Below are 141,871 nucleotides of genomic sequence, written 5' to 3' on the forward strand. Positions count from 1 at the left end.
CTCGGCGGCCTCGTTGACCTTGCTGCCCACCGCCGCGCTGCCCTTTCTGGCTCCCCCGCGCCACGTGCCCGGAGCGCCTGGCGCCTAAAAATATCACCCCGGTTGAGCCTCCCGGAACGAGCCTCCGCTTTTTAAAAACCGGGCGCCGTCATCACCTCGAGACACATAAATCACAGCCCCGACCTGCTGTGGACTCAGCGGGTGGCGTGCCGCTCACAGCGGCGACGAATTCAGCCCCTTTCGAGGACCTGCACCTGTCGGGTTTTGCCCCCTCCACTCCGCGCACAGGGTGTCTCGCCAGGACCACCGAGCCCCCCGAAGACCGCGCTGGTCGCTGGAAAAACAGCCCAGGAACCTCCATTTCTCCGAGCCCAGGATCGGCCTGGGGCTCTCTAAAGCCATACCCTGTGACAATCACAGGGGTTTTCTCCGCCCCTTCGGTGACGGAAAACTCGTGACTCGGACCTGAGCGCTGGGCGGACGCAGAGAAGCCGGGGGCGGAGCTGCGAGTCGGGCTCGCGAGGAAGCCCCCGACGGGCGGCGCGTGCGCAGTCTCTCTCCACGGGACCTCCTTCCCGCCGCTGAGACTAGGAAACGGGACGCCAAATCTGTCCTCGCGCAGCCGCCGCGCCGGGCGCCGAGCGGGGCGGCCGCCCTCCCCGAGGCGCGCCTGTGCACGTTCCCACGCAAGCTCCGGCGTACGGCGGCGGCCAGGGGTCGCGAGCCGGTGGAGGACCCGCGCGCGGAGGAGCCGGGGAGTCAGCGCTTCTTCCCTCCCTCCCCCATTCCCCTCCCCGCTCCCTCCCCCCCTCCCCAAGAATGTTCCGCTACGAGGTGAGCTCTTGCGACCGGAAGTGACCCCTCCCTCCCTCCCGCGCCCCCTTTCCTCTCTCACCCCCGGCGCGTCGGTTCCGCGCCCCTGGGGAAGGAGGGGGCTGGCGGCGGGACCCAGGGGTCCGAGTAGAACGCGTGGGGCCTGGGGTCGCGGGTTTAATCCGAGGGCGCTGAGCCGGCTCCAGGGGGCGGGACAGTCCTATCAGTTGCCGCTGGGGAGAGTTGGCCTCTGTTTTGGGGTGGGGAGGGCCCGTTAAGTGCTGTAACCAGGCCATCCCCCACCCGCACCCCGGCAGGAGCCGCGGAGGGGAGAGCGTTGCACCCATCCGCTGGCTCTTCTTGAGGGAGAATCTCCCGGGAAAGCCTAGAGACGCGTTTCCCGCTCTGGACCCGGAACCACCTCCCCCCCAATTACACACACACCGGTGCGCACGGGCACCCAGCGGGTCAGCGGGGCCTGGACTTGCCCTTTACTGGGGCCCGAGACGGTTTATCAAAGAGGGCTCGGAGTTGGGAGGGGGCGTGTCCCGTAGAAGTTCCGGGCGAGGGGAACCAGACCTGTGTTTGGTGACCATCCCGGGAATGTAGCAATAGTCGAGAGTCCTGCCCCTGCCACTAACTCGCTGTATGACCTTGAGCTACTCCTAGTCTCTGGACAGAAAGTTTCTAGACTTGTAGACTGAAAGGGCTGCTCTGGGTGATCCCGAAGAGTCTTTCTAATTTAAAAAAACAGTGATTTGGTTAAGTTGATCTTGGCGATTTGGAGGGGAGTGCCGCTGGAAGTTGCCTCTGCTGTGGAGGCTGTTGCATGCCTGCTTTGTGGAAGTTTGGAAGGGTTTAAGACGGGTAGAATGGCCTTTTGGCCTAACCTTGCCTTTGGGAAAGCCTATTTAAGGAGGTTGCCTGGCAAGGTGTATCACAGACCTGCTATCGATGTGTGGTATTGTGATTCTGAGTCTTTGAAAATTGGGGCCACAGGTAGTTGATACTTGATAGGAATGGTTCAAGACCAAACTGACTTGATGTAAACGTGGAGAGAGAGGATGAGATGCGGTAGGCAGTTTCCAAAAGAAGAGAACTTGAAAAATAAATCAGTTGAAAACTGAAAAGGGGGGGGGGTGGTATTTAAAATAGAACTGACCTAAATTGTTGTGGTGATAACTAGCATTGTTTAGCAAATCTACAGTCTTTGCTTCATTTAATCCTTACAACTCTCTAAGGTATTGTCCCTTTGTTGCCACTCTGAGCAAATGCAGAGCTGGAGACACACTAGGTACTTAGACGTGTTTAATGAGTTAACCAGAATATGACTTAGCCAAGTTTGCACCACTTGTAAGAAGGGAGCCACAACTTGAACTCACCATATCATAGCTTTTCCCGAGTTCACTTAATTGGGTTTGAGATTTTAGCTTTCTGTTTCATCACCAGATGAAAACAGAGGGGGGAAATGAAGAGAAAACTTTAAGAGGACATAATAAAATAGTTGAAATTTTGACCTGAAAATGAGGAACATGATATTTTTGTTGAAAGATATACATAAAACTCAAAGTAATGATAAAGTGTGCATTTTGAGTTGTCATTACTATTCTAACCAGTGATATCAAGAAAGTTGGGGGCCTAATTTCTTGGTTGCATGAAGAAATACTGTTATTAGATTCTTGATAGAGAAATGAAGTGTTTCGGAAAAGAGAAACTGAAAGAAGATACTGCCATTTTTCAATGTCAGGGAAATTGGAGGTAGAAAAAATGATGTGTTTACAAGAGATCATAAGCTATTCTGATGATTAGGAAGACAAAACATTTTTTTTTAAAGACTTTATTTATTTGAGAGAGAGAGAGAATGAGAGAGAAAGAGAGCATGAGAGGGAAGAGGTAGAGGAAGCAGCAGACTCCTTGCCAAGGAGGGAGCCAGATGTGGGACTCTATCTGGGGACTCCAGGATCGTGACCTGAGCCTAAGGCAGTCACTTAACCAACTGAGCCACTCAGGCGCCCCAAAATGGACATTTTTTAAATGAAGGTGTGAACTTCATGAATAGCTAATCTCTTTTCTCTTTTTTTAGTCTTTAGAGGATTGTCCTCTGGATGAAGATGAAGATGCATTTCAGGGCTTGGGAGAAGAAGATGAAGAGATTGATCAATTCAATGATGATACATTTGGGTCAGGTGCTGTTGGTAAGTGACATCTTTCTCTTTTAATGTCATCTAGGTCTCTTGTTCTTCCAGTGTTCTCTTTTGTAAGTGCTTTGTCTTAGTAGGAGTAACTACATTCACAAATTTAGCAAAATATTCTATTCTTGGTCTCAGAATAGTTCAGTCTTCACTGGAAGCATCTACCTCAATCCCCTGGGCCCCTTTTTTGCCTCATTTATATATAAAACCAGATGCTTTCTGAGCCCTGTGCCTTCTGGCTATAATATCTATAGCTCTAGGTTGATGCTCTAAGGTATGCTAGTCGTTAGACAAGTAGACATTGTATAAAGATTTAAAATAATCCTAGAAGAAGGAAATTTTTATTTATGGAACATATAAGTTTTGGAAAATTAGTAGACTAAAAGAAAACTTGGCCTTGGGTGGGTATGTTTTAAAACTCAGGTAACCATTGGTATATTGCATGACCCCGCTATTGCCTTACATAGTATCTTCAATAAAATAAAAAACATTTTGTTCTAAGAATTGTGGTGATAGGAAGTCTTCATAAGTTAGAAAAGTGCTTGCACAGATGAAAGTTTCCCATCCCTAGATATAGATAAGTATTTTAGGAGTTAGAAAGGGTAAACAATTAAAGAGTCAGGCTAAACTTAACATGGCTCAGAGTTATAGTAATCTAAAATGGGAAACTTAGGCAACAGATTTATATGATAAAGTTTGAGAATTAGAGATCCTTAAGCAAATATACTAATAAAATGTATTTTTAAAAAAAAAGGTAAGAGTGGGGCACCTGGGTGGCTCAGTGGGTTAAGCCGCTGCCTTCGGCTCAGGTCATGATCTCAGGGTCCTGGGATCGAGTCCCGCATCGGGCTCTCTGCTCAGCAGGGAGCCTGCTTCCCTCTCTCTCTCTCTCTCTCTCTGCCTGCCTCTCTGCCTACTTGTGATCTGTCCCTGTCAAATAAATAAATAAAATCTTAAAAAAAAAAAATAAATAAATAAAATAAAAAATAAATAAAAAGGTAAGAGTTAATGCAAATATTTTTGTTTTAACCATTGGTGTAGAAAAGTAGCAATAAGAATGTTTCTGTTGGGATGTGTAAATCTGTGTGATTTCTTTGAAATCAGCATTTCTGTCTATGCAACAAATATTCAAAGTTAAGTAGCAAGAGGAAATTTCACAATAGTGACTGATCTTAAGATGTTTAATATCAAAAACAAAAGGTTTTAAAGGTGTGAAAGTGGCTACTCGTTTTGCAATGATGTGACCCACTTGAATTTATTAAAACTTAGACCAAGTTGAATTAACTGGGAAAAATGAGAATGCATAGTATTTTTAGTCAAAGTTTACAAAATTCTGTAGAGATTAAAACTGCCACTCTCAGGAGCAGCAGGAGAACCACTTAAGGTAGAAGTGAGACTGATTACAGAAGGAAACCAAAGACCTTTTGGATCATAGCCATAGTTTAGGAGATGAGATCCTACAAGAGGATGACATGATCTAAGATGCTGTTCTCTCTCCATGGAGATCACTGGGGAAGAGATGTTGACTAGAATTGCAAATGCAAGGAACTGATATGAATTGCAAATTGTATTTGGAAGTTAGTTTAGTAATAACCTATAGGATACAATAGAGGTTACAGACATTGTGTGCATGTTTCTAGGACTTCTTTTCTCTTAAAGTATTGTACTGAATGTTATTATTTTTTTAAGCAAATTCCTCAGGTTTAAATAAAGTTGGTGGGATTGATTTATAGATACTATATTAAAATGAGACAGCATACTAAAATGTCCTCAGTTTTGAACCTGGACAGAAGAGTAATAGTTTCATCTCTTCTCATTGACTTCCGGCATGCTATGGACAGTCTTTTTCTGCTTCTGTGTTCCTCACAAGTTAGGGAAAATATTGCCTTAAAAGGACATTAGAGTGTACAGAACTATATATGATATGATGGGAAAAAAGAAAAGTGCACACATGTTGAAAAAGCCACTAGGGTTATACTTTAAAAGAACAGGTAGCAAAAAGTAAAGGCAGTGAAATAGCATATGGTTAGCCCACTTTGTACCCTAGGGCACAAGTGATTAAGAAAGACTTTTCTTGGTCAGCAAAGTTTGTAATGGGGAAAAGATGTCCAAATATGAATCTTTATAATATACACTAATTATAAAGTTAAAATCTTAGGGAGAGAGAGAGCACATGTGTGCATATGAGTTGGGGGGAAAGGGCAGAGGGAGAGAGAATCTTAAGTAGTCTCGGTGCTCAACAGGGACACCAGTACAGGGCTCGATCTCAGGACCTGAGCCGAAATCAAGAGCTGGACACTTAACTGACTGAGCCACCCACATGTCCCTCAAGTTAAAATCTTAATTCTTCAGGGGGCACTGGGGTGGCCCAGTTGGTTGAGTGTCTGACTTTGGCACAGGTTGTGATCTCAGGGTTCTGGGACCAAGACCTGTGGCTGGCTCCTTGCTCAGTGGAGAGTCTGCTTGGTCTGCATGTCCTCTACCCCCAAACTCCCCCCACCCCCGACACTCATGCTCTCGCATGCTTGTGCATGCTCCCTCTCAAATAAAATCTTTTTTTTAACTTACATCTTTATAATATCTTGACACAACTATTGTACAGATTTATTTATTTATTTATTTATTTATTTATTTTTTAAAGATTTTATTTATTTATTTGACACAGAGAGAGAAATCACAAGTAGGCAGAGAGGCAGGCAGAGATAGAGGGGGAAGCAGGCTCCCTGCCAAGCAGAGAGCCCGATGTGGGACTCGATCCCAGGACCCTGAGACCATGACCTGAGCCAAAGGCAGAGGCTTAACCCACTGAGCCACCCAGGTGCCCCCAGATTTATTTATTAAAAAAATTGCTAAGTCAGCCTGTGATTTCTTTAATGCACCGTACAGGTAGATACATAGCTGGTGTGAAGAATTTAAATCAGGAGGTAAAATGTCAGACCTTGGACATATGTTATGGTTTGATAGTTTTTAACTCACAGAGTGAGTGTCTTGAATGATACTTGTTAGTAGTTATTTTAAGTCACTGGCTACTAATGCTCTGATGTCATCTTTCCTTAAGAAACTAGTCCTTGTCTTCTGCATGGAAAAATGTTTACATCATCTTTAGAGCAGTAAATAGCCACAGTAATCTCAGCTCATTCTCTAAAAATAAAAGTTCACACTTGCAGAGTGCTTATTATCTGCTAGGCACCATTATGACTGTTTTATATTTATTATTAATCCTCACAAGAACCCTGTGAGGTAGGTACTGTTATTATCCTCATTTTAACAAATGAGATAGAAGACTATGAGAGAGGCGAAGTAACTATAAATGCAATCAGGGTAAACTACCCGTTATGTTTAAACAGTCCTTGGGGAATCTCTGGAATCTCCTGCCTCTGCTTGGAAGAGCCCCCCATTGTTTCCACTTCCCTTCTATTGATAGCTGCTATAATCTTTAGGGACTTAGGTTGTCTTAAAATTAAATCACCTGTACTGCCTTTTCATGTGGTATTTATTCAGAATTATTCCTGAGACAGACAGTGGGGGGTGGGGGGGGGTAGTTGGGTTGGGCGTTGCTAGTTGCTAGCTGTGGGTGGATTCAGTAACCGGTCACATCAGGGTAGAGATTAATTAGTTGAAAGAAAACAAAAACTTCTTTTTCTTCATTTTTCTGGTATACCTTTGCCTACCCTTTATTATTTTGACCATTGTGGATCAGGGTCAAGCTTTGTTATATCTGAGTAACTTTATTTTTAGATCATTTGAAAAAGATATGAGTGAAGTATCCTCTAATAGTAGGGGCTTGTGATCTCTTGATATTGCTTCACATGAGTTTTCACAAGAGCAAGGAAAACCTAAAATGATAATGATGGGATTCTGTGGCTTAGATTCCTTTGCTTACATCGTTCAGATGGTAATAGTTAATTCACAACAGAGCCCTTCTTGCAGAATAGGGCTATTTAACGAGTGTTTTTTTAAATTAAGGACAAACTGTTCATCTTTGGTAGGCTCTGACAAACTTAGTAAGCATGAATATGGGAGGTGGTGAATGAAAACAACACAAGTTTAAGAATCCTTCTGCATTAGAGCAATCCACTAACAAATTAACTCTTTTTTTTTTTTAAGATTTTTTTTATTTATTTGACAGAGAGATCACAAGTAGGCAGAGAGGCAGGCCGAGAGAGAGGAGGAAGCAGGCTCACTGCCAAGCAGAGAGCCCGATGCGGGACTCGATCCCAGGACCCTGAGATCATGACCCGAGCCGAAGGCAGAGGCTTTAACCCACTGAGCCACCCAGGCACCCACAAATTAACTTCTTAAATTGGGGAAATAAATGTTTTAAAAAATCCCCTCATTCAGGATTATAGAGTCCCCATTTTTTGGCATCACTGAATTAGTAAAATTACAAAAAACAATCTGTCCTTTAAAACGTACTCAGCTTACTCTTCCTTAGCAAAGATGACACAAATATTAATGTCAACATTGATTTTTTTTAAATTTACATTTAATTAGCCAACATAGAGTACATCATTAGTTTTTGATGTAATGGTTAGTGATTCATTAGTTGCATGTAATACCCAGTACAATTGATTTTTAATAACACTAATCTTTAAGAATATTTTTCCAGATAACTGATAATTTAAATTAATGTTGTAGTTTTCTTCTAAAGTGCATTTTTTTCTTTACCGCAAGTGATACATTGAAATATACCACAGTACCCAGACTAGACAGTGATTTGGATCATACCGAATTATACATCTGGAAGTCTCCCTTCCCTTGTGTTTTGGATCACCAGTTTTATGTGATACATTGTTATGAAATAAAAATCATGAATTTTAAAAGGGACTTAAGCTACTTAATAAATATTTGCATAAGATGTTAAGATATATTACAGTATTAATCACTACATTGAAAATTTGCAAATAATCCAAGTTTCCATCAGTAAGGGATAAGTTAAATTAGTATATCAATAGAACAGAATCTTATACAGCATTAAAAAGAATGAGGTAGTGTTATCAGTAGTTACATGCCAAGTGTATATACATGAAAAGTGTCCAAGATGTATTGCTTAAATAAAAAGAAACAAGTTGAACTTTATAGTTTGCATTTTGAAAAACTTAACATACCTGTAGAATTCTGGGGAACTTTCTAAGTTATATATTTGTGTGATGTTTAAATTTTTAATTAATAGGATTTTCTTTGTAAGCAGGAAAAAAGTTAATATTAACAAGTTGTACATGAGCCTCTCAGAAAATTGTCAATAAATCTAAAGAATCTCTCTCTCTCTTTTTTTTAAGTGGCTACCATTTATTATAACCTTGTTGTATACCAGACATCTTTCTCTTTTCTTGTTATGGTGCCTCCAGTTCTTCATTCCTCTTTTTTTTTAATGAGGTACATAGAAAAATTATGTGAGAAGGATTGCCATTGAGGACACTTGCAGAAAGAATTCTGTGTTTTTATGTTAGTTATAAAGAGAATTATCAGGGCACCTGGGTGGCGCAGTTGGTTAAGGGTCTGCCTTCGGCTCAGGTCATGATCCTGGGGTCCAAACCATCCAGTCCTGCCTTGGGCTTCTTGGTCAGTGGGAAGTCTGCTTCTCCCTCTGTCTCAACCCCTGCTTATGCATGCTGCTTGAGCACTTGCTGTCTCTCTTGACAAATAAATAAAATCTTTAAAAAGAGAGAGAGAGGAGAATGATCTGTTACCGTTTTCTGTTGAATTTTATAGGGCGTAAAGAACGAACTAAGAATAAAATATATACAGATACATTAGGTTTTTGTGGAGTTTGAAAGTCTTGCCTGTTTAGATGAGGTGAAGGTAGCATTAAAATGAAAAGGCTGAGGAAAAGGTATCTGAATTTGAATGCCAGAAGGGGAAAAACATTGAGTCGAACTTGTGCAGTGGCAGCAGAATGGAGGAATGAGATGGAGGAGCACTGGAATGACAGAGTGATGGAAATAAGGTCTAGTTCTAGAGAAGCTGACAGAGGGTTGTGAAGATTTTTACCTATGCTGTAGCAGGACTCCAAAATAATGCTGCGTCGGCATACAGAATGAGAAAACAAGCTAGTGCTAGAGCTACAAACCGCCGTATAGGAGTGTGCAGGAATAGCGAGGGCATTGTCAACGCGGAAAAGGACTGGACCCAGCTGCGGGTCGCCACCACCTTTGCCCTGGTGTTGCTGCCCTAGCCACCCGGCAGGCCCCCATGCCTCCGGTGTTTTTTCTCTTTTTCCTGCCCACCCCTCACATCCCGAATCTGTTCTTAGTACAGCAGCCAGACTGTTTGTTTCAGAAAGGCCACATCAAAACCTCCAGTGGCCCCCCATGTCAATCAGAATGACCCAAAAGGCCCAGAAGGAGCTCCCTCCTACTAGCTACTTGGCCTCACTCTCTTTGATCGTTCCAATCCAGACACAGTCCTAGTTGACTCTCAAAATCATCCCTTGTCTTTAAGTCCTTTCTACGGACTGGCCCTCTATGTGGAACACTCTTCTCCCAGATAATCTACATGGCTAGCTATCTTACCCTTGAATCTTTGCTCAGATGTCACCCTCGCAATGAGGTGTACCGCTCTGTCCCGTTTGAAGTTTTCAACCTGCTTTTCCTCCATATACCTATATAGTATTTCATCTCATACAGTATCTAAGTTACTTATTTGTTATGTTTTTTATCTGTTATCTGTCTCTTCCCTGCTTGAAGGAAAGTTGCAGGAGACCAGGGATCTTTTTGTCTTTTGTACACTGATCTATCCCATGTGCCTAAAACATTAACACATAATAGGTGCTCAACAAATATTAATTGAATGACATGAGTAGATTTGAGAGCTCGTAAAGAAGATGTCAGGTATAATCTAAAAGAACATGTATGCTAACGCAGTGGGTTTTAACTTCCCTTTTTTGCCTGATATGTCATAGAATCTCAAAACTAGGGATGCCTGGGTGGCTCATCAGTTAAGTGTCTGCCTTTGGCTCAAGTCATGGTCCCAGGGCCCTGGGATCAGAGTCCCTCCTTGCTCAGTGGGGAGTCTGCTTCTCCCTCTGCCTGCCACTCCCCCTGCTTGTGCATTCGCACGTGCATGGTCTCTCTGATAAAAAAATACAAATCTTACCAAAAAAAAAAAAAAACAAAAAAAACCTCAAAACCAGTGAGTTGTTGTGTACATACCTATCACCGGCTTAGAAGCTTAGAAACTGTTTTCAGAATACAGTTTGAATGCCATTGGTAATGAATTAAGCTGTCCCTCTAAGTGCTTGAATTATATTCCTGGTAGGATGTTATCTGTCCTTAATAGTGAAAAGCCCACTTTCCTATGACCCTTAGTTTAAATCTTACTTTGTTTCTCTCAAGTGGAAATGTACTGTCTTCTGAAGTTAGAATTGTTCATTTGGTTAACAGAAGAATTTCATCCAACCTTTAGTCTCAGTATAAACTATGTTTCTTGTGATTTTCTTATAGATGATGATTGGCAGGAAGCGCATGAGCGCCTGGCTGAATTGGAAGAGAAGCTGCCGGCGGCAGTTAATGAACAAACAGGCAACGGAGAAAGGGATGAGATGGACTTGCTGGGTGACCATGAGGAGAATCTGGCAGAAAGGCTCAGTAAGATGGTGATTGAAAATGAGCTAGAAGATCCAGCTATCATGAGGGCAGTGCAGACCAGGCCAGTTCTGCAAGTGAGTAAGTTACTCTGATCTGAGAACTATAGCCGACTAGTAATTAAGGTGAAGTACTGAGCTGTGCCGTTTTGTTTCATCTGCTACCCTGAGAAACTTGCATATACCATAGAAAATTGTTGATATAATTCCTGATCGGAGCAGGTGAAGGGGGGAGTCAGGTGTCGTCTGGAGTGCTGTAATTTCGTCTTCTCAAGCAGTTGAGACTCTCTCAGAGCCTTGTTCACCACAAGCAGTTAGAGCATCCCGAAACCTCTCACTACTCCAGACTTTGTGTATGTGTTTCCTTTTTTGTAGCCCCAACCAGGAAGTCTGAATTCCAGCATCTGGGATGGGTCTGAAGTTCTGAGGCGAATCCGAGGGCCACTGCTTGCTCAGGTATGAAACATTTTCTCCTTATACAAATTCCTAGTATCCGAAAACTCCTGTCTTGACCCTTTCCTTACTGAAGCAATGTGTTGATGTATATCATTTGCTGTTATTATGTTGATTACTTAACCTCCTCATAGCTGTACCTGTTGATTGTACATTTATTTACTCAGCCTTCATGCAGTGCTCATTTGTGCTTTATTTTGAAAGGTTGAAAGGGAGCCATTAGAATTTGAATTTGTTAGCGTATAATTCAAATTGCTTAAGTCATTTCTAGGCAGAACCATAGGAATGAAGAACAGGTCAGTGTCTACCAATGGTTGTCTGCTAAGGGACACTACAGCAGGAGTTTGGGGGAGTGTCAGAACTGCTCTGTTCTTGATCGTGGCAGTAGATCCATGATATGTATTTATCAAAATTCAGAGGGCACCAAAGAGAGGGAATGTTAACTGGATATGAAATAAAATTTTAAAATTTCTTAAGATGCTTTTGGCATCTGTGCAGATTATTAAACATTTGTTATGGACTAATTTTTTTTTCTTTTCTTTTTTTTTTTTTAATGATTTTGTCAATTAGGAAATGCCCACAGTATCTGTATTAGAATATGCCCTGCCTCAGAGGCCCCCGCAGGGTCCAGAAGACGATCGAGACCTTTCTGAGCGCGCATTACCACGGCGGTCAACGTCACCTATCATTGGGAGTCCTCCTGTTAGAGCCGTCCCCATAGGCACCCCACCTAAGCAGATGGCTGTACCCAGCTTCAACCAACAGGTACCTCTCATTAACAGGCACTCAGCCCAGGATGTTGGGAATCTGGGCAAAATTATTTGGGAAGTTGGCGATGCTGGGAGGAGGGTGGAAGTTTTGGGTAGGCGTTAGATTAGAAAGAGAGATAGCCAATTAGAGGAGAAGTTAGTACAAATAAGAGACACATTCCCTAATGCCCTTTTCTGGTGCTGCTCCTGTTGCTGCTGCCTTTTAATTGGGGGAGAAAAAGGGTAGTTAACCACATTTAGTGTATATATCCTTTTCAGTGTTTTGCTGGCTGCCCTCAGCATTGGCAGAGAGGTAACTGAAAGCTGGGGGGAGTGGGAACACACAGCATTGTCCACATCCCTTTTTACCTTTAAGATATCCCTGCTTTCCCTAGAGCCTGTGCAGTCCTGTTCCATAGACTTTCCTCCACCTGAAACCAGCAGCTGAAAAGGAAGGCCAATTTGGAAGGTATGGGGGGAGGGTGGTGTTGGTATGGCCCTAGTTAGGTTCAGTATTCTATAAAACGGTGGAGTCCCAATGTATCACAAAAGAGCTGAGCATGGCGGCCATATCACAGGGGCTTCAGAATAGGACTTAGTTAATCCTCCAGCTTTCTTATCATTCCTTCTCCCTCGCTGCTACCAAAATAATATCCTCTTGCAGAGAATTGCAAGTCAGAATATCTGTTGGTACCTCCCTCAGATAGCATGGAAGGGTGGGGATAACTGGAGAATTAGCTAAATCTTCCTCAGTTACAAGTGGCACATTGCTTGGTGTTTACGAGAGGAAGTGACCAAAGGTTCTTACATGAACCCATAGCCGTAGCAATTTGCTTAGAAGTAGGGCTTTGCATTGAGTTCTGTGTCTCTACCAGTACTCGAGGGGAGGGAGAGTAGGTGGAGGAAAAACTGACTTCATTGAGTGTAGTTGTGTATATGTTTGTCCTGATAGATCCTGTGTCCGAAGCCTGTCCATGTCCGGCCCCCGATGCCACCACGTTACCCTGCTCCCTATGGTGAGAGGATGTCTCCAAACCAGCTCTGCAGTGTCCCGGTATGTGCCTTCACGTCCTGATGAAAACGTGCAGCATATGGTTTCTGATCACCATTAGTATATAGAGGTCTCCTAAATTAGGTGCACTTGTTATAGTCTCCATACTTGAATTTCTGGATGTTATGGTCCCCAGGTCAGAAGACATGGTTCATCATGTTCAGTTGTTTCATACCTGAGCTTTTTTTTTTTTTTTTTTTTATCTTTAAGAATTCACACCCTGGGGGGCGCCTGGGTGGCTCAGTGGGTTAAAGCCTCTGCCTTCGGCTCAGGTCATGATCCCGGGGTCCTAGGATCGAGCCCCGCGTCGGGCTCTCTGCTTGGCGGGGAGCCTGCTTCCCTTCTTCCCTCTCTTCCTACTTGTGATCTCTGTCTGTGAAATGAACAAATAGGATCTTTAAAAAAAAAAAAAAAATTCACACCCTGCATGGTCATCTGGTTTCCTGCTGTTTCAGTCCCTCATCCTACTGCCTCCTTCTTCAGGTTACATGATCATAGTGCTTCCTGATGTCTAGCATTGCTCTCTTTCATATTCCTTCCATAGACAGCTTTTTTATATCCAAGTTTTTTATATCCAAGTTTATTCTGCATTCCTACTAAATTCCTTTATATCGATTTACAGATTTCACAGAATATGTATAATTTTTTGTCATATTTTTTTTTCCTAGAACTCTTCCCTGCTTGGTCACCCTTTCCCTCCTAGTGTTCCTCCTGTTCTCAGCCCCCTCCAGAGAGCACAGCTTCTTGGAGGAGCACAGGTAAGCTTGTGATGAGCCCGACCCATGAAGAGCTCTCTTGCTTTCCTAACATTCATAGGTAATACCTCTCTTCGCTGTTAATCAGTCTCTACTGCCTCTTATTTTATTCCTTCACTTTTTCAAACAAAGTTACTGGTGGAAACAGTATTCACTTTTCTGTGGATAAAAGCAAGAGGCTTGCTGATTCACTAAATCTGAGATCTTGTCCCTCTTTCTAGCTACCGCCTGGACGGATGTCTCCCAGCCAGTTTGCACGGGTCCCTGGATTTGTGGGTAGTCCGCTTGCTGCCATGAATCCCAAGTTGCTGCAAGGGCGAGTAGGGCAGGTGCTTCCCCCAGCACCTGGCTTCCGTGCCTTCTTTAGTGCTGCGCCCCCTGCCGCTCCGCCGCCTCCACAGCAGCACTCCCCGGGCCCAGGGCCTCACCTGCAAAACCTAAGGTGTGCAAACTAATGCCACTCTACCCATCAGTCGCCCAAGACTCTTTATCAGTGAGGCTTCCATGTCTGCAAGGGATGTGTTTTGAGATGTTATTGGATTGTCTTCTTGTCAGACACAAAAGTGTTTGACGGTCTCCAGGCATTCTTATGAATGAACATTTTCCTAAAGTCACGTGCTTCCTGTGTAATTTGCATATTGCTAATCACCCCTTTATTTCTTCTAACCTTTCTTAGGTCTCACTTTATATCCATTTTATAAACATCCACGTGCACAAAGTGCTTATTATGTAACAAGAATTACCAAATGCTAAAAACCAGAGATGTAGATGCTGAGAAGTCAGCTCATCTCGGTGCTGGCCAAGTTGCTCACTTCTAATCTGGTTTTATAATAGGGGTTTAAATTTCTGCTTCTAGTGAGATTGTATTTTATTACATGTCATATAGTATCAGGATTCCTCAGAGAAACAGAACCAATGAAGTATTTGTATGTATACACACGTACATATGTATATATGCACATACATTTTTCTTTATATAATGAAAAGATTTACTTTAAGAAATGGCAAAGGAAATCCATAAAGCAGGCCAGGAAAGTGGAAGTTCAGATGAGAGTTGAACTTGCATTCTTGAGTCTGAAATTTGTAGGTTAGGCTGGCAGGTTGGAAGCGCAGGCAGCACTTCTGTGTTTCAGGCTTGAGGCAGAATTGCTTTGTGTCTGGGAAATAGCAGGTTTTTGCTCTTAGTGCCTTCAACTGGTTGGGCGAGGCCCACCCACATTTTCAGAAGTCCTCTTTTTCCTTTTTTCTTAATAACAATATTATTGTTAGACTGGTGTTTGACCAAACAACTGGGCACCATAGCCTATGGCCAAGTTGACATAAAGTGACTATCACACATAGATTTTCAGTGTGATTCCCAAATAGTTGAAACTAAACACATTAAATCTTTTGAGACTTCTGTTTACAGTTAGGAGGAAGAAGAAAATAGTTACACTGCTTCCCTGCGAATTCACTCAAATTTTATGGTCCTCTTCTTAGGAGTTGAGAATTAGTCTTTGTAGAAGACATTTAAAAGTACTACAGTCTTTTCCTTCTGAAAGATCTGAGGATAGACTTGAATATTCCCTTGAGTGTGCTGTGTGAGGTTAGCCTGTATTGACAACATTCTCTAAAACTTCAGATCACAGAACAACAGAATTAAAAACCTTTCCCTTTTTTTTCTTAGATCTCAGGCCCCAATGTTTAGACCAGACACGACTCACCTCCATCCACAGCACCGTCGGCTCTTGCATCAGAGACAGCAACAGAACAGAAAGTAAGGACTCATCCTGCTCCTTGGTGGTTTCTTAATTCAATTTTTCCTTTTTTACAGTATAACAAGGTGCTGCTTATTTAGTTTACTTTTTAAGTAAATTTAATTTGTACTAAGTTTATTTTACTGGTAAAGAAGATCATATGTGCTGTCATTTTATGCTTTTGATATGCTAGTTTTATTTATTTATTTATTTATTTATTTTTCATTTTTGGTGGGGGGAGAAGAGAATCTTAAGCAGGCTCCACACCCAGGACAGAGCCCCACAAAGAGCTTGATCTCACAACTCTGAGATCTTGACATGAGCCAAAATCAAGAGTCAGACGCTTAAACAGTTGAGCCACCCAAGTACCTTGATACATTGGGTTTAAATGACAAGATTTTTTATTAACTAATTTCTAAGATTCTATAAATCTGTTTATCGTACATCAGAAATATAATATAGATCTGATTTTTTAAGTCGTTTTTATACTCTCAACTACCTTTGTTTATCACCTCAGCTCAGAAGTGACTTTGAAATATAATGGCTAGGTTTGTATTTTTGTCTTACGTAAAGCCAGCAGTCGCTCTGTTTTTGCCTGTAATCTAATCTTTAACAGATATAAATATGTACTTATGTGTGCAGCCCTGGCTGCATATCGGGCACTGTGGTAGGTTTGGGGGACTGAAAGAAGAACGAGGTATGTCAAAGTCCTGCCTTCATGCGTTTGACGTTCTATAATCGTTCATAAACCAAAAATAGAAAATTAAACATAACTTTGAGGTTTCTTTAACCTTTAGTTTTATGGTTCTATGTGTGTAATTCCTTCTCACTTTCAGAGAAGCTCTAGAATATTTTTTGCAGGGGAAGAACAACATAGGCTCTTAAAATAAGACACAAAAAGTGCTAACCATAAAGGAAAAGATTAATACATTTGACTATGTTAAGATATGAAACTTCTAGTGCTGGAATTTAACAGTATGGTTTTATATATTTGAGAATTTCTGAAGAGAGGGGCTCTCATTTATATAAAGTGTTATTACCACCAAAAAAAAACAAAAACAAAAACAAAAAAACAATGGGAGATACAGAAATTCTGGTGGGTGTTGAGTATATCTATTATCTTATGTGTGGTGATGGTAAGGCAAGTGTTTGCATGTCCAGACTTAAAAAATTGTACACATTAAATGTGCACAGTTCTTTTTATGTCAGTTACACCTCAGTAAAGCTGATATGACTTTGCTTATATGTGGAATTTAAGAAGCAAAACAAAAGAACAAAGGAAAAAAGAGACAAAAACTCTTAACTATAGAGAACAAACAGATGGTGACCAGAGAGCAGGGAGGGTGGGGGATGGGTGAAATAGATGATGGGGATTAAGAGTACAATTATCGTGATAAGCACCAAGTAACATTTAAAACCATTGAACCATTATATTGTACACCTTAAACTCGGAAAAAAAAAATATTTCAAGCTTGCTTATAATCAGGAAAACACAGATTAAAATTAGATAGCTATTTTACATCATCAGACAAGTAAAATTTGAAATGTCTCAACACTCATTATTGGCAAGAATATTGGTTAGTCTCAGCCTCTTGTAAGGGAATTTGGCAGTAAATAATAAGGTTGAAAACATGGATACACCACATGCTAGCGGTTCTTTTTGGTATATACTTGGCTATGCTGTCAACACAGATAAATGTGAGGAGAGTAACATTGAATAAGAAGCAAGGGGCAGACTTAACATGTCCAGTAGCATTTATGTAAAAGTTAAAGGCACACAGAATAATACCATATAATATTTAAAGACGGATACGTGAGTCATGAGTCTTAAAAACATTGCAGGGAGGGGTGCCTAAGTGTCTCAGACGGTTAAGCATCTGACTCTTGGTTTTGGCTCAGGTCATGGTCCCCAGTTGTGAGATCGAGCCCCACATCAGTATCCATATTCAGTGTGGAGACTGCTTGAGTTTCTCTTTCTCTCTCTCTCTCTCCCTCCGCCCTCCCTCCTACATGCACATGGGCACAGAATGTCTCTCTTTCTCTCAAATAAATAAAATCTTTTTAGAAAAAAAAAGAACATTTCAGGGGGAGTGCATACAAAGTCAAGATAATGTTTCCTCTGGGAAGGAAGGGAGGCGGGAACCCAGGATCCAGACAGGGTGCAAAAGGGCCTTAACTAAATACAACAGTATGTTGCTTTAATACTACTGTTTAAAACCCTGAGGCAAATTGGGGCAACTAAATTTTTTTCTTTTTTTTCCACTAAGTCTGGGTGGTGGATAGATGAATGTTTATTGTGGGCTTTTCTCTGTATTTGAAGTATTTCATTATTTTTCTGCAATTTAAAAAAAAAGTGTATAGATTGTGAGTCAAATTGGCCTGCGTTCACATCTCTTTGGCCTCGGTTTGTTGTCTTCAGTGGAGAAAATAAAACCACCTACCTCTTAGGGTTGTTGCAGGGCCTAAACAGAAGTCCGTGGGTGAGAGAGCGCAGCACAGGTGATGAGGCACTCAGGTCTCCGGGTTATTTCTTTCAGTGTGTATCGCATAGCTCTTTGTTCTCCGACGTGATTAAGATTCGGTTCTTTTCACTTTGTTAACGAAAGCAAAGTGGAATCTTTTTTTTTTAACCGGCCGGGCTTGTTCCTGTGTTGTTACAAGGCCTAATGAATACTGTGACTTGGAGTGAATGCGCCCCTCTATTTGTTTTCAGTCAGCATCGCAGTCTCAATGGTGCTGGAGACAGAGGGAGTCACCGGAGCAGTCATCAAGACCATCTCCGAAAGGATCCCTATGCCAATCTCATGCTGCAGCGAGAGAAGGATTGGGTCTCTAAAATCCAGATGATGCAGCTGCAAAGCACTGATCCCTACCTGGACGATTTCTATTACCAGGTAGACGACCATTCAGTCACTTATTCTGGGGAGGCGCTCAGGGAGATACTGGTAGACCTACATACTGACAGAATCTGCTTTTGATGTAGTTTTCAATTGGGTAAGAATTGACTAAGCAAATTCTGTCCTCTTCTGAAGCTGGAGAGCCTCTCACTGTTCACTAGAAGGTTTCTATGTTTGCCTCTTATTCTTTACAGAGGCTCTCGGGCCAATGTTTTGAAATCTCTTTGGCATCAATAATCTGGTTTTCTCAGTTAAACATATTGGCAGTCTAACTTTAAAGATATTTCCATTGATGTTGGGCTTTTCTGTAGGCTGGGATTTTTTGAGAAGTAAATATCTGGCAGTCTAGCAAAAATTAAAGATCGATGCATATGTAGAGTCCCAGTTGTTGCTGCCGCCAGTATAATCGTGTATGATAAAGAGCAGCCGTACTCTGGGCTTGTGTTGCAACTGAAATCATCTTCGTGTGGTAGAATTACTTTGAAAAACTGGAGAAACTGTCAGCTGCTGAAGAAGTACAAGGCGAAGGCCCGAAAAAGGAGCGCACCAAACTCATCACCCCGCAGGTGGCCAAACTGGAGCATGCGTATAAGCCAGGTAAGGGCCTTACCCCTAGGCCCACAATAAAAGAAATTGAACCTGCTGTCTGTACGATAAATAGAAATAACTGTGGAGACGACTGGATACAGACGTTCAAAGCTCATTCGTAAGGACTATTGTCCTGAAATGCAGAGGTCTGCCTTTATTGTGTGGAATGAGTGGTTTAGTAGATGGACTTGTAAATCCTTCACTGCTTGGGATTCCTTAACTTCTAATTTTTTTTTTAAGATTTCTATTTATTTATTTGGCAGAGAGAGACACAGCGAGAGAGGGAACACAACAGGGGGAATGGGAGAGGGAGAAGCAGGCTCCCTGCTCTGCAGGGAGCCTGATACGGGGCTTAATCCCGGGACCCCAGGATCATGACCGGAGCCAAAGGCAGACGCTCAGTGACTGAGCCACCCAGGCGCCCTGAGATTCCTTAACTTTTTAAAATGTGTTATAATTTCTAGTATCCCTATAATAAAAGGGAAATACTTCAGGTTTTTATTACCACTGCAACCAAAAAATGGGAAAAGATAGATTTGGGTAAGAGATCACATTAGATACATAGATTTCTGTACTGAACCATTAGACTGTGAGCAAAGAATATAGATCATAGCGGTCTTAGAAAGCTGCCTGCCTACACTGCTGAGTTACTTGTTGAAAATGTTTTTGTCCTTACAGTGCAGTTTGAGGGCTCTTTGGGAAAGCTTACAGTCTCCAGTGTGAATAACCCCCGAAAAATGATCGATGCTGTTGTGACGTCTCGGAGTGAGGATGATGTAAGTATCGGCACAACTGTGTGTTCAAGAAACTCTGGGTTGTCACTGGTGCCTAGGAGTCACTGTGGGAGGGAATCAGGCACAACAGAGTTGTTTGTCGTGTGACTGGGAGCTTCCCCACCACATGTCCCGGCGCTCTGGTTTCCTGCAGGTGGGCTGAAGTGCTGACACGTTCCTCTCCAAGGCAGCCAGGCTAGACTTGGGGTGGCAGGAGTCTTCAAACTGGGTAACCGGCTGCAAACAGCACTGGGTTATTCGTTCCAGTTTCAAAAACTACCATTTTCTGTGTGTTTTAAGATTTTCCTGTGATTGTCTGCATCTTTACTGCATTCTGTAATTACCTTTTGCCCACCTGTAAATTCAGTTTAATAGTCTTTGTGGGTTAATTCAGTGTGTTCTATAACCTTCGTCCAGTTAGTGTTGGTTTAGATTACTAACTTTCAAAGAGTTAAGATTTTTTTCACAGTATTGTCGCAAATGGAAGTACGTATGCATACTTAGAAAGTTATTTTTAACAGAGGTGAAGAATTCACACTGAGTAGTCTTGTCTTTTTTTTTAGGAGACAAAAGAAAAACAGGTTCGGGACAAGAGACGAAAAACCCTTGTCATAATTGAGAAAGTAAGTTTAGAATTTGTTGCTGTAGCTAGTTTCAAATAAGGAACTGTCATATAGATGTAGTACGAAAGAAGTGGAAAAGTGAGCAGTCGGTGTTCTGTGATTTTAATTAGTGAATATGTTCTTCTTACGTGTCTGTTATGTACCAGAGCACACTAGAAAAGAGTGTGCCGTGCCTCACCTCCAGCTTCATGGAAAGAACACTGCAGTTGCAGTGAGAAGTCTTGGGTCTTTGTCCAGGCTTGGTCAGTTAATCGCTAAGTGTTTGGGAGCAGGTCACCTTTCTAAGAAAATGAGAATAAAAATTACATTGTTCCACCTGTGAATTGAGTTAATTAGGTCAGTTCACAGGTATTTACTGGATATCCCCTGGATGCTGGACACTGTGCTGGGTGCGAAGAAAAATGTGGTACTCTGTAGGCAGTTCGTTTGTAAAGTGTAAATACTGTGTGTCTAGGCCATAGGCATGGTGAGGAAGAGCACGGAGTATGGAGCCAGGCTGCAAATCACGTCTTCTGCATTTCTAACTGAGTCTGTGACTTGAGGCAAGCTGCTTAACCTTTCTGTGCTGTCCTCATTTTCTTCGTCTTCAGCAGTGGAAATGATAACGTCATCTCTTTCTGACTGGGTTGTGGAGAGTGTCTGGTAAATGAGTATAAGCGTAGTGCCTAGAACAGTGCCTGGCACCCAGGAGTAAAATTACTACTGTGTTTATAAATAGAAGGCATCACTTGAAGCAGCGATGCAGATCGTTTCGTTATAATGCTGTTCTTTTTTTTTTTTTTTTTTTTTTTTTTTTGTTATAATGCTGTTCTTGCTGCTGGAAGGTTTGCAAAGGGTGGAATCATTCACTGTCCTCACCTCCTGGGTTAGTGGTCAGGAGGGACAACAAACAGGGAGGAATTCTTTAAGTTCTTTCATTATGTTTTTCTGGATTCAAAAGAGCACCCTTTTCCTCTGTCTTACTACAGTTCGTTTTCACTCTTTTGTCTTTACCTGGTGGTCTTAAACTGTGAAATTGTTTATCAAATACTCTGATCCTGACCCAGCATGCTGTGGCCTGCTTTGTGTCTCACTTAGACCTATAGTTTACTCCTGGATGTGGAGGATTATGAAAGGCGGTATCTCCTAAGTCTAGAAGAAGAGCGACCTGCCCTGGCGGATGAAAGAAAGCACAAAATTTGTAGCATGTATGACAACTTAAGGGGGAAATTGCCTGGACAAGAGAGGTAAGAATTGTACACTTGGAGGGACACATGAGACCAGCTGGACTCCTTACTTGGCTGACCTGAGCTTTCCACATTTCTCTGTCTTTTGGATATCTTCCTTACCATCCCAGGAAGCTCAGAGTCTATCCTTCCAGCCTAACTCAAATGCCGCGTCATATAAAGCATTTCATAATCCTTCTCAGCCAGGAAAAAATCTCTTTATTCCGGATTAATTTATTTGATACCTACCTATTTAGTCTCTGAGAGGGACTATCCTGGGCACTGGAGACACAGTGGGGAGCATGATTTGGTGTCTGCGTTTGAGCCTATAGGTTGTACTTGCTTCGTGCTAAATTTATTCCAGCCTGTTAATCTTCATGTAGTCTCTTCTACTAAGTTGGAAAGTACAGATATTTATACTTTCTTGGAATTTCCACAGAATGCTTATACACTATCGTAGCCAATCAGTCTTCCAGTGGGGACTAAGCTCCTTAATGTATCCTTTTATCTGTATCTGTCATCTGTCCCACCCAGGATCTTGCAAACAGTAAATGTTCTATAAACCCCAAGTGTTGGGACGCCTGGGTGGCTCAGTTGGTTAAGTGGCTGCCTTCGGCTCAGGTCATGATCCCAGCGTTCTGGGATCGAGTCCCACATCGGGCTCCTTGCTCAGCAGGGAGCCTGCTTCTCCCTCTGCCTCTGCCTGCCATTCTATCTGCCTGTGCTCACTCTTGCTCTCTCTCTCTGACAAATAAATAAAATCTTTAAAAAAAAAAAAAAAACAAAACCCCAAGTGTTTATTTGATGAATGCAAGAGGACTCTGTCCCGAAAACTCCCTTTCCTTTGCCCATGCAAAAGAATTGGTGATTCTTCTAAGCCAGGACACACACAAACCAGAACATAAGAATAAACCCCTTTTCAACACACCATTTCTGGAGTCAGGTTGACAAGCAACTGGTTGAATAAAGGTGGGCTTTCCTTAGCTGGGGATGTTATGGCGCCATCAAATCAACATAGTTAAAGTATATCTTTTGAGATGGAAAATTGTCTTAAGAAGTTGTCTGGTGAAGAAAGCCAAGTACAAAGCCATGTGAATCCTCTGGACTCTTTTTTGTTGGGGTGTGGTTTTTTTTTTTTTTTTTTTTTTTGGTTTTTGTTTTAATGAAAAAAATACACAGTGAGTGAGCACGCAGATCTAACTAAGGTTCTTAAAAATGGTAGCAGTAGGGGCACCTTGGTGGCTCAGTCAGTTAAGTATCTGCCTTTGGCTCAGGTCACTTGGGATTGAGTCCCGCATCAGGCTCCCTGCTCCATGGGGAGCCTGCTTTTCTTCTCCCTCTGCCACTCTCCCTACTTATGCTCTCTTGTTCTCTCTCTGTCATACAAATAAATTTTTGAAAAATGGTAACAGTATAAAGTTAATTCTGAAATGATTGTTTTTATATTCTTTTTGCTTATGTATGTTTTCAGATTTTGCTGGTTGTTTGTCTAGTTACATAGTACTTAAATGAACATCTGTAGTTTGAACAAGTCTATTTAATGTATGTTTGTGAAGACGATTTTCTACATTTGCGAAACTTGAAAAATGACTTATTGTTTGGTAGAGAGGTGGGGAAGTAATTCCCATTATTTTGTAGCACAGGTCATCATAGGGTGAAAATAAGCACAGCATGTTCATTCAGTAACATGTAAGAGGAGAAAAAAAGACGTGTTAAATAGTTCCTGCTAACCTAAGTGAGCATTTCCTTCCCCTGCAGGCCAAGTGATGACCACTTTGTACAGATCATGTGTATCCGAAAAGGGAAGAGAATGGTTGCCCGTATTCTTCCTTTCCTCTCCACAGAGCAAGCAGCTGACATTCTCATGACAACAGCCAGGAATCTCCCTTTCCTTATCAAGAAGGATGCACAAGATGAGGTGATCCCCCATGTGGGACTTCTTTCCTTTGAGTCTTCATAGTTGATAAGGTTTCTAGAATCCAGATTTCATTCCCTCCCCTCTTCCTGTTTCTGTTGTTTTGTCTAACCTTCAGCAGTAGGATTTGACTGTTTAAAGCAAAACTTTACTCTAGGACTATACTTTCAATCCCATTTTTGCTCTAACAGACCAAGTTCCTAAGCTGAGGAAAGCAGTAATCCCATCGTATTTGTCATAGTCATGAAGCTGTGTTGTGTATCAGAATTTCTTGGGAGGCAGGTAATTCAGTCCTACTCCAAACATGCTGAATCAGAATTTACAGAGGAAAGGTCAGGGCTTCTATATCTGTAAGAGAATCCCCAGCTGAATCCGATGCTTACTAAAATTTAGAGATGTATAGTCTTGGTTACTTTGCTGGATATAAAGTATTCACTGGGCTGTTGTCAGGAGCTTAACATTTAGCTGCAGATTTAGTTGAATGGTGTGCCACAGGAATCAAGTCAGTGCTCGTAAATAACGTTTGTCGTGATCTAAACTAGGCTGGACTTTGAAACATGATTTTCAAGTTTATAAGTAAACTCTTGGTAAGAACTGCTCTCTACTTACCCTTGTCCCAACACTTGAAAGATTAGCGCTATTTAGAATCATTCTAGAAGTTCATTGCAAGCAATTGAAAAGGGTAGTACAACAGGTAGCTACTACTCAGTGTGAGGTTCAGAATGTTGGAACTTAATGAGAGTGAGCCTCTCACAACAGATGATGCTTGATCAGTAACCAGCTGGTGATGATCCACATCAAACATGATTCCAGGATACCATGTAGGTGGTATGGCATGAAAGTTGAAAATTACTCCTTCTGAAATCATAGTGAGTTGAAAAAGTCCTTTGAAATTGTAGCACCGGCAGAAGAAATTAATGCAAAGTTGAGGCCTCATGTGGAAAAGTGAAGCGGGATGAGACAAATATGTTTCTTAAAGATCTTTAAGAAGGAAAAATGGGTTGGAAGAAAGTTTAAGGATTTGAGGTTTATCCTAGAAAATGGAAGCCGGACAGAAACCAGCAGCTTCCTTAGAAGGTCATGGGGTGAACCCTCGGTCCTAGAGGACCTCATCAGTGGAAATAAGTTTGGGAAAGCTTTATTCATTCAGTAAATATTTATTTAATATTTATTACACGTCTATGTACCAGGAGCTATTTTGGGTCTTAGAAATATAGCGTGTAGGGCTAGGAGCTTAGAATTCAAAGATGTCTGCCTTAGTGGAAGGGCTTGCTAGTGAGGAAAACTTGGTTAATTATAAGGGTGGAGTTTCTGCCTATGTGTGTTAAAGAGTAATAGACTACATCTCTGAATACCATTTCTTGAAGCAGTAACTGGTTGCATGTCTGAGGCATAAGATACACAAGGTAATCCTGGAATATCTTGTGCCAGAAAGTAAGGAAGCTAAAAGATTACTAGGGTCCCACATGAAAGATGCACAGACAAAACTGAAGGGACTCCTGTTGGCCAAAAATGGGATCATTTGCTTCAGAAAGAAAAATTACAGCTGGGGATTGAAATATGTCTAATATTTTTAATTTAATGATACCAAAAAATACTTAATCACCTTCAGAGATTGCTAGGCCATCAACTCATTATTCTGAAAATGGGTAAATAGGGAAAAAACTCAAACATTTATCCTGCCTTTTCATTACAACTAAATATCATGGTAGCCAGCAAGTTGATAATAGAAAGTTCTTCCTAGAAGAGTTTCAGCTAATAAATGCAAAAGAAATGATAAAATTAGAAAATCTCCAATTTACAATACCTAATGGAAAAGCACTGTCAGTCAGTCTGTACAGCAGTCCTTACTGGTGCAAAACGCATCAGGTTAAAGGTGAATAGGGAATTTTATGGTGGTTGGGGCAGCAAACAAATGATCACCGTCTAAGAAGGGGGACAGCCAGACACTGTGTGCTTCTTGACATAATGCAGGAGTGAGCACACAGATCTGTCCGTGAAGTTTTCTTACCCTTGCCTTCCCCTGATGAACTTAAATTTTATCAAACCTCTGATTCTAAGCATCAGTTTTTATTGGAAAGACAGAGGATAGTAGAACCTATTAAGTGACACCACAGAGGTGCAGTTAGCCAAATCCAAGCTGTGGAATGTCAGCAACCAAATAGCATGAGAAAAGAAGATAGGCAGTGGGCAAGGGACCAGTTCACAGATTTTGAAAGCCTTACCAGCCAGATGGTATGTGTGGGTCCTATTGGAATCATGATTAGAATAAATCAGTTGCTAAAAGATCTTTTTGAGACAACTGGAGAAAATGAATATGGAGGAGATACTAGGTGATACTGAGGAACGGCTGTTAATTTTGTTAAGTGAGAGAATTTGTTAGAAATACAAGCTGAAGTATTTATGGATGAAAGGATAGGATATATAGGAGGGACAGATTTAATTTTAATAAGATTGGTAGAATGTGGATGACTTAATTATTGAAGCTGGGTGATGGGTACACAGACTTCATTATACTCTTATGTATGATTAAAACTCCTTTTGTTGTTAAAGCTTTGTTTGTTTAGAGTGGTAGATCACTAAAAGTCTACTCTCCATCTTTGAATGCCATCTGAAGTAAAACCAGCTGTCACTTTTTATACCATGGGCACTGAGTGCTGGAAGCACTTGATTTCCTTTCCTATGTTAGAGCCTAGTTAACACTGGTAGCACTGTGTTTTAACCTTCCAGTCTGGGCCTCATGACGAAAAGGACTGAATGACTCGCAGGCCAGAATTCAACAGCCTTGGATTCTGGTTCTCGCTACTAGCTATGGAACTCTGAATGCCGAGCATCTGCTCGCTTAGCTTGCCTAATAGCTGCAAAATCTATCATTTTCCACTTCCTCATTGAGCCTGTATAAAGATCAGACAAGAGCCAGTTAAGTCTAAAAGTACATCAGGGTAGTTCCATGGCGCTCAGGATTTACCCGTCTCAGAGTCCTTCTCATAGTGTATTGAAATTGCCAGTTTACTTATGACTCCCCACTTAACTGTACATCCCTGCAGGCCTGGGCTGTTTACCATTTCACTATAGCCCTCAAACACACTGTAGACATTGAAATATTTGTGGGATGAAGCCAAATACTGATGTTTTATCATGAATCTTGCCATTTGAGAAGTGATTTTACAACCTTGGTTCACACAAGTCATGTTTCCTGTGCAAATGGAATTTTGAAAGTTCTCAGTAGAAACCTCAGAACCCATTGTTGAGACTCCAGTAGTAGTACCTGCTAGACTTGACAGCCCTTTTGTGTTAAATCTTGCCTGAGGCCTTTTGAGGGTGCCCCTGGGCATCCTCCTGTCCATGTCCATTGATGCAGGCTGACTGAAGTCACAGTTGCCAGGACGTCATGCTTTTCCTCATTTTTTTGTAGGTGCTGCCATGCTTACTGAGTCCCTTCTCTCTGCTACTGTATCACCTTCCGTCAGTGACTGTCACCAGCCTTCTGCAACAGCTCATGAACCTACCTCAAAGCGCAGCTGCACCAGCACCCTCCAACCCTCACCTCGCTGCTGTGCTCCAGAACAAGGTGCTCACACCCTCTTAGGTCCCTGAACTTGGCCAGCCTTCTAGATTTGAGTTATAGATACAGATAATAGCTGCTGTGGCAACTTGTAAAAAGGTTTCTTTCAGGAGTGCCTGGGTGGCTCAGTGGGCTAAGCGTCTGCTCTTGGTTTCAGCTCAGGGTCGTGAGATGGAGCCCTGTATCTGGCTCTGTGCTCAGTGCAGAATCTGCTTAAATCTCTCTCTCTCCCTCTGCCCCTTCTTCCCTTGTATGTGTGTGCCCACGCAAGGCCTCTCTCTCTGTCTCAATCTCTAAAATAAATCATTCAGTCTTTTTTGGAAAAGGTGTCTCTCAGCCAGGAGTTACATTAAGCGCCTAGTGTCAGAGGCTAGAAATAAGTGGTTTCAACAAAATGGGATTTTTCTGTCTCTCACATGGAATGGCTTTGGCATAGTGTCCACGTGTCATCAGGGATATAGGTTCCTTTGGCTCGCCTTCTCCACAGCCTCAGCGGTGGCTGTCACCTCGTGACCTCTCCGGCTCCACTCTGCTTCAGGAAGAGAGGTGCCTGCAGAGGGGCCAAGCGTGTGGATTAGCTTGTTGGGACGTTTTCCAAGAGTTGTAACCAACAACTTCTGCTTAATTTCAGTGGCCAGGTTTTCCTCACGTGCCACACGTAAGTGCAGAGAGGGCTGGAAAACATCTTTGAGTTCACACCACTGTAATCTCAGATAAAATCCAAGTACAGACGTGAGGAAGGAAACAGGTAGCCTGCACTCTGACTCGTAAGACCGTGAATAGGAGAACATCCCGTCCCATGTTCGTCTACGTCAGATTGACGATCCAGAGACTTGCCGGGGACGTGTAACGTAGAAGAACATGAGCTTTCAGAGCAGCTTTCCATTCCTTGCCTGCCAGTCTCTAGGTTTGTGACAGCACATTCTTTCACTTTGCTGAGCCAGTTTCCTGACTTGTAAGGGAAGGTGACAAGGGTGATTTCAGAGCTGTCCTTTCACTCAGATGAGCGTACCGCTGTGATAGTTCAGCGTAATGCCCTTCCTCAGTTGGCACTTGTGTGAGCACAGTGAGAAAGTCAAGGCCTCTTTCCCCCTGACACCTGAAAACCTGCCAAAGCAGGACTCAAGGGCAGTTGAGAGGTGACAGAGATGGGGTTTCTGGAGTGACAGGCTGTGGGCCTTCTGCATTACTTGGGCTCTGAGTTTAATGTTGATAAAAGCAATAGAAAGCCACAAGGTCAGACAGGTGATTGTATGTGTAGCCCAGTGTTGTTTTTCTGACAATGACATGAGGGTTCTCCTCTGTGAGGTGAGCTCAGATACGTGGGTTCCCTTCAGATCCACTGTTGCTGTGATTCATGCATTTAATCTTGTGCTGCTTGTCGCTATTTGTGTTCCGTTCTGTGCCCCATTAGACCACGTGTTTCCTGCCAGTACTGCCCATTGAATAAAACAAATCTTTAATCTCTAGAGCAGGTTGTGTAAATTTTAATAGTCCTACATATATGAATGTATCTGTGTATCCCTTCTCTGCTTTGAACGTCTTACATAAAACTTTATCTGTCCGCTAGGGGTGTGTTATGGAAACTTTGTAAAGGGAACTTTTTCAGGAGATTCAAGGAAGTCTCTTCATAGCCTAATCATTTCAGTCACTTCTCTTTGTACATTTTCCCACCGGTCTTCACATCTTTTTTCTTAATTCAAAATATCAACCTATTTAATGTTTTTTCTTTTTCTGTGAACTTTAATGTTCTGTATCAAAGTTTATCTTTGGCTTTTTTTAATCCATTTCTGTTTTAGTAAATGCAAGAAAAACTAAATCCCACATTATCTGTGGCAGGGAAAAAATTTCATCTCACTTTGGGGTGGGGGAGCAGAGAGGACGCTTGGCGCTGGGATTTCCCCTTTTCGTTGGTGATGCTGTTGCTGCTCTGCCTGAAGTAAAGCCAGGAGAAGGACACGACCTCCCAGCTCATGGTTGTCTAATGTTTGCTGACGCCAGAGCACAGCAGCGGGGTTGTTGTGGGCTAGTGCTGGGATCCCCTCAGTGCTGGTGGAGGATCAGGAGCTGAATTGGATTCCCTCTCTCTCCTCTTGTAGTTTGGCCTGTCACTGCTCCTCGTCGTCCTGAGCCGTGGGGAAGACCTCCAGAGTTCAGACCCCGCTACAGAATCAACACAGAACAACCAGTGGTCAGTCCGGGCTGTGTTTCTTCTTTCACATTCTTTTAGATCATTGTTTATTCTTTTTCTCATATTGTTCTTATGTGTTGTTAACGGTTTTTCTTTCAGGACAGAGGTGATGTTCATGGCAACCCGAGAACTTCTGCGGATTCCCCAAGCAGCCCTGGCCAAGCCAATCTCTATACCCACAAACCTGGTGTCCCTCTTTTCTCGCTATGTTGACCGACAGAAACTGAACTTGCTGGAGACAAAGCTGCAGTAAGTCTGAAACAGGAGAGTTCCACATCTTACTAAAATTGGCACTTTAGACATTATAATGAGGAGATCAGGGGCATAAAACTGAATTTAGCGGAAGACATTAAAGACTTGTATCAACTACATGAGTATCTACTAGATACGAGATGCTGTATGGGGTACAGAAGCACCCTTGAGTTCAGTAAGGAAAGGTAGAGATACTGTAGGTGTTTTGTTGAGAGAATTCTAACAAGGATGTAACTTTAATGCAAAATATTGCCTTCTGTTTTAACTCATTTATACAAGTTTCCTTTCTCTCTTTCTTTATACCCATAGGCTAGTTCAGGGGATCCGATAAAAGATCTCCAAATGTGTCCTGTACCTCCTTTTGGCTGCCACCTGCACTGCCGCCTCACAATGGAGTGTTTTTAATGAGGGAGGGAAGGTAGCTTATTTCCCAGAGCGTCTTGTGGGACTGATTCCTGTCAACTGGGGTCGGCTGTCAGTGCCAGATGTTTCCCCACTGCTCTGTGGAATTTGGCTGGGTGATACTTCGGCTGGTTCCTTCTTACCTTCTGTGTTACAATTCTGCATGTCCTGCTTTTCCTCAATTCTTCTCAATTTTGCATTTTCTTTGCCCTAGAGACACAAATATAATCTCTCCCCTTTCCCACCCCCAGTACTCCAGTTCAGAGTAGATCGTAGCCTGCCAAAGGATTCCTTCCCTCATCCTGTTAAAGTCTTCTTTCCATTGCCCCATATTAATACAACTATAGGAGAACCAATTAAGTAGAAACCGATATATATATACATACATATGTACGTACATATGTGTGCACACACACCCCGTACACACGTTCATGTGGTCTCCAGAGGATCCTTGAAGAACGAGTTTTAGATTGAGAAATACAGAGTTGACACGTCCCTCCTCTGAAATCAAACCAGCTGATGTATTTTTAATCTGTTTCTAGTCCATCTTGTAATTAATTTGGTGGGTTCTACTTGTTTTAATATAAATACAGGGTATGCAGCACATTAATAAAATCAGAACTCGTAATGGGCTGACTCCCAGCTCTAGGCTGAGAAGTCCTGTATCTCCTCACCGCCATATTTCCTTTGTATCTGTCCGCCTCGGTGATACGGCACATGGTTAAGCCCTTTCCTGCTACAACTACAGTGCACTTGAGCCTGTACCCTCCAGGGCGTGCAAGGTTGCCCCAGATGAGCCGGACTTAGAGCCTGCTTCCACAGTGTAGTGTTTGCACACTCGCTCTGTCTTCCTGAGACAACGTCAATAAAGCCATGCTTTTACTTCCCGCTTCCCCGTTTTTATTTGGTGTCCTGGGTAGCAACCTCCAAAGGTAACCACGGAAGCTCAGTTCGGCTTGCTTTGCTCTGCAGGCTCCTCCACACCACAGGCAGAACTGTTGCCCTTCCCCTTTGTCTCCAGGTCCCTCTCCCAGGCAGCCAGGGGCCTGGCTCTCAGTCCTGGCAGGGATAGCCCACTGTGGTCCTTCCCACCCGTCCCCCTCTTCTGCAGCAGCCGAGCAGGACAAGGGGTTTGATCTCCAGGGATTACAGCCCTCCGGAAAATTTAATCACAGTCAGTTTCACATGACTGTCCTGATGATAAACTTTTTGCTTTTCTCACCTTTTCGAATGTTAGTGAGGGGACAGGTTATGATATTTAAAGAGAATCAACATTTTGCACAAACATGTCTCATACAACAGTAAAGTCCTCCATTATAACCAGCTGTCCTTGCTTTCCATCTCTGTCTCTCCCCCTTCTGGAGCCCTGGCCCCACCAGCTGCTCCCGGTGACATGACCTAGCTTCCCTCTGCCCTTCCCTACTGACTGTTTCCACCATGCGCCTTTCCTCCCTTCCCCTCACAACTGATCAAGTGAATACTTGACTATTATTTCTTCCTTTCTGTGCTTTATCTTTTTTGTTTGGTTCTAATTAATAAAAATTAAAGTTTCTAAATTTACATTTTTATAGGGTATTGTAAATAAAAACAAATTGTATACTTGAAGAACCGAGTGCCTGCATTTCTCCTTCTTGTTACTTCTTGGCTGAACTTGATTGCAAATGTGTCTCTAGCCTGTTTTGATGGACTGGCAGACGTCTTGGTGTTGGGGACGGATGAGGATTTCACTTTTGTACTGTCGTAGGCGAGACAGATCAAAGACCTTATGTTCACATGGTGACCTTCCTTGAAAAACCTAGGTGCTTTCAGTTCTCCCCCGCTCCCCTCAACTACAAAACCAGATTGTGAAGTGTGGGGACACACCGTGCAGTCCATCTGCATCCGCTCCACCTCCCAGCACATGGGACTCGCGGAGGCTTCAGAGAGCGTGGCCAGCTCTGCCTGGCATTGCGCAGTTCGTCTCCTCATGGGATGGGGAAGCGTTGATAATTCTTCCATAGTAAATTTGTGTTATTTCAGATGGGGGTGTGGTTTTTACTCTAACATGCTCCAGATAAGAGACCACGCGCTCTCCCCTCACACCGCCATCATGGTGTGTGCACTTAACTCTTCCTCGCTGGGTCTTCTCGTGAGACTTTCAGGATCAAGCGATTTCTGGCCAGAAAACAGAAACAGAGTCATCCCATGCCTCAGTGGGTTCAAATGGAAGCTAGTACTAAAAGCTCCTTCCCAAGGGCGCCTGGGTGGCACGGTTGGTGGGGCGGGCACTTTTGGTTTCCACTCCAGTTGTGATCTCCTGGTTGTGAGATAGAGCCCCAGGGCAGCCTCCGTGCTCAGCAGGGAGCCTGCTTCAGAGTCTCTGTCTCCCTCTCCTGCTGCCCCTCCCTCCCCACCCCCGTTCACACTCTGTCTCACTCTTTGCTCTCATAAATCTTAAAAAAAAAAAAAAAATCAGTGAATATAATCCTCTAAGAAAAAGGAGACTGTATTAAGTAGTAGGTAACAGAGCTGTGATTAATGATTTTTATAAAGGAAGATGCAAGTGAGTAACATTGAGAACTTCACCCTCACCCATAACAGAGAAATAACAAATAAGATACCTTTTCAACCTATCAAATCAACAAAATCTTTAAAAATAATGCTAGTGAGAATTTGAGACTGCCACTTATACTGGTAGGAGAAATTACATTTCTGGAAGTGCTTTGGTGATGTGAAGACCTTCAGAAGTACTCACAGCCTCTAATTAATTGGGTTTTAGAAAGATTCCAAAGGAATGATATATATATATATATATATATATATATATATATATATATATATATAATGAGAAAACTACTTGGTGAGGGGAGGTTATGTTCCTGTTGGTTACTGATGTATGTATGTCTCCAGGTGATGGGAATACGGGAAGCTAATTTTTGCTTTTCAGTGTTTTCCAAGTTTTCCATAGAGAAAACGCATTGCTTATATTTTTGGGAGAAATATTTTTAGGAAAAATTGCATTTAAAGAGTTCAGTTAACATGGGATGCTAAAATACAATGTTAAGTGTAGGGTAGGTTCTGTATATGTATGTATATGACTTAGTCTTAGCGGAAAAGGTGACAAAGTAGCAGTGGTGACCTTTAAGGGAAAGGTGGCAGGGGATTGTGTCTGGGGGTGGTTGTTCCTTTCTCCATATTTTCCAGTGTCTTCAGTGACCATGTATTGCTACTATGACCAAAAGGGTGATTCCTCTGTAAGAACTAAAAATAGGAGTAGCCTTCTGTTTCTAGTGAGAAAATAAGTCACAGCAGGGCAGAAGCAGCTGATCTAGTTGTGCTTGACTTCAGAGCCAAAGCGTTTGACTTTGCAGCCCACGAACATGCTGCATGAGAGCAAGGCAGTTACCTGAGAACTGTGGCCCGGTGTTCCGTACTCCGTAATTGAGATGGCCTACAACTGGGGGGTCGGAGAACCACTTCAGTAAGCCCGGGCCGTAGCTCCCAGCAAGCTTCCCATTTCCTCTAAGCTGCATTTCTTCCAAACTGACTTGAATCAGGAAGGATCCCAGCTCCATCTCCAGGAAGATTAAGTGTCAGCCAGCTGGCTTGCACTGAAGTTGTCCTGTCCGTCATTAGAAAGGCCAAGACACGACTTTCTGAATTTGATACAGAGAACTGGATGCCATCTACCATCTGCTTTTGAAGGGCAGGGAAGTCCACTGTGTGAGAAGTGAAAGTAGGGAGTTGAAGGCAACTTCTGCTTTTCCTCTGCCTGGCCACATTTTAAGTATATTAATGTTGTGACCTTTGAGAAACTACCGTGAGGGTGTTTAGGAAGCAAGTCTTTAATCTGAGGAATCAGCATCTTAAAATCAGCTAATAGCATTGTTTCGACCTTTTTCCTTCTTCCTGCAGAAGCGCAGCTGTGAAGCGTTCGCAGGTCTCCTAACAGCCTCTGCTTTCCTTTTGCTTGGTGACTTGCGCATAAGGCTGTTCTGTGACTCCACCAGCTCCCACCTTAGCCAAGTTCATTCTCCGAGGCACTATTACCCTCACTCAGACCTGAGGGTTGGGAAACTTCTAGAAGTGACCTAGGGAATCAGTGGTGTGTGTACTTGGCCAGTTATGAATACACTGTCTTAAATTACTTAGATGTTAAGTCAATCTAAAGAAGTGGAGAGAAATCTGCATATGACACAGGGAAAGTGTCAAGATTTCACACCCTTGGCCCCAAAAACATATTGATAGGGACGCCTGGGTGGCTCAGTCGGTTAAGCATCTGCCTTCGGCTCAGGTCATGATACCACGGTCCTGGGATGGAGCCCCACGTCGGGCTCCCTGTTCAGCGGGGAGCCCGCTTCCTCTGCCTGCTGCTCCCTCTGCTTGTGCTCTCTCTCTCTCTCTCTGACTAATAAATGAACAAAAACACACTGCTAACAGTTCAGTATATTGTCCTCCAAGTGATTTTTTTATGCATATACATATGTAATTAGAACTATAGATATTCTTACCATTTTTTCCCATGATACATCATGGACATCTTTCTATGTCACTATATAAGAGGTCCCCCGTTTTGTTTTTTACTTTTTTAAGTTGCCTGTATACCCAACATAGGGCTCTAACTCAACCCCAAGATTGAGAGTCCCATGCTCACTGACTGAGCCAGCCAGGCGCCCCGAGCCACCCTTTTTAACAAGTCGTGTGGTGTTCCACTGTGTGCCATTGCACCGTGACTTATTTAACTGCTCCCCTATTAATAGGATTCGATCTTCAGATACTTCTCGTTATTGTTCATCCAACAGTGCACAAAGGGGATCACCTTATAGCTCTTCCATGGTGTACAAAGAACACTCACACTCATCATCTTGCCAGTCCTCTCTATAACCTTTTGGAGTGGGATGGGCCGTTCTGCAGGTACACTGCCACAGCTGTGTGTGGCTCAAAAGACCGTCCAGCTGGTGAGGGCTGACACTGGGATGTTTTAGGCTGCATGTCTAGTGACCCGGCCACTAGAAGGCCCCTGTGCCTGGTCCCTGCTTTATCCAAGAGCAGCGGGAAAGCTCCAGGCGTTTAAGGACACATCTGCAAAGCCTTCTGATGGGATTTTAACGCCTTCATTCTCAGTAGGCAAATCAAGCAGATGCCTCTCAGGAACATCAAAGAAGGGGTGGTTGAGGGGGTCGTTACTAGGGCCAACTGCAATATTGTGAAGATCAGAGTTACGGCTGTCCAGCATCTGTATGGTCCTTTACTGTAATAACTTGGTCTGCCTGTGCGATGCCTATCAAACTGCATTTTCCCACACTCTATCATGACAACCCTGAGGTCAGGAACAAGCTAGTAACCTACGCCAGGCCCAGTGGTGACAAAGATGAACGGAGGCCCCCGCCACTGCAGCCTGAGGTCTCGGGAGGACACTCATAGGTAGTGACGGGCGCTCCGAGAACAAAGGGCGAGGGAGTCGAGTGGTGGGAAGACGGGTACTCGAGACAGTGGTCAGGAAAGGCTTTGACGCGTAGGTGCACGAATGTGACAAGAGGACAGCGGTGCAAGGGGCTGAGGCAAAAGGAAGAAGATGGCCAAGACCCTGAGAGGAGAATGAGGAGCTCAAGGACCACAGGCGGCTGATGTTGCTGGAATGAAGCAGGGATAGAGGGACCACACAGGACCTTGAAGGGATTTGCTCTCATCTGCAAAGTGTTTGAGGAAAAAGCACAAAACAAGACATGATCGGAACACCTGGGTGGCTCAGTGGGTTAAAGCCTCTGCTTCGGCTCGGGTCATGATCCCAGGATCCTGGGATCGAGCCCCGCATCAGGCTCTCTGCTCAGCGGGGAGACTGCTTCCTCCTCTCTCTGCCTGCCTCTCTGCCTACTTGTGATTTCTGTCTGTCAAATAAATAAATAAAATCTTTAAAAAAAAAAAACAAGGCATGATCCAATTTGTGCTTGTGAAAATCACTGCAGCGTGGAGATGGAAACAGGCAAGAGAAGGGGCCACTTGAGAGAGAGCCTCACAGCACTACTCCTGGTCTGCAGAAGACGAAGCCTTTAGCAGGCAAGGTGAGCGAGAGAGTCATTTTTTTAAAATTAGGTCTAGGACAGCGCTTACCTTTGGGAGCGTTTAGGGGAATGGGATTCAGATAAAGTTGTAGGAAACCGGCTGTTGGGTGGTGGATTGGTGGGTGTTCGCTTTACTAATGTGCTTCACAGCTTTTGTGTATCGTTTTGTGTATCAGCATTCAGTGTCTGTTAGGGACCAAAATGTGTCCCTCGAAACTCACGTTGGAGTCCTGACCTCCAGGGCCTCAGAATGTGGCTGTATTTGGAGATGGTGTCTTCAAAGTGAAGAGGTTAAATGAAAAATGAGGTCATTAGGGTGGGCTCGAACCCAGTATGGCTGTCCTTTTAAGAGGACATTGGGACATGGGCACAGAGAAAAGGACCATCTAAAAGTGAAAGGGAGATTTCAGAAGAGCCAGTTCTGTCCATACCTGCAACTTGATCTCAAACTTCTAGCCTCTGGAATTGTAAGAAAATAAATTTTCATTGTTTAAGCCCCCAAGTCTGTGGTCCTTTGTTACAGTAGCCCTGGAAAACTAGTAAGTAGAGGTGTCAAATATTTCATCTTTAAAAAGTTTTAATTATCGGGGCACCTGGGTGGTTCAGTCATTAAGCGTCTGCCTTTGGCTCAGGTCACGATCCCGGGGTCCTGGGATCAAGCCCTGCTTCGGGCTCCCTGCTCAGCGGAAGACTGCTTCTCCCTCTCCTACTCCCCCTGCTTGTGTTCCCTCTCTCGCCATGTCTCTGTGTGTCAATTAAATAAACAAAATCTTTTAAAAAAAATGTAAAAAATAAAGTAAAAAGTTTTAATTATTTTTAAAAATCCCATGGGGTAGTAGAAGAATATATATCAAAATGTTAAGAACGGTCATCTCTGAAAGATGTGATTATGAAAAAGTTTTCATTTTCTGTATTTACATTTCTGAACCTTTTTTTAAATTCTTTTTTTAAATTAATTAATTTGACAGAGAGATCACAAGTAGGCAGAGAGGCAGGCAGAGAGAGAGGAAGGGAAGCAGGCTCCATGCTGAGCAGAGAGCCCGATGCGGGGCTCGATCCCAGAACCCTGGGATCATGACCTGAGCCAAAGGCAGAGGCTTTAACCCACTGAGCCACCCAGGCGCCCCCCATTTCTGAACCTTTTATATCTTTCATAATGAATATAATAGGGGTTTATATTTTAAAGAAAACAGAGCATGGACATGACTTGTCCAAGATTGTAGTGAGTTGAGTGGCCGAGAAAGAAAACTTGAATCATTTCCCATTGCTTCTTCATTAACAGACAAGTAAGCAGACATATTGTGTGGGACATCCAAAAATTGCTCCTTGGAAGGGAACCCTTTTTTCCTTCCTTCCCTCTTCTTGCTGCCCGGAATGCAGTTGTGATGGCTGGAGCTTTGGCTGCCACCTTGAGGCAAAAGGTAGTACCAACAGCAGAAGAGAAAGAGTCAGTCAGAGTGAGTCTCTGAAGACTTCAATGAGCTACTCTACCAATTCTGAGCTGCCTGCCTACTTCTGGATCTCTTTTATATGTGAGAATAAACTCTAATGTGTTTAAGCCAACATAAATGAAGTCTTTCACTTGCAAATAAACCAAATCCTAATTATTACACAGTTTCTTCAGTCGTTTCATATTAGAGTTAAGTTACTGAGGGGAAAAGCAGTATTGAATAATCTTTTAATAATTTATTATAAATTGGAGGGATGGCAAAATGGTATCTTTCCTGGGAGTAACAGGCAGGACCAGGCTGATGATACATTTTAAAAATAGAAGAAAATATGTTTATTTTCTGTTACCAAAATGAAAACAAATGCCATGTCATTTTGTTGATGACACCAGCTGTAACTGTTTAAGTTGTTTAGGTTATTAAGAAGAGAAGAGTTTTTATGGCACTATGGTACAAAGGACAGCCTGCCTTAGCTGTGGGCCTGTTCAGGGCTTAGCCCTTACAAATTACCTACTTGTTCAAGTCTGTTTCTCCATCTGTAAAAGGAGGCATAAAGCAGCTGGGGTTGTGACAAAGAATAAATGCAATTATATTTGTGAGTGTGATTAACAATCAGTAAAAGCTGTGGGGCACCTGGGTGGCTCAGTCGGTTAAGCATCTACCTTTGACTCAGGTCACAATCTTGGGGTCTTGGGATCCAGCCCCACGTCGGGTTCCCTGCTCAGCAGGGAATCTATTTCTTCTCCCTCTGCCCCTCCCCACCCCTGCTTGTGCTCTCTCTCTCTCTCTCAAATAAATGAATAATTTTTTTTAAAAATCATGTAAAAGCTTTAAAAAAAAACTTTAATAAAGCTTCACTGTATTAACACACTCCTGCATCATATGAAGTCCCAGTATTTCTAGGCTTCTCTATGGCATGTCTAATATTCCCAAGGAAGTCTTGGGCCCCACTTGGGTTAGCTCTGCTGTGCTTCAAAGATAGTCTTGAATAATTAATAATTACAGTTAGCATGTACTGATCATTTACTATATGACAGATTTCATTCATACATTTTCATTTAATCCTTCCCTCAAAACCTTGAGAAATAAACGCTGTTCACATGGTCATTAGGAAACTGTTGAGAGGTTTGGTTTAAGTAAATCCCCCCAAGATCGCTCGCATTCCCTTTGCACAAGCAGAAAAGGGACTCAGTGATCAGGGTCCCGAGGCAGAGTAATGCATCACTCTTACAAAGCCTCAGTGAGCCAATGCCGCCTCCTGCTGGGGGGTTAGAGATTTTCCCAGATAGTAGGCAGGTCCCACTTTTTAAGTATACAATTATTCCCTGTGGGACTGTCTACCAAATAGATACACAATGTGGTCTTCCTTTCTAGGACCGACCGTTCCCCTTGGTCACCCCAGAGCAGAGGGCTGAATGACCTCCGGGGAAGTTCTGTTGAAGACCTGTTCTGATATCCTGGCAGTTCCCGCCTCACTTTGTGTCTTTCTACTTTCGGTGAATTTCATCAGCCTGCTGCTCGAACTGGACCTAAAGTGGAAGAACAATGGGCTCAGATGAAGTACTTGCTCTGGGGAAAGTGAGACAGCCAGGCAGACCATTCCTTGGTAACCACAGAGAGAACGATTCATTCCTCTTTTCCATTCTCAGTGCAGCCCTGAAACTAGAAGTCTTTAAGCATTGTTTGGACAAAGCGTGCATGAGTGGCTCTGACCCCCATGACTCTATGGCAGTCCCAGTCCAGGCTTACCACCAAGGGCAGTGTCTGTCAGGGGTCCAGCCTGTCTTGCCTTTCCTGTGGGTTGAGGGAACCACATAATGTAAGCCTGACCTATGGGGGGAAATGGTTTCCTGTTGTGGGTGCCCTGGAAACACCCTCTTTAGGAGCAGGTACTCAACCCAGCTGCTGACAACATCAGTGGCTCTGGGCTCTCCGCTGAGCCTGTCTCCCTCTGGGAATCGCCCTCACCCCAAGGAAATGCCTCGGGCTGGGCCGCTTCTTGGATGCAGCCTGGAAGCAACAATGGACGGTGCGGTGCTTCAAGTGCCCCAGCCATTGTGTCAAGGGCGGAAGCCTGGGATGGGCTCGTCACAGCCGAGTGCCTCTCAGGTCCGCTTCTCCCTCTGATCCGGTTTCCTCTGCCTGCTCACAGTGAGCCTCTGGAACGTGTGCACCTGCCGCCACATTCAATCCAGACTCAGCATCTCTTGTAGAAAGCTGCAAGTGGTCCCCAAGTGCTGGTTCTTTTCCCCTCTTGTGACTCCAGTGACAATTTTTAACAAAAATTGGGTTCACTTTAACCCTTAATCACTCCCATTACACTTGGAATAGAACCCAAACCACTCTGGAGGCCTGTGCCCCCCGCCCTTCATCCCTCCACCTCAGTTACCGCCTCTCCTCTCCTCCTCGGGCCTTCACACAAGAGTGACCATCTTTGGGGCCAGTCAGTGGCTCAGGGGAGGGGTGTGAGACTCTTGATCTCGGGGTTCTGAGTTCGAGACCTACACTGAATGTAGAGATTACTTAAACAGAAAAGTCTTTTTAAAAAAATGACTATCCTGTGTGCCTGGGTGGCTCATCTGGTTAATTAACTGCTTTTGGCTCAGGTCATGACCCTGAAGTCCTGGGATCAAGTTCTGCATTAGGCTCCCTGCTCAGCAGGGAGTCTGCTTCTCCCTCTGACCATGCCTGTCTCATGTTCTCTGTCTCAAGTAAATAATCTTTTTTTTTTTTTTAATTACTATCTCTATTCATTCTTTCCTTCTCTAACTCCTCCCCAGACCCCAGATCTTAGAGAAAGTTCATCCCTATTTGAAACGGGTAACACCTGTTAATTCTTTGATCACACCTCACTTGCCCTCCACATTACTGTATGTATGTATAGGATTACATCTTTTCTCTATGAAAATACTATATATATTCATTTCTGTGTTTCCTGCTTAATACCTGTGTGTTCCCAAGATCCTCTATATTCCATGAGGAACGAGAACCTATTTGTACATTCACTATCCTGTCCCTAACACCTGGCTCAGGCCTGGAGATGTTCTAGCAGATGCTCAATAAACATTTGTTACATGGTGAATAGACCAGGCTGTGTGCTATCTGGCATGTGGGAACTGAAGATGACGGGCACAGATCTACAGGTCACATGCTGGAGGAACTCGCCCTGTAGCAGCTATCATATGTGGAGAACACAAATGACTTAAGGCAAGACAACAAATATCACTGCAAATCCTATGAGTCCTGTGGAGGGAGCATTACTTCAAGGCAAGGAATCAAAGGAGACACTGTGTAGGGGGAATATTGTGCCGGGTGTTGAAAGAAGGGGAAGCATTCGCAGAGGCACCCACGTGGGAAAGCACAGGGCAAATGTGGAAACAGACGGGGGGACCAATTTAACTGGAGCATGGAATACATCAAGACATTAGAGCAAGAAACTGCCTGAAAAGAAGTCACTACAGATTGTCCTGATTTGCCAGGCTAAGAGATCTGGGCTGTATTCCGGAGGCAGCGGTGACTGACGATAACTCAACTCAGCCTTTGAAAACATTAAGAAAAATGCTCTTTTCAGATATACAAGTAGAAATAATAGTAGACACCCATATGCTTCTCACCAACATCCAACAGTTAACATGGGGCTCTATTAGGTTTGGGGTACCTGGGTGGCTCAGTGGATTAAAGCCTCTGCCTTCGGCTCAGGTCATGATCCCAGGGTCCTGGGATCAAGCCCCACATCGGGCTCTCTGCTCAGCGGGGAGCCTGCTTCCTCCTCTCTTTCTCTCTGCCTGCCTCTCTGCCTACTTGTGATCTCTGTCAAATAGATAAATAAAATCAATTAAAAAAAACATGGGGCTCTATTGCTTTATAGAGATATACAGATGCATAGAATAGATACACAGATATAAATGTGTGTGTGTGTGTGCGTGTGTGTGTGTGCGCATTCCAGAGTATGTATTACTTTTTCTTGGCTCATTCTTTCTTATTCTTTTAATCTTTCTTTCCTTTTCTGAACCATTTCCAAGGAAATTACAGACATTATGACTCTTCATTCCCAATTATTTCTCCAAATATTAAAGGTGCTTTTCCTTCATAGCCATCATACCAATATCACATTGAACAAATGTAGTAACTGCCTAACATCATCTAAAACCAATCCTTTTTCAAATTTCCCCAGTTATCCCCCAAATGTATAAAAAGCTGTTTTGTTTTGTTTTTCAGAACCGGAATCTAATTAGGTATGAGGTTGTGTCTTTCAAGTTTGTTTGTTTGTTTGTTTGTTTTTTAATTTAAGACCATCCCCCCCCCCCCCGGCCCTTTTTTATGACATCAATTTCCCTTAATCTTTAGGTCTTGTCTTCTAGAAAACCAGTTGTCTTTATAGAATGCCTCACATTCTTGATTTATCTGATAGTCTTCCTTAGGGGTGTTGTTTAACTGGTTGCTCCAGCTCCTATAAACCAAAGATTAGATTTGAAGGCTTGATTGCATTCAGAATTCAGCATTTAGGGCAAGAAATCTTCATTAGCAGTGCTGTATACTTCATGCTGCAGCACACCATAAAAATATTGATTGTCCCAGGGTGAATGATGCTAAGTTGGATAGCTGACTTAAGGTGGGAACAGCCAGGTTTCCCTACTGTAAAAGTAGCTCATTATCCTTTGTGACTGACAAGTAATCTGAGGGATGTGCCTGGCAGCCCAAGTCACATTTTTGTAGCTGTTTAGTTTTAGCAAACATTTCCAAGTGCATTTAATCACAACAGCATCCCGGTAAGGTTTTATCCCCATTTAACAGAAGTGAAAACTGAGGCTCAGGGGGCCTGCATGACTTTCCCGAAGTCGCAAAACCAATAACGAGCAAAGGCAGGACACAAACATCAAGGGATTCACTTTAATTCAGTTTTATTTTTCTTTTTTAAAATATCACAATTAGGGTGCCTGAGTGTCTCAGTTGGTTAAGCGTCTGCCTTCGGCTCAGGTCATGATACCTGGGTCCTGGCATTGAGCCCCGCTTCAGGGTCCCTGCTCAGTGGGGAGCCCGCTTCTCCCTCACCCTCTCTCCCTGGTTGTATCTCTTTCTCTGTCAAATAAATAAATGAAATCTTAAAAAAATTAAAAATCACAAATAATCTACATCTAACTGCACATTTTCAAAGTGCATCCTCTCTCCAGAATTCAATAACTATTTCTTTTATATCAACATTTTCTGAAAAAGAGTATTCTTCATTTTCTTGATACCAGAGAGCACAATGCCACGGAAATGCAGTTTGTTTTAAAAGGTCAGAACTACTATTTCTGTTGTGGATTTAAACTAGCAAAATGTAACAGGTGCCGGATTCCCCAGAGCTCAGTTTGTAACAAGAGTTCACAACATCCCCACGTTCAATGAGCTACTGACTCTGAGACTCACAAACCTGTGAACCAGGGCAATGATGCTAAAGCCAACCAGGGCCCTGAGGTCTGGAAGAGACACCCACCTGGAGAAGCACACAGAAAGGCAGGGCCTCTCAAGTTGATTTTCTCCTCACAGCGGGGTCAGCAGTCTGTGGGACAGAATGAGGAGTGCTGCCAGGTGGACTGGGGAGACCCGGACCCTGAGGCCTCCGCCCCAGCCCACCCCAAGGATGTCCCTGGAGGCTCTTGTTCTCCTCACAAGAAAGAATTCAAGGAGAGACCAGACACCCCGGGTGAGCCGTGCGAGCCAGGAAAGTTTATCAGAGTGCAAGTACGCTCTGCAGACAGGAGAGCCCAAGCGCACTGGCAGTTGCATTTCTACCTCTGACTGACAGCTGTACGGGGAGGAATGTTACTGGAGGCAGAGGTTTCCTGGAAGCTGGATTTCATACTTTTTCTTCCTTATTTGGTCAGGGGTTTCCGGCCTTCTTTGTTAGCCAGCTTGGTTTCGTCTGGTTTCTTATAGGTTTGGGACAGTGGCCAGGACAGGCCTCTGACCTTCTGATGACAAAACTGCCCACAAATCCCCCTTTTCTGGTTCCTGGGTATTCTGTTAGAAACTGACTAGCTGCTTCCTCTAACATTTCTCCCTTCAAGCACTCTGGGCCCTTAGAATCTCTGAAGGGAAAATTCCATTCATGCTGGTCTGGGACGTTCACCCTGCCTGAGGGTTCCAGAAGTCCTTGCTCTCTAAATTTCAGGACCCCTGGATGGACAGTGGGGAGCAGAAAGAAGTCACAGGCTTGGGGCAGAGGGTGTTAATAGGTTTCATCTTCACGGGGGATGGGTTGGAATCCCTGGTGCGCCATCATTTGTTAATGAAATGGTGGGGACTCTGGAAGAGACAATTTGATAAGAAAATTAAACAAACAAGGTCCAGAAGGCAAAAGTAACAATATAGCCACCAGTGGTCCTGAAAAGGTCAAGGATGGGGTTACAGGTAGGAAGGTCTTACGTCCAGCATTCCAAATATTAATAGCAGGATCAGCCCCTTTGGCCATTGGATGTAGCCATTAGACTGTGGCTTCTAATTCTGGGATGTTTTCTTCCACCTGGCCAGTGGTGTTGATGTAGGAGCAACACGTTCTGTTAATGACAGCACATACTCCTCCTTGTTCAGCCAAAAATTAAATGTAAGGTCAGCCTGTTGTCTGTAATTACATTGGCCAAAGACAGGTATGACTTGGGAGAGATCTGAGAAATGCGATACAATGGGGAACGCTGGTTCATCCAAAGCTGCTGTCAGATTTTTCAGGGAGGTGCCACGATACGCAAATCCCCAAGGAGCTAATGCACTGCCAGCCAACAGAAGGCCTACGGCCCTTCTGGTTCTGGCATGGGGTGGGCAGAATTATATATAGGGATTCCAGGGTGCAACTGCCCCAACTGCCCCAATGCTCGAGATTATCAGTGCACTGAAATCCTAGGGCCAATACAGGCTGGGTAAAGATGGGTCCCTGTGGATTGTGAGAAGGATGTACACGGATAAGGAGACAGTTGGCAGAGGTACATAAGGTCATGGGATAACTTGCTGTTCCTAGCTCCTGGAGCTGTTGGGCCTGCAGGGAAGAGTTACTGTGTGTGCCTTTGGGGAATCAGGACCTCCCCCGCTGTATCCTAGGGAACTGGAAAGTGGTTGTGAAGGGAGAAATTAAACAGTAATGCTGAATGGTGTCCAGTGAGGCCATGATCCAAAACATGGATGTACTGAGGTTTTACTTGAAAGGATGGAATTGGCACATACCCAGTGGGTGGCATTGTAACCTATGTCAGTTATATTTTCTAAGCAGGCATGCCACATTCCATGCCTGGAATACTGAATTGAGACACTGGAAAATCATCTGATGGTCCAAGGGTCACTGGCAAAGTGAAGTCCAGAGACTGCCCCTGGAGGTGATGCTGTTTGACAGCTGACTGATCTTTCAGGTCTGTTCTTATGGGTTGAATTATTGGAGTTATCTGCAAGTGGAGCTTAGGAAATAAGCACGGTCCACTACCTGAAGTATCGGGGTGGTAGGAAGGGATAGGTCAACACAGACCCAATTAGGGCTGATGAGAATCCCTTCTAGGGAAGGGGCACTCGGCCTGGTAGTATTTTTGCTGGAGAGTTATTTTAGGAGAATGAGCAGGATGAAAGAGGGGGTAAGAAAGATCTTTCTGGGGATGTAAATGACAAATCCAGCAGTTGGAAAAGTTATTTCCCTTGGAGATTATGTTGGAACTCCTTCATGGATCTGCCTAGGTTAGAGCAGTAATGAGAATGAGAAAAATAAGACTTTTAGAGCCATGTCTGAAGGTTAGACCCAATAGGAAAGATGTTTTTTGTTTTGTTTGAAGGAGCGGGGGTGGCTTAGGGATAACAAGAAAAACAACTCAGAGGCCCAAGTAGACAAAGCATAAGAAAATCCAGAACTCCTAACGTTATAGCTTTTACACAACCATAAAGCTGAAACAAATGTATATATTAAATACAGGGGAAAAAACTACAAAACCAATAAATTCAAATTTACAACATTAAAAAAAAAAAAAAACCCAGGCAATAGCTAAACATATGAAGCAAATATTCATAGTAGGATGTCAATCACTTTTTTTTTTTTTAAGAAGTAGCGTAGATTTTCCACCGGCTCACGGGAAAGGGATGGAATGTCACAGTTTTCGACTGTGGGCAGCCTGGACCCACAAGTTTACTTCTAGACAAATGAACCCAGCTCATTACACCTTAGAGCTTAGCTGCTATTGGGTGCTAAGAAAAACCTGGTAGGGTCTCTACCATTGGGGGTTTAATTGATCAGAAGGTAAACCCTCCTTCCGGGTCTTTAATAAAACCATGTCTCCTGGCTTGATCTCGGTAGAGACAGGCTCTTTCTTGGACACAGGTAAATTTTTATTGCCATAGTCAAGGATAGCCTGCTGTACCTGTCTTAGACTGATTAAATGTTTTATAAATTTGTGAGCTTCTGAATCAGACAGCAGATCTGCTATTAAGAAAGGCCTCATATAGCATTTCACAGGAGCTGAGTTTGAGGTTCCTTTTTGGGGCCATTCTCATTCTCAAGAGAGCTATGGGTAGGAGTTTCATCCAGGATTCTGAGGTTTCCTGACAAAGTTTGGCTAAGATTTGATTAACCCTCTTGACCTTTCCCAAGGACTGGGGCCTCCAGGCAGTGTGAAGGTGGTAATGAATTCCCAGGGCAGAAGGCACTTGCTGAGTCACTCTTACAATAAAGGATGGGCTGTTACCACTCTGCCGAGACTTTGGAGGCCCAAAATGCAGGATAACTTCCTTTAGTAGAGCTTCTGCTACCTCTTGAGCTTTTTCTGTTCTAGCAGGAAGAGCCTCTATCCAACCAGTGAAAGTGTCCACAAAGACCAGGAGGTATTTACTTCCCTGAGATGGGGGCATCTGAGTGAAGTCTATCTGCCAGTCCTCTCCAGGTTATGTGCCTTGTCTTTGGATGGGCTAGAGAAGTGGAGGTGTTCTTGTGACATAGGCTACAGGTCCTGGTGACTTCCTTGATCACCCATGACAGGGTAATTCCTGAGAAGACTCTAACTAAGGAGGTTAACACGTCTCTTCCCAAATGAGAAAAGTCATGTAGTCCCTTGATGATTTTCCATCAGGATGCCTAGGGAAGCATCACCTTTTGATGTCCACCGTCCCTTGGGATGGAGCTGGTAGTCTTTCTGCTGAGTCCAGTTTATTTACTTATTTTATTTATATTATTGGTAGTCTTTCTGCAGAGTCCAGTTTACTTCCCTCTTTGTATAATGGGACCTTTGCTGGAGGATTGGTCCATGAAAGAGTAAAGCTGCCTGTATAGGGAGTTTGGGGCCTTAAAGCCATCTTTTGGAGCTTTCTACAAATATCTGGACTGCCCTGGCTTAAAAAATGAGTTCCCAGGACCAACATTCCCTCTGGGGTATCTGGATTGACATTGGTGAACTTTTGTGGTCCTTCTACTGGACGGGGCGGAAAAGAGCAGGATTGTCATTGGGTCCTTGGGTGATCTCCCTCAGATTATCTTAGTTTACTAGCTTGATACATCTTCTCATGCTTTCCAGGAGGCACAGTACCATGTGGTCCCTGAGGTCTAGTCCCTGCTGCCCAGGCTGATAATTCCAATTAGGGTCTATCTGAGGTATGACAGTCATTCCAACTGGGGTATCTGTTAGGCTGGGTAGCATGAAGTTTTTCTCTTCTGCCTGAGTACAGAATTGCTCCTCTGGATGGTAGCGATGCAACAGAATGACCAGAAGGTCCTTCCAGGTTAGATCAAAAGAATGGAATCAGGCTCCTGAATTCCTCAGTAAATTTGTTAGGATACTCAGAAAACTAGCTTAGCACTCATGGCACTGCCTGAAATCTAACATCAAAAAAGGGACATAGAGTCTTTGTGGTCCCCTAAGTTCCACCCACCACATCCTGGAGGGGCAGAGGAACTTTTTCTTTTGGTCTGAGTCTGGCCAAAGAGGGTAGACTGGTTGCTAGGGTGAGGGACTGGTTGCTTAGGCTGGAGCCAATGGTGCTGAGGTATTTCCGAGGGGAGCTACTACAAGAATTCCTTTCTTGGGGCCAAGATCTAATGACCCCGCCTCCCACTGTGCATGTTTTATATTTGTCAGGGGGCATCCCTGAGGGCCATAAAGGCCTGGATGGAAGGGAATCTCTACTCTTTTCTTGCATTGTATGGAAGACATCAACTTGCAATATGGTTTTATAGTTAAGACTATCATTTTCTGACCAGACCTCCCCTCTAGCTTATATGGTGGCCAAGCAATGTTACAAAAGAAATGAGCATTTTCCTATTTAGGCTTTCTAATAGAAGCTGATCCCAGTGTCTCAAAACACATCCCAGGGGGCGTCTTTGGGGATAGAGGTGGAATTTCCCATTGTCTTCAGGGAGAGAGCTGACGCGTGTAACAAGAAAAGGAGCAACTAAACCAGGTTCCCATTACCAGAAGCCTGGAGTCCTATTTCCCTGAGGAGAGTTAGCTCTCTCTGAAACCTGATAGGATCTTGTGGTTACTCTTCTAGAAAGTTCCAATGGCGAGTGGACTGTGGGTGATCCCAGCCTACTGTCCATCCACCCCTGAAATCACGGCTATGGCCAGCATGCAGTGTGATGACCCAGCAGCCCTGATACCCCAGGGCCCTCGCATTTTTCCAGCACCTGCTATCCCAGAAGTGATGGCCTTCCTGAAGACCCGACAGAAATGATGTCTGATAATTAACCCTGATGTCCCAGGATGGATCCTTCCAAAACGGGCATTATCATGATTTCAAGATCTCTGAATATCCCACCTCCCTTGCTCTGGTATGCCTCTTAACAGCTGGTAGCAAACAATAGCTACCAAACAGGAATCTCTTGGGTGATCTAAACATTTCTTGTCTGACCTGTTGATCTTTCCCCCACTTTGTGGGCAGTTCTGGTGAAACTAACCTCTATTTTCCAGTTCTCTTTGCATCCCTGAATTATCTGGGTTGAGTCACATTTAATTAAGTGGTGGATAAGGCATACCCACAAGGAGAGATCTCAAGGACGGGGGTCCTTTGCCAGGGAGTAAAATGGTTTATAGATATTTTATGGTGATCACAGTCTGAGCTGGCAGTCGTGCAGGACCTCTGCGATACAGGAAAGGACATCTCACAGGTCTCCATGCCCCACCACCAACAGAGGAGAGTGCAGAAGAAGGTAGGAGAGGAAACAGTTGAAGGCAGACAAAGTGGGTCAGTGTCCTATGACCAAGAGGCAGAGTCCTATAGTCAGAGTCAGCCTGGGAATCTCAAGACAGTCACCTTGGGACCAGTGAAGAGGATCTCGGTGTGCTGCTGTCTCACCTGCACGAGTGACCATGGAGCACTCTCTTACATGTCTCAGTTTCTCCCACCAGAAGTCTAAGACAACCAGAGTGGTTCGGAGCACCAGAGGATCAGTGCTTGTGTGTACATACCCAGATGAGCCCAAGTCTTAATTACTAGTGAGATGCAAAACCCCATGGGGCGCTTGCACATCCTGAGAAATAATCTCCAACACTTCCATAAAACTTTTAGTCACCTAAGAGTGGCTTTTGGCTGGAAGGAGCAAGTGTCCCTTGATTCTTTGGAGCTGAAAATTAATCTCTCATAAATGCCACCGGACCATCCGGTTCCCAGGCAGAACAGAGAGGAGAGCAAAGGAGGAATGGTGAGTTGACTAAGCAACTCTTCCAGCACAAAGACAGGCGAGAGCTGGAGGCTCACCAGGGTGGAAAGCGTCGCTCAGTGCGCTGTTCCTTCCTTCTGGCTGGCTCGCCAAAACGGTGCCGCCCGTAGACTGGGGAGACCCTGGCCCCTGTGGCCTCCGCCCAGCCCATTCCAAGGATGTCCCCGGACGCTGCTGGTCTCATCGCAAGAAAGAATTCAAGCACAGACCAGACACAGTGGATGAGCGGTGCAAGCGGGAAAGGTCATCCAAGTGCAAGCAGGCTCCGAAGATGCGAGCGCGCCGGCTCGAGAGCCGCACGCTGGGGGCTCGGGTTTCTATCTTTTACCGACAGGTGTTAACCAGGGGTGCAGTATCTATTACCTGCGGCGGGGAATTCTCGAAAGCAGGGCTTCCCGCCTTTTCTTCCTTATTCCGTCGGGGTTTCCAGCCTTCTTTGTCAGCCGGGGGTGGGGGGCAGTCTGGTTTGGTCCGGCTTCCCGCGGCTGTTTTGGGAGGGCCGCCAGGTCAGGCCTCTGACTTTCTAACCGCGCTGGCCGCGATTTCCCCTGCTCTGGACTCTTAAAGCCTAACGAGCCGCCTACTCCAACACGGGCAGACGACCGTCCGAAATCAAGAGCTAAGGGCTGTGGTGCGATGAGGAGCAAAGCGGGGAAGGGAAATGGGAGGATCTTGGACCCGCGAAGGAACTGGGGAAGCGGTTTGTGGACGCCGCAGCAGTCCGGGCCTCCAGCTCAGAGCCGGCTGCGAGGAGGACGCCCTCAAAGAGGGCTTCCCACAAGCAATGGCAAACTACTGAGAGTCGCTCCTCCCAACTGGAAACGACGGATGTTTTTGACTCAGGAAGAGAGACTCCCAACACCGCGCCTATGCGAAAAAACGCTTCTGGGAAGAGGACTCCGCTCGCCTACCCCAAAGAGCTGGCAGCAAGCAGACACGCCCCCAGGCGGGCTTCCCGGATCTTATTGGTTGTCTCCAGACAGCCCCTCTCTCAACTGGTCAGCACTGCCTAGCGTCAGCTGTCACAGACACTATCCAGAACCAATCATCTCTAACCCCCACTCTGGCTCTCCTCCAACATGTGAGTGACCTTTAGACGAACCAATAAGATAGGGAAAGTGAGGATGTGAAAACGAGACTCCTTCCCGTTTTCTTCCTCTCGTTCAGCAAATGGTAGCTAAGGCTGAGCAGCTGACACCAACCACCAATCCTAAGGGCGGAACTGGGACGTACAGAAGAGTGATGGGAGGGGGTGACGTGGCAGTGACGGCATCATAAACTGAAATGAGTGGCGGAAACCCTGGCCAATCCGTGACCGAATTGGCCGGGCACTCTGCATTCTCGGGTCCTCCCGGAGCGCCGGAGACTCCGGGAAAGCGCCAATGGGCTTGTACGTGAGTCTGATTGGCCTTCAGCTGAACCAATCAGCGGCGTGCCTGCAGGACGCGTCCCACCCCGGGCTCTCACTGGGCGGTGTGGGATGACAGGCCGGAGAGAAATGCCAATGTCCTAGGGGTCCTCCGCAAGTGACGCTCAGGAGCACCAATCGACTGTCTCCTTCCCGGCGGCCGAGCCCTCCTCCCGCGGCGGGCCTGGCGGGGCGGGGACGCTGCGCGGCCGCTGCTGATGCGCTAGCCGTGTGGGGCTCTCCGGGCGGCGACGGCGGCTCTCGTAGGCGGTTCTGGTCCTGTATCTCGGGGCGGCGGCGGCTCATGGCGGCGACGGAGCTGAGAGGGGTGGTGGGGCCAGGGCCGGCGGCCATCGCAGCTCCGGGCGGCGGCGGCACCGGTCCCCCCGTGGTGGGAGGCGGCGGCGGCCGCGGAGACTCGGGGCCAGGCTCCGGGGCCGCGCTGGGCACGGTGGCCGCGGCGGCGGCGGGCGGCCCGGGCCCCGGCGCTGGGGGAGTGGCGGCTGCGGGCCCGACCCCTGCGCCGCCGGCGGGGGGCTCCGGCGGCTCCGGCGCCGGGGGTTCGGGCTCGGCTCGAGAGGGCTGGCTCTTCAAATGGACCAATTATATCAAAGGCTACCAGCGGCGGTGGTTCGTGCTGAGCAACGGGCTCCTGAGCTACTACAGGTAACTGCTTCCGGGGTGCCGTCTCCCACGGCAGCCCACAGTCCCCGCGCCGTCACCCTCTCGAGCCGGCACCGCAGCCAAGGTCGCCCCAGGCCCCTTTTCGTCACCTGCGCGCATTGACAGCCCGCGACGCGAGCCCACCACCACGAAAGTGAACGCCCCGGGTCTAAGCCCTCCACCCGGGTTACCCGCCCTTGTTGCAAAACCTTCCCCTCGGTCCCTGGCCTTTCCAATTGTTTGGAGAGCATCTACTCTTCCATTGTGTTTCCACCAGCACAGAGGTGCAATGATGAATTCTGCAAGGAAGGCGCTGTTGTGGGTGCTAAGGGACGCATGTAGGAGAGCAGAGCCTAGGCATGGCTCTCCAGGAACTTGCTGTGAAAGTCCCAAGTCTTAGCTGTATGTGCCCAGTCTCCAGAATTCAAGGTTATTAGCAGCCCTTGATGTACCCGACGTTGTTCTCTCCACTTTCAGGCACAAGGACGCCAGGCACAGGGTGGCCTTGGTATCTACCCCGTTTTCCTTATCTCTCCCAGACTTGGCATATGCCTTCACCTTCTGGACAGCCCAGAGTGGAGATGTGCACTCCAGTGCTGCTTTTATTCACACTCATCCACCTGCCCCCATGGGAATGGTTTAAAGGGTTTATCTAGTATTTTTGGGGTCTCTTTGGTTGGTTAGGTTTAAGTTTTTTTTTTTTTTCTTTTTTTTAAAGTTTAAGTTTTGTTAAAATAAGAATCCATGTCTTTGGTATGATTACTTCTGTTCCACAGTGTTTGTTTTGGAGTGTTTAATATATATTTATGGTGACTCACAGTCTTGCCGTAAACTGCAGCATGCTTTTGGCTACTTGAGTTACTAGACATATGATACTGGATTTGGGAAGAAACATAGACATTTTCCGAGTGCTGGACAGTTTGGATAGTTTTGTTGACTCCTGACACTAGCTCTGGGAGTTAGGAGATATTCCCATCTTACTGATGAGGAAACTGAGACCTAGCTGGGCAACTTTTCCGAGGTCTTAAGGAGTCAGGGTTTGAAACTAGTTCTCTTCACACCAACATAACCTAAAACTCAGGTTAGTGTTACATGAATCAATCAGATAATAGAGATCATTGCTTGCCTATAGCAAGTACGTTTCTAGATCACCATTACTATGTGTCCTTTATACAAAATATAATTAGTCTGTTTAAGGGAGACTTTGCTTAATAAAATGGCATTTCTAATTGAAATTTTTTAATAAAGACCATCCTGTTTGAGACCCCAAACGCTGTGAAGAACAGCTCACTCTTTTTCTCTTCCTCTGCAAGTAGTCATTCTGCCACCAGGAGAGTTAGAGTGAATGAATCTCTTGCATCAGCTCTTAAGAGAATTTTGAGGGGAAATTGAAGGTGGGAGTTGGAGGTTGTTGAAGTAAGAACACATTAACAGTGGAAAATGCCTTAGCACATCCTCACTGCTTCAGCTACGTTGTGAATAGTTGTGTGTGTCATTTGCATTATTATATGTTCAGAATTGTTTTAATTTTAACCCTAAGTATTCATCCAGGATGATCAGTGGAGGGTTAGATCACAAGTCTGACATTTTACTGTGTTCCAAAACTTTCCCCCTACTCAAGTCCTGCTTTCCTGTTACACTGACCGCCACTCTAATGTTCAGTTGATTCGTATCCCAACTTAGCTTTTAAGTCACTGTTAACATTGATTCCTCGTCTTCAGAAGTTGTGTCACAGGCAGCTGCAGGCCTTACTGTGTGGCCATTTTTCCTCATCCAAGTTCTTACCAGTTGCACTTTCCAGGCCAGTTGATTCTTTGATCCGTTACAGTGTTAAACAATGTTGATATTGGCTGGACATTAAGAACTTAAATGTTGCGGTCTCTTCAGGTATTTGCAATCACTTTTAACTTATCTCCTTCAGGAGCTAGTGGCACCTGTCTGACTACAGATCAAACTCCTTCCAAAGCATACCAAATCACATATTGGGAAATGTGCATATGCCTGTCTTTGCCAGTTAAGATGGTCCCACCCACAAACCAACCAAGCAACAGGAACCAGGGTTATCAAATCTGTGCACTGCCTTCAAAATCACACTGAAGTGGGGCGCCTGGGTGGCTCAGTGGGTTGAAGCCTCTGCCGTCGGCTCGGGTCATGGTCCCAGGGTCCTGGGATCGAGCCCCGCATCGGGCCCTCTGCTGAGCGGGGAGCCTGCTTCCTCCTCTCTCTCTCTGCCTGCCTCTCTGCCTACTTGTGATCTGTCTGCCAAATAAATAAATAAAATCTTTAAAACAAAAAAAATCACACTGAAGTCCTTCCTACCAACTACAATGGTAGTTTATTCTTAACAGGGTTCTTTGGGTTCCCATCTCCATAGAGTTATTTAGCTAAATTGTCATTCTTCCCACTTTTCGTGCCTCTGTAACCTGTTATCTCCTCTATATGCCTTTTATAAAATGCTGTTTTCTTTTTAACTGAGGTCATGTAGTTCTTAGACCCATCCTGTGATGAACCATCCCAATGGGCTTTAGCTATCCTGTTCTTCCTTACATACACAGTTACATGGATGTCCCATTACTTAAAACCATATGTAGAATCCCAGCTTTCCCAGACACATGGTGACAGGGCCATATAGCATTAGTTTTCCTGACTAGCTTCCAGAGATTGACTTACTGTTTTGGCTGGCCTTTTTAGGGAACTTTCTAGACAGAAAGTCCACCTAATTGATACGTAGTGACTGAAGAACATATCTTGCACTCCGAAAATCATATCTTTCCAGCCTCTGTACTAATCATCTGTAAACATACGTGTATCTGCCCGAACCTAAGAGCTCCTGAGTCAAGCCTGCCTTACTCCTAGGGTTCCTTCGTAGTTCTAAAACTGCTGTAGACTTTATGGGATTTGAGAAACTCCTTAAGTTCGTGAAGATGACCCAGGCAGAAGACATTCGGATAAGTGTCTGGTGAAAAGTACCAACAGATAGTGAGGAAAGTGGTACAAAGTCCAAGTAGCACCCTCGGAGTAGAAAGCAAGGGTGAGCTGGCCTGTCAGCTGCGGTCGGTCTGAAATTCGGCCTGCATTATTCATAATGTAACTGAAGCTTGGGGGCGGGGGAGGTGGGGGAGGGGAGGTAAGAATAGAAAAAACAGAGATTCACGTTACAGTGTAGCAGGTGCAGGGGGTGGAGAATGGCCCAGTCCATTGAGACCCCCCTGGCCATCCCATACTGCTCATTTGTGCATTTGAGGAAGAAAAACCAGTTTCATGTGACACACTGAACAATAGCAAATCTGTCTTCCTAAGCACAGAAAACAGACTTTCTCAAACATACCAAGTCTTAGTTTCTGGAGATGGGGTGTGTGTCATTTCTGGCATGCAGGAATTCTGGATGTGCCAGGTGTGTGGGGCTGCTTGGTGCCAGTGAAAGGGAAATGGCTCCGCTCTGCACTGTGGCAGTTGGCAAAGGACTTTGACCTCTGTATGTTCCAAGTTGGTCAAGGAAAACTGTGGTCTCAACATGCAGGTCTCTGGGCATAACCCAGCGGGTGGCGGGGAAATTAGCTCAGTCTGCAAGGTCTATGCAGTTGTGCTAGCAGCTTGGTATTTTCTGTGAAGTAGCTTGTCACCAAGTGGTGATGTAAAGTTCAAAAGTTAGGCTATTAAAAGAACTGTCAGTAGAGATGGGGAAAATTTTTACACCCAATCCTCTGAGAACAGATTTGCTGAATCTTTCCTAGCTATTAATAGGATGGCTTAGGAGTTCCTACCAATAGAGGTCAGTGGATCTTTGGAAAGAGCATATTCCCAAAGGATTGTACTACCTGGTGATTCTTTTATGATTATTATTATTCTTTCTCTACTCCTACAGAGAGCTAGTTATTCCTTTCATATCATTTGAGCTGTAGTCAATACTTAATACCTAAGCATCTCAGTGTACCTTACACTGATGCAGTAGAATTCTAAGCGTAGTGTGACAACTCATTTGGGCTGAGTTGAGGTTAGGGAGGGGGGTTGTTCAGTATATGTGAAATGGAGCTATATTCTTTCTTGGAGGGAGTGAGATTGTTGTAAGAAATTTGTTGGGTGAGTTTATGAAGCACTTTTTAAAAATTTTTATTTATTCATTTGAGAGAGAGACAGAGAGAGCACAAGCAGGGGGAGGGGCAGAAGGAGACTCCCTGCTGACCTGGGAGCCTGATATGGGGCTGGATCCCAGGAACTGGAGATTATCACCTGAGCCGAAGGCAGATGCTTAACCATCGAGCCCCCCAGGCGCCCCATAAATCACTATTTTAAACTTAGAACTTGCTAAGTAAGAAGTAATTCCTGACTACAAAAAGGTAATGAGGAACTTTTTTTGGTGTAATGGGCATGTTCTACATCTTGATTGTGAAGGTGGTTACACAGTTGTGTACATTTGTCAAAACTCACTGCATTATACACTTAAAATTGCTGAATTGACATAGCCTTCCATGAAGGCTCTTTCTGAAAAGCCGAGGGTGAGAGGAACAGCAGAGCAATACAATCTGACTCTGAAACACCACTTAATGGCTGTGAAAGGAAATCCCTGCTGATTGTTTCTGGAATTTTAGGGTGCCATGTGAGGGAAATAGTAGAACTTGCTGTTTCCTAAGGCTGTCGCATTTTCAAAAGGCTTAGAGCTACGAGAAGACAAGGAAGTGGTGAAGGATAAACCACCCATCCGATTTTTACTTAAGCTGGTCTTTGTCTCATTATTGCAGGTCAAAGGCTGAAATGAGACACACCTGCCGTGGGACCATCAACCTCGCCACGGCCAACATCACCGTGGAGGACTCCTGCAACTTCATCATCTCCAACGGTGGCGCTCAGACCTACCATCTGAAGGCGAGCTCAGAGGTGGAGCGGCAGCGCTGGGTGACGGCCCTGGAACTGGCCAAGGCGAAGGCTGTGAAGATGCTGGCAGAATCGGGTAGGGAGCAGAGAACACCACGTGTGGGGAGCTTCCTGTTTGCGCCTCCTCGGCACATACCTTATTTTTTTTAGTATATGTGCTGCCGAAGCGAGCACAGTACATACCTCACTCTCAGTCAGTTATGACCCATCTGACTGACTCAGGCTTGTCATCATCGTGTGGCATTTCTCCCGGAGTGGTGGCTTTCACCTGTCCGCAGTTCTTCCCTGCGCGGTGTCTGGAGATGTTTCTGTGGTCGTAGCTGAGGTTTGCTGCTCCTGCGGGCATCTGGTGACTAGAGGCCGGGGAGGCTTCACAGGACAGCCCTCACAGCCCAGAGTGAACCGGGCCCAAATGTCAGTAGTATCGAGGCTGAGAAGCTCTGTCGTAGAGGTGCAGTGGGTGGGTGTCCTTTTGGCTTTTAATGCCATTTGGCTACCTTAAAATTTGGGGAAAGAAATATTTTATTGCTAGGTCCATCTTAAGATCATTACAGCTCACAGTTTGATTCTGTTGTTACTTTTTTTCTTTTTCTCCTGAAATTTTCTTACCTAAGTATCTTCTGAGTTGAAACAAACAATCTTTATAGGTTGCCAGAAACCTTATAGGGGATACTGCCCATGAAAAATCTTTAGTTTGCCTTAGTTTCACCAGAAAACAAAGTTTCACACATGTTTTGATATTTCTTCAAGGAAAATTGTGGGATTTCCCCTGCCCCACTTGTTGATAGTTTAAGCACCCTGAGCTTGTCCACTCAGAGCTGACCGGGATGGTCACCTGCTGGCTTTTGTTCACCTCTTGTTTTTCTTATCCGCGGTCATTTCCCACACTGTATTTAAAACCTGGTAGACAGTGAAAGGGATATTTACTACATTGTTAGTTTTTTTGGTAACAGGTTATATTTTGGGTTTAGTCCTTCCTCTGGAGCTAACAGATAGGGGAGGTCTTTCCTTATTTCTTTTGTTTTGATTTTAGTGCTGATGTTCCAAAGGATGTGACACTGCTAGGAAAGCATTTTACAGTTGCAGGACTGATAGCGAGAGGTGCAGCATGGCCCTCTGTTTGACCTGCTGCTGGAGGGTCACTTAACAGAACACCTTACATTGCTTTCAGTGCAGGGGTGGCTTTAGTGTCAGATGAGTTCATCACAAAGTTCCTGAGCTCTCCTTTGGAAAAGGTAAATTAATGAGTCTTTTGGTGATGTGGACATTGCTTACAAAGAGCCAGACTGCAATTCACAACCCGTTGCATACAGGGCTCACCTGTCACCCACAGGATGACGGTAGATTTGTAGTAATGATCAGCTTGGACCGGATTGGAACCCTCAAGCTTGAGTTACAAGGCTCTACAATTCATTCCCAATCCCAGGAGCCATTTAGCTTCTCTGTCCTGTCTTCCAGGGATCATTGGTTCTGAGACTTCAGTGTGCATCAGAATGGCCTGGGCAGCTTTTTCAAAATGAAGGTTCCTGGGCCTGGCCTCACATCAGCCAAATCATTTCTGGGGTGGGGCCAGAATGTTGGCACCTTTAATAAGCCCAGGGTTGGGAGGGTGGGGAAATTGAATGTAGATGGACAAAAGGTACAGACTTGTAGTTATTAATAAATACTGGGGATGTAACATACAACATGATGACTATAGTTTTGTTTTGTTTTGTTTAAGAATTTATTTATTTATTTGACAGCATGAGCACAAGCAGGGGGAGTGGCAGGCAGAGAGAGAGGAAAGCCCCTGCTCCACAGGGAGCCCGATGTCGGGCTCAAACCCAGAACCCTGGGATCATGACCTGAGTAGAAGACAGATGCTTAACCGACTGAGCCACCCAGGTGCCCCCACACGATGACTATAGTTAACGCTGTATGGTATATTTGATAATTGCTGAGAGATTACATCCTAGAAGTTCCCATACAAGGAAAAAAACATTTTTGAGATGATGGAGGCTAACTAAATTTATTGTGGTGATCATTTGTCAGTATATATAAATCAAATCATTATGCTTTGACAGTGCTGTATGTCAGTGATGACTCAATAAAACTAGAAGGAAAAAGAAAAGCACGAGCAGAATAAATGTTTCTCGTTGTGTGTCCCAGTGGAAAAAAAAGGAAGAACCGGCCTGGGTGTTTGTGGTGCAGGTGGGCTGTGGACTGCATCAGCGCCTAGTTGTCTGGTAACGGCAAGCTCTCAGTCGGTCACAACGCCCAGTGTGAGGCGTGCTGGTTTAGCTGGGGACAGAGTTGCTGGGCTTACAACTCACAGCTCTGGAGTCACGTAACTGGCGTCCTGTGATTCCCCTTTTGGCTGTACAGATGAGTCTGGAGATGAAGAGGCTGTGTCACAGACTGACAAGACGGAGCTGCAGAATACCCTGCGGACTCTGTCCAGCAAAGTGGAGGACCTGAGCACGTGCAACGACCTCATAGCCAAGCATGGCACGGCGCTGCAGCGCTCCCTCAGCGAGCTCGAGTCCCTGCGGCTGCCCGCCGAGAGCAACGAGAAGATCAAGCAGGTCAACGAGCGGGCCACGCTCTTTAGGATAACATCCAATGCCATGATCAATGTGAGTGCTGAGTGCAGCTGGCGCCTGGGTCGCCTTTTCATTCTTTCCGCCAGAATGTAGTTCTCCCCATGTGTCGTGCTGGGGAACATTGGAAATGAGAAAGCAGGGAACTGCTCAGGGGACTTAAGTTACATTGTTTGTTCCATGAACGAGACCAGGCCGCACAGTTGGAATGACTTTCCTGCTCTGCTCACGCAGTCCATGCCAACCTGGGAGTTCGTTAGGAGGCCAGGGGCCCAGTTCTTCCTTCTGCAGCCAGCAGGACATCTGATGGTGATGTTAGTTGAGTCCCTTAATCTCTCTGGGCCGCGGTTTTCGTTTGTTTTTATCTAACCTGATCCGCTGGATCTGAGAGGTCTCCGTGGGTCCCTTCTGCTGTTGTGTGTGAACTTCAAGTTGGGAGTCTTACCGTCCTTTGCTAGTGCGTTCTGGCCTACAGTGTGGTAAGTGGGGGCCGGCCAGGTACTAGTGAGAACTTGATAATACTAGTTAGTCCCATCTGTAGTCCTTGATCCCAGGGTTAATTCTGGGTGACAAGACAGAATATTCAAATTTGGGTACTTCACTTTCAAAAAGAAGGGACCAGTGCTTCTATTTTATTGTGACTCTAGCCTCGGGTGGCTGTGTAGACTACGTCAGCTGCCTGGGTACAGGGCTCCAGGTAAACTCAGAGCATGGCGGGCGTTGGGATGTATTTCAGAAACTGGGTGATAGGTGTGAAATGAATACATGGTTTATATAGCGAGGTTTCTCCTCTCCTGGTGACTGATTCTCACCTGGCGGGTTGTTTCAGTTAACTTACCCAGAGGAACACCAGGGGTTATGTCGTAAGGCAAGTGGAATGGGTATTCTGAGAAAGGGGTTACGCTGGTTTTGCCCCTGTCCAATTAAATGGCATGAAATTATCCTACGAGGGCCAGATTTTTCCTTGTTCAGGGAGCGATAGTAAGATATCTTCTTCGAACTAGTTTAGTTCACATGGCTTCTAGAGATCAAAGGTCTTTTCTCGTGACCAGGGGAACATTTTGTTTTTTTCACTTAAAACCCCTTTGTTACTCAATAGGAAGTTGTGATAACCTTGATTTTCATATCATTTTCTGAAATGTTGAACATTTTCTTCAGTGCTCTGATTCACATACCAGGTAGAACAGGCTAATTATTTTTGTCCACTTCAGGACTGCAGGAAGATCAGCTGTCTCCCAGGACCATCCTGCCCATCAGCACGAGTGCTTGTGTTTGTTTCTAATGGCTAATCGTGTGCTCTTGTTCCAAACTGTCCACTTCTTAGTGACAGCATGCCTGTTTTCCAGGTCCTCTTATGATCAGGAAAATCTCATAAATCATACAGGTCAATTCACCAATACTAAATAAATACACTTTTTAAATGGAACAACTCAGGCTACAATAGTCCCCTGACAGTGCGTGTTGCCTCTTATCCCTGTTCCATGGCAGGTTTTCTTCCCTTCTGATGTGAAAAATTAGCTAAATCAAACACCTCTTGGGGCGCCTGGGTGGCTCAGTGGGTTAAAGCCTCTGCCTTCGGCTCAGGTCATGATTTTAGGGTCCTGGGATGGAGCTCCGCATCGGGCTCGCTGCTCAGCAGGGAGCCTGCTCCCCCCACCCCCACCTTCTCTGCCTGCCTTTCTGCCTACTTGTGATCTCTGTCAATTAAATAAATCTTTAAAAAAAAAAAAAAAAAACCTCTTGATAAAAAATATTCTCATAAAACTGAAACTCAGTTTGGATTTTTCTTTTGAAAAAAATGCTCATCTTTGTTCCTTGGGGCAGTTCTTCCTCCCCAAGTTGTAAATGTTCCCAGTTTGTGTCAAAGGGAATGATCCTTTGGCAATCAGAGGTAAGTTGTGTGTTTTCATTCTGTTCTCCCCAGTGTACTGCCTATGCCTCCTTCATAGCTGTGTGTTGCTTGAAATGGGTTTTTTATCCTTGTGTTTTTTCCTTTGTATCTTTTCGGTGATAATGGCAAGGCCTTAAAATTAACCTGCTAACTTCACATCCCCAAACAGGCAAAGTTTTATCAAAGGAAGAGTACGTTTCGCGCAATTTCTTGATTGCTTAGGGCATAGCTATTCTTACCACCAAAGTGAATCTAACCTGAGAAATACATTTGATACTATTAGTGTATCCATTTGCTTATCCAGGAAACATCCTTGGAACACCATCTGTTTTCTAGGCACTGTGCTATGGGATATAAAACAAATGTGGATATGGTCCCTGCCTTCAGGGAGATTATTCTTTAGTGAAAGGATAGAGAAGTGACGGATCATTATAGTGTGCTAGGTGTTATGATAGAAAGGAGCACAGGCTGCTGTGGTGTATATAGGATATTGGAGGTGTTCAGCTCAGACCAGGAAGATTACAAGATAGAGAAGGTAACTCCTCAACTAACTTCTGAAAGACCAGAGAGAATCTTGCTATGAAAAAAGGCAATAAAGAGCTTGGGGGCCTGAAGTCCAACTGCTTTGTCTATCTACATAAACTGCTTCCTCTGTGAATGCAATTCCTTTTTGGTAAATGGTGATGATACCAGTAGCTGCTCAAAGAATTGTTGAAAGGCTTCTATAGATAATTAATGTAAAGGGTTCAGCGAAGTGCCTGACATAATTGCCTTTCATTAAACTTGAGTTATGATCAGTATTCTTAAAAGAAGTGTGGGAGAAGAACTGATCTGGGTATGGATGTGGTTTACGCAGATCCCTTCTCTCCCTCCCAGTCTGAAAACTAATTGACTGTTAGAATAAGGAAGTAGCTAGAGATAAGGCTGGCCAGGGATTAAGTGTGGGGGAGGGGTGGGGTACAGATCCTACTAAATGGGCTTGGTAGAGTGGATTAGAAGGGGATAAGACCGATTTTGATGCAGGCTTAACTATAATAGCTAACGCCTTATTGAACGCTTACTGTGAGCCTCAGATTTCTAAGTGCTTTACAGGTAAAATGACAACTCTTTGAGACAGTTGCTGTGGTGGTTCTTTGTTTACATATGAGGCACAGATAGATTAAATAAATAACTTGCCCCAAATTGCATAGCTAGATAGTGGGATGGAGCTGTGAGTAGAGCCCCAATGATGGAACTCCTCTGAGTCTGGAGGATGGAAATATGTGTACACAGATCCCAGAAATATTAAAGAAGAATCAGTAGGACTTGATAATTGGAAGTGGAGAGGGAAGAAAAATGTAAGAATCAAGGGTGCCTCCTAGTTTCCTGGCTTGGGCAGAGGGGAGGGCCCTGGTACTCTTCTTGGTGTGGAGAACAAACACCAAAGGGCGAGGTAGAGTCAGAAAGGGAACATGGTGTGTTCACTCTGGGACCCTAGGATTTTGAGATTACTTTGAACTGTTGGATAGACAATTGGATACCCTGTCTCCATGAATGCAGAGCTGGAATTACTGATTTTGTAGACATTAGCCTATAAGCAAAGGTTGAAACCATGGGAGTAGATGTTTTCTGTTTACTTTTTAGTTTCGCCGTAACAGGTCATAGACTTTTAAGCTTGCGTTGCTTCCTTCCTTCATTATTTATTAAGCAGACTTTATCAGGCTCCTACAATGTACAAAGCAACTAAGTTAGGAGCTGTATATAAATAAGATATAAATGGTGTGTTCAAGTTGCTTGGAACCCACCTGGAGAGACAGGAAATCAGTTACAATGCCACTGTGGATGGTATAAAACAGAAGTGTGTGCAAAGTGCTATGGAAATGCAGAGGAGAGATTGGCTGCTTGTGAAATCATCACGTAAGAAGGAACATTTGCCATAGATCTTAAAGAAGAAAGAGGACTTGGCCAAGTCGAGGAAGTAGGTAGGAAAAGGCATTCCTGGCAAAGCAACTAGCATATGCTTGTGGCAGGCATGCCTGGGAGAGCAGGTCAGTGTGGCCCCACTGTCAGGCGCAGGAGCAAGTCCAGCTGCCTGGGGAGGAGGATACAAAGCAGGTGGTGGCCATACCTGAAGGGCCCTTGACGTTCAACCCAATAGTTAGGTTCCCAGTGGGGAGCCCGTGAAGGGGGTAATTTGAGCAGGTCTGTGTTTTGACTGTAGATCCCTTCTTTGATGCCTCATGTAGGCTTCTGGTTTTTAAGGTCAGTTGTTTCTCTTTGTGACCAAAATAAAAACCAGCTGCTTTCCCCCATTTTGATCTAATTCAGGGCAGATTCCCTTTTCTCAGCGTCTGAATTCCTCAACTCTAGGTGGCCTGAGTGTGGTCAGGAATGTATTGAAAGCAGTTATCCTCTGCTTGTCCTCATCTTTCTTTCAGTCAGTAGATTGCTGCTTTTGGTTCAGTTCACACAGTTGGCCTTTGTGACGTTGCCACAAATACCTTGTCTGGGTTTACTGCTCACTCGGCATTTGTTTCATCCTCATGACCAGGAATATGTAAAGGAACCGTGACAGCCATGTCCAGTTTTTTTCCCTGGGGCTGACCTTGATTGCATCACGGAGCTGGCTGTCCCTGATACTGTGGAATAAAAATGAGTCTTCCACTGTAATTTGCGAAAGTTCCTAGAATATGGTTACTTAACGGGCTCACAGAGGCCTGAGGGAACTCTCTGACTAGTTGGGTTGAGCATAACTCTTTCTCCATACAGGCCTGCAGAGATTTCCTCATGTTAGCCCAGACCCATAGTAAAAAGTGGCAGAAGTCCCTTCAGTATGAAAGAGACCAGCGTATCCGGCTGGAAGAGACCCTGGAACAGCTGGCGAAGCAACACAATCACCTGGAGAGGGCCTTCCGGGGGGCCACGGTGCTGCCGGCGAACACCCCTGGCAGCGCTGGTTCTGGAAAAGGTAAGTTGCCTGGCTCTGGGGTGGCCCGTTCATATAGGAGCCAGATGGTTTTCTGCCACTGATAGCAGACCTGCAGACTCTCCAGGATTAGGGGCTTCTGTGCCGGGGAATTGGAGCTGTTTACTTCTCCTGCTGTGTGTTCCTGTGCGGTAGTCGCAGTGGTCAAGATCCTGCTGGGCCGGGTTTTGGTAAATTGAGCCAAAGTAAATGAATGGCCTTCCTTCTCCTTGCAGATCAGTGCTGCTCTGGCAAAGGAGACATGAGTGATGAGGATGATGAGAATGAGTTTTTTGATGCTCCTGAGATCATCACCATGCCCGAAAATTTGGGCCACAAGTAAGTTGTCCTTGACTCCTGCCAAAAAGAACACATCCGGCCATTAGAGTTGAGAAATGTTTCAGTGGGACTGTTGTACTTGTCGGTGTTAACTAAGATCTGGACTCTTTTCCTTAAATGAGTGGAAAACTCTCACCTTTTTTCCATGAGTGAGTTCTCCAGAGATATTTGAATTCATGCATATTCTAATCTAAGTGTTGTCGTTCAGTTACCTGTTACTAACTTTGTGCAGTGTGCTTTGCACTCCAATTTGGAGAGACCTGGCGAGGACCAAACTCTAGCTGTTGATCCTTGTTCTAATTCCCATATGTTTCCCACCTGTGTAGACGTACTGGCAGCAACATCAGTGGAGCCAGCAGTGACATCAGCCTGGATGAACAGGTAACATTCAGTTGGGAACCATCGGATGGGAGACCTGGGCGTGATTCTCCGGGATTTGCTTGTAAAGCCCTTGTGAGAAACAGAAAATGCTCATTCTTTTTTAAGATGGGGGAAGGGAAGCATATAAATACCGGGTTTTCTGTTCTTTGTGGGTGATTGAATGGCTTTGTTTTGCCCTTAGTACAAGCATCAGCTGGAAGAGACCAAGAAGGAGAAGAGAACTAGAATACCATACAAGCCAAACTATAGCCTCAATTTATGGAGCATCATGAAGAACTGCATTGGAAAAGAACTCTCGAAGATCCCCATGCCGGTGAGGCTCTTGCACACCTGCGCTCTGCCAGGAGGGCCTCTCGGGCCACAGTGGGAAGAGTGCTCCTGTGACAGCTCCACACACTTGAGAGGCAGTTCGTGTGTGGCGTGGTCTTTGTTACCCTTATCGTCATAAAGTGTCCCTTAAAATTAGCTGCTTTAATGTAGTCTATGGATCTGGTGTGTTTCCAGATCACGTCGAAGCAGATGCATTTGTTTAATGACGTTTATGAGCAGATTCCTAAGCTCGACATGCTGGGGGCATGTATAGATAAATGCGACATAGTTTCTGTGTTCAAAAAGCATGTAGTTTAAAGGAGGCAGACATGAAAACAGGTAGAAAATTTTAATCTCTACGGTAGTGTTATGGGAAGTACTAGCCATACACAGGCTTGGGGAGCACAGAACAAAGAGAGTCCGTTCTGTCTGGGAAGATGACGACCATCTCCATGGTGACGTCGGTGTTTGGGCTGACCTTCCTGCCTCCCTTCCTGCCCTCCAGTCTGTCCACACTATTGCCAAAATGACCTTTTTAAAATCACAAATGTAGTCATGTCACTCCTTAGCCTAAAATCCTTAACTGAATTCCTTCTTTGCTTTGAGGGTGGTCCAGATTCCTTAGTGGGCCTGGCACTTCTCCCTTGGACCAGGCTCCACCCACACTGCTGATCTAGTCTTTCAGAGTTACGTTTAGGTGTGCTAGAGGCATCTTGGTTTCTTCCCCTGAGGGCATTTGCGCAGACTGCTCTCTCTGCCCAAACTTTCATCAGCTCCCTGTGCAGGCGTGCTGTGGCTAATCGCCTTGAGGATTCAGCTACAACATTATGTCTGTTAGCAAGCTTTCAGCCATGCATCCGGACAGGGTGAGAAGGCTCTACCTTGTGTTACAACAGGTTCCATTGCTCAGTCATTACACAAGCATTTACTGAGCTGCCTCCTGTCTGCCTGGTGTTATACCCGTGTATCAGTTATGTTTGATTTAGGATCAATTTAAAGAAACAAATCTAAAATCTGTTTGTCTAAACCCAGGGTCAGCAAACTGTGAGCCTCAAGGCCACATCTGGTGGCCATCTATGCAGCCTGTAAGCTAAGTATAGTTTTTATATTTTTAAATATCTCAAAAGAATAAAAAAGAGGATAATATTTCCTGATGTGAAATTTATATAAATGTATATGTTAGTGTCCCGTAAGTTTTACTGGAACATAGTGATGCTCGTTCATGCATGTATTGTCTGTGGCTGCCTTCATCCTACAGCAGCAGTGTTGAGCAGCTGTGACGGGACCATATGGCAGTGTCATATGGGATAGTAAATATTTCGGCTTTGAGGGCCATATAAATATTTACTATCTAACCTTTTATAGAAAAAGCTGGTCAACCCCTACCTTAAGCAAATACTAGCCTAAGTCATCCTCCTGTTAAAGTCCAGAAGTAGGGGATCCCGGGCTGGTACCATACTCCACACCGTTGGGACCAGGCTTCTTTCTATCCTGTTGCTCTACTATCTGTGGCCTCGGTTCCTGGGTCTGAAGTGGCTGCTCTAGTGGGGCCCATCAGCGTCTCATCCCAGTTAGCAGGAAGAAGGGAAGAGAAGGGTGTGCCCTGCCTGCGAAGAGTACTTCCTGGAAATTGCATGAACTACTTTCACTTTGGTCTCTTTGGCCAGAACTTAGATGGCCACAGGTGGCAGGGAGGACTTCTACCTTCAGTGGCGTGACTTACTTAAACGCGGGGGGGCGGGGGGGGTTTCTATTTCTTGCAGCAGAAGGGAAGAGTGGAGAGTGGGGTAGCATACAGAAATACGGAAAGTATTCTCCTCCCCTCTTGGGTCTTACGGACCAGTGTGTGGCTTCTGCTTCTCCACAGACTGTGTTCCTCATGGGCAGAGACTGTGTCTTATTGCCCTTCATATCTTTGTTGCTTAGCCAGCACCTGGCACAGGTATACCAGTTAGCAAATGTCAAAGTCATTAATTAACTGGGTCTTAGAAAACAAATGGATTCATAGGTTAAGTGTGTAGGATTTCTGTTAGGAAAGTGTTGACTTCCGGACAAGAAAAGGCCATGGGTTAGCACCCTGGAGACACACAAAATTACTGGTTTACTGGGGGCCTGAAAAGAAGCCTCACTTCTCTGGTGCCTTGCAGAAAGTAGTGGGAGGTGGGCTGGAAAGGCGGGTCACTGCAGCCTCAGAAGTGCAGTTCTTGCTTAGAAATAACTTCTGCGTCTAGGTGACCTCTCTGTCCTTTACCATTAGTTCCTTGTTGACATTGCCACTAGGGGTGTGCAGTCCTGTACCTGTTTGCCAAAGCTCGAGTCCTCGCCCTTTGCCTGCCCTGTGGGGCGTCACAGGAGAGCTGGTTCCTCCAGGCTGTTTCTCAGGTTCTGTGCCTTGGCAGCTGGCTGCGCTCCACCAGTGCAAGGCACCAGTAGGAGTTGGGGGGGAGGGGGTTGTGGGGGAGAGGAAGGGAGGGACCCTGGCCATGCATTCTCCTGGGCAGCGCTTTGACGGTGGCTGTGTGGCTCTGGTTTCCACTGGACGGCCCCCCTGAGACTTCAGCTGCTGCTGGGTGCCTCTGGCCTCTGGGCCATGGTTCTACCACTTGCTTCTCTTTGTTCCTCCAGCCCCGTGCCCACGGCCTCCTGCTGTTGTGATCTCCAAGTTGTCTAAGTGTCTATCAGCTGTGTAATGAATTCCCTCCTTTCTTCTGCTTTAAATTTGCAGGTTCATTTGTTTTCCTGTTGGGCCTCTGGCTGATAAAATGACCAATATGAAAAGCTGGGCACCTTTAGAGAAACTGTGGTTCCTGGAACAGTGATTGGGGGCCAGGGCTGCATGTGTGTAGAGAACAGCGAGGGCTTAAGGATGCACTGATTCCAGGCCCAGGATGTGCCCATATGTCTTGTAGCTATCAGTGGAGCGCACTCTTCGTCCCATGTTCCTCAACACGCACGGAAGTGTTACTTTGTGTTGCCTGAAATTCTGCCCATGAGAGATTTTGTCAGCATAGTTTCTAAGTACCTTCTGTAAAAAAGACTCTGAGGATTAGAGCTGTGTTAGTCCATTACCCCTCAGTGTGCATTTTTTCTTTTGCTGTTTTTCTCTAAGTGTCTCTCAACATCAAGAAGATGGTTTCGGAGTGTGGCGCCCTATTTTAGTTGAGGCAGGTTAGATCCTACTGCCCAAAAGAGGAATGGTTTTGTTTTGTTTTTTTAAGATTTTATTTTATTATTTATTTGAGAGAGAGGGAGAAGAAGAGGGAGAAACAGACTCCCCACTGGGTGGAGAGCCCAATGCAGGACTCGATCCCAGGACCCTGAGATTATGACTGGAGCCAAAGGCAGACATTTAACCGACTGAGGCACCCAGCCGCCCGCAAAAGGGAAGTGTTCTGTTGTTGGTCCAGTGACTCTTTGTTCACTGGGAAATTTTCACAGAGATGCTGGGTATATTTCTCAGAGAAAAAGCAGGCTGTAGCCTGTATTTCATTTTTTAAATGTATACATGCATAGACATAAACATGGCAATATGATGGGTATCTTTGGGTAATGGCATCTCAGGTAAATTTTTTCCTTTTTAAAGTTTGTTGTAGTAAAAAATTACAAGACACTTCACCATTGGGAGGGCAGTAAATATTGGGGTACTATGTGGCTCAGAGGTTGGTGGGTAGGAGGTTGGACAAAAATGCAGAAAAAGAGGTAGGACCACAGGAAAGAGAAGTGTTTTTGTTTGTTTTAACTGAAATATTGCTCTAGGCCAGCTCAATCAATAGAAAGGGAATTGTTTTCCTCCTCCCTCTGTTCTTTGGATTCAGAACTCAGGCTAATGATATGCAGGCTTGTTCAGTGAGATTGCTGTATTGTAAAGCTAAAGTAAGCTTTGTGGGCTAGTCTGGAAAGCTAACCTGTTTTTATAGTAATTTTTTGAATAGTAAAGTCTTCTTAAATCCCAAACAGTCAACTTAGAAGCTAACTCTTTCTCGGGAGATGGAGAGATAATGTCTCTTGTTCACTTCTCTCTCTACCCAGTGGGTAGTATAGGATCTGGCACACATGAGGGCTCAATAAATATTTGTGGACTGCATAAGGGAACAAACGAACAAATGAACATCTCACCTACAGAAGCGCACATAAACTTGCTTCATCCTATGGTTGAGAGCCCTAAGTTGGCTCTGAAACTTGAAAGGCAGAAACACTTGAAGCCCCCAGTCAGCCCCGATCATGAGCACTCCTGTCCAGAACACAACTGCCCAGCCTCAGAGAAGAAACCAGATCCTGGCCTAACGTAGAACTGAATCCGTAATTAGTAATTGAGGGGTACTTGGGTGGCTTAGTTAAGTGTCTGCGTTTAGCTCAGGTCATGATCCCAGGGTCCTGGGATCAAGACCTGCATCGGGCTCCTTGCTCAGTGGGAGTGGGCTTCTCCCTCTCCCTCTGCCCCTCCCCCCGCTCCTGCTCACTCTGTCTCACCCCCCCAAAAAAAATCTTAAAAAAAAAATTAGCAATTGTCTCATCCAGGAGTAAGAAGGTAACTTTCGTAATGTTTTCTTTTCACCAGTCAGGACAAGCCTGTACTTAAAATTCACTACGCTTTCTTTTCTTCCTCAAGAATTTTAAATACCTCACTTCATCTCTAGGTATACTTGTGCTAAAATACATTTCTTCTTTTATTCGTTCTTTCTATATCTATTTGATGATGGTTTCCTGTGGGTGAGGCATCAATGGCTCTCGGATATGCAGGGATGAACGAAGAGGCATGGTTCCCATCTCAAAGAGCTTACAGTCAGTGAAGTAAATGAAAACATTGATTTATACCGCTCATTGACATGGACAGTTGACCAGGGAGGGTGCATCGCTTGTAGGTTAGATCTTAGAGCTGGTCTCCTGAGCAAAGGCCTCTTTTCTTCCCAGTGATTTGCTTTATCATCTTAACAACCTGATATGTCTCTCTACCTGCAAAAACATTCAACTGTCTCTTATAGATGTGTGGGCAAAGTTTTTAAATCTGTTCTTTTCCTGACAGGTGAACTTTAATGAGCCCTTATCCATGCTTCAGCGCCTTACTGAAGATCTGGAATACCATGAGCTGTTAGACCGAGCTGCAAAATGTGAGAACTCTCTAGAACAGCTCTGTTATGTTGCAGCTTTCACCGTGTCCTCCTACTCCACTACTGTCTTCCGTACCAGCAAGCCATTCAACCCGCTCCTTGGGGAGACTTTCGAGCTGGACCGGTTAGAGGAGAATGGGTACCGATCCCTCTGTGAGCAGGTAAAGGGGCCTCAGGACTGGGACACATTTGCTTTGAAGAAAGGGATCGTTTTGGTTGATACCTCTAGGTGCTGCTTTTGCAGAAATTCAGTCCCTGTCATCCCAGACTGCCTTCTTTTCCTTTAGGGCTTCAACACCAGAGGCCCTGGTATTCACCTACTGTTGTGGGTATACAAATGTCAAGTGTGCATTTTGAGTGTTTATCACCAATTCACAGGCAGAATCTTTTCCTTCTCTCCCCTGTCTTAATTTGAACCACTGATTTCTCCAAGGTGAGTCATCATCCCCCTGCTGCTGCACACCATGCCGAGTCCAAAAATGGCTGGACGCTGCGTCAGGAAATCAAAATCACCAGCAAGTTCCGAGGCAAATACCTCTCCATCATGCCCCTCGGTAAGGCTGCCATCTGTGTAAGAAGGAAAGATTTTCTGGCTGGAAAGAAGTGGTCACTGCTTTGACAGTCAGGAGACTGGAAGTCTGATTTGGGTACTGAACCTTAACTCGCCAGCTCTGGGCAGGTCATTTCACTTCTCAGCTGTCAAATGAGTGAGGAGGCATGAGATTCTTTAAAGGTCCGTCCAGTCATCAATGCTTCTTAGTGATATCTAATCTTTAAGTATCATTTTAGAATATAAAATCTGGCATGCTGAAAACTCTTTCTCTTAACGAGTGTTGTTGCCCCCACTACTCTAGCAATCAGCTTCACTCCATAAATCACAACTCCTGTGACTGCAAGGTTAGGTTTCTTGGGCGGTCCCTTCCCTTTTTGTCTCCTTTCTCCCCTCTCTCTTCCACCACTGGAAAGGTGAGGTATCATTTAGGTAATGGCTAAACTCCAGGTAAGAGGAAACTTCATTTAAAAGGTCTTACTGGATTACAAGTTAATTGTGCACCAACATCAAAAAGATCAGGCCTGGGAGTAGGAATCCTAATATGCAGTATTAGCGAGTCTGTACTTGAGGGGAAATGAGGTTACAAAGTGTCATAGTGATTATCCAGGTTTTCTTGAACCAGAGCAGCCACATTTGGCTATGCATGTCTAGAAGAGTGGATGCTGAAAAAGATACAGAGCAGACAGAGAGAAAGCCAAGTAGCTGCTTATAGACAGAGTGGTCAGTAATTGCCTGAGCTCCTGGTGGCCTTCCATTTCCTGGTTCTAGTCTGTCCTGAGGTGTGGCCTTAGTGCTGGGTTAGAGTCATCTTCTTTAGTAAATTCCCCTTTCCTCTCAGAAATACAAAATGTAGGGGCGCCTGGGTGGCTCAGTGGGTTAAAGCCTCTGCCTTCAGCTCAGGTCATGATCCCAGAGTCCTGGGATCGAGCCCCACATCGGGCTCTCTGCTCAGTGGGGAGCCTGCTTCCTCCTCTCTCTCTCTGCCTGCCTCTCTGCCTACTTGTGTTCTGTCTGTCAAATGAATAAATAAAATCTTTAAAAAAAAAAAAGAAAGAAATACAAAATGTAGTAGGTATAGAAATGAGAAAGTGTCTAGAAAAAAAAATTAGCCAGAAAACAAGTGCAGGAATGTTTGTAATATATTAAAAGGAGAAAAGAAACGGGAGTGTTAGCTCTACCGCCTCATGGCTGATAGGCAAAAGACTCTTAGATGAAAAGGTCAGTGAGTGGTTTTGGTCTTGATGTTTACTGAGGACCTTAGAAAAGGTTCAGATTGCTAACTGTCTTTGATGCTAACAATTTCAGAAGTATCTGGTTAAGAGTAGTTAAGCTTGGGGTGTTCTAACCTGATGTGCAGAACTAGGATGTCAGTGGTCATATTGCAATATGACTTTTACCCATGGAGAAGTTGGAGGCCCCCTGAGGATCTCCAAAGGGATGGGTTATTTTTAACTCTAAGGAGGGTTGTATACATTTTAAAAGTAGCAATAGGGGTGCCTGGGTAGCTCAGTCGTTAAGCATCTGCCTTCACTCAGGTCCTGGGTTCGAGCCCGTGTAGAGCTCCCTGCTCAGTGGGGAGCCTTTTCTCTCTCCCTCTGTAGCTCCCCCTGCTTGTTCTCTCTCTGACAAATAAGTAAATCTTTAAAAATCTTTAAAAAGAAAAAAGTCAAATTTATGTACATAGTATTTATTTACTTGTTTTAAGATTTTTATTTTTAAGTAATAATTTAATAAATAACTTTTCTCTACACCCAGTGTGGGGCTCAACCTCACACCCGGAGATCAAGAGCTACATGCTCCACTAACTGAGCCAGCTGGGGCCCTAAAAAGACACATTTAAATGGGTGTTATTTTATAGCGTTGGCGCTCTCTAACCCAAGGAGAATCACGATTAGGGAATATGAATGAAACAACCAGTCATCCTGTTGATCTCTGTGTCATTGACACTACGGGGCTCCGTGAATCTTGAATTTTGCTCCCAAGTGGCATTTTGGTAAAAAAAATGTCTCCTTATATATTTTATTCATTCTTGCAGTTTCTACTTTTTGACTAGAGTGATTACTTATAATCAATTACTGATTCGGTAGGACTTATATCTGCCATTTTTTTTTTTGAGTTTTTTGTTTTTGTTTTCTATATATCTTCTTTTTTTGTTCCTGTCTTCCTCTACTAGTTCCTTCTTTTGTGTTAAATTAGATATTTTTCTAATTTACCATTTTAATCCTGTTATGTCTTTTACTATATTTTTAAAGGTGTTTTTGTAGTGGTTATCCTGGATAGTATAGTTAACATCTAAGTATCTTGTTCAGATTAATACTAATTTAACTTCAATAGACACAAAAACTTTGCAACTATATAGATCCAGTACTTTTTCCTCCTTTGTGTTTTTATTTTTATGTAAATTATGTTTTATACATTATAATCCCATCAGCATAGTTTTATGACTTGATTTATAGGTGTGTCTTTTAAATCACACAGCAGAAAAAAAGTTGCAAGCAAAAAATACATTTATACTGTTATTTTTTTTTTAAGATTTTATTTATTTATTTGACAGACAGAGATCACAAGTAGGCAGAGAAGCAGGCAGAGAGAGAGGAGGAAGCAGGCTCCCTGCTGAGCAGAGAGCTGGATGCAGGGCTTGATTCCAGGACCTGGGTTCATGACCCAAGCCGAAGGCAGAGGCTTTAACCCACTGAGCCACCCAGGCGCCCCTATACTGTTATTTTTTTTAATACTGTAATTATCGTTACCTTTCTTGGTCTCTTCTTCATTTTTTTAAAGATTTTATTTATTTATTTGAGAGAGCAAGAAAGAGAGAGTGGGCATGGGGACGGGGAGGGGCAGAGGAAGAAGCAGACTCCGTGCTGAGTAGGATGCCCAATGCAGGGCTCAATCCTAGGACCTGTGGATCATGACCTAAGCCGAAGGCAGATACTTAACTAAGCCACTCAGGTCCCCTTACCGGTCTCTTCTTAATGGAGATTTAAGTTGCTGTCCAGTATCTTTTCAGTTCAGCCTGAAAGACTTCCTTTAGTGTATGTCTTGAAGGGAAGATCTGCTAGCTATGAATTCTTTAAGTTTTTGTTTGTCTGAATGTCTTAAATTCTTTGTTTATGAAGGATAGTTTTGCTGGCTGTAGAATTCTTGGTTTGACAAATTTTTTTCTTTCAGCATTATTGGATATGTCATCCTGCTGCCTTCTGGCCTCTGAAGTTCCTAATAATCTTATTGGGGATCGTGTAAATGTGATGCATCACTTCTGTCTTAGTGTTTTCCAGATTCTTGCTTTGTCTTTCAGTAGTTTGATTATGATGGGTTCTGGCGTGGCGCTCTTTGAGTTTATCCTGTTGGAGTTCAGTGATTATGTAGATTGATGTTTTTCATCGATTTGGAATTTGGGGCCATTATTTATTTATTAACTGCTCCAATTGTGGGGTATTTTTTGTTTGTTGTATGTTTGTTTTGTTTTGTTTTAGAGAGAGCAACCAGGGAAGGGACAGAGGGAAAGGGGCAGAGAGGATCCCGAGTAGGCTCCATGCTCAGTGCAGAGCCCAGTGCAGGGCTCGATCTCACGACCAGAGATCATGACCTGAGCCAAAACCATAAGTAAGATGCTCAACCAACTGAATCACCCTGGGGCCCCCTTAACTGCTCCAATTGTGAACACCACCGCAGGCGGCTACTGTGTTAAATAATTCTTACTGGCTGTTTTGTCATGCCTGGGAAGAGGCTGCGTGAGGTGAGCAGGTGCTGAGTCAGGTGAGATAAGGAGAAGCCCTCATGCGGGAACCACCAGACAGGTCAGGTAGTGACTTTTCCTTGGAGATTGAACTTCTGGGGAGCTTCAAACAGTCTGCTTCCTCCAGTGGTTGCTAGGCTGCTTGCGGGTTTTCATCTCTACTGTGACTGTGAGGCTGCTGTTTTTCAAGGCTACTGCCAAGCTGGGGAGAGGAGGATGGAAGTAGTGCAAGTTAAAATGCCACAAAGCTCATTTTTCTTACTAGAATTCTGAAAAAGCTGATTTGGTTAGTTTTTGCCTAGTGTTCTTAACTCATTTTATGGAGGAACAGATATATAAAGTCCTTATGTGAGCATTCTGAAGTGCCTATCTTCTTTTCATATATTTTAAGCACTTCAATTTTTAGATCTTTATCTCACTGTCAAGACTCCGAGACACAAATGTTATATAAAGGAAGGCAGTCATAGGGCTTTCTTTGTTTTTCCACTATCCCTGGGAGCTGGAAAGGACACTTTACAGAAAAACAGTGCATCAGCAGGATGGGACATAAGGTTACGGTATTGGGGAGTACAGATATATTCTGAACTTATTTTGAACTTCAGCTCTGGCCCTTACTAGCTGTGTGACCTTGGGGAAAATTACCTCTCTGAGCTCAGAGCCTTTGTTGATAAAAGGGGGATGTGGTAGGCTAAATAATGCCCCCCCCCCCAAAATAATGTCCACATCATAATCCCTGGAACTTGTGAATATCTCACTTCTCATCGTGAAAGGAACTTTGTAGGTGTGGTTAAATTAAAGATCTTGAGATGGGGAGGTAATTCTGGAGTATTTCTATAGGCTCAGTACAGTCACAAAGGTTTTTCTGAGAGGGAGGCTGGAGAATCAGAGGCAGTGATGACAGAGGCAAGACTGACGTTGGGAAGAGACCACAGGCCGGAGAATGCAGGTGGCCTCTGGTAGCTGGAAAAGGCAAGGAATGGATCTCCTGTAGGGCCTTTGGAGGGAACACAGCCTTCTGATGCCTTGATTTTAGATTTCTGACTTCCAGCCATGTAACAGTCTTAACAACCGTGTTGTTGTAAGCCGTAACGTTTGTGGCAGTTGGTCCCAGCAGCAATAGAAACAAATACAGGGGATAACAATGCCCATAACTGAGGTGTCAGCAGGTATTTGCATGCCCACTGTATGCTGGAAACTGTTCTCGGTGCTGTGGGTATGTAATGGTGGGCAAAAGCCATTTTGCCCTCACTTAGCTTGCATTCTTTTCTTTCCTTTTCTTTTCTCTGTTTTTTTTTTTTTGTTTTTGTTTTTGTTTTTTTTTTTTTTAAGAGAGAAAGAGAGTGTGGTGAGTGGGAGGTGGGGAAGGACAGAAGCAGGGGAGAGAGAATTTCAAGCAGACTCCATACCCAGCACAGAGCCCGACGTGGGGCTCAATCCCAAGACCTGAGCCAAAATCAAGAGCCTGTTGCTTAACCAACTGAGCCACCTAGATACCCCAGCTTGCATTCTTTTCTTAAGCAGACAAAAAAGTAAACAAACACCGAAATTATAATTATTGTCAGTAATTATTTAATTTTATATGGTAGTGATTCTATGAAGAAATAGAGCAAGGAGAGATGGGGGTGAGTGGCAAGAGAAAGGATTGGACTGTGTTTGTGGTTCCTTGGCCAAGATCACCAAGGAAGTTCTCTCTGAAGAGGTTACATTTGAGCAGAGACCTATCTAATAAAAAGAAGCCAACCAGAAGAAGATCTGGAGAAGAGTGTCCCAGCAGAGAGAACCCCTTTAAGATAAAGGCCCTTGAGAGGGGGGCAAGCACAGCACACCCAAGAAGCACAAAGGCCACAGCAGCTTCCCAGAGCAATCCAAGCAGTTGGCAGGGGCCAGATCTTGTAGGGATTTTGTACACCAGGGAAAGGAGTTGAGTTTTGTTTTCATTGCAGTGGTAAGAAATGGAGAGATTTTATACAGTGTGGTACGTTGACTTGACATGTTTTAAACGGATCGCTTTGACCAGAGACTCAAAGGTGACTATGGTAGAAGCTGGGACCAAAACTGAGTTGTTAGCTTCAGGCAAGAGATGATGGTGGCTTTATTATTTTAAGTTTTTAAAATTTATCTATTTGTCAGAGAGAGAGAGAGCGAGTGAGCAAGCACAAGCAGGGGGAGCAGCAGGCAGAGAGAGAAGCAGGCTCTCCACTGAGCAGGGAGTCCGACATGGGACTAGATCCCAGGACTCTGGGATCTTGACCTGAGCCGAAGGCAAACGCTTAACAACTGAGCCAGCCAGGGTCCCTGATGGTGGTTTTAGACAGCAGCGGTGGTGGAAGAGGTACTGAGCAGGAAACTGAGCATATGTTTAGGTGGCACAGATATTTGAAAGGTGGTTGTGAAGATTAAATAAGCTAATATTTGCGGAGAGCATAGCCCAGTGCCTGGGGCACAGGAGATGCCGGCAGCAGGGCAGCCGCCGTTGCCCACGGGGTCATTGTCATCACTGCAGCTGCCGTCAGGGCTGGGCGGGCGGGCGGGTTTTCATAGACATATAATGTATCTTTATCCCCAGGGGCACAGGTCTGTGAATCGCCAGGTGTACACACTTCACAGCACTCACCGTAGCACACACCCTCCCAATGTCCATGACCCCACCCCCACCTCCTAACCCCCTCCCCCCAGCAACCCTCAGTTTGTTTTGTGAGATTAAGAGTCACTTACGGTTTGTCTCCCTCCCGATCCCATCTTGTGTCATCAGGGCTCTTACTCTCTTACACGAGAAAGACAGAAAGACACATAATTAGTCTTCTGTGCATCAGTGGTTACAGAGGGAGCTTAGACTTACACTGGTCCTGGAACTGTATTAGTCAATATGTATATAAAGATATACACATGGGGCACCCAGGTGGCTCTCTTGGTTACGCATCTGACTCTTGATTTTGACTCAGGTCATGATCCTGAGGGTCCTGAGATCGAGCCCCGTGTCGGGCTCCACGCTCAGTGAGGAGTCTGCTTGAGATTCACTCTCCCTCTGCCCCCACACCTCCACTTGTACACATGCGTGCACACACTCTCGCTCTCTCTCTCTCAAATAAAGAAATAAAATCTTTTTAAAAAGATATACATATATGTATAGTTCTTGTATATACGTATAAGTTCTTAATTATTTTGGATCTCTAGTCACTTCTGTTCACCTCATTTTTTGGTTTGGCATGCGAAATGGACTCAGAGGGACAAGAGAAGATTGTATCTCCTGAGTGCCCGTTACATTTCAAGCATTTTACTGGGCAAATAAACAGTATTTACTGTACAGCAAGTTGTGCTTATTCCAAGTCTACGGATGACAAAGCTGAGGCCAAGGAAAATTACAAATAATGCAGGATATATTACTCTAATGCAGTTCTTTGCTAACCACTCAGATTCATGCAGACCCCATAAGTCAAGGGCACAGGCTCCAGCAAGACTGTCCTCACCGCAGGGGCCAGCCACAAGTTTGGGGGTCCCCAGGCCCTCTGTACTTCTGACCAACTGGCTTTCCTTTTGGCAGTTTGCTAGGATGACTCATAGAACCCAGGAGAGAACTATCCTCACTATCATAGTTTCATTATAAAGGGTACAAATCAGGACTGGCCAAATGGAGAGACACATAGGGCAGGGTCTGCAAGTATCCTGAGCTTAGAGCTTCCATGCCTTCACCCATGGAATTAGGGCCCATAATCCTCCTGGCACATTGATATGTTCACAAACCAGGAAGCCACAGCAAGCTCCACTGTCCAGAGATTTTACTAGGGTTTCATTAGGTGGGCACGATTGAACTATTGGCCCCATGACTACACTCAAGCCTCCTTCCCTCCCTGGAGGGAAGGGAATACCATTCCCAAGAGGTCAGGAAGTCCATCTGATAGCAAGTGATTCAAGGCCACAAGTCTCTAACACATAGTTGATTTTTCTGGCCTGGCTCATCCTGAGCATAAGCTATCCAGAGGCCCACCATATTACATAACTCTTACGGTGCCATGAATAACAAGGATACTACTATCACTTGGGAAGGTCCAGGGGTTTAGAGGTTCCCTTCCAGGAACCATTTTCAAAGTCAGGCAAATTCTTTATTATACAGCCTGGGGTCACACCTCTAATGAGTGCCGGATCTGGGATTCAGTCCATTTCTGCCTGATTCCAAAGCCCCTGCTCTATCCACTACTCCATTACTGTTAAGGCCCTTAGAAAAGTGGTTTACTTCAGGTCACCCAGCTAGTTACTGACAAGAGGGCCTGGCCCCCAGGCCTGACTACCCATGTGTGCTCCTTTCCGCAATTCACTTTTATTTTTTCATGTTGGGGCAGATTTGACCTGTTCTTGTACATCTTGTGACTTGTGTAGCAGGCACAGTTGGTGAAAAGATTGGAGCTTTTGCTTTCATTTCTATTTCTACAATTGCAGAATATTGCTTCCTAGCTACACGCTATCAGTTGTCAGTGTTGGTCATCATTTAGTTATAGTCCATTCATAAATTTAAAAATGAAGTGAAAAAATTCAATCAGTGCTTCCAACATTTAAGAAGATTATAAAGCCCTTTTGGTTTATTGTTTTCCTTTTAAAAGTAAGAAATGTTGGGCGCCTGGGTGGCTCAGTGGGTTAAGCCACTGCCTTTGGCTCAGGTCATAATCTCAAGGTCCTGGGATCGAGTCCCGCATCGGGCTCTCTGCTCAGCAGGGAGCCTGCTTCCCTTCCTCTCTCTCTGCCTGCCTCTCTGCCTACTTGTGATCTCTGTCAAATAAATAAATAAAAATCTTAAAAAAAAAAAGTAAGAAATGTTAATAGAAGAAAATCAATCCATTGTTACTTGTAGCTAACATGGTGGTATTATTCTGATACTTGTCTTAATTTGTGTACCTCTCTCTGTTTCCAGGTAGCATCCACTGTATTTTCCATGCAACTGGGCACCACTACACTTGGAAGAAGGTTACCACAACGGTGCACAACATTATTGTGGGCAAGTTGTGGATAGATCAGGTAAGCAGAGGTGCCCAAAGTGTTCTGAAGTTCAGGAGAATACCTTCGTAGGTACATCTGTGCAGTTTCAAGGACATGTGAACTGACCCCACACTGTTGTTACTGATTTATCCGTTTCTCCTAAGGAATTGCTCTCAGCCAGAAGCCCCACCCCGACCTCCCAAGTTTCTATACCCCAGATTATTTCTTATGAATGACGAATTTATAACATTCATTCTGTAACTACTCTACCAGGACTGTGTTAGCTACTATGAAAGTACAACAAAATAATAAACACGACTCTTACTCTTCATCCTTTCATTATTTATCAGACATGACTGCTAGGCAGAGGGCTAGGTCTTAGGGATACAAAGCCAGATAAGACATTGTCCTTCAAAGAGTTATTGTATCATTGGCGACAACATGACAAATAGGTATAAATTGAAAAGTGTTAACAAAATATGCTAGTGTTAAGAGCTGTACTAAGGGGTCACCTGGGTGGCTCAGTGGATTAAAGCCTTTGCCTTAGGCTTGGGTCGTGATCCCAGGGTCCTGGGATTGAGCCCCGCATCGGTCTCCCTGCTCCACAGGGAGCTGCTTCCTTCTCTCTCTCTGCCTGCCTCTCTGCCTACTTGTGATCTCTCTTTCTCTGTCAAATAAATAAATAAATAAAATCTTTAAAAAAAAAAAGAGCTGTACTAAGATAACATCTAAATAATTGTCAATCTGCTCTTAAGATGATGGTTGCAATAAATTCAGAAAAGAAAGGGAATACTCTCTAGCAGTCAGGAAAGCCTACACGGTAGATGTGGGAATTAAGCTGAGGTTTTGTTGTTGCTGTTGTTTTGTTTCGTTTTAGATTTTATTTATTTATTTTAGTGAGGTGGGGGCAAGCAAGGGGGAGGGGCAGAGAGAGAGAAGGGTGGTAGAGAGAATCTCAAGCAGATTCCACACTAAGCACAGAGCCCAATGCAGGGCTTTGATCTCACAGCCCTGAGATCATGACCTAAGCTGAAACCAAGAGTTAGTTAACTGACTGAGCCACCCAGGCGCCCCAAGCTGAGTCTTAAAGTGGTTTGGGATTTAGAAGATAGAGGAGAAAATAAAGTGTAGAAAGGCCTGTTATATGTAACCTTGTAATTGTGAGTAGAGTACTTTGACTTAACCACAGAGTTCATGAAGGGTATGAGTGGGGGCTTGGTTGGGAAAGGTAAATTATTATGTGAATATCAGTATATGTGCTGAAAGGCAAATCTTGCCACCTAACATGGGACACATGATTGACAGAAAACCAGAAGGCCATTTGATCTTGATCCCAATCTGGAATACCAAGGTTCCGAAGGGATTTCACAGCTTGTTGGGGTTGGCTGAGACTGGAATCCTTAAGCAAGGGAGTCTGAAAGTATACGATGGAAAAGTGAAGAATTATGAGGCGTGGGGTCTGGCAGATATTCAAGTCCTCCGGTCTTAATAAAATCAATCCATGATGCTTTTTATTTTATAGTCTGGTGAAATTGATATTGTGAATCACAAGACGGGAGACAAGTGCAATCTTAAATTTGTTCCTTATAGCTACTTCTCTCGTGATGTAGCAAGAAAGGTAAGAGAAGTTGGAGTTTAAATGCTTTTCTTTAGTGTGTGTCTCTTAGAAAGCCTACTCTTTGGGGGCTGGTATAGATGATGGATCAGGAGATAGTCTAAACATATGTATCTCCTAAATATGTATGTGGTGATTTTTAAAAAAGGCGACGTAAAGGAGAAAGTCAGCAGGAAGGGGGACTAGATTGCATTACCAAACCAAATTGTCTCTTCTGGTAAAGACATTAAATAAGAAAGTAAAAGTCAAGAGCGAGGAGAGATTGAAAATAGGAAACACAGAGGAAGGACCGATAGAAGGATTTCAGGAAGAAGGATGGGCAGTTTGACCGCTGTGCGGTCTAAGCGCGAGTCCTGTGTCAACACCATAGTGGGATTGCGCCATGAGTTTGATGGAGAGTAAAGAAGAGCTGGGGAGTTAAATCTCTTTGTGGCTGTCTCTGAAGAAAGAAGAAAATACCAGAGAGAAGAGAAAACCATAGAAAGAAGAAAATACCATAATTCTGAGTACCATTCAGATCCTTTTCCTGCATATATCATTGCAACGAAAATCCCTATACAACAAAATGATGAAACCCCAACTCATGGCTCATTTATTTTAAGCAGCTCAAAAAAGTTTACCAAAACAATTTTGGTGTTCCATGGTGTTTGTCGTAGCAGAATTTAACCAGTATTGACTATAGGACCTTTGTTTCCAGAATAGTCAGGTAAGCTAACCCACAGTGAATGCTGTACTCCAAAGCCCTACTCTCCATCATTGTAGGTAACAGGGGAAGTGACAGATCCATCAGGAAAAGTTCACTTTGCCCTTCTGGGGACATGGGACGAGAAAATGGATTGTTTCAAAGTGCAACCAGTCGTTGGGGAAAATGGGGGTGATGCTCGGCAGAGAGGCCATGAGGCAGAAGAAAGCAGGGTTATGCTATGGAAAAGGAACCCTTTACCGTGAGTATCAGTATGCATGCTGTCCAGGTAATACTTCGACCTCCAGCTTGGAGCAGTACTGATGGCATTTCTGCCTGCCTTCCCACTTAATTATGTGAGGGATCAAGCCAGGGAAATAAGAACCTTTGGAGAGATTACCAGAAGGCCGTCACCATATGATTTGGGTTGTAATGGGCCTTGTCAAGAAAATTGAAACTAACCAAGTCACATCTGCCAAAAAATATTCATAATTTAGAGCAAAATGACTCAGAAGCAGCTAGAGGAGAAAGATGCCTACCACCTGTTAGCAACTTAGCCTGAGCCCCAGTGGCAATATAAAGGTTCCTGAGGTCATACACTGGAATTCAGAAAGAAGATGGAGGCCATTTGTCTCCTGTCATCTCCTATGTTCAGTCTATAGTAAGTGCCAAGATTATCCCAGAAGGAGGTTACAAAGAAAGCAAAGGAAATAAGAATAAGGCATTTTCATTCAGTAGAAGGTTTAATTTTTCCTAAGGCATTTCTTCCTAATCTCCGCTGAGCACAGCACAAGCCCAGCAAACTCCTGTGGCGAGTGATGCCCAGGCAGGGGATGGGGATGGTCCAGTCTGGTTCTCTGCTGCACGAGGGGAACCTGCCACCGTCCTAAAGTCTGTCCATCTGTAGAAGAGCTTTGAGGAGGCCGTCTTTTGGCAGGGTGCTCAGTTGTTGCTCCTTAACAAGGGCCTGGGCTCTGGCGTCACCCTTCATCTTTCTCATTCTTGATTTGTAGGAAGAATGCGGAAAACATGTACTACTTCTCAGAGCTTGCTCTGACGCTCAACGCCTGGGAAAGCGGCACTGCCCCCACAGACAGCCGATTGCGGCCTGACCAGAGACTGATGGAAAACGGGCGCTGGGATGAAGCCAATGCTGAGAAGCAGCGCCTGGAGGAAAAGCAAAGACTTTCCAGAAAGAAGAGAGAAGCAGAAGCTATGAAAGCCACAGAGGATGGTAACGAACCCGTCTTCCACTCTCTCGATGGGTGGAGAATCATTTGGTGTGTTTCTGGCTCTCAATCTGTTTTTCTTTACCTGCTTTCTCTTTTAGGCACACCCTATGATCCCTATAAGGCGCTGTGGTTTGAGCGGAAGAAGGACCCTGTTACCAAGGAGCTAACCCATATTTATAGGGGAGGATACTGGGAGTGTAAAGAAAAACAGGACTGGACCTCATGCCCGGACATTTTCTGAAGTGGCAGCAACGAGAAGGAGGAGGATCCAAAGGAGAAGAGGACAGAGGATGTGCGGGAAAGCTGGCGTTTGGGACTCTGACCGATCGCCTTCCTCCAGTTTGTCTGTCTTAACCAATCATTTTGTCCAAATCAATCACCAGAAGCAGACACCAGTGGTGGTGATTGGCTGGTTGCCTTAGCTGATTGAAACTGAAATCGACTTACTAGGTACCTGTGTGTGTGAGGGGGAGGCTTAGTGGCCGGAGTGGGGCGCTGCTCCACTTCTGCAGTCAGGTGTTCTGGCTCGTCCTCCTCCCTCTGCCCCCACTTTAGGATGACGTCGTTCACCCTCCCCTGTAGCATCCTGCTCAGCCAAGGTCTGCGTGAGGTGATGATTCGGGGGCATTTTGGTGCTGTTCAGAGCGAGAGCTGAATTTAGAAGCTCCTTGAAAGGAGCACGTAAGACTTAACCAATGGAGGCATCGTGAATGACCACGTTGGAGCTTAGGCATGGCGTCACGAGATGGGGTCCCTCACGGGGTCAGTCTCATGGGGCGTCCGCCCCGAGATAACTACAGTATCAGAACAATTGCAGGGGGACTTGTCCTGTAAGATTGGAACACTCAGACTGACATTTCTTGGAAGTTTCTATCTTCATTTGTGTAACCTACCCTTCTGCTGTCCTCTATCTTTGACAGCAACCGGAGGCCACTTTGGGGGTTGGTAGGAGGGTTGTGTTATCCTCACAAGGGAGTTTATGGACTTCCTCACACGGGGAACTTGTGAGAACACAACGCAGGGTGGAAAAGACTGCTAGCCACTTTGCTTTCCCAGTTCCTCCTCACCCCCATTCTTCATTGCCTTTTTTGCTCATCCCTCCCTCCCACCCTCCCTCCCTCTCTCTTCCCTCCTCTCTCTCTCTCTCTCAGCGCAATACCAGTTTGGGTCTGTGCCCCAGTGTGGAGCAGAGCATTACCTGTCCCACCCTGGTATGTTTCAGAATTTGAGAGAAGGAGTTAATTTGAAACAAAAGTTTTCACCATCTCTCAAGCCCCATGGACTGGAGCCACCTCTCGAATAATGTGTTAAATATCTGTATATTATATATATGTAGAGAAAAATCTAATTTTTTTGTTTGATTTTCCTTCTTCCCATTAAGAATCTTGTTTTTTGATATCCTTTATCTCCCTGGGACTCTCTCTTGGACACACTGATGTGGAATGGAGCCTCCTCTGTTTTCCCTCTTTTAGGGGCAGACAGACTCAGACCCTGAGCAGGATCACCTCCGGCAGTTACTGAACAAGGGACTCGATCCCGGGTCTGTATCACGGAGTGCCCACTGCTGTCTAAGTTCTGCTCTCCTAATGACCTGAGTCTTGAAAATGAAATCCCAACTCTTTCCTGCCTTTTTCCCTTCTTTTGTTAGGAAGAGCATGGGTAGAGAGTCAGGACGGTAGTTTCCAGTTTAATTCTGCCTCTGCCCAAATCCCACCACACACAGCTGATTCCCAAAAGACACTTCTTCCTAGGACGTGGGGCTGAAAGTGCTGTCACGTGGGGTGGGTAAGAGAACTACTCCTGTCGGGCCCTGGCTTCCTTCATTTTGTGTTCTGTATTTGTTTCAGTTGTCTTGTTCAGGAATCCACCCCTGTGCAGCCCACCCTTGGTTGAGGATCACAAATTGAGGTGCCTTCCTTGTATGCTTTCTGTTCGTGTTTTTCGTTTCTGTTCCTTAACTGCTGAGCCTCAGCCAGTGTGGGTCCTGGGGGAAATACCATTCCAGAAGAAGCCATCCCTGCATGGAAATTGGATTTATACTGGGTAAATTAGTACTTCTATTCCTTCCTCGCCATTCCTCCCTTCCTAGCTGTGAGGCACTTGAGAGACGGGCAACCACTGCGGAGTTTCCTCCTAAGACCCCGACTCCCAAGCTAAGCTCGGGATTGTGCTGGGGCTTCTTTCAAGGAGGCCTGCTAAGACCATGACCTTTTGGGGGGTTTTAGCCAGAGCAGGAATTCCTCAACCAAACTGAACGTCTCTGCATTATCCCCCACCTTTCTTCTTCCACCATCTGCACTATATTTCCCAGCCTGATCCCCAGTCCGATTCCTGCTAATGGAGAAGCTCTGAGTCCTTCAGGTGAAATGAAGTCACATCAAGACAAAACTATATATGTTTTCATTTTTTTTGCCTTATTGTTTTTTTTCCAAGAAAACTACTAAATTAAATAATTTTTAAAAAGTCATATCATTTGTCTGATTCACTTGACTCCTACTAGATAACAAGTTGGTGGGGGGGGGGGGCGGTGGCTGGAGAACCGGCCAAGTGCCGGTTTGTTCTTGGGAATCAGGCAGCGGATCTTTGTGAGCAGTTGAAAGAAAAATGGGGCGCGGGTTTCCAGATGTCTCAACTGTTCGACAACATTCTCAAGGGCCTGTGGACAGAAGAGTAGTTTTAACAGCCCTTTCCGCTTTAATGGGATGTAACCATCAGTGTCCCCCACCCTTGGTATAGGGGAATGGTTTCTAGTGTTTTTGATGTTGGACCTATTTCACTTCAAAAAACAAAAGTTTTCTTGAATTTCATTTTTCTTGCCCATTTAGATTTTCAGATTCTTAGCTGTTCCATGTAGGGATTCAAATTCTATACTTTGAAACATAAGCAATTGAGTACTGATTTGAAGGCCTTGGGAGAGAATTAAGGACTGGGAAGATGGTTGGTCAGTTTTTCTCTATAAAGTTCAGGGAGAGGGTCAGGGTGGGCAAAGGAATCAAAGGGGCCCAGAGAGGCTGCACACAGGTCCTGCCCTGTGGCTGAGCATCTGCTTCTGTATCCAGCATGCTATTAGGAATTCTGAACATTGTTCAGCTTACACTTGAGCAATTTTAAGAGCTAAGTGTTAGAATCATCATGTGAGGTACAGAGAAGGCACGGGGGAGAAAAACCCCTAATTTAAATAAATTCACTAAGGTTACACAGCTGATTGGTTTAGTCATGGTGTTGGAATTCAAAGCTGGGTTTGTTTGACCCCCAAGTCTGTGACCCCTACAACCTCGTGTTCTAGGAGAAGCTGGGTTGGAAGGCAGCTGACAGTGAAGTCATTTCCTCTTCACATCATGCAGTAATGCACACTTCTGTTTCCAGAGGCTTAGTGATGTGGGTAGCGCCACTTTGGAGGTGCGCCTGAAGGAAGGAGCATCCTTGAAGTCCAGCCTCCAGATGCCTTGATTTCTCAGGGCTATCATGTCCACAGAATTAGCTAGGTTGCCAGAGGTGATTTTCCTAGCCTGGTTCTTGGGAAGGCCACACATCCGTTCAAGTCATTTGCCTGATTCACATTGCTGGGCTTGATGGTAAGTTTCAGGACCTTAAGGGCTTTTTTTTCTAGCAAGCTAAAAATCATTGCAGTAGACACCTGCTGTTTGTGACAGTTATATCTGGCTACCTTGAACAGCCCTGTGCCTTATAACTTCCTCCAATAGGGGCAGTCAAATGTACCTGAGACATTTTAACAATCCCTTCTTTAGTCCTTCCAGGGGCTGCTATGACCTGATGGGATGTGATGTGGATCCCCAAGGGCCTACCACACTCACTCATGATTCAAAATGAGGACCCAGCAAAATTATAACACTTGTCAGGGACCTCTGAAGTCCCACAAAAATGGCAAACCTTTAAATTTCAAGGCCTATTCTACTTTTGGCAAGATAAGTGAAAACCAACCCCAAAAGGAGATGTAGAAATCTTTGGAAGTTATTCACTATAAAGTAGATACCCTGTGAAACTCTAAGACGGTCATCAAAATGTAGAGCTTGCTTCTAAAAGTTACAAAGCTTTTGCCCCGTGATCTGTCCTGCCCTGTGGGAAGCATTTCAAGCCTCTCACGGCTTTTCCTTCCAAGTTCAGACAATAATGTTAGTATAGTCTCCTCAGGCCTTCCTCCCGCCTAGCTTTTTGGTTCACACGGACACCTCAGAGGAAGGAAGCAGGGTGGCCTCAGGAGTTGTGTTTAAAGTCAAGAACTAGAAAGCTCGAATCCTCTATAAATAGCTTTGCAGAGATCATACTTGAATTTAACCAGGTGATTTTAAAAGTTAGTAAAGAATCAGTTGGGCCTGAGATACGGCTTTCTTTCTCTCTTTTCTTCCCTCAGTCTCTCTCTCTCTCTTTCTCTCTCTTTCAACATTGATTCCAGTCTGTTATGTAACATACATTAGGGTTACAAATGACAAGAAAGAGCTCTGATAAACAGGCAATTATAGTCTGGTTTGATAAATGGTGTAAAAGTACTGGAGGGGGCCACCAGCCTATTATTGGGAGTATGAGAGGGACGGGATAGAGGCGTGTCCAAGAAGGCGTCTGGAACTAGGAGAACGTATCCGCTTTGGGAGCTGCAGGCTTAACAGGGGTTAGGGAAGGGCAGTGTATAGAAAGCAGCATGGACAAAGATGAAGAAGAGCAAAGTCTGGGAAAGCATCCTGAGTTTGGACGGCTGCATGAATGGCTAGAGTTCAGAGTCCAGGAGGAAGCAATGATAACGGTGCTGGAGAGAGGAAGGACCCAAGTTCTGGAAGTTCGTATACCATATAAAGAGAGAAGTTTTGGGTTTTGAAACATGACAGATGAGATGGACCAGCAACAAAAACCAACACCGTAGTAGAGCCCCTGGATGTCATCAGGCTCAGCACCGATGAGCGAATTTAAGTGAAAGTGAGAAATGACAGAGAACTTCAAGGCAGATTACATGCTTATCATCAGCATTTAAATATGATATTGAGAGATATGGAAGAAACTGCGACTACTATAGAAATTGATAAGGAAACATACAAAGATATATAAATTAACAAAATGGAATATGCTGATGCTTTTTGTCTGGGGAAATGGTGTTGTACTAGTTGCCCCTCTACTGAGAGCTGGCTGAAACAAAATAATTTATTGTGTATGGAATATAGGAGATTTAGTAGGATTGCCTCTTTAAATGTAGAAGACATTCAAAAAAGAAATCTGTGTAAATTATGGTATTAAGAAATGGCCAAGGATTCTTCCACTCCTGAAATGAGTTGATTTGCAGATAACTAAACCCCCCCCCTTTTTAAAATTCATTCATTTGTCAGAGAGAGAGAGAGAGAGAGAGAGAGAGCAAGAATGGGGAGTAGCAGGCAGAGGGAGAAGCAAGCTCCCTGCTGAGTAGAATCCAGTAGGACTCAATCCCTGGACCCTGGGATCATGACCAGAGCTGAAGGAAGACACTACACTGACAGAGCCACCCAGGCATTCCAGATAACTCAAAAATTCTTAAGCTAAAGGGCATTTTAGTTTTTTCCAACCCTTTCAATAAATGTGATCACCAAGATGCAGAATTCTTTTTTCAGGAATTGATTTGTTCTGTTGCTTTTTCAGACAATTTCTGATATTTTTTCCTTTAAATTAAATTTGATGTTTCTTCTTTGACCAAAAAAAAAAAAAAGAAGTCTCAGATTTTGCTCTCAACTAGGGAGACCCTGAAGGATTTTAAGCAGGGTGATGGTTCCAGTGTGGACTTAAGGGTAGGAAGATAATAAAGAGGTTGGGGAAGATGTAAGAATGAAGAGAAGTGGAAGGATTCCAGAAACACTGAACTGGAATGAACAGCACTTGGATCTGATTATAGGTGGAGAGCAGCAGGAGAAGCAAAATTATGAAACAGGAGGAGGTGGGATAAAATCAGCTTTAAGGGGATATGATTAAACCACAGCTTGCTTCTCAGAGTTTGGGAAAGGTCGCAGCCAATTCCACTTTTTGACAGTGTCTGTATATTTGAAAGTTTAAAAACGCCAAGCTGGGTTACAAAAATTGAGGTATATTTTAAAGATTTAGGTTTAGCAAAACGGTGCTTTTAACATACAGATGCAGCAACTCTATGCACATTTCTAGGGGTAACATGGAAAAGTCACGTTTGAAGTCTTTTACAAATGGCCTTCCTGTTCAATTTCATACGTTTCTTGAGTCAAACAACTGAGCAATGTAAAATTATTCGTCATTTCTGGCTTATAAACAGAAGCTTGGCTTTATCACCTAGTATTTGCTAAATGCTGACCTCCAGCCAAACTCATCCTGAGCTCTTTTGTTACAACCAAACAAATTAGTATTTCATTACGGAAATAAAGAAAGTACTTCTAACAAGCAGCCGAAATAGCTCAGTTGGGAGAGCGTTAGACTGAAGATCTAAAGGTCCCTGGTTCGATCCCGGGTTTCGGCAGTGGTTTTAGATGCCACAATCAGTGGCATCCCTTCTCGCTGGGCGGCACCAGTCTCATTACGACACAATTCCCACTTGCCACAATTCTCACCCATACGAACTTAGGGTGGACGCAGAACTACTCATTTCTTCTTCTTTTTTAAACCTCTCCCAGAGGGAGGACTGAAAACCGAAAAAGAGATTTATACCGTTTCTAAACCGCTCTGTATTAAGTCAGGCTCCCTTCGCTGACCTTGCGTCTGGCTGAGACCATGCTCTCGCTCATCCCTACGCACCGCGAGCCGCTCACTTGCTTCTGGATCGCTCCCGCCCTCTCGTTCCAGTTTCCCGCGGCGTTCCAGGAGCTGCTGGCGCTGGGACCTGTCTCCGCGGGTCCGAGCCACTAGCGCGCCCGGGCTCGGCAGGGGACTTGACGGCCCGGCTGCCGCCAGCCAGGTGCAGAGCGCAGGGCGCGGGGCTCGGTCCCCGGCGTGCGGGGGCTCGGTGGGGATGGCGGGCAACCCCGGCCCCCTCTCGGCCAGAGAAGCCCTCTATTTCAGTTTGGTCCAGCTGGTTTAACAATAACAAAAACCTAGAACAGCTTTCGGTGGTGGTGGTGGTGAGTATGGAAAGCCCTTTCTGGTTCGTGTCTACACCACTGTTATCAAATAAAATACAGGACGCCCAATTAAATTTGAATTTCAAAGAAACAAAGAATGTTTTTTAGTATAAGTATATCCCAGATACTGCGTGGACCATACAAAGTATACACACGTTTCTCAGAAATTTAACTGAATTTTTATTTGCCAAATCGCAAACCACTTTATTATATATATACCACTATTGTGTATCATATATACATACATACGCTCTGAACGGGCTGCGCCCCCTGCCCCACAGCGCCCCAGCAAATATACTGAGAAACTACTGTCTGGACGATCCGTTTTCGGAACAGCTGGTAGGTTCTTATTCTCAACATCTCCCCACATCCAAAACGCGTTTGCGCCCGTCACCGAAGCTGGCCGTGGCAGATCCCCAGGAAAGGAGCCTCAGGGAATCGGCCATCCTACCTGGCCCAGGCTTCCAGAGCTGTTTACATCGGTCTGGGATGGGGGTGGGAGGGAGGGGAATTTGGAGGCTCTGGGCTGGATCCTAGTAGTTGTAATAGTAATAATAGTTGAAATAATAATAATAGTAGTGGTAGTACTAATAATAATGGTAGTAGTAGTAGTAATAATAATAGTAATAATCATTATTGTTATATAATACATATTATTATAACATTAATAAGTATAACAATGCTTATATATTATTATATAATATATGCTATATTATTAATACTTATTACTTGTTAAGATGGTGAATAATACTTATTACTATATTTATTGATATACTTGTTAAGATGAATAATAACAATATTACTCATACTTACTATTACTTGCTAAGGTGATGAGTCACTCTGTCAAGATAGTGCAATGGAACAACACACACTCAGGGATGCCTTCTTTCTGGCTGGACACCAGGCTGGGACGTGGGGAGAGAGAATGGAGATTCAGTCCTCACGTTCTAAAAACCCTAGTTGTGGTGAAAGGCAAAATGCAGAAATATTGCTTTAGGACCTATTTCCGTGCCCTCCCCTTTCTGCTCGTCTGTGCCAAGACAATAGCTGATGAGGGGCTTTGTCCCCCAATTCTTTGTGTTCTTGGGTGGAAGAGTGCATTTTGATAAGGGACTCTTGAAATCTAATGATGGCCAAAAGGAAGAAAAACAAAATGATGTACTAATACATAGAGGACTTCCAAGTTTGCATGACGTATGTCAGCATGTGTGACAGGGAGTTTTATAGGTCACCGTGGCTAGACTGTGGTGTGGTGCCCGGTTGTTCACTCAAACACCAGTCTAGGTGCTGCCGTGAAGGTGTTTAGATGTGAGGAACATGTAGATCAGCCCACTTTGAGTAAAGCAGATTATCCCCTGAAATGTGGCTGGGCCTCATCCAATCATCTGAAAGTTTAAGAGCAAAGACTGGGGTTTCCTGACGAAGAAGGAACTCTCTTCAAGATGGCAAACAGAAAAGCTACCTAGGTCTCCATCGTCTGACTCAAGCCCGCAACATCAACTCTTACCTGAATTTCCAGTCTATTGGCCTACCCAATAGATTTTAAACTCGCCAACGCCCACAGCTGTGCACCAATTTCTTTTTTTTTTTTAATTTTTTTCTTTTCAGCGTAACAGTATTCATTGTTTTTGCACCACACCCAGTGCTCCTTGCAATCCGTGCCCTCTCTAAGACCCACCACGGGGTTCCCCCAACCTCCCCCCCCCCGCCCCCGCCCGTTCAAAATCCTCAGATTGTTTTTCAGAGTCCATAGTCTCTCATGGTTCACCTCCCCTTCCAATTTCCCACCAATTTCTTAAAATCGCTCGCTCTCTCTCTCAGTGTTGGGCCTTCCCAGTTTCCAGCCCGCAGAGAAAAAGGTTGAATCCCCACGGGATGGACTTGGGATCCAAGAAAGTGCGAAGATTGGGTGTCTCTGCCAGCTTCTACTCTGCCTGGTTGTCCGTCTGTGTTACTAAAGCCAAGTATTTTCCTCTATTAAAGCATTAGATTATGAGGTTCTGAAAGGTTTACTGCCTGTATGCTTGCCTGCCCGACCTGTAGTAGATCCGCAGTGTAGCGGAGGTGAAGACCAGGGATGGTGCGGGTCACCAGAAGGTAATTCTCAGGGAGGATGGAGTTTAAACGGAGTTCTCAAAGACGCTTGGGACGGGCGAGGGGGAGGAGTGAAAGGGAGGTGGTAGGCCAGTACGAGGGAACAGCAGGCGTAAAGGAACAGAGGACCGAAAGGCAGCCCTGGGGTCTGTAATATGCAAATAGTGGCGTGTGCCGCCCAGAGGTGGGGAGATGCGGGTTCCCGGGTGCAGGGCGGCGCGAGCACGCGTGCGCGGAGGCCTGGCCAGTGGCGGCGGAAGGAGGGAGTGGGAGGGGGTGGAGCGGGGGCGGATGGGTAGGGGAGTGCTCTCCAGGCCCAGGCGCAGGTCCGAGGTGGCTGCTGGCGCTTCTGGCCGGAGCCCGCCAACATCATCTCTTTTAATTAATACGCTTCGCGCTTCTTTTGGGTGGGCACCTGAGATAGGGACCAGAACTGCGAAGGGGTGCTTCTCGGAAGAAGGGGCACTTGATACCTTTAACACTGCACTGTGATCGCCGACCCCGTGCTCTTTGCTTTTAGGGCAAATAAACGCGTGGGGGTGGGGGTGGGGGTGGGGGTGGGGGGCAGTGAGTAAATGGCTTCTCCTCCTTTCCTCAGGCTTTTGCAGAACTCAAGATTCATGATTGCCAAGCAGTTTCTAAATAAAACGGGATGCTTTTTATTTAAGAAATCTGCATGCAGCCGCCAAAAAACCACCTGACACCTTCCCTCCAGGGCAGTGGGTCGGAACTGGGGTAGATCACAGTCAGAGGAGGAATCCCGGAACTCACGTAACGCGGTTCTGTTAGCGCGCAGCGCAGACGGTAACAGAGCTTTCTACCACAGCAGGGAGTGACTTCCCGCGAGCCCGGATAGCTCAGTCGGTAGAGCATCAGACTTTTAATCTGAGGGTCCAGGGTTCAAGTCCCTGTTCGGGCGAACCGGTCTCTTTTTTTTTTTTTTCTTAATAACTTAAAAATAAGAATAAACTTTCGTCATCCGGGTTGCCTTCAGAGAAAGGAGTAAAATCTTTGAGCGCGTGGGTTGCGAGTCAAGACGCTTCCGTGAAAAGCAAGACCTCAGCGAGGACTGACACTGGGAACCTTTGTGCAAAGACCCCCCGGAAAACTTGCGGTGCACTGCTCCAGGTCATTAAATAGGCTGCTTTATTCTGCAACCACTAGGCAGGCCCCCGGGTCCCAACTACTGACTGCTGTATTCACAGGAAGAGGGAACAGATGCCTTTCAGGACTGCCCGGGCACCGCCCTCCATCGCTGTTTGGGGCCGTCCCCGCTGACCTTGTCTCTGGGGTTCTCTCCTGCTAGGTGCCTGCGACTGTGGCGTGGATCTTGCACCTATACGCCACTTTTCTATCCTTCTAGAGAATATGTCTGCACTCTGAAAAGGAAGAGACAGCTATCTAGAAACCCACGCACCAAACAGAGCAGTCCCCTCTCTAAACGAAGGCTTCTCTCTACCCTCCCCTTGCAAATTGTGACCCTGAACACAGGGAGGAGTTGAGGTGGACATGGCAGCTTCTGCTGTGGGAAAAAGAGAGTGCTAATTGGAAAGACTTCAAGAGGCTGGAATGGGGCGAATCCTGGTGTTGCAAAAACAAATTAAGTCAGCTAACAAAGGAAGGAGTTAGCTTCTGAAAGGTTTTGAGGAAGTTGGGTTGTGGACACAGGAGAAGCTTAGGCACGGGTTCCTGGGGAGTTAGAGGGAAGGTGCATCCTTGCTTTACTAGAGATTGACCCTATCACTAGGCAACAAAGGAGAGTCTACATTGATCTCCTTAGCAGGATCGAGGTGTAGGTTGAGTCACCTGCCCTCTTAGCTGATGGATGGTGGTACCTAGGGAGTCCTGATTAGTGTGGCAGATCCAGGATGGAGGGAGCGCTAAAGAGGGAGGCTGGGCCTTCACCCTCCACACTGGAGTGCCTTACCCGGAGCCTACACAGACCCACAATTACCTCCCAGTCTCCAAAGTGCAGCTTCCTCATCAGGAGAAAGCGAATCAGAGCAACAGCATCCATCTTATGAACTTGTTATCAAACAAGGTAACAAGGCATACACAGTGCTTAGTAGAGTTTTTCCCCAAGGTAAACATTCAATATACTGTAGCTATTCTCATTATTATTATCCAATATTTAATATTGTTATTATTTTGAATCTAGGGAGGAAACAAAAGATACCTGTCGAAACAGGTAAGGAACCATTCCAAAGAAACAGACTCCCAATAAGCCCAAGATCATAAGCCTATCCATATTCATGTGATATTTGTGTTAGTTGGTATGTGCTGAAGGGACAGCAATGGTCACTGATCCAAGTAAGAGCAGAGTGTACTCTTTGGGCCAGTCAGGCTTCTTTCTTGAAAAAAGTGAACCAAGGGGTTCAGATGGCATCTCAGGGAGAGAAACAAGGTGAGGAGCTATGTCAATTTTTCTTCTCTTTGAGGGAGTCCTTTGGAAAGTGATCCAGTGCACTTTCGGCAACCTTGAAAAGTGAAGTGTCTTTGCTCCAGTCATTTCCTGACTGAACAAGAACAGAGCGAGCTGGGACAAGGAGAGGACAGGGGTGGAGAGCATTGTGATCTCCTGGTTCCTTCCTCCCTATCTCAAGGTCACTCCCTCCGTCTTTCACCAAAGAGGGAAAAGTGAGAAAAACAACAACAACAGCAACAAAAACCCTATGTCTGTCTTGACCAAGACATTTTGGGCTTTGGAGCTGGACAGCTCTGGTTCATGTATGAGATCAGTTATTTCATTTAAAAATTATCAAATTATCAACCTCAGGGCAGGGATGAAGTGGGTGGAGATTGAATGAGACCAGTAGGTCATGTCCAGGCACACAGTAGGCACTTAGTAAGTGGCCCTATTTACTCTTATTGGGGAGGGCCCCGGGGAGAGAGAGAGAAAGCATTAGCGATTAAGGAAAGGGTTAAGATATAGGCAGGCAGAGGTAGGGGGCCCCTGACTAGGCTCTGAAACTATTCCTGGCAGGCCCAAGTGATAAGCCAGGGTGAACAAGAGATAAAAGAATAGACCAGACCACCTGGCCCTGATGTTAGGGAGGGTTTTTTTTTTTTTTTTTTCTGTTTGTTTGTTTTGTTTTGTTTTGTTTGCGGCTACAGTGTAATCACAGAAAATGACCAAACCTCAAAGAATTCAGTAATTAAGGGTGTTTTCAATAGTCCTTGCTCAAACTCCAAGATGGTGCGAGGATCTCAAGGCCACAAGCCTCCCAGGCAGTTCTCAGTAAAAGACGGCCACCAAAAGCCCTCAGTGGCAACCCATTCCGGACCCCTCTCACTTCCCTTCTGCTCTCACCTTCACTTAATAAACTTTCACTTCGCTTTACCCTTTTGAGTCCCCAAGATTCATTCCTCGACTCTGTGAGACAAGAACCCTACAATCCTGTTAACATTCGGATAGGAATGCTATATCTTCCTCCGAGGACAGGAATTAGTTTTCTCATTCACTGCTCTCAAAACCTGAGAGCTGTACACAGTAAGATTTGGAAGGCGAAATTAGGAACTGAAAAGGCGAAGATAAAAGAAAGGTGGTTTCTTTTCCCCTTTGCTTTCTTTTTTAAATTTCCCCTAACAGGGTAGTAAAAACTCTTGTATTCGCCGAAATAGCTCAGTTGGGAGAGCGTTAGACTGAAGATCTAAAGGTCCCTGGTTCGATCCCGGGTTTCGGCAGGGTTTTTGCCCACACGCCCCAGAACAGACCAGAGACTCTGTTTCTTTGAGTACTCTCCCTCGTGCCCCCCGATGCGCCTGCGCAGAGGTCCTGCAGGTCTGCGCGTGCCCACCCCCCGCGCCTGCGCAGCTGCTTGGTTGGGTCGTGTATGGGTGGGTGGGTGTCTTTTAGCGTGTGTTACCCTCTCCCGCGCTTGCGCAGCGGCAGTGCGGCTCTCAGCGCGTGTGCCCTCCGCTGCGCGTGCGCACTGGCCGAGAGGTTTTAGCGCCCTGGGGAGGCGACCGTGCTTTCAATCAGCACCGGGGGCATCCTGCGGCCGTGGGCCTGTCAAGCCCAGAGGGGCGGAATGCCCCGCCCCCAGTGTAAGACCGCACAGTAGGCTCCCAGTGCCGTCAGCACTTAGGGCTCGCGAGTTTTTCTCGTGGGTGACAGACATGCCCAAGGCCCTAAAAAGTTTGTCTATACGGATGGTTCCCAGCCGGAGATGTGACTCAGAAGCACATGTCTCGGTTTGAAAGAGTTCTTGGAACCTATTTTCTCACTGCGCCTTTACGCTGCGCAGTTACCGCCAGGAGCGTTCCTGTCAGGACTGACGACGGGGCTGTGGTTTTCTTACTCATAGGTCTGTTGGTGTTCCGGATAGAAAAGTAAGTTTCAAGAAAAAAATATCACAGGCAAAAAGTCACATTCCAAAGTTGGAAGAGAAAGGTCCGAGCTTGGAAGACTCCTCAGGTGGCCCTTTGCGCATGCGCTAAGCCTACTGTGGGTAGGGCCAGGCCTGGGTGGTAACCTGCCCTCACCCCACACAACCCAGGTATGCTCTGCCTAACCCCCACCTGTTCATTAAGCGTGGTGTGAACACTGTCTCAAATTTGTTTTTGGAATTTAAAATTACCTTCGCCCGAACAGGGACTTGAACCCTGGACCCTCAGATTAAAAGTCTGATGCTCTACCGACTGAGCTATCCGGGCTCGCTGAGGAGTTTGTTTCCTTGCCCTATCTACAGTCAAATAGGGCACGTGTCCGCATTCTTTTCCTACTGAATTAACATCCCTAGTCCTTTTACTGATTTCCTGCGAGGTGAAACTGCAGAAGCAAGCTCCAGTGGGTGTTTGGCGGGATGGAATCCCTTTTCTCCCATCAGAGACAGACTGTAAAGAGAATATCCGCCTGCCTCTCTGCCTTGCCCGCGGGCAGCAACCCCCTCCCCGCCTCCACCTTCCCTCCCGAAAGAGCTGGCATCCTAAAGGGTCCGTCACCAGGGGAATTCCCTAGATTTAGGACCTCTCCGCGTGCTTTGGCTGAGCAGCGGCATTTTAAATTCCAGTGCTGGTCTTTGAAGAGTCCCGAAGCGTCTTGTGGGTGGCGAATTACGAATAATTAAGTTTCCACTAATCTATTCAACAGGCGTTCATCGAGGGCCTGACGCTCTCCAGCCTTTAGGCAAACTGGGGCTGCAAAGGCCCACTCCTGGTCCTCAGTGCCGCGACAGGACGCGCTACCAGAGGCACCCGATCCAGCTCTCTGACGGTGGGAAACTGACTTTGGCAGCCTTACGCGGCCGACACCAGAAGTAAGAGGCAGTACAGTCTTCCAGGGGGGTGGTGAATCCTGAACTGAGCTATGAATGGTGACGGGGCCCCTGTAGACTGGAAAAGAATTCTACCTGTTACAGGGTACCTTCAACATCTGTATGATGGATCGATCTTTCCTCCTAGAATGTTTCTGCTGGGAGGCAGACATCCCTGTATGTCCCCAGTGCCTGGCCAGTAGCTGACACAGATCAAACTCTCAAAACTGCTGTGGCATGAATGAGGGCCATGGGTCAAGGAATGCTTTTAGTCAAGGTTCCGAGAGCAGAATTTGTTCCTGGGAGTTTTTGTTTAGTGGAGAGAGGAGGGGAACATTCATGTCGAGGTGAATGACTTCGATAAATGGAATAGCTTGGGCTTGAAAAAGTTCTATGCCACCCCCTTGTACTACCCCGTTTTCTTTATGTTAAAGTGCTCATTGCCATCAGAAATTCTGTTTAGTTGCTAATTTATAAACCACCTCTTCCCATCACTGTGTGATGTAAGTGCTGCTGGACAGTAATCTTGTTGGTAAGGACCTTGTCTTTTTTGTTGTTCTTATTTTTTATTTCTTTTACTTAAAGAAAAAAAAAGTTTGCATTCCTATAACCTGAGCGTTTAAAACAGTCGTTGGTGCATAGCAGGATCTTAAGAAATAACTGTTGACTAATTTCAAAGGTTAAAGGTTTTTACTACATAGTGTGTCTCCCCTCGCCCTGTCCCCAAGGTATAGTTTTACACAGACCTTTCATTTCAGTTTTCCAAACCACCAATTCTGAATTTGTTGCTATAGGTTCCGTTTTGGCGAAAACATGAACATTCAGATCCATCCGGAGGTCCCAGACTGTTCACCACCTTTAAGCCTTAGGGAAATTCAGAGAGAATGGTTTTTTTCTGGAAAAGCAGGGATAACCTTTACCAGAAGTGGGGTTCGAACCCACGAGGATATAAATCCATTGGATCTTAAGTCCAACGCCTTAACCACTCGGCCATTCTGGTATCCTTCGTGTTATTGTTTACTTTTATGCAACTTGACCAATACGGAGCTGCTATCGTTTCAAAACAATTAAAAAATTTTATTGCCAACGTAAAAGAACAATATAAGGGAGGAAAAAAAAAATCCCAGTGACATATCACATCATGCTAATTTCTCCACCTTCGGTCACTAGAGACTCTGGGGCGCCCCCCCCCAAAGCCACTGGAAGGCTCAGGTGGCGGGATTCTTACCACCTTCGCACGAGAGGACACAACAGGGAGCTGGGAATGAGTTTCTTTCCTTTCCATCGCGGGGGAGTGGGATGCGGAATTTTAAGTCGGTTAAGGTGTTCTTTTTTTTTTTTTTTCCTTTTACTTCGTCCTTTTCCTTACCAAAACAAAAGCGACTCTGGTGGGACTCGAACCCACAACCTTTGAATACCTTCATCTGTCTAGAAGTCCAATGCGCTATCCATTGCGCCACAGAGCCAGGCACTCGCACCCCTTCCGCGCCGCTTACATCAAGGCAGGCGCGGCTCCTGTCCCGGGACACTCGCCGCGGCCACGCCCGTCTTCCTTCTCAGACAAGCGGTGGAGCGGGTGCTGCCAAGGAGAAGCGTGGGTGGGAGCTGCGCTGGCAAGTCCGAGATCCCTCTGAAAGTGTCTCTCCGTAAGCGACAGCCGGGCAGCAACTCCCAGTCTCGGTCCGCATTGGAAAGGAAAAGGTCTTTGTGTGCAGTTCTTCCACCCTGGAGAGCTCGTGCAGCGCGCGGTTCCATAGTGTAGCGGTTAGCACGTCTGCTTTACGCGCAGAAGGTCCTGGGTTCGAGCCCCAGTGGAACCAGGGGGTTGTAGTTATTTCTTTTAGCGGTATTTTCAGGTTTCCCTTTGCCAGCCAGGTCCTGAATTTTACTCGGGGAAGCGCGAGGCGCTGCGGTTACGCGCCCCGGGCTCGGCGCTGCGCCCGGCCGCGTCGGCCTCAGTCCGGTAGGCGCCCGCGCGGATCCGCCGCCGAGGCTGCCGCCGTGTGGCGCCTCTGGGGAGGTGCAGGCGGTCGACCCGGCGCCAGTCTCAGCGCGCCTCTGCGCCTGCGCCCTGCGGACCACCCTGCAGTCCAGCCTCGCAGTGCCCGCGCGGGGTGTGAGCTCACTTGCTCCTTCCTAATCTCTGCTCCCGCCGTCTTTTAAAAGTTGCTGCCACCACTCAGTGGGGGGATAGTCGGAGTGTTACCTCCCTCCTTTGCTGATTACTCCAACTCCACTGGTCTCATTATTTACTGGAATTAAAAATCTCTTTGAAAAATTATATGTACATGCTACGGAATTCAGAGAGCCCCACGTCTTACAGTGATGCCCCCCTCTGACCAAGCTTTTCTCCTTAACCAAACGACCCGAGCTCTGAGCCTGCTTCTCCACGAGGCCTGTCAACCTCGCCGTGATGACTGGAACAAACAGCAACGCTAACATGGTTTTTAGGCATTCTCAAGGTGACCCTAGGTCCACCGGAAGTGCTGCCTGAGAGAACTGAAGGCTGCCCAATTTACTTTGGTTTCAGCCAACACCTGAGCACAGGACCCCCGTCTCCCAACCTCTGTGGGAAGGCAAAGAGCCTACCTTTTGTTAGAGTTAAGGACCACGTGGGGTTTATGTGGACCAACTCCCCCGTTTCCAGATTTTTTGTAATTTTCGCTTCCCTGACTCTACTGAGCTCCGATCACACCCTCCCCTATTCCTTCATTCTTCTTTAAAATGCCCAGCCACTCTGTACAAATCAGCGCTGAATGCAGTTCATGCTGGACACTTGTCCCTCTTGGAAGAGTGTATTACTGATTAAAATCTGTGCTCTCCCTTTTAACTGGAGTCCAGCTTTCTCTTCAACTCCTCCCAACTTTTAACCACTAGAAGTTTCTTTTGTGACCCTTCAGGGCTAGTCTTTGCATTCTCCAGTACAGGCGTGCCCTTCTTTATTAGCCAATTAGGATTTTCGTACAAAAGATAGCATACCGTAGGTACCATTCCCCTCACCCCAACGATATTCTGGAAATCATTCTATGTCATTCATAAGTCTGCTCATCCTTTCGCTTCCTGTGAATGGATGTATCACAATTGTTTATACCATTTGATGAACCATTACAGACAGTGCTGGTGGTGAGTTTCCTTGTTCAGTGGTTTTGGGGCGGATCAACATAAAGAGTAATAATAGCAAAATCTTGACTAGGTATTTCCCATGTGGCTAGGCAGGAGTATCAGTCGGCTCAGGTAACACTCACGATGATTGTATTATTGTCTAACCCAGTGGGGAGATGAGGAAGAAGCATAGGGAAGGTAAGGGATTGCACAGGATCATACTGGTCGGGGACAGAATAGGGTATCACCTAGGCAGGCAGGGTATTGCCTTTTTGTCTTAGGAAAGGAATTGCTGGGAATATATATGTTATATTTCTGTGAATATTGCTACTTTCACCTCCAAAGGGCTTGGACAATATTATACTCCCACCAATGTGAGAGTGCTTGCTTGACTTCAGTCTCTCTCGGATAAAAAATATTAACAGGCTTTTGGGTCTCTTTGCCTTTTGAAAGGGGAAGATGTTTTAATTTATATGTCTTTCATCAGAGTAAGGTTGACTATTCATGTGCTTAAAAAACATTCTCTTTCCTCCCTATCTTCCTTTTTCCCTACCTCCCTTCCTTCCATCCTACTATCTGTTCTATCCTTTTGTCCAAATTTCTATTATATTGGTAATGTTTTCTTACTGATTTTTAGGTGTTTTTATAAATATAGATTTAGATATATTTCGCAAATGTATTTCCCAGACTTAGCATTTGCCTCTTAATTTTACTTTTGATATTTTGTGCAGAAATTTTAAAACTTTTAACATAGTCAAATTCCTTATCCTTTTGTTTATTTATTTTTGAGGGGGAGATTTAAATTTTCTTTCCTAGAAAATGCTTCCCCATTCTGAGATTATGTTCCAAAAATGATGCTATATTTTCTCCAGCTTATTATTTACTTAAAATTTACCTGTTACACCTTTGGTCCTTATGAAACCTCTATAACTGGGTGCTATGGTCTGAATGTTTATGAGCCCCCAAAACACAGATGCTGAAAGCTAATCCTCAATGTGATGGTGTTGGGGGTGTTGGAAGGTAATGAGAATAATACCCTCATCAGTGGGATTAGTGCCCTTTTATTTATTTATTTATTAAGATTTTCATTTATTTGAGAGAGAAAGAGAGAGAGAATAGCAGGGGAGGAGCAGAGGGACAAGCAGACCCCCTGCTGAGCAGGGAGCCTGATACAGGATTTAATCCCAGGACCCTGAGATCATGACCTGAGCCAAAGGCAGACACTCAACCAACTGAGCCATCCAGACACCCCATGGATTAGTGCCCTTTAAGAGAGTCCCCAGAAAGTTCCCTCATCCCCTCTGCCATGTAGAACAGCAAGAAGACAGTGATCTATGAACCAGTGTTCTTACCAGACCAAATCTGCTAGTGCCTTGATCTTGGACTTCCCAAACTCCAAATCGATGAGATAGATTTCTGCTGCTTATAAGCCACGCAGTCTGTGCTATTTTTGTTATGGCAGCCTGAACGGACTAAGGAACTGTGTAAACTATGCAAGGGCAACAGTAGGCCCCTGTAGAGGGATTTTATAAAGCACTCTGGAAGATTGGGATGAATAAATCAGTCAACTTGTGCTCTCCCTTTTAACATAAATTCCAAAAATTAAAGGTCCTGTCTGTTACATGGTCTTTAGGTTCAAGTTCCTTAATATCCTTTCCTTAGAACTTTCCAGAAGCTCTGCTGGTGCAGGTTTCCCCTCTGATACTCCTTTGGCTCATCAAACCATCTTACTTCTGCTTTTCTGTGTCTCACAGGCTGGTTTCATTCCCTTCTCACAAAGGGCATAGCTTTGGGTGGTCTGGCAGACTATAGAAATTCAGCCTGTAGAGTCCAGATCCAAACTGTGGGTTCAATCCCTGGTTCTGTTTCTCTTGGTTGTGTGACCATGGCATAGTACATAACCTGCTGTGCTGTGTGACATTGGGTTAGTTGCTTAACTGTTCTGTGCCATGATTTCCTCTTCTGTAAAATGAGGATCAAGCTCAGCTTAAGATTCTGGAGAGGATTTAGTAAATTACTGTATGTAAAGCATTTCAATGAAATGCACATAGCAAGCATTTAACAAATGACATCTATCATCATCATTATTATTACTGATTTGGTAGATTAATCTGGTAAGTTTAGGGAGAATAACATGGTTCTCTCATAGGGACATTTTTAAAAAATGGTAAGTGCTAAGAACATCAGCTCTTCATTTACTGGCCTCTCTTCTAGGCTTGCAGGGTTGATGTAGGAAAGAAATTAGGATTCAAAGCCGACAGCCAAGAAAGAATTCTTGAGAGTCTTTGGTGCAAAAAGGTGGTTTTATTAAAGCATGGGGACAGGACCAGTGGACAGAAAGAGTTGCATTGGGGTCATGAAGAGTGGCCCATTATGTACTTTCAGGTTGAGGAGGAGGGTTAGGGGTAGTATAAGCCTCCCAGGTATTTTGGAAACAAGGTTTACAGGATCTTGAGGGGGCTAGCTATTGTTAGGAAAGATCATTTGTTACTGTTTAGTAAAAACTCAGGCATGAAACCCCTCAGATATATATCAGTGGGTCATATGTTTGGAGGATGATTGCCAATATGCATCTGGGGTCATAGAGGTGGAGATAAAGGAAGTTTCCAAAGACAATTTTATAGACTTACAAGGTATTGGGGATTGGGCTAAGATTGCCTTCTGCCCTTAGCAAAGTATCAACATCTAGACAGTTGAGTTCCTAGAGGAATGTCACTCTCTCTGTTTCAAGGACTTGTCAGTGGGCTATAGGGAGCAGGGAAATTTAATAATTTTACTTCTACTTTTGTTTCTTACATCACAAGTGACAGTCTTCTCCCTCTGTCTCTTCACGTTGTCTGTCCTCCATCTGCATCTTTGGGTCCAAGTTTCCCCTTTTCATGAGGGCACCGTTGTATGGCACGAGGGCCCACCCTAATGGCTTCATGTTAATATGATTATCTCTATCACAACCCCGTCTCCAAACAGGGTTGTGTTCTGAGGTCCTGGGGGTTAGGACTCCAACAGATGAATTTGTGGGAGGGGGGACACCAGCCATGGCATAACTTGTCCAAAGCAGAACATGCAGTGTTGCCCAGAAACAGGATCTGCCCTGTATTTCCCTTCTTGGTGAGCCATCTGCTACCCCAGCACCCCACCCTAGCCAGAGGCCCAGTACTTTTCCCATTTCCTTACCCCCCCATCCATCCACACCAGAGCTGGCAGATTCTTTTCTCTGTACCCGTTTCTCCCCTGTTCCACCCAGCTCAGGTCTCACTCATCTCCTCCTTGGAGGGCCAGGCGGCATCCCCGTCTCCAGTCCTGTGCTTCTCAAAGGGACTAGAGCGACTTCTCTAAAATGCAAATGGCACATCCCCCTTCCCCTGTCCACCCTCTGAGATGTGGTCTCCCTCTCCAGCCTGCCCCTCATCTCATTTCTTTCTTCCCTGGTGCCTGGGGTGCCTTTCCTGGTGCTTCTCCCCACTTCTCACTGTCATCTTTGAAAAGCAGCTACTCCAATCCTTGACAGTTTGGAGACACTTCTGTCTGCTTTCCTGACTTCAGCCTGGGCATCTGCGCAGCTGGAAACCCCTTCCGGTCCCCATTCAGTTCTGGGCATTAAGGACCATGAGGTCAGGGCATCTTGTTAATTCTTCTCTCTTCCCCTCCCCCAGCCCCAGGTACTGTTAAAGGAAAAATCATTCTGACACTTCTTAAAACAATAAGAAAGACTATTCAGGCCCATTGCCGTATGTGTCAAGACTGTTGCCATAGGGGACAGAGACTGGGCTCAATTCTGAATACAGTAAAGTCAGCTGGAGACCTACAGCCATGGAGCAGGGCTGGGGAAGGGGATGAGTGGAAAATTACTAAGCAGAGACATCCAGATCAGGGGATTCTCAGTAAACTGACATCACAAGATTCTTGGTGAAGGTGGGGCAGGGTGATCCAATGTCAAAAGCAGGGAATGAGGAATTTGATGTGATATTGATCAAAGGTGATCAGATGCCAGGAGTGGGGAGAGTCTCGCTAAACTGACTCTGCAGGATGGTTGGGAGCTCTGGGTTGAAGAGAGGTTGGGGGCAAGTGCAGGTGTAGAGAAGAGGAGGGGGCTCTTGGGAGCCTGGGTCAAAGTCTGGCCAAAAGAGAGGCTTTGCTGGCACCCCACCCAGTTCCCAGTCTGTAGCAGGCCCATGATTCATGTGCATTGCTTTTAATGTATTTCTGAGTCGTAAAAGGCCTTTAGAATGGTGGCGTCTTAAAATTTTACTCTTCTTGTGAGTTAAATTTAATTCAGTTTCTTTTGTAACTTTTCCGCCAAAGAGGAAGCTCAGCCTTTTTGGAGTTTGTCTTTAGAGATTTTCAAACAGAGCACCCACTTTGCAGAGGAATGTCTTGTCAGAAATCTCTATATTTCAAGCTTCAAAAAGACAGGGTTTATTATAGGCCTGAAACTATCAGGTATTTTTTCTAGAAGATATAAGAGAAAACCGTTGTGACCACTGTTTAGGCAAAAAATTCTTACATAGGACACAGAAAGTGTCCCTAAAATAAACAATGAATTTAACTTCATCAAAATGTAAAAACAAACAAACAAACTTCAACTTGTCTAAAAATACTCTTAAAGGAAAAGACATATCACAGACTGGAAGAAAAATATTTGCCAAAGGCTTATCTGGTAAGTCTTGTATTGAGAATTTATTAAAAAGGTCTCTTATGATGTCTTATGATAAGAAAACAAAGAACCTCATACAAAAATGGTCAGAGATCTGAACAGACTTTTCACCAAAGATGATATACACATGGTAGGCAAAGGCACCAAAAGATGCTCGACGTTATTAGTCATTCCGAAAATGGACAGTAAAATTACACTACACACTTGTTAGCATACGTAAAAAACAAAAACTTAACGCTAACAATGCCAAGCGCTGACAAGAATGAGGAGTAACTAGAGTTCTCGAATGTTGCTGGTAGGAATGCAAATGCTATCGCCACTTAGGAAAAGAATTTAGAAATTTCTATAAAAGTAAACACACTTATTTTTACCAGCAATTCTACTTCTAGGTATTTATCTAAGAGATAGGAAAGCGTACATTTACACAAAGATCTATGTGTAAATATTTATAACAACTTCAATCATAAATTCTCCCAAAACTGGAACCTAACGACATGTCCTTGACTGGAGAAGAGATAAGCAGACGGTGGTACCAGCCAGGCCCTGGAAACCCATCAGCAAGAGAAAGGAATGAGCTTCCGGTGCACACAGGAACATGGATGGATCCATTTCAAAAGCGTTATGCTGAGTGAGAGAAGCCATAAAGAAAAGACTACGTGATAAAGGATTGTGTGGTTATGACTTTCTGGAAAAGGAAAAGTTATAGGCACGGAAGACAGACCAGAGATAGCATTCTGGAAGCGTGAGCAGAATTTGACATAATGTCCCAAGATCTCACACAGCAGAGGACATTTTTGCCTGTGCAGGAAGAGGGTAGTGTGAGCATGAGGCAGCTTTCTGAGGCGATGGAAACACTCAGTATCTTGATTTTAATGGCTGTTATGTGACTTTCTATCTTAGTCAAATCTCATTGAACTATACACCTTAAAATGGTGAATATCCTGTGTATAAATCAGACCTCAATGAACAAAAAAGGTCGGGTTTATAGCACGGTGCAGGCTTTCAATATGAAAACAGAATCAACAAACAATAAAGAACTACTTGTTGGAAGAAGGGTGGAATGAAGTAAAAACTGGATTTCGGGTTGATATCGATAAGTTTTTTTTTTTTTTAAATTTATTTATTTGAGACCTAGAGAGAGCACACAGGAGGGGCAGAGGGAGGGGAGAAGCAGACTCCCCATTGATCAGGAAGCCCCACACGAGTCTCAAAAGGGGCTCAATCCCAGGACCGTGGGATCATGACCTGAACTGGAGACAGATGCTTAACCCTCTGAACCACCCAGGTGCCCCAAGGTTGATAGCAATTTTATGTGAATATAATTTTGTGGGTAATTTTTGCGATCTTTTTCCATTTCTTGGGGGATAGTTGGACAATAGAAGCTGATGATACAGCAGGCTGAGTCACAGGTGTAACAAACCTCCAGATACAGAAGGGGTCTCTATGCAATTGTGTTTAAAGACTCAGAAAAAAAAAAGATTCTTCAGTCATAATTTTTAAGAAGAAAAAAAATCACTTTGTGGGGGGTGAGGAGAAGGAATATGGTTTCAGGGCATCAGAAGCTCTACATCATTTTTCGGGCTATCCATGGGAAACGAGAAGTGAGACAGACTAAGTCAGAATTGCACAGCAACTTAGTGGCTGCCCAGTGTAACTTGAGAACTAGCAGTTTGGAGAGCACGCTAGTCCCCCCTCATCCTGAGAGTCAGGGGTGAGCAGGGCGGGAAGGCAGGGTAGAAAGTATAGAAAAAATCAGACACAAAGAAAAGATGAGGGGGAGGAGAGGAAGAGAGAAACAGCGGAAGCCTAGAGAGAAGGAAAAGAAGATGGAGGAGGAGGAAGGCAGGAAGAGGAGGAGAAAGAAGAGAAAAAGGAGGAGAAAGGAAACGTCACTGTGAGGGGAGGTGTCCAGTGTTCTTTGCAATTACTTCCGGTGTCACTCATTGGTGTTAGTTTTTAACCAGCTTGCCTCTGAGCTTTCTGTCTTCAGGGCTGACCTCTCTTTTGACTAGTTGTATATTAAACAGAATGTAAACAATAACTGCTTTAAAATGGTTTGGTGCCAATTTTCATTTCTTTAGCCAAAGTAAGTGTTGCCTTTGACCTCAGTTCTTTCTCAAAGGCACATGGTTTTACAAAGTGACTTTTCCGTGCCATGAGGTTGTTCAACACATGGGGCTGAGGAGAATGTGAAAGCCCTGTTCCTTTGGGAGCTCTGCCATCCCCTGTTTTCGTGGACTTTCAGCCTGCTGCAGTCTCCTGGTTTATCCAGGCCCACGGACCCCCAGGGTTTGGAACATGGCTCCTTGTAGTGGCTTCTTCCTGTCCCCTGAGTGCTGACATTGTGCAGAGGTAGTAAAAAAGGGACCGGAGCAGGGTCTGAGGGTTTGGTAACTGGAACTGATGGCTCGGAGGCTTCACAAAGTCCAGCCAGAGAATAGGTCCCTGCCCAGTGGTTTCCAGGCTCTTTTCACTGAAGTACATGCTAACATCTGTGTTTTATTTACATCAAGATGGCTATACTCAAGTCCATATCCAAAATAAAGGTTTGGGGAATTAGTGCTTTTTTATTATTTGAAGGATTCTGTGCTTTCTTATTCTCCCCTAGACGATTCAATTTCATTAACAACAACAACAACAAAAATGCGTGTGCAGACCTACTGATGGCACACGCATTAATATTTCTGCGGAAATAGGAAAACACTGACCTGGAGCTGGGCCCCCAGAGTGTGGTGAGACAAACGCTGCTCCCAGCAGGACCACCCAGCAGTGGGTGGTTCCTGGTATCCCTGACAACTCTTGAATCTCCCAGAGATGGTGCCTGAGACTTTGCATTTTAACTACACGGCTAGGCGATTCTATGCTCACCCAGGTTTGGGAACCACTGGCCCTGGGGGAGCACATAAGCTGCTCCTAGCAGAGGTTTCCAACTCTGATCTGTGGAGCCCTGAGAACTAGCACGGATGCCCCTCGGGGAGACATCTACTGAGCTGCTCCTCCTGATCTGCGTAAAAGTTCATGTGCCAAGTCGTTTCTGCGTCTCAAAGAAAGATCTGAAATTTGGGGGAAAGAAAATGCATGTGATAAGGGTTTTGAGTCTTCATCTCTAGAAATAAAAATCTCAGTTAAGTTCTGTCTGCCAAAGGGAGAATCACGGAAAGGGAATGGCTCCCTTTAGTGGTAAGGGAACGTTACAGAACACTTTGCTTCATAGACACTGGTCCTAATTCAAGGGGAGCCTCTTTAGAAATGCAGCTTCCCAATGTGGGAGATACTGAATAGTTTAGCAAAAACTTAAGAATCGTGTATTAGAATCCATATGTTGAAAGATTGTTGTCAAACAAGGCATGCTTATCACCTCCAAGGAGAAGAAACTTTTTTTCTTGGGAAATGGATTTTAATGTATACCACTTGTCTCTAGAGTACCCTAGTCTTTTTTTTTTTTTTTAAGATTTTGTTTATTTATTTAGAGCGAGAGTACAAGCAGAGGGAGGGTCAGAGGAAGAAGGAGAGAGAGAATCTCAAGCAAAATCCATGCTCATTGTGGAGCCAGACGTGGGGCTTGATCTCAAGATTGAGATCATGATCTGAGCAGAAATCGAGTTGGCCACTTAACCAACTGAGCTATCCAGGTGCTCCTAAAGCATCATAGTCTTAGGGTGCCTGGCTGGCTCGGTGGGAAGAGTATGTGACTCTTGATCTCTGGGTTGTGAGTGCGAGTCCTAGGTTGGGTATAGAGATTATCTAAATAAATAAAGAAATCTTAAAAAAAATTTAAGTACGGGGGGCACTCTGCCTTTGGCTCAGGTCATGATCTCAGGGTCCTGGGATCGAGCCCTGCATTGGGCTGTCTGCTCAGTGGGGAGCCTGCCTCCCCCTCCCTCTCTGCCTGCCTCTCTGCCTACTTGTGATCTCTGTCTGTCAAATAAATAAAATCTTAACAAACAAATAAAGTACCATAGCCTTTTAGGAACACTATAATCAATTAATTGTCTTATAAAAATATGTGTATGTGTGTGTGTGTATTTTAAAATGAACTACATGCTATATATTTTTTTCTTGTACTGAGGAGTCTATATGTAAGCACGAATATGTGTATAGACAGGAGACACACATACACACAAACATATTTTTTTTCTTGTGAATCCTCAATTCATTATTTGCCTTCAGAAAATAAAGACTAAATGCTAAAAAAAAGTATAAGGAAAGGAAGTTTAATTTTTAAGAAAATCTTGACTTTTTTAAAAATAAAAATGATTTGTAAGTGGTGGTAGAAGATGAAGAAAATAGGTGAAGGGGATTAAGAGTTACAAACTTCTGGGGTTATAGAATGAATAAGTCACTGAGATGAAAAGTACGGTGTAGGGAATACAGTCAATAGTATTGTAATCACCTTGCATGGTGTCAGGTGGAGAGTACACTTATTCTGGTGAGTGCGGTTAACGTACAGAATTGTGGAATCACTGTGCGGTGTATCTGAGACTAATATAACATTGCATATCAGTCATGCTTAAATAATAACAATGTTAAAAAATGATTTACAAGGAAGAAAATATCTACTACTGTTGACAAAAGAACATACTGGTTAGGGCAGAATATGATTCTGTATTCTGGTTCAAAGGGAAGTTGGAACTGTTCTTGCTGTTATTGATATGTGAGTGATTAGATATAAAAGTCAAGGCTGAAGTAAAAACTGAGGTGAATGGTTTTAATTCTAGGCAGGAGGTCATAATCAGCCCCAAAGAAGCAAATGCAGATTTTTCAAAAGATCTTCCGACTTTAGTAAAGCACCTGTGAGTCAAGGATCTGGCATTAGGCTTTGCTGTGTGGAATGTTCCATCCTTCTGTACCTGGGTCTCCTGGGCTACCTTTGACAGCCTGGGCTTGGACTCACCCCTCATATCCACACACTGCAGCTTTCCTGTTCTATATCTCCTCTAGGAGGACACCTGGTGCCTTTGACTAGTCCAATAAACCAATCCCCTGAGAGGTACCACTGAGGATAAACTCAGAGATGCCCCCTCTCCACCATCACCACCAGCAGCTTGCTATGACCATCCAGAGATATATCTAACTTCCAAAGTGGTGGCATTCTATCTAACTTAACCCTATGAGTTATGTCTAACTTACGAAATATTCCACGAGCAGGGATATGGGGCCAGCACCAAGGGAGGAACACAAGGCCATGATAGAGATGTTTGGAATTGGCTGTATTTTGGAGCAGGTTTCCCTAGCTTGCATTTTTCTCAGAATCAGGCTATATATATGGCTCCTTACTTCCCTTACTTCACACATCTATCAGAGACTGCATGGGAGATAAGACTGAGATCCAAATGCAATCCAAATTTTAGCTAACTACCAATTTCATCTATTTGTTTGACAAATTAACAGGTTGTCAGAAGACCAACTCAAATATGACATTGTTTTCTGTTCTCTTAAAAAGGAAGCCTGGATAATGAAAAGTCATTTATTCTTCAGCCTTTGCTTCTTGTGGACTCGAGTCAGGCACATTCCAGCAATGGGCACAGGATAGGATTCCTTTCTCTGGAGGGCTGGCTGGGAATGAATGGCTGGAAAATGATGTTGAAATTCTTAGAGGGGCCTGAAGCCTAAGGTATCTACTCCTTGGTCCGATGAAGACATGCAAGCACCTTTCGTAAAACAACAATAGAGGAGAAATTTTTATGGATGAGCTTATTTCAGACCTTAGAAAATCCAGGATGAGGCAGCAGGACTAGGGAAACATGCACTTAGCTGAGGCTCAGATATCTCAGATCTAGCTATGCCTCTGCCATTCATTAGCTAGGGAAACTTTGATAAAGCATGAAACTTACCTCAGCTTCATAGTCTTAGGGTGCCTGGCTGGCTCAGTGGGAAGATTATGTGACTCTTGATCCCTGGGTTGTGAGAGGTAACTTTCTCTCAGACCTTATTTCCTCACCTGTAAAGCTCACCTGAGGTGTTTGGGTGATGTAATCTTTGGAGTCTCATTAAGAGCTGACAATTTATGGGTCTGAGACTCTTAGTTGTCAACAATCTCACCAAGATAAAACCTTTCAGAAAAGATTATTTCAGGCCACCCTTATTAAAGGATGCTGCTGAGGCACAAAGGGAGAACTTCGGTCTCAAGATGGTCTTCTACTGTGTTGTGAGGAAATACTTTTCAGTTTTCACTTTCAATCTAGATTTCATAGCATCTATTCTTTTTTGGAAGGTCCAAGTCTTCTCCTCAGTCTCCTCATGGATGACTTCATCTCCTGGTTCCTCAGGGTGTAGATCATGGGGTTCAGGACAGGGATGATGACCGTGAAGGTGATGGAGACGGCTCTGTCCATGGGGAGGGCAGTGAAGGGCCGGGCATAGACATAGATGCAGGGCACAAAGTGCAGGGTCACCACAGTGATGTGGGAGGTGCAGGTAGAGATGGCTTTCCTTCTGCCCTCCCCAGTGTGAGACCTCAGCATCATCAAGATGACTGTGTAGGACACAAGAAGGAAGACAAACCATAGTGTAGAGATCAAACCATTGTTGGAAATCATTAAGACCTCAAGAGCAAAGGTGTTGGTGCAGGCGAGTTTGAGGACCTGGGGGACATCGCAGTAGAAGCCATCAACGACATTGGGTCCACAGAAGGGGAGGGGCAGCAACAGGGAAATCTGCACGATGGAGTGGACAAAGCCCCCCACCCAGGAGGCCACAATGAGGGCAGTGCATCGCCCTCTACTCATGATGGTCACATAGTGCAGGGGCTTGGAGATGGCCATGTAGCGATCAAAGGCCATGACAGAGAGAGAAAAAATGTCTGCCCCACCGAGAAGGTGGAAGAAGAACATCTGAGTGATGCAACCATTGAAGGAGATGGTCTTTGTCCTTGACAGAAGGTCCACGAGGACCTTGGGAGCAGTGATGGAGGAGAAGCAGATGTCCAAGACTGAGAGATTGCGGAGCAGGAAGTACATGGGGGTGTGAAGGCGGGACTCACAGGTCACGGTGACCATGATGAGGATGTTTCCCATCACAGTTGACATGTACACCAAAAATAACAAAGGAAATAAGAGCAAACTCAGCTCTCGGGACTGGGTCAGTCCTTGAAAAATAAATTCTTTCACTCTGGTGTAATTTCCCTGCTCCATTGTATCATATTTTTTCTTCTTCAACTACCTGGGGAGAAAATAAGAGTGGATTTCCAAGGGAGGTAATTAATCAAAGCACTGAAATCAGCATGCTATTAAATTCTTATTAAAAATTTTTACAGTTGCATAATTTTAATATTCTATATCCTTCTTGAAAAGCCACTAGGTGGTCTGAGAAGTGAGGAGAACAGTTTTGTTTTGCAATGAATACTCCTGTATCTAATTGTTAGGAAGTTGGAAACACACGGGAGAAGTATAAAACACAGTCTCATGGAAGCTTAGAGAATCTTCTCTCATACTGTTCCACAGTAGACAATTTGGCATAGTCTGTGCAAAATTTGATAGTACTTGATGATCAGCACTGTTAAGACAAGAAAAAGTTTCCAGTTTGCTTTCCCCCCAGGACAAACAGGTTTGCAGCTGCTAACACGATTTGAGCACATGCTGCTTTTGTTTTCAGTTTTTCTTCTCCTTGGTGTCTTCTTCTCTTTTGTCCATGGGACTTGGCAAGTGATAGCTACAGTCCCTGCTCCTCATAATTGCCTTGGCAAAGACTTTATCACCCGGGTCACCGGACAAATGTCTTTTTCTTAGGCTCACTCCCTTCTCATCACCTATACTTGGGTGGCACTTCCTCTCACCTCGCTATTTGCCAAAGCTTCAGTTTTGTGCAAAAATCACAGATTTTAGAACCAGTAGATCTGAATTTGAATATAGAATCTGTATTAATTGAGTAGGTAGCTCATTCATAGCTGACTCTGAGTTTCTGTTTATCATCAGTGAAAGTGGGTATAATCATGTTTGTGTCATAGGGCTGTGAAGTTTGAATGTATTTGTTTCATTCTTTAACCTGAGTTTCTTTAACCTGCAGACCACAGGTCCCTTCACACAGCTGCTGCTGGCATTTTCCAGGGCCCGTCTTCTCTATCGCATTATTTGGGAGATGCTGTTATGCTTTTCCTACGAAAGATAGTTTTTTGAAATAATTACAATGAGGACCAAATGTAGCATTTAAAAAGCAGATATGTCCATACAATAGAGTATTATTCAGTTCTAAAAAGAAATGAGCTGTCGAGGCCGTGGGAACAGAGAGGAACCTTAAATGCATATTGCTAAGTGAAAAAAAGGCCATCTGAAAAGGTACACACTGTATGACTCCAACTATATGACATTTTGGAAAAGGCAAACTGTAGTAGAAAGATTAACGGTTACCAAGGGCTGGGGTGTGCAGGTGGGGAGGGATGAGTAGGTGAAGCAGAGGGGATTTTTAGGGATTTTTATACATGGCATCATGCATGTGTCAAATCCACAGAACAGACAACACTAAGAATGAACCCTAATACAAACTAAGGACTTTAGTTAATAAATAAAGAGAATATCTACAGTAAGCACTGCTTTAGGCGGCTTTTGCAGTTTTGTCAACTGCTTACAATAAAATCGCCCTTTGTAGCTTGCTCTCTCTTAAAAAAAAAATCAGCTTTGTTAAGGAGTAACTTGTGTATAATAAACTGTACATATTTAAGGGGCACAATTTGATGCACAGACACACGAGCACACCTCAAAATGAAATGACCTCATTAAAGGTCCCAAACTCGAATCCCTACCTGTGAAGCCATCCCTACAATTAGGATAAGGAATATCTCCATTCACTCCCTGAGCTCTGGAGAACTGTGGAATTCTTGGCACATAATGACTCTGCCCAAACCTCTGCACCAAGACAGGACCCAAGTTTATCAGGCGCTGGGGCAGCAGAGGGCTGCGTCCTCAGGATGTCCCCAGCCTCCTGTTAAAACGCCTACCTGAGAAAGCACAGAGCTGCCAGGAGAATTTACTGTCTGTTCCAGCTGACATGTGGACATATAGGCCCCTGACCTCCCTTTCTCAGAGCATTTACTAAAAAGGGCTTGCAATCATGAACATGGATTTCTTGCAATGCAGTTTTTCTCAGGCACCTGAGAACTGTTCCTTTGAACGTGCTCATCAGGAAGAACCAGCCTCTGTCTCCTTGTCTATGCGAGGTCAGAATCCTGACTTCCCTAACTGCTGGCTAGCAGACAGAACAGAACTAGTCTCAGAGATGCTGCCCGGCCCCTTGCCATCATTCTCTTCCCCGACCCTCTCCTTTTGCTCATTGCTGTCCAGAATGCCTGCTGTTACCGTTGTGCAAATGAAGATGGAACTCACTTTTTCCCCAGCTCCAAGTACTTACTGGTCCTTGTCATCACTTAAACTAATGTCTGGCACTGTTCGGGTCTGACACTGCATTGTGCTCCTTCCCTCAGTATTCCGTCCACACTGACGCCAGGCCAGGCCTGCTGTGCGGGATGGGGCTCTCTGCTCTCACTGGACTTTCTCTCTCATTTTCTCTTCAGAACAGAGCTGCTCCTTCACTAACTTTCTGTTCTCTTTCCTTTGAAGCCCAAGCCACAAACACTCATTTTCTAGGCTTTCTGCCAATGATCTATTGACCCATCAGTAACTCTCAGAGAATTTCATTGCCTTCAAATCTTTTTTGTTTTTAAAAGGGCCAGACATCTTCTTCAGAGTAAAGATTTTTTAAAAAATCTTAAAAATAAAATGATCGAAACACATGTAGTGTTTTAGAGAAAGCACAGAGGATTTTGTTTTATTTTGAACTATGGCATGGAGTAATGTGGTGCAGAGGAAGTACACCAGGTTGGGGACAGGCGCTCCAGTTGCCTTCATGGATCGACAGTGGAATCCTTAAAGGCAGTGAACTCCAGGAAGGTCAGTCCTATCATCAATGAAATGGGAGCATTTGCTGCCTTAAGTCCTTTTGAAAGTAGGCGAGGTCTGCACAGCACAGAACAATATTAAGTGGACCCATTGATCTGGGTAATTTCTAGGCCTTTGGAGCTTTAATGCTGAATTATTCTAAATAATATAGCCTCAATTACCTTATGACTAGTCAAGACTGTATGTTCTGCCCATTGCCTACCAACAGTTAATAATCCCAATTAACCTCAGATTGTTTCTTGATATTTAACTATAAGCTGACTGGTGGTGGCAAGAAAAATTGCTGATATCAAGAATTCTCAGGGGCAGTTGGTCGTAGCTGTTGAGAGAATGGGCTTTGAAACCCACATGCATGAGGTTCTGTGCAGATGTTAGTCATGAGCATGACCAAGTCATCAAAATCATCAAGAAATACTCCAAATGTGCTCTTCTGAACACCAAAAGGTGCTCCTCTGTGCACAAAAGGGATGTGGAACTAGGAACCTAACACATGGAGAATGGGAGGATGACAGAGAGCCCCAGTGTATGGATATGTCTGCTTGGAACAAAAAAGAAGAAAGAAAACAGACAAGTGTCATTTATACGTTGGATTTTGTTTTTGTTTTTGGCAAGAACAAACTCAAGATCCCAAAGTTATTCTTCAGAATCTTGTCTGGGTAGAGCCACCTTAATAAATCAGGCTTACTGAGTGGCATGGAATCTCCAGCTTGGGGGAAACCCCAGCCCCACTGTCTAGCACACATTGCTGCTCCCCTTTCCATCTCTTTACAACTGAATTCTCTGTATGCTCTTCAAGCCACCTTCCTTGTATCAAAGAATGTGTTCCTCTTCTCATCATCACTATGGCTTCTAGCTTTAATATACATAATAGAATATACAGGAGCATTGTTAATATTCAACACACTTTTGTAATTCACAGTGACATTTCAAAATTGCCGGGGCATGGCCCCATATGCACAGATACACGAGCACACCTCAAAATGAAATGACCTCATTAAAGGTCCCAAACTCGAATCCCTACCTGTTGCAAGTAGAGCTGGCCATTTGGCTGCATACACTGACCTTAGGAGACACTAACTGTCAAGGAATATTCTCCTTTAAGGCAGATATGCATCTGAGGGTTGGTTGGGTCAGGATCTTCTTTCTTCTTGTCAGAGGCAAAGGGCAGCTCCAAGAATCGTCTCTGTGTGGTACTACCATAGTTCTATCATGCTGCCTTGTGGTGCCTCTGACATGAGTACTGGTCTCAGCCCCAGAACTGGCAGAAGCTCACCAAAGGGAATTATTGTTGGATGTGGCTGCTAACTCAAATAGCCAGACTTTCCTTTTGGGACGAAGCTCCCTGGAGTGTTATTAAGAACTCATGCAGTGGAGGACACACTTTGGTTTTGCAGCTTTCCTAATGTAGGGGAGGAGATGAATCCTCCTAGACCTTGGGCTTAGAGCCCAAATATCTTTGCCTGAAGGGCTCACAGGGGACAAACAGGAGTCCACCTCCTTAAGAGGTAGGAACTCAGGGAAAATGAACAGAATTCCCAGTAGAGTGTATTTCAGCCCAATTTTCCCCAATTTTTTCCCAACTCATTCCAATTTTTTTCTTTCTAGGCCGATGGTTTGCTTGTTGTCCTATTGATATGCATCAGAAGCATCATAAAGATTGGGAAATGCATTTCTCCTTGTTTTCCACCAAACTTCTCATATGAAGAGGGGATATAAGCAAATAAAAGATATGTTGGTACTATTCATTCATCAAATATCCAATTGCAAAATATTTATTGAGCATCTACCATGCTCTGGGCCCTATGATTCCAGAGGTCCTAAAAGCAGAAAGTTGCAATTTGCTTCTCATCTCATTCCCTATATCATTTTTGAAACCTTGTCTCTCACCATAGATCTATGGATGGTCTCACTTGGACATTGCATACCTCCAACTGAAAATGTCTACAGTAGGGGTGCCTGGCTCGTTGAATTGGTAGCTCCTGTGACTCTTGATCTTGGGGTTGTGATTCAAGCCCCATGCTGGTTGTAGAGAGTACTTAAAAATAAAATATTTTTAAAAAGTTGATCTGAGGGGTGCCTGGCTGGCTCAGTCTGAGGAGTATGTGACTCTTGCTCTTGGGGTCGTGAGTTTGAGCCTTGCATTGGGTGTAGAGATTACTTAAATAAATAAACAAAAAAAAATTTCAAAAATTAAAAAGTTGATCTGATCTCATTTGATCTGATCATTGTTATTAATAAGTAAATTCTTCTATTGCTGTAGCTGGCAGTATTATCTGCTTGTCCCAAGGGCTCAGTAGCTCTGAATCACCTCTGACATTCCTTACTACCCATTTTCTTTTGTCTCTTGTAACCTTTTCTGAATAAATTAATTTTTAGGTTTCTTTCATAATTTTCAATAGTTTTTCATAATTTACTTCTAGAATTTGCCAGTCCTGGCCCTGATATTCATGCTTTTGTGCAATCCCCTCCTCTTGTGTGTGGAGGGAATTTAGTGACTTGCTTCTAATGAATAGAGTACAGCAAAAGTGATAGGATGTCACTTTCAAAATTAGGCTATAAAAGACTGACTTCTAGGGGCACCTGGATGGCTCAGTGGGTTAAAGCCTCTGCCTTCAGCTCAGGTCATGATCCCAGGGTCCTGGGATTGAGCCCCACATCAGTCTCTCTGCTCCGTGGGGAGCCTGCTTCCTCCTCTCTCTCTGCCTGCCTGTCTGCCTACTTGTGATCTCTGTCAAATAAATAAATAAAATATTAAAAAAAAAGACTGACTTCTATCCTGCTGCACACTCTTTTGCCTTGATTGTTCACTCTGATGAAGTAGGCTGCCATGTTGGAGGGGTCCACATGGAAACAACCTGAGGATGGGCTCCAGCCAACAGCCTATAGGGAACTGAGGCCCTCATCCCAATAGCTCATGGTTCTGGCCAGCAATCCTATGAGTGAGCTTGGAAGTAGATCCTTCCCCAGTGAACCTTGAAATGAGACAATAGTTCCCTGCTGACACATTGACTATCACCTTGTGAGAGACCCTGAAGCAGAAGATTTAGCTAAGCCTTGCCTGGTTCCCAACACACACAAACTGTGTTGTTTTAAGCCACTAAGTTTTGGGGTAATATGTTATGGAGTAAGAGGTCACTAACCCAGTGCTGAACTGAAAGTCTTCTTTATTGAATAAGAGCTATGTTGAGAACTCTTTCAAACTTGAAAGAGTTTGAGTTTCTCAGAGAAATCCAGAATGACAAGATCACTCCTAAACTAGCTGGTTTGCATATATTGATATGTTTACTTGCTTAAAAAATACCTTGGGAATTTAAAATCAACCTTCCTTACATAGAAAAAAAGTCACAGATGGTAGGACCAAGCATATGTAACCTGTGTAGGATAAGCTAGAATCAGTTTATTTGTAATAGTTACCTAAGGTTACGGCTCTACCTGGAGAAAAATATAGATTAATCCAAGTAATTATGTGATGTCATATTGCAAGAGAAGTAAATTTAATGGTGCTTTCATGAATTCAATTGCTTTTCCCCACTGTGTTTGATCAGGTTGTTTTGCATGTCTAAACAGTCCAAGTGGAGCTTCATGGGCACATTTTGCTGCGTTGCTATCATTTGTAGTATCTTGTACTGGGGAACATAAACTCTGATTGTACACATCTTTGGTTACTTAAAAATCCACCCAGTCACAAAGGTTTTGCTTAAGGTGAAGTCTACATAGAGGTAGAAAATAAAAAAGAGGCATCATTGTGAAAAGTACCTAAGATCTGTAGAACAGTGATGCCAGAGCAAAGATGGAACCAGGTAGTATATGGTCATTTGGTCTGAAGATGAATCTAGCCTAAGACAAATTTATGTCTTTATTGGAATTTTAATGCTTGGAGAAGTGTGTCTAATATTGAAAAATAATTCAGAATATTTTTGAGTGGTAAGAACAGAACAGAACATAGAAAAGGACAATCAACAAAGAAAAAGACAATCATCTCTGTAGGAGCTTCTAATGTATTAGTAAATGTTTGTTTACAATTAGCTGGCAACTGTAGGGTTAAGTGAAGGTTGTCTTCTCTAAGGGTGTCTACTAAGCCAATCTTCTCTGGGCACTTTACTCCAGTGTTTTAGCTTTTGGGACCTGATATTTCAGTTTACTGTCACTCTAATTTCCAGGATTACCTTTACCTTGATTACCTTCCCCTTCCTTTAAATTAAATTTCCTTTCCCCAAATTTCCTCCATTTTGGTTTGGTTCTCTGTATATTCCAAGGGTCCAGCAGTACTTCCAGCACATCTACACATTAAGAGAATCCTCTTAGAGACAAAGTCTAGTCTTTGTGATCTAATCCATTTGTGATTTCCTAGCACAGAATAATAGGTGTGGAAGAGATCATTAGAGTTCACCATTTTTCATGTTCTCCTTTTCTTTCTAGGAATAGAGCTAGATTACATTCTCCAGATTCCCTTGCAGTGAAATGGGATTATATGACCAAGGGCTGGTCAATGGAATGTAATCAGAAGTGGATAGTACCACTCTAAGGACTGGCCAATAATGACCCTTCCCTCTCCCCACAATTCTTTACAACATTTTTTAAGGATTTATTTATTTATTTGAGAGAGAGAGAGAGAGAAAGAGAGAGAGAGCATGCATGCCCACGAGTGGGGAGAGGGGCAGAAGGAAAGGGAAAGGGGAAGCAGATTCCCTGCTGAGCATGGAGCCCCATCCAGGGTTCAATCTCATGACCCTGAGATCACAACCCCAGCTGAAACCAACAATTGTACACCCAACAAACTGAGCGACCCCAGTGCCCCCCTGAGTTCTTCAGATTAAGGGGATTCTTAATCCTCTCTCCCTTTCTCCATTTGCTGGATGAATGGGGAGAGATTCTTAGGCTCTTGGGAAAGGTGGAGCCCAAGGTGGAAGAAGCCTGTCTCTCTAAATGATGCATGGAACAGCTCTTTCTAAAGACCAGCATTGGCCTGTGCCATGAGCATCAAATAAATTTTTACTCCAGGTATTAAGTACTTTGGTTTTGAATATTTTTGTCACAGCATTTTATCTACTCTAACAGATGAGTGCCAGCTTCTGTGGCTTGAGCTTTATTAGGAAGAAAGACATAGTCTAGTAAAATCAATCAATCCCAGCAAAACATCAGTTGGATTGTTAGGTAAACCTTCTCCAGTATCCTTCTCATCCCTTTCATTACAAAGACTAGCAAATTCCCAGATTCAGTGATTAAGCCTTCATGCTTTTTATATCCCTTCTTTACCTTTTAATGGATTGACTGGGAAGTGTTAAAAAGTTGTGGGTTCCCTATGTGCAGAAACAATAAGGAATTTGGGCCTGACTCATCTGTGATTGGGATAATCCTACTATACAATGAGGAGTCTGTTTTTTTCACCAGGGGAGTGCTTAGCAACTCTATTTGCTTAAGCCCTGCCCAGATCCAGGTGAGCTGTCTACAGCCTTTACCCATCACTGTTATTTCTTGATGAATGCTTCCCACTATCTTGGAAGAAACTGTGGCCTTGAAGTGATTTGAGGATCCTCTCTTCCCAATAGAAATCATGGGTTTGCATCACTTAAGGGACCACAAATGGAGTTCTACTTTCCTGACATTCCTTGTAAATGTCCACTAGTGGTATTCTCACTTCACAAGTGCACTACTTCATGGCTACATTGAGCTCACCATTGCACAAACGTGGCATATTTTTATAATGGTCTCTTCCCATTGGTAATACTGGTTTCTTTTCTTGGGTTGTGTTTTTCTGTCTTTTCCCCTTGAAAAGGTCTAGTCACTAGAAAATGCCTTTTGAAACTCTCAGGTAAAGTGTCTGCAGTATTTCCACAGCACTTTGTTCATCTCTTCATTAATGCATTTTGGGATATGGCTCTAGGAATGTGACTGTATTTAATCTTTTTTCAGCAATCTGAATCCTAGTACTGTCAAGCATAATGTGTACTCTGTAAAATATTTGCAGAATGAATAATTGAAAGTGAGTAATGGAAGTGATGAATGAGCTTCACCTTAAAGCAGTGTCACCTAGAGGCCCTTAGCACATACTATACTAAAGAATCCACTTCTTTGAGGACTCCCTGATATCCATAGATACCCCTTTGTTTTCGGCATTAAAGTGATCTCTTCCCATTTTGAGAAAGTGAGCTTTAATGTCTATACTTACCTTTGGGGGCTATCTCATTCTTACAGAACTTAAATCCTTTCTGAATGCCCTAGTCGTTTCTTTAGTTTCCTCATGGCTGACTTCATTTCCTGATTCCTGAGGGTGTAGATCATTGGATTGAGCAAAGGGGAGATGACAGTGAAGGTGACAGAAATGGCTTTATCTGTGGGGAGGGCAGTGAAGGGCCGGGCATAGACATAGATACAGGGCACAAAATGCAGGGTCACCACAGTGATGTGGGAGGTGCAGGTGGAGATGGCTTTTCTCCTCCCCTCCCCAGCGTGAGACCTCAGCATAGCCAGGATGGCTGTATAAGATATGAGGAGAAAGAAGAAAATAAACCAACTGACCAATCCATTATTGGAAATCATCAGGAGCTCCAGAGTGAAGGTGTCAGTGCAGGCAAGTTTGAGGACCTGAGGGACATCACAATAGAAAGTGTCAAGAACATTTGGTCCACAGAAGGGGAGGGGAAGCAACAGAGAAATCTGCACAATGGAGTGGACAAAGCCCCCCACCCAGGAGGCCAGCACCAGGCTAGTACATCGTCCCTTACTCATGATAGTCATATAGTGAAGGGGTCTTGAGATAGCTATGTAGCGATCAAAAGCCATGACAGAGAGAGAAAAAACATCTGCTCCTCCCAGAAGGTGGAATAAGAACATTTGAGTGACACAGCCATTGAAGGAGATGGTTTTTCTCTTTGATAGAAGATCCACTAGGACCTTGGGAGCAGTGATGGAGGAAAAGCAGATGTCCAAGATAGAGAGATTGCGGAGCAGGAAGTACATGGGGGTGTGAAGGTGAGCCTCACAGGTCACAGTGACCATGATGAGGAGGTTTCCCAGCAGAGTTATCATATACACTATAAACAAGAAGACAAACAAGACCCAGCTCAGTTCTCGAGACTGGGTAATACCCAGGAAAATAAATTCTTTCACTCTGGTATAATTTCCCTGATCCATTGGGTCACAGATCCTTTTCAAGTATATGTTTGGAAGAAATAACAAAGCAGTTAAGGAATGTGTTATAACATCTACTGTTGTCTTTTCTGTCTCTTGACTCTTGGTGTTTTCCTTGGGAGGAAGCTCTTTTTCTATGCATGTGTTGTGCCTGCAATTCAGCATGCCACCAGTAGGTGGAAGATTATCTGGGTTTTTGACTCCTGTCATCCAAGCTGATGGGTTCTATCACAATGGTCACTGAAATACAGGTAACAGGTCTGTGAACTTAATTGTACTTTTACAATACAATCTGACACTTAAAATAATGAACAATAAGCATAAATTTGACTACATGAAGAATTTTTTTCACAAATACACTACCACAACAATTAAAAGATAATCTACAGATGGGATGATGTATTTACAATATGTATATCTGAAAAAAAAATAATGTCCAGAATATATAAAAAAAAGTCTACAAAGCAGGGGGGAAAAAAAGATGACAACTGGATCAGAAAATGGCAAAGGCATGAACCAGAACTGCTCAAACAAGAATATCCAACTGCCAGTTCAACTTGATTAGTTATCAGGAAAATGCAAATTAACATTGCAGGAAGAAACTACTACCTACACACCGACATGGCTAAATGGAAAACGATCAGAAATGGCAGGTGATGGTGAAGATGTGGAACTGGAGCACTCATACAGTTCAGAAGGGTGTGTGAAATTGGCACAGCCACTCTATGGTCAGGGTCTATCTGCTCATGCTGTATACATATCTCATAGGATGGAGATAGGTACCTAAGAACATCTCTTCCACTCCTAGGAAGTCTGTATGCGCGTCACATGCAACACAGGACATATCCTACAATGTTCACAGCAGCACTATTTGTAATTGCTTCAAACTGGAGAAAGACACAAACACCCACCAACAGTAGGAAAGATAAATTGTGTTAAATCCACACAAGACATCCGTGGGAATGATCTACGCTGTGCGTAATGGTATAAATGAACGTTGTTATGTTTATAATGTGGAGTCAGATTATCCAGGCACAAAGGAACGCACACTCTCTTATTTTGTTCACAAAAAGGATAAAAAAGATACAAAATGAAAGGAAACGTGAGGGAGGTTTCTAAGGTGCTGATAATGTTCTGTTTCTTGATCAGGGTGATTGTTATAAAGGTGTATTCAACATGTGTGAAAATTCATACAGCTGTACATTCATGGATGGGCATTTTCTGTATGTATGTACATCATACTTCCATGAAATGTAAAACGTAATAATCCTGTGGTGATTATAACATTTTAATCTCATACTTAAGGAATGAATTTCATTGAAAATGACATTAAATGGACCACTCACTTTCACAATAGTTACTTTTAGAGTTTTGCAGTTGTAGCCTTTACCAGGTACAAACTGAGGGTTGCCTTCTTATTTTTCTCTCACTTAGAGACGTAAGGGCCTCCCAAATCCTTGTATTATGTAGGCTCACCTGTAGTTCTTTCTCTGATTCTAGTTTTAATTTCTGCATTTTTTTCATTTTGCTCCTCTAATCTTAGGGAAAAAAAAATCCTTAACTGACCACGGTTCCCCACGCAGTACTCTCTTTTTTGCTCCCATAGAAACATAAGATAAGAGCTCCCTCCCCATTCCATTATCATTTGTTCCAATTCAGCTCAGTCTCCCTGTCTTGGGGGTTTAGTAACGACATGGAGTGACAAGAATAAATGTTCAGAATAATGACTGCAAGAGACTTCAGGTCTCCAGGAATTAAGAATTCCCCTCACCATATACTCACCATAGCTAGAAGGTGGAGAAATCATTTCAGGAGTCTGTTCAATCTGGACAGCAGAAGCATATTTTAATGGATGACAGCAATCCACTCTAGAATATTTCTTTTGGATACTGGAATGATAAGTTAACATGTTTCAAATCTTTTGCTCCAGAAACCACTGCAATAAGCCCGAATTTTCTATGCCTCATGTCCTCTCCCTCCCTCCCTTCTTTCTCGCTCCTGTTTTTCATTACCATATCCATTTTCTTTATTTTATTCCATATATACCATTTCCATGACGGTATTAGGATTCTTCTAATTTATACATATGTACATATAATATAATATGTACAGTTGGTTAAGCATCTGCCTTTGGCTCAGGTCATGATCCGAGGGTCCTGGGATGGAGCCCTGCATTGGGCTTCCTGCTCAGTAGGGAGTCGGCTTCTTCCTCTCCCTTTGCCTGCCCCTCTGCCTGCTATGCCACCTGCTCATGCTCTTTCTCTCTCTCTGTCAAATAAATAAATAAATAAATAAATAAAATCTTTAAAAATTATGTGTATATAATGCACATATATGTGCCTACACACACACACACACACACACACACACAAACACACACACAAAAGGAGAATTATTATGAAGCATTGGCTCACACTAGTATGGAGGCTGAGAAGTCCCACGGTCTGTTGTCTAGAAGCTGCAGACCCAGGAAAGCTATTGGTATGAATCAGCCCTAGTCTGATGGCCTGAAAAACAGGGAACCAATGTTTAGTATAAATGATGAGATGAGATGTTCTGACTCAAGTAGTGAGGCAGGAGAAAGGGTGCGAAACTCTCCTTCCTCCACTTTTTTTTTAAATATTTTATTTATTTATTTGACAGAGATCACAAGTAGGCAGAGAGGCAGACAGAGAGAGAGAGAGAGAGAAGCAGGCTCTTGGCTGAGCAGAGAGCCCGATGCGGGACTCGATCCCAGGACCCTGAGATCATGACCTGAGCTGAAGGCAGCGGCTTAACCCACTGAGCCACCCAGGCGCCCCACCTTCCTCCACTTTTTGTCAAACCATTCAGGTCCGCAAAGGATTGGGAGATGTCCACCTTAGCTGGGAAGGGCAATTCATCTACTCTACCAAGTCCACCCACTCAAAAACTAATCTCATCTGGAAACACTCTCACAGATACACCCAGAAATAATAATCAATCTGGGTACCCCGTAGCCTTCAAGTTGGCGTAGAAAATTAAGCATTATGATGACAGTCAGATCATTTTTTTTTAAAAGAGAGAGAGTGCACATGCACACGAGTGATGGGGGGAGGGGTAGAGGGAGAAGGAGAAGGGGAATCTTAAGCACGACCAGTGCAGAGCCTGTCCTGGGCCTCGATCTCACCACACTGAGATCATAACCTGAGCCGAAATCAAGAGTCAGAGCTTAATCACCTGAGCCACCCAGGCACCACTGAGATGACATTTTTGAGGGAGAGGTGACTCAAACATCTATCCTTTCTTTAAGAAGTTTACAGTGAAAACAGTAAGAGTGTTGTAGCTTGTGGAATCAGTGGACAGAAGGAGGTACAAAATCAAGGCAGATATACACAAAAACCAGCCCCATTTGGGCACATACATAATGCTTGTAAACCCTGTCTACCAGTCCAGATGAACAGAATCGCCCCACACTTGCATTTGGGATACACCTGGGTGGATCAGCTGGAGCGCTTAGCCATTTGAGTTTTGCCACTTCCTAGCTGGCATGACCCAAATTTGGCAAGTTACTTACTAACAGTCCGAGCTCATGGTAAACATGAGATTCACAGGGCATGGCTTAGCGTTAGTTCTTAGCCTGCACCATTATAGTTCATCAGCAACACGAGGACAATAAGACCTACCTCACACGAAGGATCTTTCTAAGGAGTGGGTGAGATTATATGTCCGTTTCGGAAGCGGTTGGGGAAGTTGATTCTGCTAGTCGCTACTCTGTGTCACCATCCTTGGGTGACGGCTTCTTCCTTACACATGCCAGGTCCACCTGCGGAGGCTTGTCTGAGAGCGGCTCATCTTGCTGTTGGTTCAAAGCCCTCTCTCCAACATTTTGGGGCAAATTTAATGTGCAATCTCTTCTTTGGTAATATTCTTCTTTTTTGCTCGAAAAACTCAGAATACTGTATCACATAGCTGCTTATAAACACCATTACATTTATTTTTGTATGCAATTGTAAATAGAGGTATTCATGTTAAAAAACCAATCCCCAGTTGGAAAGGCGGTCATCTGGATATCAAGCTCTGTGGGCAGGGAAGGGTGGCGGTGGTTGGGGTGATGAGGGTCCGTGCAACTTTCAAGGTCTCAGCATTATGGAAATATGAGCAGAATAATGGAGCTCTACTCTGCTTACTCTGTCTTTTTATTTTTATTTTTTTAAAGATTTTATTTCTTTATTTGACAGATAGAGATCACAAGCAGGCAGAGCAGCAGGCAGAGAGAAAGAGGAGGAAGCAGGCTCCCTGCTGAGCAGAGAGCCCAATGCGGGACTCGATCCCAGGACCCTGGGATCATGACCTGAGCTGAAGGCAGTGGCTTTAACCCACTGAGCCACCCAGGCGCCCTTACTCTGTCTTTTTAAAATAAAGATTTTACTTAATTATTTGACAGAGAGAGAGAGTTCACAAGCAGGGAGAGTGGCAGAGTGAGAGGGAGAAGCAGGCTTCTCACTGAGCAGGGAGCCTAATGTGGGGCTTGATGTGGAGCCTGATGTGGAGCTCAATCCCAGAATCCTGGGATCATGACCTGAGCTAAAGGCAGATGCTTAACCAACTGAGCCACCCAGGCGACCCTATTTTTTGCTTGCTTTTAGTGAACATGTATGGAGTGATTCTTATATGCTATACCGACTGCATCATTTTATCTCTTCCAAAACCTATAGTATCCACATGAAACAGATATTATCTTGATTTTGCAAGTGAGGACACTGAGGCACAGAAAGGTTAAGTAAATTGCTCAAGGTCTCACAGCTGGGAGAGCCATGGCTTAAACTAAGATTTGTCTTATTGCAAAGACTGATGCTGTTAACCTAGGGCAACTCTACTTCTTCCCAGTGTTGATCAGCCCTTCCCAGAAAATGCTGCAAAGAAAAAATAATCTTTCCAAATCAAGTGAAAGTAGTACATGGGTGTTAGGAGACCACACACCCTCTCCTGTGAGAGGATATCAGAGTGACTAGGGGACAAAAGCAGAGTTTGAAAGAGCAGACTTTGCCGTCTTTGGAGGCTCCTTCATCAACTACATGCTCTGCTCCAGGGCAAGGTGCAGAAGTGAGATCTGAGTAGCATCACCTTAAATATAAATTCTTCTTGGAACTAACGGCTCTGGTGGGTTCCAATGGATGCTGTCTTTTAACGAAGACTGGGAAGGATACTTTGAGAGCATTAGATTGTGCATATAGGATTGAAACACATGCATAATACAGAGTGGGGAAGGGGAATGGACAAAGAAATAAGTCTTATGTTTTTTTGCAAGGTCGAGATACAGAGCACAAGAATTCTCAGAAATCACCTCGAAGGGGACCATCCTTAGGAAACAAGCTTGTCACATATGTTGGACAGAGTCTGTAGCTAGAGGGTCACCTTCGTACCCCAGCTTCCCACTGGGTAAAGGCTGCCCCAATCTCTACATGGAGTTAAAGCTCTCACGTCACAGTTTTCTTTTTCCCAATACTGAAAAGCCTCTACTCTTAATCGAATCTCCAGAAGTTTTAAGAGCATGAGTCATATTCATTAGTACATGAGGGCGTAGATAAGCTAGCCATTAAAACACCTTACTCAAAACCCCCAAACTTCCATTCCCAGCCAAGAAACATACACTGAATTCAAGAATATTGATTTGGAGCTGTTTCTCCATGGCAGTCACCCTCCTGAGAGCTGGGATATTAGCACCTTCTCAACTACCTTCAACACTTTGAACCTCAACATTCCACCAAGCAGAATATGTCCCATCCCTGAAGCCAACTCACCTTCTTCTTGTATTCTGTAAGCCCCACTTTCCCTTTTCCCAAGAGTGATTTGCTTCATTAGAATTTTGGTTTCAATAGGAACATCCTTATACACTTGCCGTGTTTCTGAAAAATCAACACTGACAGCTTTTCAGTTTCAGAAGTTCACACATACCAGTACTAACTGACTTCAGTCTCCAAGTGGGAAATTGATCCTCTTATGATGCTCCAACTGCATCTTAGAAGAAGTAGGTTCTGGGGAAATTCTATGTTTAATGCAAAGCCTACCTCAAGGTTAGTGGTTTTGTTATTTTCTTCCTTCAGATGGGAAAAGGCAGCCTCAGGGAATCACATCCTACTGACTCTTCAACTTTGCCTTACAGTTTCTCAGCTCCCTCGATTAGTCCCTCAGCCACAAGCCCAATATAGGAATGAGCAAAGGGAATATTGTTGGTTATGAACAAGGAAAGCTTAGTGGCCAATTCTGTGGAGTTCCTGTGGGAGTCATTAAAATGTCACCAAGCCCTTCTCCTCTCCCTCATCTCTTCTCTGCCCCCATCTCACACATAATGCCGAGGTCCCAGTACATGTTCAGGACGTGCTCTTTTCTCTGGAGGAAGCATTATCCTCTTTGGCTCAAGAAGATAGCATTGTGTTCAACCACACCAAGGACCGTGCAGTCTTCCTCCTGACCAAAATCCGTTTGCTTGCAATCAGCTGGGAAATGAAACTTAAGTGAAAAGCATCCATAGAAAAATCAAAGCCCTGTGGCTACTGATAGGACAACTCTCAGAGACTGGACAGTGTAGATTTATCTGTGCAGTTTCTGTTTAATACAATATGTACATTGCCCCTGTATGATTACTTTATTTTTTAAGAACAATTTTATTTTTAAGTAATCTCTACACCCAATGTGGGGTTCAAACTCACGAGTCCAAAGTCAAGAGTCACGTGCTCTGCCAACTGAGCCAGCCAAGGGCACCCCCTCACCCCACCCCATGCGATTACTTTAATCTACTATATGTCTGAGGTTCCTAGTTCACTTAACACCTAGGGAGGTAGCACAGTGACAGCTCTTGATACTCATCAGTTTAATTACTTCAACATCATTTTATATTATTCGGTTCATGGGTACCCAGAGATGTTTATCACTAATGTGTTTGATTCAGGGAACAATGCAAGAAAGGGTAATTTGAAAGCTATATGTATGCCCAGAGTCTGTTAAATTTTCTATGGTTCTTAGTGGTAGAACTTAAGAAATAATAAAAACTGATTTAAATGGAAAACCTGCAGTCCAAGCTGTGATTTGATGTCATTCAGATAAATGACGTATGTTCGTGTAATCAAATGCTATCGCTTTCCCCTTCCTCTGAATTACTGATCAGGTTATGTTGTACATTTTGACATGGTTTGAGGAGGTGTCAGGAGCAATGGTGTGGCAGCGGTTTCTGGGTTCTTGCCCTTGGGGATTATGCTTCTGCAATACAATGATCAGACCCCATATATCTTTGGTGCCATCCAATTCTGACATAGTGATAACAATCTGATTTGAGTGAGTCACCAGAGATAAGATGGAAAGGAAAGGACACATTTGCATGAAATGGACTATAAAGTGGCTTGTGGTATGTATCTTTTATAGGCAGTTTCATAAGGAAAAGCCCAAGGGCTGTTGAGAACAGAGCTACCTGAGTAATGGAGCAGGACTATGAATGGTGACTTGACCAGTAGGAATTATTCTTGGAATTTTCATGATGGAGGATGTAGGTTAATATTGTGAAAAGTTAGAATTGATTGATCAGGTGACAGGAAATGGCAAGCAATTGAGCCAGTTAGTTAGTGAATGCTTATGGGGCCAGCCCAGATGATGACAGATAAAACTGAAGTCCGTCCTCAACACTCAACTCCCTTTGGCTAACTCTCCTCCGGCTCTTTTCTGTCCTACTGACTCTGACTTTTTGGTCTGGTCCCTTATCTCACTTTCAAAGCTAAGGTTTATCTTTGGCTCATTATCTTCTTTTGATCTGAAACTCTCCAGCTTTGTAACTTATCAGCTGTAGAGTGTCTATTTAAGCTATTGTGGTGACAGAAAGCCAGAAATTTTAAGATGATAGATGCTTTGAATTCAATGTACATCCCTTTGTTTTTTATCCCATCAGGGTTTTTTTCCCCCTAATAATGAGGAATATGGGCCATATAAGAGAAGAGTGTAACAGGCTAATGGGAGGTTGAATGTGTGTTAGGCAGAGCAGTAAGGGTGACATTGAGAATGACATTTGCCTTGCACTGAACATTTACTATCTGCTAGGCATTGTATGTTTCACACATGTCATCTCCTTTTAACCTTACCAGTGACTCCATGAGATGCATAATATAAGTATCTTTGTATAGTGAAATATAACCTATGGAGAGACAAGATAATTTGCTCAAGATCACACAGCTGATGGATAGCAGAGATAAACATTGGATCCAGGTCACAATACTTACTTTTTACTTTACTTCTTTACCAGGCTTTTCCAGATAAAACACTAACCTGTACCACCTCTTCCCAAACACCAACAGATTGAAAAACAGACAGATTAGAATTTTACCTTCTTTAACACCTCCTCTCTTCCTTCCTGGGGGCAAGAACGAAAATCCTCCAAGGTGAAGCTAATCTGAGACTGGAAAATCAGTTCTTCAATAGTGAAAATGGGTTGTTTTTCATGTAGGATCCCTGAGGTTCTGCCTTTGTCTAAATTTATCTTGAGAATGTGAATCTGGCATGTCTGGTTTGGCCTGAGATAAATCCTTTTAGGACATAAGGGGAAAGCTTCCCAAGTTCTTCATTACTGATAGGAATCTAGGAGGACAACCATTATGTACTGTTGAGGTTCTCAGAAGGTCAGGAGCCCATATGGAGTTTAACTGGGCTGAGAAAATTTCATACTCTGTGATAGGCCATATGTATCCATATATGTGTCCTACAGAAGCACTGATCATAAGATCTTTCCTGGAACAGGATTGTGGTTTGGTATAGACAGTTTTGGTAATTAACACATTGCAGTCATGTGAAGGAAGAGCAATAGATTAGGTGTCTGAAGACTGATCTCTACAATTTACTTGATATAAGATCTTGAGCAAATCACTCATGTCTAGGCTTCTATTAACTTACCTATTTTCTAAAAATAGTTTTTGTTTTATTATTTTTTTTAAAAGACTTTATTTATTTGACAGAGAGAGAGAGTGATCACACATAGGCAGAGGCAGGCAGAGGAGGAGGGGGAAGCAGGCTCCCTGCTGAGCAGAGCACCGGATGCAGGGCTGGATCCCAGGACCCTGAGATCATGACCTGAGCGGAAGGCAGAGGCTTAACCCACTGAGCCACCCAGGCGCCCCTAACTTGCCTCTTGAAAAAGGATTCAATCAATTTCTTTACCTGCCATGTAGTTGTCCTCGAATAAAAATACACAATCAGTTCAATCTTATAATACTAATCACTTCATGCTTACCAGAAGCTTGAGTCATTAGTAATCTATTAACTTAAATAGGAAAATAAATTGTTATCTAGTCAGTATAGTTGATTTATTGACAATATATTCAAGTATATAAATATGACTCTATAGAAAAAATAATGGTAGGAGTCCTTGGTGATGAATAGGTTGAAGATTCTTACACTATTCCATCACGAAAGGCATGAGTCTTCTCCTCAGTCTCCTCATGGCTGACTTCATCTCCTGATTCCTCAGGGTGTAGATCAGAGGGTTCAACAGTGGGGAGATGACAGTGAAGGTGACAGAAATGGCTTTATCTGTGGGGAGGGCTTTGAAGGGCCGGGCATAGACATAGATACAGGGTACAAAGTGCAGAGTCACTACGATCATGTGGGAGGTGCAGGTGGAGATAGATTTCCTCCTTCCCTTCCCAGTGTGAGACCTCAGCATCATCAAGATGACTGTGTAGGAAACAAGCAGGAAAATAAACCACAGGGTAGTGACTAAGCCATTGTTGGAAATCATCAGGAGCTCAAGTACAAAGGTGTCTGTGCAGGCGAGTTTGAGGACCTGGGGGACATCACAGTAGAAAGTGTCAAGAACATTGGGTCCACAGAAGGGGAGGGGCAGCAACAGGGAAATCTGCACGATGGAGTGGACAAAGCCCCCCACCCAGGAGGCCACAATGAGGGCAGTGCATCGCCCCCTACTCATGATGGTCACGTAGTGTAGAGGCTTGGAGATGGCCATGTAGCGATCAAAGGCCATGACAGAGAGAGAAAAAATGTCTGCCCCACCGAGAAGGTGGAAGAAGAACATCTGTGTCATGCAGCTTGTATAGGAGATGATCTTTATTTTCGACAGAAGGTCTATGAGAACCTTGGGAGCAGTGATGGAGGAGAAGCAGATGTCAAGCACGGCTAGATTGCGGAGCAGGAAGTACATGGGGGTGTGAAGGCGGGACTCACATGTCACAGTGACCATGATGAGTAGGTTTCCCAGAAGAGTTATCATGTACACCAAACACAAAGAAAGAAATAAGACTAAGCTCAGATCTTGGGACTGAGTAAGTCCCAGAAATATAAATTCTTTTACCCTTGTGCTATTTCCCAACTCCATTGAATCATGTTTCCTCTTCTTTGTGTAGCTTGGGAAAAATGAAAAATATTATTTCAGAAAGTGCTCACTGTCCCTTAGTATATCAGACAGAGTCAGGTATTAGGTCTGAAAGTGAGTGTGCTCCTATTACCACATGAAAAACTGTCCTGAGGTTATTGCTAATGTGTAGAAAATGACACAAACATGCATCTAATTATAAATTAGAAATATTTTAGGTGTGGCATAAAAACAACGTTCTAAGTATAGAAGTTCTAAGGACGCAAGATAAACAGGTAGATGTTAAATATTCAGAAAGGGACTACTGGGGCATGAAGGACATAAAAATGGGGTCAGTTTGGTGTGTGGGTAAGGCAATATGTCTGTTTGGTTTCTTTTCAGATTGCATGCTCCACTTAAATGGTTTAAGAACCCCTATCTGCAAAATGGTTCTCTTTGGACTGATCTCCATAGAAACACTCCTCCCTTTCTTAAATTGCAAATTTAATTCTATGAAAAATGAGAAAATTTTAGTCATGAAATTCTCCTCTATTGGTCTATTCTTGCTTAACAAGTCTTCTTTATTTCCACCTTTATTTTACACCATTTTATGTACCAAAACCCTTGCATGTTGAATAGCTCCTCAGCTATGGAAATAAAAGTGTAAGTCATCTCATATCTTCTCTTCTGTTCATTGTTGTAGTTTGTTTCTTAAAAATTATTATTATTTTTTTATAGCACCATCATTGACATACAATAGACTCACATATTTGAAGTGTGTACTTTGATGTTTGGATATAACCATATACCCATGACATCACTATATTTAAGATTGTTACCATATCTATCACCCCAAAAGTGTCCTTGTGACCCTTTGTTATATGTTCCCTTTGCCCCTCTTTCTTCAGGCAAACACTTACCTGCTTTCTGTCACTATACAGTAGTTTGTATTTTCTAGAATTTTCCATACATTGAATCTTATAACATAGACTTCCTTTTTGATTTTTTTTTGCACTCATAAAATTACCCATGTGTTTGCGGTCACTAATATTTTCTTCCTTTTAATGGTAAGGATAAGCCACAGTTTGTTTATCCATCCACTTGTTGATGAACATTTGGCTTTTTTTAGGTTTTTGGCTATTACACATTAAAGTTGCTATAAATATTCATTTACAAGCCTTTTTGCAGGCGTATGTTTTCACTTCTCTTGGATAAGTACCCAGGAGTAGAGTGGTTGTAATTCTTAAAATTCAATAATAAGAAATAAACAACCCAAATGAAACACAAAGGGATAAATGAGTTTGAACAGACACTTCGACAAGAAGATATAGGGATAGCAAATAAACACACGAGAAGATGCTCAGCATCACTTATCACTGGGGAAGTGTAAATTAAAACCACTGCACACATCTATTAGAATAGCTAACATAAAAAGGACAGATGTACCAAGAATAGGCGAAAATGGACAGGGACTGGAACTCCGGTGGGAACAAAAACTGGCACGACCACGTGTGAAAACAGCTTGGAGTTTCTTACAAGGTGAAATGTATACTTACTGTATAATCTTCCTGTTTTTGAGTTCCTTTCTTTTTCTTTCACAAATCCTTGAAGTAGGCCTTAATTTCTTTCTTTGCAGTTTATTTCCTTTTTCTAACCGTAATCAGAAATAACAGAAAGGTGAACATCACTTCCCTCTGACTTTTTTGGGTGTGTTTTTCATTTCCAGTAAAGATAATTCTTTTCACTTAGCTCATGTTCCCATCAAGCTTTATTTTACCTGTATGCAGTTTTGGCCAAAGTCTATTTAATATGGAAGGCCTAAAAAGCTACCAAGAGGTATCGTAGCATACAGCCAGTTCCTGGGGGGCTCTGTCATGACCCTCATGTTCAAATCCCAGCTGGGCACTTACTGCTTATGTGAATACAGGCAAGTTACTTCACCCCTTTGGCCTGAGTCTCTGCATCAGTATTGGAAAAAACAGCATCTCCCTCATATGATTTTTGTGAGGATTAAATGAACTAATCTCTGCTAAGCCATCAATACTTAGAGCATTGCCTAATCTGTAATCCATAATAAATGTGATTATATGTGTGTTATCTTTAAGAAAAACCCTGGGTCAGTTACTCTCACAGACACACAGAGTCTTTAAATAGTCCGACAAGCTTTTGGAGGGACTGCATATTTCCCAGAACATGTATTCTAAAACAGCTTCATCAGAGCATACTGTTTTGAGGAAAATGGGAGATGTCTTTCTTTCAGTGGCAGGAAGAATGGCCCAGAGCGTGGTGACAGTGTATGATAGCAAGAAGAGAGCTTGCCTGATTAGCTTCCTGTCTGACATCATCTTAGCAAACCAGAGAAGTCCAGTGCATGGTCTCTGCTGTGAGAGCTTTCTGGGCTCAAGTCCTGGTGTTGTGACTTAGGCAAATGAGAGACTTTGCTTCTGCATCCATGGAATGGGGCCTTATAATACTCATCTCACAGGGAAGCTGTGAGGAATAGGTGAACTAAATATGAGATGTAGGAGTGTAGAAGTGTCAGCATAAAGGCTGGTTACCTGTTACAGTGAGTACTATGCTGGGTAGCCATAATACTGGAGCATCATCGGTAAATGGGGTGGGTTGAACTAAATGATAGCTCAGTTGTCAGTCCTGACTAGTTTAAAGAGGAGAAGATGATCATCAGAAAACACCAACTCAGTTGTTATTGAGGAGATCCAACCTAATTATGAAAGTCTTCCACAGGGACTCCCCATGTAAATAATAGGCTATCTACACGAAAGGGGAGAAGATACCTCACACCCAAAGTCAGGCCTGTTAGCAATATGTCCCATGTTCACAAACTGCCTTTGGTAATTCAGGCAACATCCTCCAGGTTCTCCATCTTTCTCCTATTTTTATTTTTTTAAAGAAGATTTATTTATTTGAGAGAGAGAGAGAGAGAGTGTGTGCGTGTACCTGAGTGGGGGGAGGGGCAGAGGGAGAGGACCTCAGGCAGACTCCCCACTGAGCGTGGAGTCTTGACACAGGACTCCATCTCACCACCCTGAGATCATGACCTGAGCTGAAATGAGCGTCAGAGGATCAACCAACTGAACCACCCAGTTGCCTCCAATGTTTTCCTATTTTTAATCCATCCAATTGTTTAGCAAATATTGATGGGGTATCAGCTGACTTCTAGGTTATTTGAGAGAAAGAAATACAACCAGTGGGAAAAGAATGGAAATCTAACAGTGATATGGGAGTGATGAAGATAGATGAGTTACATGTAAGACAAGGATGATTTCTCACTACAGACTATGAGAAATCTTCATGGAGAGGGTCACATAATGTTTGGGGCACAAAGGAATGGAGGAAAAGGGAGCTCTAGCTTTAGGGGGCAACAGGAATATATAAAAGTTGCTTGTAGGGGGCGTCTGGGTGGCTCAGTGTGCTAAGCATCCACCTTCTGCTCAGGTCATGATCTCAAGGTCCTGGGATCGAGGCCCACAGTTGGGCCTCATGCTTAGCATGGAATCTGTTTGAGATTCTCTCTCCCTCTCTCCCTCTGTCCTTCTCCCTGCTTGCATGTACAGGTATGCTAATTCTCTCTCTCTCTCTCTCTCAAATAAATAAAATTGAAAAAAAAAGTTTCCTATAGGTGGGAAGATTGGCTGGAAAGAAAGGATGCAAACATGAAGGCATGGAAAGAAAATCATTGCTTGAAAATTTTTATTTTTTGGTAAACCTGAGGAAGGGTTTGTGTTTATTGTACAGTTCTTTCAAATTTTCTAAAGGTTTGAAATATTTTATTTTTCCCTCTAGTTTTAAATTTAACAAAAGAAATACCTCTATATATTTCGGGTTGAGGACATCCATGTAGGGGAAACAGGGCCTGCAAAAAATCCCTCTGTGCAATTTAGGGGGTCCCAGAAAACAAAAAGGCCTTTTCTCTAATTCCAAATTGAACTTATTTCCTAGTCTTTCATCTCACAATGCCTTTTTTGGTTAATATTGCTTATCTGTGCTGTCACTGAAGGTGAACCTTGGAACACAGCGCCTTGTGTACCTATCACATTTTTAGTCAAAATGTATTTGTGAATATTAATGATTATTTCAAGATTCCAGTTTTTCTCACTTTTATTTGTCACTCTTATACACAGACATCCAGACACCACAGGCACACACACTCATGTAGAGTTATATATATATTTCTTACCTAAGTCTCCAAACTTCTGTCAAGGACTCCACCCGAGGTTATGTTCACGGGAACTTTGGGAACTCTCCAGCTTCAGGAAATTGTGTTACATACCCCTCTGAAGGCCAGCGAATTTCAGTGGCTGCTCTTCTGTCTTTACGTGGAAAAGGGCAGACTCAGGGAATAGTATTTTCTGGTCTCTCCCATGGTGACTCACAGCACCCTACCCTATTTACCAATTCCTTAATCCCAAAACTGGTGTGAGAATTATCAGAGGGATTATAGTTGGATGTGGCTGTGGAAAACATCTGCTGATGGTGAAGTGGTTTCTGGGGGACATAATTAGGACATAATTAGGCACACACACTTAGGAGCACACGTTTTTGTCAGGGCCTAAAATTTTCTAGCAGTGAAAAAAATTCTGTCCTTGGCCAAACTCTACCCAGGCTCCCCTGAATATTCTTTTTATTCATTTATTTATTTATTTATTTTAAAAAAGATTTTATTTATTTATTTGACAGACAGAGATCACAAGTATGCAGAGAGGCAGGCAGAGAAAGAGGAAGGGAAGCAGGATCCCCACTAAGCAGAGAGTCTGATGCGGGGCTTGATCCCAGGACCCTGAGATCATGACCTGAGCTGAAGGCAGAGGCTTTAACCCACTGAGCCACCCAGGCACCCACCCCTGAATTTTCTAAGCAGGACTCGACTTGTGAACCTCCATGTCTGCCTCTGCATTGTGCAGTTTTAGCAACAATCCTGCTAAGTCAGGTTAGCCAGAATCCCCCATCCTCCCTATCTGATCCCCTCAGCAACAATCTCGTTAGGTTGGTTTAGCCAGAGGCCCCCTTTAACCTTGGTGTTTCCTCTTAGTGATTTTCTTTTTGGGAAATAAATATCTTTTCTTAGGGATTCTGAATGACTTCCTCAGGCAGTGTCACCCACGCAGGGCGAGTCCTGACGTGTGACACACAAGTATTAAAAGGACCACGGGCCTCCGTGGGGTTATTAGGTGGGAAGTGAAGGAACTGATGGGTTGATGACCAAGTTCTCACAGGATACACAAGTAGCTAGGAAATCCACACTGGATCCACCAGCAAATCCTACTTGCTCAACCTTCAGAGTTTTTCCAACTTCTCACCAATCCCACCCTTACTAGCTTAAGTCATGTCTTTATTATTTCTAATACAGCAGCCTCTTAATTGGTCTCCCTGCTTTTGTCCTTCTTCTTCTTCAGTCTATTTATCAGAGTGGCCCCTGTGATTCTGTTAAAACATGATTATTCTGCTTTTTGATGCCCTTTATCTTACTTGATGGGAAAGTCAAAATCCTTACAATGGGTCCTAGTGCCAAGTCTTATGGCCCCATGATCTCTCTGACCTCAACTGCTACTTCGCTCCTCCTTGCTTCTTCTCATTTAGTTACAAAGCTCTCCTGGCTGTTTCTTGGATGCTCTGGGAAAATCCCCACCAAAGCACCTTTGAACTTCTGATTTGTGGACTGAGATTTGTATCATTATGGGAACATTTTTCTAGTTTAAAATTTTAAGATCTAAGATTTAAAAAAACCTCCAGCAGCTATACATAGCATAATAAGTAAACAAATACATACTGATTTGATATGTTAAATAATGTGTTTCATTTCATTCCAGCATTTTTGATGTCTATGCATGGTCTGAATCAGCATCATAGGCTTCTGTCAATTTTAGGGAGTCATGTTATCAGAGAGTAAAAATGAATCAGTTTTTTTTTTTAAAAAACCAATAATTTGAGTTGCAGAAATGATTGAGAAACAATGTGAAATCCTTGAGTGGTCTGAATTCAGCAATTTTTAATGCATTTTTACTATACTCACTTGATGCTGATCTTGGGAACACAATAATAAGTAAAACATAAACCTTTTGGGGGAGATAGGAAGAAAGAGAAGAGAGAATAGGAAACAGGATCCTGAGTTCTGTGCTAGAGCTAACTAAGCAGCAGGTGTTGAGGGAATGCAGTGCTGGGGTGGCCAATAGGCCAGCGGTTCAGAGGAAGGTCAGGGTAAGGACCTTGCACTGGGTCACATACTTATGAGAGTTTGTAATTGGTGAGGTGCATATTCTTACTCAAGCTGGACTAACTTAAAGACACCTGCTCTCAACCATTGGGATGTGGGCTTTGGATGGGACAATCTTCTGGTAATCGTTACCTTATTAATATTATAGAGTCAGAGGATGAACTCAATTTGGATGTGTTCACTTTAGAAGGATGTGATTACCTTAGGAAAGACCTTGTAGAACTTTGATGCCCAAGATGCGTTATGTCTCTAGTATGTGTCTCAGCTCCCTTCCTGGTAACAGGGCAGGAGTGTAGTGAGAATCTCTGAGTATATACATAGACAGGTGCTTTTTTTAAATTGGAAATTTTACGTAGACAATTGTAGATTTACATGCAGTTATAGGAAATAACAGATCCTACCTTTGTTTATGCAGTCTCCCCCTATGATCATTTCCATATATCAAAACACTGAGTTGTACATCTTAAGTAGGTGCCTTTTGGTCTGTTGTTGATCTTAAAAACCAAAGGAGCTATTTTTTCCCCCAGCAAAATTAAGAATAGAGGAGGAATCAATTTGGGAAAAGCAAATTGTGGTGAACAATAAGCAAGTCTGGAGAACAGAGCGGAGGGGCTTGCTTTTATAGGGAAGAGGAGAAAGCTGGGAGGGGCTGTTTTTATTGAATTCTCATTGGCTAGGCTGTTGTTGGGCAAGGAGAAATTCTTCCCTTCTCCTGCTGGGGTATATAAAGCACATTTTTGGAAATATCAGCAAGGTGGTTTCCCTTAGCCTCTAGGAATCAAGTTTGGGATAGCCAGGGATCTTGATAATAGCTAAAGCAGCTGGTAAGAGTATGGCACCTAATAATTCCCGGACATAAAAACCATTTAAAATTTTGTGCCTGTTGGAAATGAGGGGGCCTTACTATTTCCAGAGCATCCCAAAGTTATGAGTTACTCCAAAGGCTTACCTCCTAACATACTTAACATAGTATTTGCAGTTTTGTCCCTGGTTAAAAATGCAGGCCTGAGCAAGAGCATACAATGCAGCCCACTGGGCCAAGGTAGCCAAGGGCAAAGGTACCATCTCAATGATTTCAAAAGGAGTTGCAAGAGCATACCCAGCATAATATTTAGCATTTGCATTACTCTTAAAAAGGAGCCATTGGTAAACCACAAAAAGTCATGTTATCCAAAGAGTTTCCTGTAAGTCATCACAGGGGGTCAGGAGAAGATTTGGCAGGGTCAAACAGTCATGAGGAGTATTGTCTGTAGAGGAGGGAAGAAGGGGGGCAGGGTTAAAATTATTACAGCAAGAATTATATGAGGCATGTTTAGTAAGAGGATTTAGATAACTTGCTGCAAGATGTTGAGTATGATGGGCATTCAGGAGGGCTTCAACTCCATGGGGTACAAAGATTTTTAGAGAGGATTCCATGACTATCTCTTCAATGGTCTTGAGTAAAATGGTGTTGGTAGGAATGGCTATGAGGCAAGGGGGAGCATCCTTGTGCCACAGGCTCTAGGTGTTGGCTGTAATACCCTATGGGTCAATGGTGGGGCCCATGTTTCAGATGAGTACCCCAAGGGTGTTCCCTTCCTTTTTCAAATACAAAAAGGAACAAGAGACATTGATAATTGGGATGTCCAAGAGCAGGGAGATTGATCAAGCTTTCCTTTAGGGCTTTAAAAGCTAAGTTTTCTTGCTCTTCCGCAAAAATAGGGTCAAGTTTGTTGTTTTTTTAAATAAAATATATAGGGGTTAGGCCATAAGGGATTTTAGAATCCAGTTTTTTAAAAAATATTTTATTTATTTATTTGACAGAGATCATAAGTAGGCAGAGAGGCAGGCAGAGAGGGAGAGAGGAGGAAGTAGGCTCCCCGCTGAGCAGAGAGCCCGATGTGGGGCTCGATCCCAGGACCCTGAGATCATGACCTGAGCTGAAGGCAGAGGCTTTAAACCACTGAGCCACCCAGGTGCCCCTAGAATCCAGTTTTGACAGTAGCCAGCCAGCTCAAGAAAACTTTGTGATTGGCACTTAGTTTGGGTTTGGGGAAGTTCAAGAAGCCATGGAGCTTATTTGGATCTAAAGGTAGGCTTTGTTGTGAAATCAGGTACCCCAAATATCAAACCTGAATTCAGACAAACTGCACTTTCTCCTTGGACAGTTTGCAGCCTGCTAAGTCTAAAAGTTTTAACAGGTGGATGCTGTCTTGTTGTGAAGAGGCCTTAGAAAGGGAGCAGAGAAGTAAGTCATCTACATGTTGTAATAAAGTAGAGCCTCCAGGTAGCTTTATTTCATCCAAATTCACTTTGAAGGTTTGGAAGAAGTAGGAAATACTTTAGGTAATACCCTGAGGCATTACTGTCCAGGCATATTGCTTTCTTTCCCATGTGGAGGCAGATATTGATTGGCCTTATGCACAGGGGTACTAAAGAAGGTGCTACATAAATCAATCAGTGGGTATGCAGGTTAACAAAATATTGGGGCTTGAAAGACAGGGTGATGAGGGATAACAATATTGTTCATGGCTTAGAGATCCTGGAAAGATCTCTACCAATGGCTTTGGGTTTCTTCAAAGGCAACAGAGGAATATCACAAGGACTAGAGCAGGGGATGAGGAGGACCTGAGCCTTATTATCTTTAATTATGGACTTGATGCCTTGAGGAGTCTTTTAATTCATAGGGTATTGATTAATGCTGGGGAGAAAAGGAGGAGTATCTCTTTGGAGACCTAACCAAAAGGGGATAGGTTTAGAGATAGGAACCTGTTGAGGTTTGAGACTCCCTCCATTTGAACCATTTCAAATGGTTCAGAATCCCAAGGCAGGGGTTTAATAACAGTGAGGTTGAGCACCAAGAGTGTGGCTCTGGGGTCAATAAGGACAGGAAGAGATTCATTCCCAATCTGGAGAGCTGTTTCTCCAAGCTGCTTAAGAGAAGGAATGGGGAAAGCCCCTGTATTTCCTCGGAGTCCTTTGGGAGGGCATTGGAAAGGCTGGTCAGAGGGATGAAGACACTTGGAGCACATTTGTAACAATCATTCTTGCAATGTCCTGGCTTTTCCCAATAATACCAGAGGCCAGGAGGGGTTTTGTTTAGGGGACCCCATTTGTTGGAACTGAAAACTAAGGCTCTTAATAGTCTTCCTTTTAGTTGAATTCTCAATGGCACAGGTGAGCTGATTTGCTAAATTAACTAAATCTGGAGTGGATATAGTATCCCATTCATCCTGCTCCTTTTAAGTAGGAGGGAAAGATGTCAGTTCAGCCTATTACTGAACACAGAGTTGAAGGCTACCTGAATGGAGTCAACATCCACAGGAAGGCCAGACTTTTCCTTAAAAATAATTTGTAGTTGATGGTAATCGTCATGCATGGGTTCCCCGGGTTTCCGAGTGCAAGCCTGAATCTTAAATCAACAGGTTTTGGGAAAGCCTAGGAGTTTCCAGGGGAAGTCTTTTAGTGATTGTTGAGCCTGATCACATGGCAAGACAGGGGCTTGGCTTTTTGTCTGCAGTTTGTGGAGATTTCAGGATCATCCCAATTAGCTGTTTCATCCAGGGTTGGGCTTGGCCTTCACCAGGGAGCATGTGAACTAGTTCCTTGGCAGATCTATGAGGGTCTTCAGTAACTCTAGGGAAATCTTTGACCATGGCTCATAGTTCAGCCTTAGTCCAGGAGACACAGGAAATTATGGGCTTACCATTAGGATCCTCAGAAGGTTAATTTTATTTTACTTTATTTTATTCTTTTAAAAGATTTTATTTATTTGAGGGAGAGAGCAAGAGAGCGAGAGTGAGCATGAGCCCAAGTGGGGTGATGAGAAGGAGTGAACTACTTGTCTATTTCGTGTCAGAAGGCATGAGTCTTCTCTTCAATCTCCTCATGGCTGACTTCATCTCTTGGTTCCTCAGAGTGTAGATCAAAGGGTTCAGTAGAGGAGAGATGACAGTGAAGGTGACAGAGATGGCTTTATCTGTGGGGAGGGCAGTGAAGGGTC

The 141,871-nt window shown here is 44.2% G+C and overlaps 6 protein-coding genes, 7 non-coding genes and 1 pseudogene across 13 annotated transcripts in view; 7 read left to right on the forward strand and 7 right to left on the reverse strand.

Annotated features, from left to right (window-relative positions):
- Nucleotides 1-808: 808 nt before the first annotated feature.
- On the forward strand, nt 809-31,339 carry LOC111150077 (PAT1 homolog 1, processing body mRNA decay factor). The gene is made up of 19 exons (XM_022507417.1): nt 809-834; nt 2,897-3,008; nt 10,448-10,665; nt 10,963-11,043; nt 11,611-11,805; nt 12,742-12,843; nt 13,509-13,598; nt 13,817-14,037; nt 15,262-15,351; nt 18,045-18,225; nt 18,702-18,825; nt 19,495-19,592; nt 20,153-20,212; nt 21,290-21,438; nt 23,176-23,335; nt 26,748-26,903; nt 28,997-29,088; nt 29,188-29,337; nt 29,650-31,339. Exons 1-19 carry the CDS (start codon nt 820-822, stop codon nt 29,669-29,671), a joined length of 2,316 nt encoding a protein of 771 aa, XP_022363125.1. The 5' UTR covers nt 809-819; the 3' UTR covers nt 29,672-31,339.
- A 19,260-nt stretch (nt 31,340-50,599) lies between these two features.
- On the forward strand, nt 50,600-84,637 carry LOC111149976 (oxysterol binding protein). Its single transcript, XM_022507263.1, has 14 exons — nt 50,600-50,961; nt 55,698-55,906; nt 58,195-58,445; nt 63,049-63,247; nt 63,481-63,583; nt 63,910-63,964; nt 64,146-64,277; nt 69,297-69,542; nt 69,815-69,935; nt 78,577-78,680; nt 80,164-80,259; nt 81,019-81,200; nt 81,952-82,172; nt 82,269-84,637. Exons 1-14 carry the CDS (start codon nt 50,600-50,602, stop codon nt 82,409-82,411), a joined length of 2,424 nt encoding a protein of 807 aa, XP_022362971.1. The 3' UTR covers nt 82,412-84,637.
- A 2,367-nt stretch (nt 84,638-87,004) lies between these two features.
- On the forward strand, nt 87,005-87,310 carry LOC111149375 (annotated as a pseudogene).
- A 1,244-nt stretch (nt 87,311-88,554) lies between these two features.
- Nucleotides 88,555-88,627, forward strand: TRNAF-GAA. The gene has a single exon. It is a non-coding gene; the product is annotated as a tRNA-Phe (tRNA).
- A 3,538-nt stretch (nt 88,628-92,165) lies between these two features.
- TRNAK-UUU lies at nt 92,166-92,238 on the forward strand. Its single transcript has one exon. It is a non-coding gene; the product is annotated as a tRNA-Lys (tRNA).
- A 2,692-nt stretch (nt 92,239-94,930) lies between these two features.
- Nucleotides 94,931-95,003, forward strand: TRNAF-GAA. Its single transcript has one exon. It is a non-coding gene; the product is annotated as a tRNA-Phe (tRNA).
- Nucleotides 95,004-95,902: 899 nt separating this feature from the next.
- On the reverse strand, nt 95,903-95,975 carry TRNAK-UUU. The gene has a single exon. It is a non-coding gene; the product is annotated as a tRNA-Lys (tRNA).
- A 1,516-nt stretch (nt 95,976-97,491) lies between these two features.
- Nucleotides 97,492-97,574, reverse strand: TRNAL-UAA. The gene has a single exon. It is a non-coding gene; the product is annotated as a tRNA-Leu (tRNA).
- A 380-nt stretch (nt 97,575-97,954) lies between these two features.
- On the reverse strand, nt 97,955-98,040 carry TRNAR-UCU. Its single transcript is given in 2 exon segments — nt 97,955-97,990; nt 98,004-98,040. It is a non-coding gene; the product is annotated as a tRNA-Arg (tRNA).
- A 281-nt stretch (nt 98,041-98,321) lies between these two features.
- TRNAV-UAC lies at nt 98,322-98,394 on the forward strand. Its single transcript has one exon. It is a non-coding gene; the product is annotated as a tRNA-Val (tRNA).
- Nucleotides 98,395-110,527: 12,133 nt separating this feature from the next.
- LOC111149944 (olfactory receptor 4D9-like) lies at nt 110,528-111,463 on the reverse strand. The gene has a single exon (XM_022507217.1). The coding sequence runs from the start codon at nt 111,461-111,463 to the stop codon at nt 110,528-110,530; it is 936 nt and encodes a 311-aa protein (XP_022362925.1).
- An 8,955-nt stretch (nt 111,464-120,418) lies between these two features.
- Nucleotides 120,419-121,354, reverse strand: LOC111149845 (olfactory receptor 4D9). Its single transcript, XM_022507146.1, has one exon. The coding sequence runs from the start codon at nt 121,352-121,354 to the stop codon at nt 120,419-120,421; it is 936 nt and encodes a 311-aa protein (XP_022362854.1).
- Nucleotides 121,355-130,745: 9,391 nt separating this feature from the next.
- On the reverse strand, nt 130,746-131,681 carry LOC111149849 (olfactory receptor 4D11). Its single transcript, XM_022507156.1, has one exon. It carries the CDS (start codon nt 131,679-131,681, stop codon nt 130,746-130,748), a length of 936 nt encoding a protein of 311 aa, XP_022362864.1.
- Nucleotides 131,682-141,713: 10,032 nt separating this feature from the next.
- LOC111149952 (olfactory receptor 4D10) overlaps nt 141,714-141,871 on the reverse strand; it is a 936-nt gene continuing 778 nt past the window's right edge. The window contains exon 1 of the mRNA XM_022507222.1: nt 141,714-141,871. This exon is cut by the window's right edge and continues 778 nt beyond it. Within this exon, the coding sequence (XP_022362930.1) occupies nt 141,714-141,871 (158 nt within the window).

Source organism: Enhydra lutris, unplaced genomic scaffold (genome assembly GCF_002288905.1).
Source record: "Enhydra lutris kenyoni isolate GAN:26980312 unplaced genomic scaffold, ASM228890v2 scaffoldscaffold22, whole genome shotgun sequence".
NCBI lineage: Eukaryota > Metazoa > Chordata > Mammalia > Carnivora > Mustelidae > Enhydra > Enhydra lutris.

Excerpts from the sequence above, each read along its gene's own strand:
- LOC111150077 (XM_022507417.1), top strand. Across the intron at positions 18,226-18,701 it reads TGGACGATTTCTATTACCAG|AATTACTTTGAAAAACTGGA; the intron begins GTAGACGACCAT and ends TTCGTGTGGTAG. Across the intron at positions 21,439-23,175 it reads AAATTGCCTGGACAAGAGAG|GCCAAGTGATGACCACTTTG; the intron begins GTAAGAATTGTA and ends CTTCCCCTGCAG.
- LOC111149976 (XM_022507263.1), top strand. The coding sequence starts at position 50,600 with ATGGCGGCGACGGAGCTGAGAGGGGTGGTGGGGCCAGGGCCGGCGGCC. Across the intron at positions 58,446-63,048 it reads CATCCAATGCCATGATCAAT|GCCTGCAGAGATTTCCTCAT; the intron begins GTGAGTGCTGAG and ends TTCTCCATACAG. Across the intron at positions 63,248-63,480 it reads CAGCGCTGGTTCTGGAAAAG|ATCAGTGCTGCTCTGGCAAA; the intron begins GTAAGTTGCCTG and ends TTCTCCTTGCAG.
- LOC111149944 (XM_022507217.1), bottom strand. The coding sequence starts at position 111,463 with ATGGAGCAGGGAAATTACACCAGAGTGAAAGAATTTATTTTTCAAGGA.
- LOC111149845 (XM_022507146.1), bottom strand. The coding sequence starts at position 121,354 with ATGGATCAGGGAAATTATACCAGAGTGAAAGAATTTATTTTCCTGGGT.
- LOC111149849 (XM_022507156.1), bottom strand. The coding sequence starts at position 131,681 with ATGGAGTTGGGAAATAGCACAAGGGTAAAAGAATTTATATTTCTGGGA.